The 131,568-nt window shown below is 36.5% G+C and overlaps 19 protein-coding genes, 4 long non-coding RNA genes, 1 other non-coding gene and 1 pseudogene across 32 annotated transcripts; 14 read left to right on the forward strand and 11 right to left on the reverse strand.

The window, feature by feature from the left end:
* Positions 1 to 208: 208 nt before the first annotated feature.
* On the forward strand, positions 209 to 12,243 carry LOC111801765 (calcium-dependent protein kinase 1-like). Of its 2 annotated transcripts, XM_023685912.1 has the most exons (9): positions 209 to 1,631; positions 7,598 to 7,655; positions 7,992 to 8,135; positions 8,223 to 8,375; positions 8,502 to 8,617; positions 9,454 to 9,542; positions 10,468 to 10,546; positions 11,498 to 11,722; positions 11,826 to 12,243. In XM_023685912.1, the coding sequence occupies exons 1-9, from the start codon at positions 897 to 899 to the stop codon at positions 11,946 to 11,948; spliced, it is 1,722 nt and encodes a 573-aa protein (XP_023541680.1). In that variant the 5' UTR covers positions 209 to 896; the 3' UTR covers positions 11,949 to 12,243. The 2 variants fall into 2 exon arrangements, with proteins under 2 accessions (XP_023541680.1, XP_023541681.1); XM_023685913.1 differs by lacking the exons at positions 7,598 to 7,655; positions 9,454 to 9,542 and having other exon boundaries at positions 209 to 1,689; positions 10,379 to 10,546.
* On the forward strand, positions 2,121 to 4,384 carry LOC111801767 (calcium-dependent protein kinase 10-like). Its single transcript, XM_023685914.1, has 3 exons — positions 2,121 to 2,687; positions 3,639 to 3,863; positions 3,967 to 4,384. The coding sequence occupies exons 1-3, from the start codon at positions 2,568 to 2,570 to the stop codon at positions 4,087 to 4,089; spliced, it is 468 nt and encodes a 155-aa protein (XP_023541682.1). The 5' UTR covers positions 2,121 to 2,567; the 3' UTR covers positions 4,090 to 4,384.
* A 3,240-nt stretch (positions 12,244 to 15,483) lies between the features above and the next one.
* On the forward strand, positions 15,484 to 19,812 carry LOC111801369. Its single transcript, XM_023685346.1, has 4 exons — positions 15,484 to 16,025; positions 17,431 to 17,589; positions 17,667 to 18,314; positions 18,426 to 19,812. The coding sequence occupies exons 1-4, from the start codon at positions 15,690 to 15,692 to the stop codon at positions 19,668 to 19,670; spliced, it is 2,388 nt and encodes a 795-aa protein (XP_023541114.1). The 5' UTR covers positions 15,484 to 15,689; the 3' UTR covers positions 19,671 to 19,812.
* Positions 17,080 to 17,996, reverse strand: LOC111801373. The gene is made up of 2 exons (XR_002816129.1): positions 17,907 to 17,996; positions 17,080 to 17,793 (listed from the first exon to the last, which is right to left on the reverse strand). It is a non-coding gene; the product is annotated as an uncharacterized LOC111801373 (long non-coding RNA).
* LOC111801372 lies at positions 18,970 to 22,196 on the reverse strand. The gene is made up of 5 exons (XR_002816128.1): positions 22,093 to 22,196; positions 21,815 to 21,938; positions 20,528 to 20,593; positions 20,308 to 20,393; positions 18,970 to 19,073 (listed from the first exon to the last, which is right to left on the reverse strand). It is a non-coding gene; the product is annotated as an uncharacterized LOC111801372 (long non-coding RNA).
* A 1,255-nt stretch (positions 22,197 to 23,451) lies between these two features.
* LOC111801370 (dnaJ protein homolog) lies at positions 23,452 to 29,142 on the reverse strand. 2 transcript variants are annotated; one of them, XM_023685348.1, is made up of 8 exons: positions 28,986 to 29,142; positions 28,682 to 28,858; positions 28,005 to 28,167; positions 27,780 to 27,921; positions 27,411 to 27,687; positions 27,116 to 27,314; positions 26,985 to 27,030; positions 23,452 to 24,089 (listed from the first exon to the last, which is right to left on the reverse strand). In XM_023685348.1, exons 2-8 carry the CDS (start codon positions 28,826 to 28,828, stop codon positions 23,822 to 23,824), a joined length of 1,242 nt encoding a protein of 413 aa, XP_023541116.1. In that variant the 5' UTR covers positions 28,829 to 28,858; positions 28,986 to 29,142; the 3' UTR covers positions 23,452 to 23,821. The 2 variants fall into 2 exon arrangements, with proteins under 2 accessions (XP_023541116.1, XP_023541115.1); XM_023685347.1 differs by lacking the exon at positions 23,452 to 24,089 and having other exon boundaries at positions 26,347 to 27,030.
* A 2,587-nt stretch (positions 29,143 to 31,729) lies between these two features.
* Positions 31,730 to 38,176, forward strand: LOC111801987 (basic leucine zipper 34). 4 transcript variants are annotated; one of them, XM_023686243.1, is made up of 5 exons: positions 31,730 to 31,913; positions 32,658 to 33,228; positions 33,859 to 33,934; positions 35,505 to 35,631; positions 37,793 to 38,176. In XM_023686243.1, exons 2-5 carry the CDS (start codon positions 32,672 to 32,674, stop codon positions 37,870 to 37,872), a joined length of 840 nt encoding a protein of 279 aa, XP_023542011.1. In that variant the 5' UTR covers positions 31,730 to 31,913; positions 32,658 to 32,671; the 3' UTR covers positions 37,873 to 38,176. The 4 variants fall into 4 exon arrangements, with proteins under 4 accessions (XP_023542011.1, XP_023542008.1, XP_023542010.1 ...); XM_023686240.1 differs by having other exon boundaries at positions 31,732 to 31,913; positions 32,541 to 33,228; XM_023686242.1 differs by having other exon boundaries at positions 31,739 to 31,913; positions 32,554 to 33,228.
* LOC111801988 lies at positions 35,621 to 37,869 on the reverse strand. The gene is made up of 2 exons (XR_002816218.1): positions 37,783 to 37,869; positions 35,621 to 36,061 (listed from the first exon to the last, which is right to left on the reverse strand). It is a non-coding gene; the product is annotated as an uncharacterized LOC111801988 (long non-coding RNA).
* A 1,015-nt stretch (positions 38,177 to 39,191) lies between the features above and the next one.
* On the reverse strand, positions 39,192 to 42,112 carry LOC111801820 (vacuolar protein sorting-associated protein 60.1-like). The gene is made up of 7 exons (XM_023685994.1): positions 42,044 to 42,112; positions 41,724 to 41,875; positions 41,076 to 41,169; positions 40,440 to 40,511; positions 40,247 to 40,358; positions 40,001 to 40,161; positions 39,192 to 39,458 (listed from the first exon to the last, which is right to left on the reverse strand). Exons 1-7 carry the CDS (start codon positions 42,110 to 42,112, stop codon positions 39,405 to 39,407), a joined length of 714 nt encoding a protein of 237 aa, XP_023541762.1. The 3' UTR covers positions 39,192 to 39,404.
* A 1,232-nt stretch (positions 42,113 to 43,344) lies between these two features.
* On the reverse strand, positions 43,345 to 47,990 carry LOC111801821 (apoptosis-inducing factor homolog B-like). The gene is made up of 4 exons (XM_023685995.1): positions 47,676 to 47,990; positions 47,148 to 47,404; positions 45,221 to 45,666; positions 43,345 to 43,848 (listed from the first exon to the last, which is right to left on the reverse strand). The coding sequence occupies exons 1-4, from the start codon at positions 47,816 to 47,818 to the stop codon at positions 43,591 to 43,593; spliced, it is 1,104 nt and encodes a 367-aa protein (XP_023541763.1). The 5' UTR covers positions 47,819 to 47,990; the 3' UTR covers positions 43,345 to 43,590.
* A 2,233-nt stretch (positions 47,991 to 50,223) lies between these two features.
* Positions 50,224 to 55,182, forward strand: LOC111801822 (uricase-2 isozyme 2). The gene is made up of 8 exons (XM_023685996.1): positions 50,224 to 50,511; positions 50,952 to 51,044; positions 52,156 to 52,231; positions 52,686 to 52,795; positions 53,526 to 53,617; positions 53,795 to 53,968; positions 54,044 to 54,137; positions 54,936 to 55,182. Exons 1-8 carry the CDS (start codon positions 50,293 to 50,295, stop codon positions 55,017 to 55,019), a joined length of 942 nt encoding a protein of 313 aa, XP_023541764.1. The 5' UTR covers positions 50,224 to 50,292; the 3' UTR covers positions 55,020 to 55,182.
* A 1,493-nt stretch (positions 55,183 to 56,675) lies between these two features.
* On the forward strand, positions 56,676 to 58,493 carry LOC111802622. Its single transcript, XM_023687055.1, has one exon. It carries the CDS (start codon positions 56,776 to 56,778, stop codon positions 58,267 to 58,269), a length of 1,494 nt encoding a protein of 497 aa, XP_023542823.1. The 5' UTR covers positions 56,676 to 56,775; the 3' UTR covers positions 58,270 to 58,493.
* A 1,427-nt stretch (positions 58,494 to 59,920) lies between these two features.
* On the reverse strand, positions 59,921 to 65,223 carry LOC111801475 (nudix hydrolase 26, chloroplastic). Its single transcript, XM_023685485.1, has 6 exons — positions 65,021 to 65,223; positions 64,890 to 64,940; positions 64,455 to 64,547; positions 63,145 to 63,239; positions 60,359 to 60,473; positions 59,921 to 60,246 (listed from the first exon to the last, which is right to left on the reverse strand). The coding sequence occupies exons 1-6, from the start codon at positions 65,186 to 65,188 to the stop codon at positions 60,181 to 60,183; spliced, it is 588 nt and encodes a 195-aa protein (XP_023541253.1). The 5' UTR covers positions 65,189 to 65,223; the 3' UTR covers positions 59,921 to 60,180.
* A 1,590-nt stretch (positions 65,224 to 66,813) lies between these two features.
* Positions 66,814 to 73,248, forward strand: LOC111801975 (exocyst complex component EXO70A1-like). The gene is made up of 12 exons (XM_023686228.1): positions 66,814 to 67,193; positions 67,562 to 67,657; positions 69,023 to 69,228; positions 69,318 to 69,578; positions 69,918 to 70,056; positions 70,130 to 70,342; positions 70,504 to 70,709; positions 70,977 to 71,177; positions 71,255 to 71,354; positions 72,158 to 72,267; positions 72,365 to 72,511; positions 72,750 to 73,248. Exons 1-12 carry the CDS (start codon positions 67,029 to 67,031, stop codon positions 72,865 to 72,867), a joined length of 1,962 nt encoding a protein of 653 aa, XP_023541996.1. The 5' UTR covers positions 66,814 to 67,028; the 3' UTR covers positions 72,868 to 73,248.
* A 1,886-nt stretch (positions 73,249 to 75,134) lies between these two features.
* Positions 75,135 to 76,265, reverse strand: LOC111801976 (transcription repressor OFP13-like). Its single transcript, XM_023686229.1, has one exon. The coding sequence runs from the start codon at positions 76,093 to 76,095 to the stop codon at positions 75,283 to 75,285; it is 813 nt and encodes a 270-aa protein (XP_023541997.1). The 5' UTR covers positions 76,096 to 76,265; the 3' UTR covers positions 75,135 to 75,282.
* Positions 76,266 to 82,160: 5,895 nt separating this feature from the next.
* On the reverse strand, positions 82,161 to 89,916 carry LOC111801570 (pentatricopeptide repeat-containing protein At5g04810, chloroplastic). Its single transcript, XM_023685596.1, has 11 exons — positions 88,956 to 89,916; positions 87,870 to 87,997; positions 87,634 to 87,774; positions 86,570 to 86,653; positions 86,220 to 86,373; positions 85,485 to 85,544; positions 84,764 to 85,192; positions 84,199 to 84,494; positions 83,964 to 84,093; positions 82,723 to 83,311; positions 82,161 to 82,584 (listed from the first exon to the last, which is right to left on the reverse strand). The coding sequence occupies exons 1-10, from the start codon at positions 89,871 to 89,873 to the stop codon at positions 82,784 to 82,786; spliced, it is 2,868 nt and encodes a 955-aa protein (XP_023541364.1). The 5' UTR covers positions 89,874 to 89,916; the 3' UTR covers positions 82,161 to 82,584; positions 82,723 to 82,783.
* A 451-nt stretch (positions 89,917 to 90,367) lies between these two features.
* Positions 90,368 to 95,452, forward strand: LOC111801575. The gene is made up of 8 exons (XR_002816159.1): positions 90,368 to 90,907; positions 91,204 to 91,316; positions 91,399 to 91,500; positions 92,014 to 92,296; positions 93,063 to 93,172; positions 94,437 to 94,508; positions 95,029 to 95,183; positions 95,262 to 95,452. It is a non-coding gene; the product is annotated as an uncharacterized LOC111801575 (long non-coding RNA).
* LOC111801573 lies at positions 91,802 to 93,358 on the reverse strand. Its single transcript, XM_023685599.1, has 2 exons — positions 93,119 to 93,358; positions 91,802 to 92,355 (listed from the first exon to the last, which is right to left on the reverse strand). The coding sequence occupies exons 1-2, from the start codon at positions 93,204 to 93,206 to the stop codon at positions 92,048 to 92,050; spliced, it is 396 nt and encodes a 131-aa protein (XP_023541367.1). The 5' UTR covers positions 93,207 to 93,358; the 3' UTR covers positions 91,802 to 92,047.
* A 1,230-nt stretch (positions 95,453 to 96,682) lies between the features above and the next one.
* On the reverse strand, positions 96,683 to 96,756 carry TRNAR-UCG. The gene has a single exon. It is a non-coding gene; the product is annotated as a tRNA-Arg (tRNA).
* Positions 96,757 to 97,746: 990 nt separating this feature from the next.
* LOC111801574 (40S ribosomal protein S25-2-like) lies at positions 97,747 to 99,677 on the forward strand. The gene is made up of 4 exons (XM_023685600.1): positions 97,747 to 97,878; positions 98,123 to 98,197; positions 98,535 to 98,669; positions 99,358 to 99,677. The coding sequence occupies exons 1-4, from the start codon at positions 97,876 to 97,878 to the stop codon at positions 99,469 to 99,471; spliced, it is 327 nt and encodes a 108-aa protein (XP_023541368.1). The 5' UTR covers positions 97,747 to 97,875; the 3' UTR covers positions 99,472 to 99,677.
* A 1,044-nt stretch (positions 99,678 to 100,721) lies between these two features.
* LOC111801571 (iron-sulfur assembly protein IscA-like 1, mitochondrial) lies at positions 100,722 to 104,306 on the forward strand. 2 transcript variants are annotated; one of them, XM_023685598.1, is made up of 4 exons: positions 100,722 to 101,001; positions 102,906 to 103,023; positions 103,813 to 103,925; positions 104,040 to 104,306. In XM_023685598.1, exons 1-3 carry the CDS (start codon positions 100,803 to 100,805, stop codon positions 103,916 to 103,918), a joined length of 423 nt encoding a protein of 140 aa, XP_023541366.1. In that variant the 5' UTR covers positions 100,722 to 100,802; the 3' UTR covers positions 103,919 to 103,925; positions 104,040 to 104,306. The 2 variants fall into 2 exon arrangements, with proteins under 2 accessions (XP_023541366.1, XP_023541365.1); XM_023685597.1 differs by having other exon boundaries at positions 103,813 to 104,306.
* Positions 104,307 to 105,947: 1,641 nt separating this feature from the next.
* LOC111802276 (L-aminoadipate-semialdehyde dehydrogenase-phosphopantetheinyl transferase-like) lies at positions 105,948 to 110,348 on the forward strand. Of its 3 annotated transcripts, XR_002816240.1 has the most exons (7): positions 105,948 to 106,194; positions 107,484 to 107,616; positions 108,038 to 108,282; positions 108,930 to 109,104; positions 109,772 to 109,937; positions 109,973 to 110,062; positions 110,131 to 110,348. XR_002816240.1 is itself a non-coding variant. In XM_023686579.1 (5 exons), exons 1-5 carry the CDS (start codon positions 106,079 to 106,081, stop codon positions 109,934 to 109,936), a joined length of 834 nt encoding a protein of 277 aa, XP_023542347.1. In that variant the 5' UTR covers positions 105,948 to 106,078; the 3' UTR covers positions 109,937 to 110,348. The 3 variants fall into 3 exon arrangements, 1 of the variants encoding a protein (XP_023542347.1); XR_002816239.1 differs by having other exon boundaries at positions 109,772 to 110,062; XM_023686579.1 differs by having other exon boundaries at positions 109,772 to 110,348.
* Positions 110,349 to 111,001: 653 nt separating this feature from the next.
* Positions 111,002 to 117,931, forward strand: LOC111802275 (proline-, glutamic acid- and leucine-rich protein 1-like). The gene is made up of 13 exons (XM_023686578.1): positions 111,002 to 111,670; positions 112,035 to 112,151; positions 112,731 to 112,789; positions 113,520 to 113,625; positions 113,814 to 113,885; positions 114,365 to 114,424; positions 114,526 to 114,655; positions 114,742 to 114,935; positions 115,031 to 115,215; positions 115,463 to 115,590; positions 116,286 to 116,563; positions 116,670 to 116,913; positions 117,136 to 117,931. The coding sequence occupies exons 1-13, from the start codon at positions 111,407 to 111,409 to the stop codon at positions 117,723 to 117,725; spliced, it is 2,427 nt and encodes an 808-aa protein (XP_023542346.1). The 5' UTR covers positions 111,002 to 111,406; the 3' UTR covers positions 117,726 to 117,931.
* A 2,577-nt stretch (positions 117,932 to 120,508) lies between these two features.
* On the forward strand, positions 120,509 to 126,214 carry LOC111801410 (diphosphomevalonate decarboxylase MVD2, peroxisomal-like). The gene is made up of 10 exons (XM_023685402.1): positions 120,509 to 120,915; positions 122,295 to 122,493; positions 122,816 to 122,879; positions 123,118 to 123,181; positions 123,312 to 123,392; positions 124,369 to 124,455; positions 124,530 to 124,687; positions 124,790 to 124,838; positions 125,539 to 125,663; positions 125,749 to 126,214. The coding sequence occupies exons 1-10, from the start codon at positions 120,688 to 120,690 to the stop codon at positions 125,966 to 125,968; spliced, it is 1,275 nt and encodes a 424-aa protein (XP_023541170.1). The 5' UTR covers positions 120,509 to 120,687; the 3' UTR covers positions 125,969 to 126,214.
* A 1,693-nt stretch (positions 126,215 to 127,907) lies between these two features.
* Positions 127,908 to 131,150, forward strand: LOC111801495 (annotated as a pseudogene).
* Positions 131,151 to 131,568: the final 418 nt, after the last annotated feature.

Raw genomic sequence — 131,568 nt, forward strand, 5'->3', positions numbered from 1 at the left:
CTCACATGATCGAGCGTTTTTAAAAAGTCAAACCCAAAAAGGTATGAACTTTGACATTGATTCAAATTCAAAAGGGGTAAGATAAAAAAAAGTAATTAAAACTTTTTTGTTCACAAGTAAAGAATGAAAAAATTAGGGAAAAAATTACCTTTTTAACCTTATAGAGAGAAAAAAAAAAGACTGCGTCAATTCGCGTCAATTTGACTTCTTCTTCAGGAGAGCAGGCCAACCGAAGAGAGCGGAGATTGAATTCAATTATCCATCACAGCTCGACGCGTTTTGGCGCAATAAAAATCCCAACCATGTTCTAAATTTCCATGACAACTCTTTGTACTTAGCAGACAGAGCCTGCCCATAACCCTCAACGATTCTTCTTCTTCCGCTCAACTCATCCGGAGTTCGACTACTCAGCTATGTATTTATCGCCCATCGATTTCGTTTATCGCCTGTTCTTTGCTTAAGATCCACCGCCGCTTTGGTCTTTTGCTCTGATCGGTCGATTAGTTGCTTTCATAGCTTCGATTTGTTGATCGCCTCTTCTGATTTCTAGGTTTGATTCTGGTTGTTTTGAAGAATTTGGCGATGTGGATTTTGTAGTTCATCTTCAGATTTGATTAGGTTCAAGGATTGATGCATTGACTTTTTACTTTATCTGCTTATATATACTTTTCTATTCGATTTCTCTGCCATTTTTGGGGATGATTCTGATTCTTGAGTTATTTTATTGTAATTCTGTTGTTAGAGGTAGAGCTAGGTGTTTGGTTTGAGATTTCAGTGTATTGAGCTTTTGGAGATCGGATCTTAAGTTTGGTGTTAATCGATCATATAGAATATGAATGTTTCTTTGTGTTTGAATTGAGGAACTTGCTTGGAAGGATCTTGAGTTGTAGGAATCAATGGGGAATACTTGTGTAGGACCAAGTATTTCAAAGAATGGATTCTTTGAATCTGTTTCTGCTGCTATGTGGCGATCTAAAACGCCGGAGAACTCGGTTTCTAATCATACTAATGGAGAAAATGTTCGTGAGGTAGTAGCTAGCGAACCCGAATCGCCTTTGCCTGTTCAAAACCAACCTCCTGAAAAAGTGACAATGCCAGAATCAGTAGCTAAACCAGAACCGCCTATGGAACCGAAGGTGCGCCCTGTTATGAAGAGGGTGGGTAGTGCTGGGCTTCGAGGTGGTTCGGTTCTACAGACGAAAACGGGAAACTTTAAGGAGTATTATAGCTTGGGTAAAAAATTAGGCCAAGGACAATTTGGGACAACATATATGTGTGTGGAGAAGGCAACTGGGAAAGAGTATGCTTGTAAGTCTATTGCAAAGAGGAAGTTGGTTAATGAGGATGATGTTGAAGATGTGAGAAGGGAAATTCAGATAATGCACCATTTGGCTGGACACCCGAATGTTATATCGATCAAGGGGGCGTACGAGGATGCCGTTGCAGTTCAGGTAGTCATGGAGTTGTGTGCTGGAGGTGAGCTATTTGATAGGATCATTCAACGTGGACATTATACCGAAAGAAAGGCTGCTGAGCTTACTAGGACCATAGTCGGGGTTTTGGAGGCATGTCACGCTCTTGGAGTTATGCACCGTGACCTTAAGCCCGAGAATTTTCTCTTTGTTAGCAAGGAAGAGGAATCACTTCTCAAGACAATTGATTTTGGACTATCAATGTTCTTCAAACCAGGTATATCTCGTGAGATCCCATATCGATTGGAGAGGGAAACGAGTGTTGGCAGGGCCCCGAAAAGGGGTGGATTGTGAGATCCCACATCGGTTGGAGAGGGGAACGAAGCATTCTTTATAGGAGTGTGGAAACCTCTCCCTAGCAGACTCGTTTTAAAAACCTTGANCAAGCATGTTTTAAGACCGTGAGGTTGATGACGATAGGCCAAAGTGGACAATATCTATTAGCGGTGGGTTTGGGTTGTTACTAATGGTATCAGAGCCAAGTTTTGGACGTTGGGCCCCCAAATGAGGTGAATTGTGAGATCTCACATCGGTTGGAAAGGGGAACGAAACATTACTTATAAGGGTGTGGAAACCTCTCTTTAACAGATGCGTTTTCAAACCGTGAGGCTGACGACGATACTAATGGGCCAAAGTAGACAATATCTGCTAGCAGTGGGCTTGGACTGTTACACATTTGAAATAAGTGAACGGTAATAAGAAATCAACTGGAAAGAGGGCTCGAGTCTTATAAAAGGTTCCTCGAGTGGAGACAATGATAAAAGAAAGATGGAGGAGGAACGCCTAGTTAAGCCTTAAAACGAATGATGTCCCAAACTTTCCTCCTTTCTGACTGCACCTCCCGGTAATCGTAGAGAAACTTTGATAGCTTTAAATAATCTAGTTATCGACATCGTGAAGGAGATTGTTGTGAGGGCGAGAAGCAAGTCTATCATGAAATCGAGACGAAACTTTCGCTAGATATAATAAATTTTGCAGCCCCAGATGGAGAATGGTGAGATTTCATAGTGAAAGAGTATATTGATTCATTTGTTTTGTATTGTGTAGGTCATTGCAGAGAGCTTATCTGAAGAAGAAATTGCTGGACTCAAGGAAATGTTCAAGATGATAGATACTGACAACAGCGGCCAAATCACATTTGAAGAACTCAAAGCTGGATTGAAAAAGTTTGGAGCTAATCTTAAGGAGTCCGAAATTTACGACCTAATGCAAGCAGTAAGTTCGTGCTTTCTGATACCGCTTATCCAAAATAAATGCATATCTTAATCTACTAGTATTCGTAGCGATTCTCTGGCGACACTATGATATCTCATATCGGTTGAAGAGGGAAACGAAGCATTCCTTATAAGGGTGTGGAAACCTCTCCCTATTAAAGCCTTGAGGGAAAGCTCACAAGTGAAAGCCCAAAGAGGACAATATCCGCTAACGGTGACCTTGGGCTGTTACAAATGGTATCAAAGCTGGGCGTCGGACGGTGTGCCAGCGATGATGTTGGCCCCCAAGGGAGGTGGATTGTGAGATCCCACCTCAGTTGGAGAGGGGAACGAAGCATTCCTTATAACGGTGTGGAAACCTCTCCCTAACAGACATGTTTTAAAGCCTTAAGGGAAAGCTCATAAGTGAAAGTTCACAGAGGACAATATTTGTCAGCAGTAGGCTTGGGCTGTTATTAATGGTATCAGAGTCAGGCACCGGGCGGTGTGTCAGTGATGACGCTGGCACCAAGGAAGGTGGATTGTGAAATCCCATATCAGTTGGAGAGGGAAACGAAGCATTCCTTGTAACGGTGTGAAAACTTCTCCCTAACAGACGCGTTTTAAAACCTTGAGAGAAAGCTCAAAGATGACAAATTCTGCTAGCAGTGGGCCTGGGCTGTTACAAATGGTATTGGAGCCAGGCACCGGGCGGTATACCAGCGATGATGCTGGCCCCAAGGGGTGGATTGTGAAATCTCATATCAATTGGAGAGGGGAACGAAACATTCCTTTTAAGAGTGTGGAAACCTCTCTCTAACATACGCGTGTTAAAATCATGAGGAAAAGCTCAAAGAGGATAATATCTGCTGGTGGTGGGCTTAGGTTGTTACAGACTCTGTAGAGCATTTTTTCTTAACTATTAACTCATTGGTCGGTAGACATGTTTCAAGTCTATGCTCTGGAATTGCAGGCGGATATAGACAACAACGGAACCATCGACTACGGGGAGTTCGTAGCTGCCACATTGCATCTAAACAAAATCGAGAAGGAAGATCATCTTCTAGCAGCGTTTTCATATTTCGACAAAGATGGAAGCGGGTTCATTACCCACGACGAGCTTCAACAAGCATGTAAAGAGTTCGGGATAGAGGATCTTCAAATGGAAGAAATGATGCGCGAGGTCGATCAAAACAATGTAAGTAATTCCATTCGTCATGCCAAGACATCATAATTTCTTACTATTCGAGACCGAACTCTTCTTTCGCTACTATTTCCTCAACGCTCTCCTTACTTTACAGGACGGAAGCATCGACTATAACGAGTTCGTGGCGATGATGCAAAAAGGAAATGTAGTGAATACTGGCAAGAAAGGGCTACAAAGTAGCTTCAGCATTGGCTTTAGGGAGGCTCTAAAACTCTAGTGTATTATGTAAAGGTAACATTCAAGTTAGTTTCTTTATTGTTCTTGCCTGCAAGTTATTGCAGAGCAAGGAGCACGGCCGCTCGCCTGCTCGGGTTCGATACCACGTCATTCATTTCGACCTCTTCGTTTTCCCCTCGTTCTCAACGAGTATTCTTCACCCGAATCAAACACAACACGTAAAATACTATGCAGAGGACAAGCCATATATTTTTTTTCCTTTTTTTTCCCTTCCACTGTTTTGTATGACTTCTGATGAGAAATGGGTTTGAAGCTTTTGGTCATATTTGCCTTGATTTTTCATGTTTGAGCCGCTCTTTTATAGGGACAAAATCGTCTTTTACCTTTTAACCCGTTCATTGCACTATGAAAATACTTGTACACGTTAATTATCAGAGTTATATTCACTTTAGCGTTGTTTTTTTACCGTTTAACGGTTTACAATTTATAGTTTGAAAAGACTTAATCGATTTACCAACGTAAAAATCGCATTAAATGTTTATATATATATATATATATATAGACTAAATCATATAAATTTAAAGTATAGAAACTAAATTATTATTTATTTTAAAGTATAATAAGCGATTAAATTGTTACCGATCATTTTTATTTATAACGAATTAATTAATGTCTAAAATAATCAGTGAATGAAAAAATAAAAATAAAATAAAATGTAAGAGTATTTTTATTAAAATTTAATTTGTGATATTTAAAATATTTCGCAAAAATGGGTGATAAAAACTAAGTATATATCGACTATATATAATAATATGTATGTATATATATATGTGTGTATATGCATATATATTATAGTATTATAATAATATTATAATATTATAATAATATATTTATATGTTTATGTGTATATGTATGTATATATATGTGTGTATATGTATATATATGTATATATAATGGGCTTGAAACATTCAAACGTAGTTAGTTGACTTTGTCATATATATATATTCAATCAAATTTTTTGTTACTTAATATAATATTCTGTCTTTTTTTTTTATTTTTTCTTTTAATTTTTTTATTATTGGATGGAGGATGTAATAAGTAATGAAAAATATATAAAATAAAATGTTGACTATCGGGATTTGGTGTCGATAGAAGTCAACATGTAACGATCCAATTTTTCTAGACCTATACAGACTAGAATCGTTACTAAATGCATGTTGTTACCAATTAAGAACTCTGAAAACAAAAGAGCGTATAACTTACGTTATCGAGGCAGTTTCGGAACATGCTTGAGGTCCCGTAACTGTTTTTTCAATAACATAATACATGCATGTATAACCATCACATAAATCACGATCACAACCAATGTATACACGTCTCGAAAGGTCATTTATCTCGTTGAATCTCTAACAGCAATGATAGTCATTTTATGGTATGTAAAAATTTTCGATCCTAACACTAAGAACCAAATCAAAAATTGAATTTGGCCGACCGAACCAAAACAGATCGGTATAAAAATTAAATTTATATATATATATATATAATTTATTTAATAGTTGCTTGACAAGAATGGAAATAAATAAGGAATAAGAATATTTCTTCCATTATTGGCATTTTAACATAAATTCTCTAAAAAAAAATTAAAAAAGAAAAGAAAAGAAAAGAATATCTTTAATTTCTAAACTTGAAGACTCCATATTCTTTATCTAACTGTTGTATTTGTTTTTCAGCCAATTTAAATTTAAATTTATTTTTATTTTTATTAGTTAAATAAAATCTTTTTTTTTTTCAACTCCAATTTCAAACTAATTTTACCTAATATTAAAATATTTTCCCTCTAAACATTTTTAGTTTTAAAAGCGTTAAAAAAAAATCAGATGACTCGAAAAATTTGATCAATCTAATCGAGCTCGATTTGGATTGGGTTGGGTTCAAATAAATGAAACGTTTGTGGATTGGTTTGGTTCATCAGTTACACTACAACTTAGATTGGATTGAATCGAGCCAACTCGAATTTATTGTTAATTTAAAAAAATATATTTTTTTTTTTACTATACAATTATATATACAAATATTTATTTTATTTTTATTTAATTTCATAATTATTTTATTATTATTATTATTATTTACTTTTCGACCCCTCTCGAAAATAATTTTTAACAAATTAGAAGGTAATTTTTAAAATTTTAAAATTTAGTAAAGTATATGTAACAGTTGAGTATATGAATGAACTGAGATCACATTTGAACGAGAGTGATCTTAAGAACATGATCTTTAAAAAATTCTTTATAATTTTACTTGTTTTTAGTTCATCAACTACTAAGGTGAATTCAAATATCTGATGTGAAGATATATGTTGTGAGATTCCACATTTGTTGGAGAGAGGAACGAAACGTTCCTTACAAGAGTGTGAAAACCTCTCCCTAGTATACCTATTTTAAAACCGTGAGGTTGACAGCTATACATAAATGCTAAAGTGGACAATATTTGCTAGCGGTGGGCTTGAGGTGTTATATATGGTATTAGAGCCAGACACGGGGTGGTGTGCTAGCGAGGACGTTGAGCTCTACAGAGGTGGATTGTGAGTTCTCATATTGGTTGGAGAGGGGAACGAAACATTACTCATAAGGGTGTGAAAACCTCTGCCCAGTAGATCCGTTTTAAAACCGTGAGGTTGACAACCATACGTAAATGGCTAAAGTGGACGATATCTACTAGGGGTGGGCTTAGACTATTACAAATGGCATTAAAACCAGATACCGGGCGGTGTGCCAGCGAGGACGTTGATCCCTAAGGGAGTGGATTGTGAGATCTCACATTGGTTGAAGAGGGGAACGAAGCATTTCTTATAAATGTGTAAAAAACCTCTCCCTAGCAGATGCGCTTTAAAACCGTGAGGCTGACAGCAATACACAACAGACCAAAGCAGACAATATCTACTAGCAATGGGCTTGGGTTGTTAAGCCTTGATATAGGTGTATATGGGTCGAGTTAAGGGTATTTTTTTGGACCAACCGTGAATTTATAAGTTGGTCTATTTACCAACCCGATTAACAACGGCAACCAAATCCAACCTATTCAACCTAAACTCGAGTTGGGTCAGGTCGAGTACGTAGGTTCGAATAATCATGGTATAAAATCTAGTTAGTTGATTCAAATGGCGATGCAACGAAGGGCTAAGATCAACCAGCAGACAAGAGAGATAACAAACGAGAGACATGTCAATAACAACTCGAGAATAATATTTAAAATAATAATTTTTTTTTTTGTAGTTACTATCAGTAAATTTGATTAAATGTTGTATATTTTGTTATTAAAAAAATAGAATATTAAAAAAAAAAGAGATTAATTTAGTTATTAAAACTATTAAAAAAATATATATTAGGAGAGAGAAGTGGTTGTTTGTTTTCATGGAGAGTAAATCTCTCTCTCTCTTTCTCTCTCTTCTGAAAATTGAAGTGTGGAGCCCAAATTCATGAGCCTTTTTACACTTTTTTTTTTTTTTTTTTTTTTTTTTAAAGCCCGAGAATTTTCTCTTTGTTAGCAAGGAAGAGGAATCACTTCTCAAGACAATTGATTTTGGACTATCAATGTTCTTCAAACCAGGTATATCTCGTGAGATCCCATATCGATTGGAGAGGGAAACGAGTGTTGGCAGGGCCCCGAAAAGGGGTGGATTGTGAGATCCCACATCGGTTGGAGAGGGGAACGAAGCATTCTTTATAGGAGTGTGGAAACCTCTCCCTAGCAGACTCGTTTTAAAAACCTTGAGGGAAAGCCCGAAAAGGAAAGCCCAAAGAAGACAATATCTGCTAGTGGTGGGCTTGGGCTGCTACACTCTAGTTCCCGCTATTTAGTGGTTTATATACATATGAGTGTGGAACTGTATAGTTGCACTAGGTCGTGCTTTTGACTGGACACTTCTGGTTTATGTTCGTTCAGGCGAAAAGTTTAATGATGTGGTCGGGAGTCCGTACTATGTTGCACCTGAAGTTTTGCGGAAGCGATATGGTCCAGAAGCAGATGTTTGGAGTGCTGGAGTAATTGTATACATTCTGTTAAGTGGAGTGCCTCCCTTTTGGGCTGGTAAGTGTATTTTGTTCCATTAAACTGAATATGAATTTCTTGTTATAATCACTTCTCTTATTCTGTCTTCCATCTTTTGATGTGTAGAGTCTGAGGAAGGGATATTTGAAGAGGTCCTGCACGGCGATCTTGACTTCTCCTCCGACCCTTGGCCCAGCATCTCCGACAGTGCGAAAGATTTGGTTAGAAGAATGCTTGTTCGAGACCCGAGAAAGAGACTGACAGCATATGAAGTTTTGTGTAAGTCATCTCGTGAATTTCATTATCCATAGCTGTTCATCGTACATCGAGTTATTTGTATCGGTTTACGTATATGATCAGCATTTTTTCTTGTCGCAATGCGCTTATCGAGCTAATTCATTCCAGGCCACCCTTGGGTTCAAGTTGATGGTGTCGCTCCTGACAAGCCGCTTGACTCGGCAGTCTTGACTCGCTTGAAGCAGTTTTCAGCCATGAACAAGCTCAAGAAAATGGCTATCAAGGTAAGTATTTGAATTTCCCATACAGATGACCGTAGAAAAGTCTACTTGCTAATTACAACTATCATTGTTAACCAAGCGAAGTAGCAATAATGGAAGCCGTAAATGAAGATCTCACATCGGTTGGAGAGGGAAACGAAACATTCTTTGTAAGGGTGTGGAAACCTCTCCCTAACAAGCATGTTTTAAGACCGTGAGGTTGATGACGATAGGCCAAAGTGGACAATATCTATTAGCGGTGGGTTTGGGTTGTTACTAATGGTATCAGAGCCAAGTTTTGGACGTTGGGCCCCCAAATGAGGTGAATTGTGAGATCTCACATCGGTTGGAAAGGGGAACGAAACATTACTTATAAGGGTGTGGAAACCTCTCTTTAACAGATGCGTTTTCAAACCGTGAGGCTGACGACGATACTAATGGGCCAAAGTAGACAATATCTGCTAGCAGTGGGCTTGGACTGTTACACATTTGAAATAAGTGAACGGTAATAAGAAATCAACTGGAAAGAGGGCTCGAGTCTTATAAAAGGTTCCTCGAGTGGAGACAATGATAAAAGAAAGATGGAGGAGGAACGCCTAGTTAAGCCTTAAAACGAATGATGTCCCAAACTTTCCTCCTTTCTGACTGCACCTCCCGGTAATCGTAGAGAAACTTTGATAGCTTTAAATAATCTAGTTATCGACATCGTGAAGGAGATTGTTGTGAGGGCGAGAAGCAAGTCTATCATGAAATCGAGACGAAACTTTCGCTAGATATAATAAATTTTGCAGCCCCAGATGGAGAATGGTGAGATTTCATAGTGAAAGAGTATATTGATTCATTTGTTTTGTATTGTGTAGGTCATTGCAGAGAGCTTATCTGAAGAAGAAATTGCTGGACTCAAGGAAATGTTCAAGATGATAGATACTGACAACAGCGGCCAAATCACATNAGTATTTGAATTTCCCATACAGATGACCGTAGAAAAGTCTACTTGCTAATTACAACTATCATTGTTAACCAAGCGAAGTAGCAATAATGGAAGCCGTAAATGAAGATCTCACATCGGTTGGAGAGGGAAACGAAACATTCTTTGTAAGGGTGTGGAAACCTCTCCCTAACAAGCATGTTTTAAGACCGTGAGGTTGATGACGATAGGCCAAAGTGGACAATATCTATTAGCGGTGGGTTTGGGTTGTTACTAATGGTATCAGAGCCAAGTTTTGGACGTTGGGCCCCCAAATGAGGTGAATTGTGAGATCTCACATCGGTTGGAAAGGGGAACGAAACATTACTTATAAGGGTGTGGAAACCTCTCTTTAACAGATGCGTTTTCAAACCGTGAGGCTGACGACGATACTAATGGGCCAAAGTAGACAATATCTGCTAGCAGTGGGCTTGGACTGTTACACATTTGAAATAAGTGAACGGTAATAAGAAATCAACTGGAAAGAGGGCTCGAGTCTTATAAAAGGTTCCTCGAGTGGAGACAATGATAAAAGAAAGATGGAGGAGGAACGCCTAGTTAAGCCTTAAAACGAATGATGTCCCAAACTTTCCTCCTTTCTGACTGCACCTCCCGGTAATCGTAGAGAAACTTTGATAGCTTTAAATAATCTAGTTATCGACATCGTGAAGGAGATTGTTGTGAGGGCGAGAAGCAAGTCTATCATGAAATCGAGACGAAACTTTCGCTAGATATAATAAATTTTGCAGCCCCAGATGGAGAATGGTGAGATTTCATAGTGAAAGAGTATATTGATTCATTTGTTTTGTATTGTGTAGGTCATTGCAGAGAGCTTATCTGAAGAAGAAATTGCTGGACTCAAGGAAATGTTCAAGATGATAGATACTGACAACAGCGGCCAAATCACATTTGAAGAACTCAAAGCTGGATTGAAAAAGTTTGGAGCTAATCTTAAGGAGTCCGAAATTTACGACCTAATGCAAGCAGTAAGTTCGTGCTTTCTGATACCGCTTATCCAAAATAAATGCATATCTTAATCTACTAGTATTCGTAGCGATTCTCTGGCGACACTATGATATCTCATATCGGTTGAAGAGGGAAACGAAGCATTCCTTATAAGGGTGTGGAAACCTCTCCCTATTAAAGCCTTGAGGGAAAGCTCACAAGTGAAAGCCCAAAGAGGACAATATCCGCTAACGGTGACCTTGGGCTGTTACAAATGGTATCAAAGCTGGGCGTCGGACGGTGTGCCAGCGATGATGTTGGCCCCCAAGGGAGGTGGATTGTGAGATCCCACCTCAGTTGGAGAGGGGAACGAAGCATTCCTTATAACGGTGTGGAAACCTCTCCCTAACAGACATGTTTTAAAGCCTTAAGGGAAAGCTCATAAGTGAAAGTTCACAGAGGACAATATTTGTCAGCAGTAGGCTTGGGCTGTTATTAATGGTATCAGAGTCAGGCACCGGGCGGTGTGTCAGTGATGACGCTGGCACCAAGGAAGGTGGATTGTGAAATCCCATATCAGTTGGAGAGGGAAACGAAGCATTCCTTGTAACGGTGTGAAAACTTCTCCCTAACAGACGCGTTTTAAAACCTTGAGAGAAAGCTCAAAGATGACAAATTCTGCTAGCAGTGGGCCTGGGCTGTTACAAATGGTATTGGAGCCAGGCACCGGGCGGTATACCAGCGATGATGCTGGCCCCAAGGGGTGGATTGTGAAATCTCATATCAATTGGAGAGGGGAACGAAACATTCCTTTTAAGAGTGTGGAAACCTCTCTCTAACATACGCGTGTTAAAATCATGAGGAAAAGCTCAAAGAGGATAATATCTGCTGGTGGTGGGCTTAGGTTGTTACAGACTCTGTAGAGCATTTTTTCTTAACTATTAACTCATTGGTCGGTAGACATGTTTCAAGTCTATGCTCTGGAATTGCAGGCGGATATAGACAACAACGGAACCATCGACTACGGGGAGTTCGTAGCTGCCACATTGCATCTAAACAAAATCGAGAAGGAAGATCATCTTCTAGCAGCGTTTTCATATTTCGACAAAGATGGAAGCGGGTTCATTACCCACGACGAGCTTCAACAAGCATGTAAAGAGTTCGGGATAGAGGATCTTCAAATGGAAGAAATGATGCGCGAGGTCGATCAAAACAATGTAAGTAATTCCATTCGTCATGCCAAGACATCATAATTTCTTACTATTCGAGACCGAACTCTTCTTTCGCTACTATTTCCTCAACGCTCTCCTTACTTTACAGGACGGAAGCATCGACTATAACGAGTTCGTGGCGATGATGCAAAAAGGAAATGTAGTGAATACTGGCAAGAAAGGGCTACAAAGTAGCTTCAGCATTGGCTTTAGGGAGGCTCTAAAACTCTAGTGTATTATGTAAAGGTAACATTCAAGTTAGTTTCTTTATTGTTCTTGCCTGCAAGTTATTGCAGAGCAAGGAGCACGGCCGCTCGCCTGCTCGGGTTCGATACCACGTCATTCATTTCGACCTCTTCGTTTTCCCCTCGTTCTCAACGAGTATTCTTCACCCGAATCAAACACAACACGTAAAATACTATGCAGAGGACAAGCCATATATTTTTTTTCCTTTTTTTTCCCTTCCACTGTTTTGTATGACTTCTGATGAGAAATGGGTTTGAAGCTTTTGGTCATATTTGCCTTGATTTTTCATGTTTGAGCCGCTCTTTTATAGGGACAAAATCGTCTTTTACCTTTTAACCCGTTCATTGCACTATGAAAATACTTGTACACGTTAATTATCAGAGTTATATTCACTTTAGCGTTGTTTTTTTACCGTTTAACGGTTTACAATTTATAGTTTGAAAAGACTTAATCGATTTACCAACGTAAAAATCGCATTAAATGTTTATATATATATATATATATATAGACTAAATCATATAAATTTAAAGTATAGAAACTAAATTATTATTTATTTTAAAGTATAATAAGCGATTAAATTGTTACCGATCATTTTTATTTATAACGAATTAATTAATGTCTAAAATAATCAGTGAATGAAAAAATAAAAATAAAATAAAATGTAAGAGTATTTTTATTAAAATTTAATTTGTGATATTTAAAATATTTCGCAAAAATGGGTGATAAAAACTAAGTATATATCGACTATATATAATAATATGTATGTATATATATATGTGTGTATATGCATATATATTATAGTATTATAATAATATTATAATATTATAATAATATATTTATATGTTTATGTGTATATGTATGTATATATATGTGTGTATATGTATATATATGTATATATAATGGGCTTGAAACATTCAAACGTAGTTAGTTGACTTTGTCATATATATATATTCAATCAAATTTTTTGTTACTTAATATAATATTCTGTCTTTTTTTTTTATTTTTTCTTTTAATTTTTTTATTATTGGATGGAGGATGTAATAAGTAATGAAAAATATATAAAATAAAATGTTGACTATCGGGATTTGGTGTCGATAGAAGTCAACATGTAACGATCCAATTTTTCTAGACCTATACAGACTAGAATCGTTACTAAATGCATGTTGTTACCAATTAAGAACTCTGAAAACAAAAGAGCGTATAACTTACGTTATCGAGGCAGTTTCGGAACATGCTTGAGGTCCCGTAACTGTTTTTTCAATAACATAATACATGCATGTATAACCATCACATAAATCACGATCACAACCAATGTATACACGTCTCGAAAGGTCATTTATCTCGTTGAATCTCTAACAGCAATGATAGTCATTTTATGGTATGTAAAAATTTTCGATCCTAACACTAAGAACCAAATCAAAAATTGAATTTGGCCGACCGAACCAAAACAGATCGGTATAAAAATTAAATTTATATATATATATATATAATTTATTTAATAGTTGCTTGACAAGAATGGAAATAAATAAGGAATAAGAATATTTCTTCCATTATTGGCATTTTAACATAAATTCTCTAAAAAAAAATTAAAAAAGAAAAGAAAAGAAAAGAATATCTTTAATTTCTAAACTTGAAGACTCCATATTCTTTATCTAACTGTTGTATTTGTTTTTCAGCCAATTTAAATTTAAATTTATTTTTATTTTTATTAGTTAAATAAAATCTTTTTTTTTTTCAACTCCAATTTCAAACTAATTTTACCTAATATTAAAATATTTTCCCTCTAAACATTTTTAGTTTTAAAAGCGTTAAAAAAAAATCAGATGACTCGAAAAATTTGATCAATCTAATCGAGCTCGATTTGGATTGGGTTGGGTTCAAATAAATGAAACGTTTGTGGATTGGTTTGGTTCATCAGTTACACTACAACTTAGATTGGATTGAATCGAGCCAACTCGAATTTATTGTTAATTTAAAAAAATATATTTTTTTTTTTACTATACAATTATATATACAAATATTTATTTTATTTTTATTTAATTTCATAATTATTTTATTATTATTATTATTATTTACTTTTCGACCCCTCTCGAAAATAATTTTTAACAAATTAGAAGGTAATTTTTAAAATTTTAAAATTTAGTAAAGTATATGTAACAGTTGAGTATATGAATGAACTGAGATCACATTTGAACGAGAGTGATCTTAAGAACATGATCTTTAAAAAATTCTTTATAATTTTACTTGTTTTTAGTTCATCAACTACTAAGGTGAATTCAAATATCTGATGTGAAGATATATGTTGTGAGATTCCACATTTGTTGGAGAGAGGAACGAAACGTTCCTTACAAGAGTGTGAAAACCTCTCCCTAGTATACCTATTTTAAAACCGTGAGGTTGACAGCTATACATAAATGCTAAAGTGGACAATATTTGCTAGCGGTGGGCTTGAGGTGTTATATATGGTATTAGAGCCAGACACGGGGTGGTGTGCTAGCGAGGACGTTGAGCTCTACAGAGGTGGATTGTGAGTTCTCATATTGGTTGGAGAGGGGAACGAAACATTACTCATAAGGGTGTGAAAACCTCTGCCCAGTAGATCCGTTTTAAAACCGTGAGGTTGACAACCATACGTAAATGGCTAAAGTGGACGATATCTACTAGGGGTGGGCTTAGACTATTACAAATGGCATTAAAACCAGATACCGGGCGGTGTGCCAGCGAGGACGTTGATCCCTAAGGGAGTGGATTGTGAGATCTCACATTGGTTGAAGAGGGGAACGAAGCATTTCTTATAAATGTGTAAAAAACCTCTCCCTAGCAGATGCGCTTTAAAACCGTGAGGCTGACAGCAATACACAACAGACCAAAGCAGACAATATCTACTAGCAATGGGCTTGGGTTGTTAAGCCTTGATATAGGTGTATATGGGTCGAGTTAAGGGTATTTTTTTGGACCAACCGTGAATTTATAAGTTGGTCTATTTACCAACCCGATTAACAACGGCAACCAAATCCAACCTATTCAACCTAAACTCGAGTTGGGTCAGGTCGAGTACGTAGGTTCGAATAATCATGGTATAAAATCTAGTTAGTTGATTCAAATGGCGATGCAACGAAGGGCTAAGATCAACCAGCAGACAAGAGAGATAACAAACGAGAGACATGTCAATAACAACTCGAGAATAATATTTAAAATAATAATTTTTTTTTTTGTAGTTACTATCAGTAAATTTGATTAAATGTTGTATATTTTGTTATTAAAAAAATAGAATATTAAAAAAAAAAGAGATTAATTTAGTTATTAAAACTATTAAAAAAATATATATTAGGAGAGAGAAGTGGTTGTTTGTTTTCATGGAGAGTAAATCTCTCTCTCTCTTTCTCTCTCTTCTGAAAATTGAAGTGTGGAGCCCAAATTCATGAGCCTTTTTACACTTTTTTTTTTTTTTTTTTTTTTTTTTTTTTTTTTTTNAATATCCATCAAATCCTCTCTTTCAGTTCTTCAATTCCTCATTTCTTCAATTCTTCCCCCAAAATATTCTCTACGTATCTTCTTCAAATTCTCGTTTCTTATCCCTTTTCCTAATCCAAATCCGCAATCAATTGATCTTCTTCTTTGATTCCTTTCCAATCGATCTTCTCTTCCTGCGATTCAACAATCCGATATTCGTTATTGATTCTGTTTTGTCTCTGTGTTTTTGTTTCTGTTTCGATTTGATCGTTTAATGGTGGTGAAACTGGTCCGATGGACGTCTTGGCAGACGTTCTCGTCGAGAAAATACGAGGCGATCATCAATCTTCGCCGATTGGAAGGTTTGGCGAATCTATCGCTGAAGGATTCGAGTGGTTTAGTGGTGGAAATCAAGTGGAAAGGGCAGAAAATTATAGGTCTGAGTTCTTGGCGACGGTCTGTGAAGAGGAACTACACAGATAAGGGCAATGTCTGTGAAGATGGAGCATCGGTGGATTGGAATGAAGAGTTTAGGATTTTGTGTTCAATTCTCGGCTCGAAAGAGGATCTGATTCCTCCATGGAAGCTTTCTCTCACAGTTCTTCAAAAAGTAAGAAATCGATCCCTCAACTTTTCGTTGAAAAATTCTTTGTTCTTAACGAATTTATTGCTCGCTGTTTGAATTGATTGAATTAATGGTATTGAATTTTTGTCATGCTGTTTCTTCTGCTTGGTTCCCATGGAGGATTTGACTTTTGATGATGAAGACAAGTCGATTTTAATTATTTTGCCCTTTTTGTAATTTTTTATGTTTTTTTTTTCTTTTTTTGCTCTCTAATTTTCCTTTTGGGTTGGGGCTGGTGGGATGATTTGATATTGATATTCCAATTTTCCTTTTTGTGTGTTGACTTTTTCTATAGTTGAAAATAAAAATAATTAGAACATTATCTTAATTATGTGTCCCCATGTTATGATATGCAATTGTCACTTTATGATATAATTTTCAAACAGTGTAGTATTCAAGGAGATGTCATCATCTCTCATAAATTGAATTTAATGTGTTCCGCTTTCTATGTTAATAATTTTATAATCAAAGTCATTTCCTTTCTTATAAGGATATGAAAACATCTTTCTAATATACGTGTTGTGTTTTAAGACTGTGTCTGAGCTGACGACAATGCGTAACGGACTAAGACAGACAATATTTACTAGCAGTAAGTTTAGACGGTTCCAAATGGTATCAGAGTTAGTTAGCGTGTGATTGGTGTGCTAGTGAATACCCTGGTCCTCAAGGGGGGTGGATTGTAAGATCCCACATCGAATGGAGAGAGGAACGAAGCATTCCTTACAAAAGGTGTGGAAACCTCTTACTAGTAGAGAAGTGTTTAGAGCCCGTCATCGGGTGATGTGTTAAGGTGTGACTGGTGTGCTAGCGAGTACCCTGACCCCCAAGAGGGGTGGAGAGGAGAACGAAGCATTCCTTACAAAGAGTGTGGAAACCTCTTACTAATAGAGAAGCGTTCAGAGCTTGTCATCAGGCGATGTGCCCTGTGACTGGTGTGCTAGCAAGTACCTTGACCCTCAAGGGAGGTGGATTGTGAGATTCCACATCGGATGGAGAGGGGAATGAAGCATTCCTTACAAAGGGTGTGGAAACCTCTTACTAGTTGTAAGCGTTCTGAAACTGTGAGCGTTGACAGTAATATATAATGGAGTAAAACAAATAATATCTGCTAGCGGGTAGTAACTTAAGTGGTTACAAATAAACCATATAAAAATAATTTGGTAGATCCCGAGCCTTGTCTTGGCCCGCTATGTTAAACGAAGGAAAGGGCCTTTGGGAGGTCCTTTCTATTCCCTTTGTAAAATATTGGAGTCTGTCAAGATTTTCTTTTGCTCGAGTGGGAGCCTTCAGCCTCTCTCAATCAGTTTATCCTGTCTTTTGGGGCAGTGATTTAGCACTTAAAATGGTATCACTAATTGAGATCAATATTTTTTTTACTAACTCATTACAGGGAGAAAACCAAGTACTTCGAAATAGCTATGCTGTAGTCGGGACTGCATCACTGAACCTTGCAGAATATGCTTCTTCATATGATGGAAATGAGATTCCGATCAGCCTTCCTCTCAACGTCCGTGGCAGCACTGCAGCAGAGCTTAGCCCCTTGCTCCTTGTAAGTTTTAACACATTTCAACTTCAACAACATCTGCACATCTTGTTCCCTGATGTAATTCGTCTTCGATTTTGCAGCTCTCTCTTAGCCTCGTGGAGCTGAGAACTGATACAAAGCCTTCGAGGACGGTGCGGAGGTCGATTATGCCTGTGACGCTCTCCCCAACTTCACCATTTGCTTTGTCAACAGAGAAAGAAGGGTTATCTGCAATAAGAGCAGGTCTAGATAGAGTTAAAATATTTAGACATTGTGTATCAGCAGGAAAACCCGAGGAAGTATTCCATGAAGAAAACATTGCTACAGTTGATGGGTTTTACATTAAGGATAAGGATTCTTCTCAGAGTTCTTCGCTTGATTCGGACTCGATAGATGATGGTGGGAACGAGGAGGATTCACGTGTTCAGGAGCTATTTGGTTATGAAAAACTAGCCCATGCCAACCGTGTAGCAGGAATTTTCCTCCCTGGTACAAAAACCAACAATGGAGATGAATGTTGGATCTATTGTGGCAATGGTGCAGGATGCTTGGACATTGATAGTGATAGTTCACAAACTACACAGCAGAACTCGATGCGCAAAATCTTGTCGTGGAGGAAGAGGAAGTTAAGCTTCAAATCTCGTAAAATTAAAGAAGAGCCTCTTCTGAAGAAACATTATGGTGAAGAAGGTGGAGACGATATCGACTTTGCCCGTAGGCAGCAGAGCACAAATGAGCTTTTCACTTGGGTATATTCTCAAGACCTGAACTGCACTGTGTTTCGCTCTGCTTTACTCAGACTTTGTAGGTATTTCTTATAGCTCAATGATAATGGCCTCCTGTTCTTCTTGTTCTTGCAGTGGTATAATCTGGAGTTATCAGCAGCTGCATTTGGAGATGATAACTTTGCTGTGGGTAGTTGGGAACAGAAGGAGGTAACCAGTCGAGACGGACACTTGAAAGTCAACACCGAAGTCTTCTTCGCCTCTATTGATCAAAGGAGCGAGCGTGCTTCTGGGGAAAGTGCCTGCACAGCTCTAGTTGCTGTTATTGCTGATTGGTTACTTTCCAACCAAGATGAAATGCCCATCAAGTCTGAATTAGACAACTTGATCAGAGATGGATCTGCAGAATGGAGAAACCTTTGTGACAATAAAGACTACCTGGAGCAGTTCCCTGATAAACACTTTGATCTCGACACGGTGATTGATGCAAAAATCCGACCTCTATCTGTTGCTGCAGAGAAGTCATATGTTGGATTCTTCCACCCAGAAGGATTGGAGGAAGAGGGTGTTTTCGAGTTCCTTAAGGGCGCCATGTCTTTCGACACCATATGGGATGAAATCAGCCTCCTTGCAGCAGACCTTCCAACAAATACAGGTGAATCGATGGTCTACATTGTGAGCTGGAATGACCACTTCTTCATCTTGAAGGTTGACAAGGATGCTTACTACATCATAGACACTTTGGGCGAGCGGCTCTACGAGGGGTGCAATCAAGCGTACATTCTGAAATTCGACAGGGAGACAGTAATTAGTAGATTACCAAACAAAACAAAGGCATCAGAGGAGAAAACCTCCGACACAAAGCAATCAAAGAACACAGAGTCATCAGATAAGAAAGCCTCCATTGACACAAAACAATCAAAAAGCAAAGAGTCATTGAAGGAGAAAAACACCATTGACACAAATCAATCAAAGAGCTCAGAACCATCAGAGGCAGAACCATCTACTACTGATGTGCCACAACTAAACAATACAGAGATGTTAGAAGAAAAACCGCCGGTCGATGTCATGCAACCAAGTGACTCTGAAGAAGCTACAACACCAGAACAGTCAAGTAGCCCAAAAGAAGCTTCGACTGAGAACAAAGATGAGTCGAGGAATGATGATGATACAGACGAAGAGGTTGTATGCACAGGGAAGGAGTGCTGCCAAGAGTATATCAAGAGCTTTCTCGCAGCAATTCCGATCAGGGAGTTGCTGGAAGATGTGAAGAAGAAAGGTTTGAGTTCATCAACACCCCTTCATCAACGGCTACAAATAGAATTCCACCGTGCCAAAATGATGTTGGATGAATCAAATTTTGGCAAAAGCAACGACTAAGGATTAATTACATAAGTTAACTCAAAAGCTCTGTTTTAGTTCTAATTAACTTTTGGAGATCCTTCTTGTTTAAACCACTGTACTAAGGAATGAAGTATTGAAGAGGGCATAAGTTAAATGTTTATAAAGCCCATTAATTCCATACTTACTAAATTCCTTGTAATTATTGCTCCACAGATTTCATGACATATATATATTTAATAAAATAATGTGTACCTTTTGTGGATTTGGAACAAATAAACTTAAGTTTCAGGTTAATTTGATGAAACAAATCCCTATAATCGTCTAAAAACTTGAGCATTCACTCCAAATTTGCAATAGCTACCCAATCTATTAGATCAGAACTATAGAATTATCTTGTTCTATTATTATGTAAAAAAATTATTCAAAAGCTAATGGGATTTAATGATTTTTATCTCATAAAACAAAGAATTTCAAATGACTAAACAACTAAATAACTAATTATGGTAAGTGACCACCAAATAGCAACCAGTGACAGCAGCAGAGAAACCCCAATTCAAGACATTAATTCCTCAGCTCTACGTTGAAATAACTACTCTACAAAAGAATGTGAAGTAAAGGCTGCGAGTATATTCACTCAGCTAAGAATATTGTAAGTAAGATCGCCTTCACTAACCGTATAGAAAGGTCTGTCCCTCAGACACCTCCAACTGGAAAGAGCTGTTGTACAAGTTTAACCACTCCCAGCATGGATGCATCATTCTGCAGTCAGCATTCAAATTGGTTAAAGTTTTATGGTATTTGATATGGGGAAGAAAAGTTAGATATTAACAATAATCGTCATGAGAAATAAAAGTAGAGATTTTCCTTCCCATTTTAGGTGATGTTCGCCTTACCACGTAGACAATATCAAAAGTGCACTCGTAGCGTAGCGGTCAAGAGAGTTTTTGATGGTGTCATTCCTGCAAAAGGAGCTTATTATTGAGTACAAGAATGAATATTCATACGACCCAAACAGGGCCTTAATTCTCACCTAGCACAAACATATTTTTTTATAGTATGTGTTCATACAAAAACCCCAAACAGATGACATCGACGCAAGGAAGTTTAAAAAGATTACGTACAAAAACCCCACGGATATCCAAGTGTCGTACTTTGAACCATCTGAAATCCCCAAATCCCCTATGTGGTCACCAAATTGTCCATTTTCTTACAGAGGCACTATTATCAATAGCGCCATCTACATCACCCAATTGGTCATGAAGAGGAGCAGCCATATCAAGAGCACGCTCATTTTTATTTAAACTATGAATTAACATACCAAAAGCTCATTCAAATGTAACAATCATAACAACCGCTAATAAAATGACCAAGGAAAAGTAAAAGCCATCTAAAAAAAGGAAGGTACCCTGAAATGATAAGAATCGATCCGATTGCAACTTCAAATATGGAATTCATCCACCCACGTAGTTTTTGTGTATCCATACGACTTTTGTTCTTGCCATTTCTTTATTTTTTCTAAACCTGAATTCTTCATTCTTTTTCTTGATTTAATCTCTCTATTCATTGAATATTCAATTAAAAATGACATTACAGACAAAAGAAACAGAAGGGGGTCGCTTCAATTTCCCAAGACTCGAGACGGAGATTTTCCTAATAACGATCCAAATATTCTTAAAAGATCCGTGAAGCTTCAGACTCAAGACCTGGTCCAGGAAGTAGAAAAGGCAGGTATCAAAAAAGGACGCAAGGAAGCTTTCGATATTGAGCTTCGTTTTCTCTTCTATCGAAATGGTAGGACGATATTCCAAAGGGTGGTAATATTTATAAAGTTCATCCGTCCTAGAATAATATTCAGGGTTTCCCTGCTTTAGAAGATTATGAGTGGCTATACATGTTTCAATCTTGTCAGCAAAGCATAAATCAAGTTCATCAGGTTGAAAAAATAGAGATTCACTAAGAAATCTTCACGAAGTTAGCACAGTAATAGTCATCAAATCTTATCTTTCCCTACGCAGCCATCAATCCAGTATCACGCTAGCATCAAAGTCAGAAATGACCTAAACAAGATCTCCTACTGTTATTTCTATAAACAGCGGTCAAGAAATGCGAGTATACTAGCATTTATCCACAGAATACTTCAGGCTCAAAAAGAAAGAGCAAAACCTGGAGCTTATGCAAACCTGAAAGGCGCGTAGAGTCGAGTTTCTTCTTCAGCAGATCGGAATCTACAATAACTGCCTCAGAAGCCCTCACGAACTTATTTTCCTCCATCCCAATCACGATTCGGCTTCCGAAAAACAACGCCTACGAGAGAAAAACGAATAGAACAGTACACGAACATCAAAAAACCGATTACTGAAGTGAAAATGCCGCATAACCGTGCAAGAGAATATTGGATTTGACGCAAATGATTCGGCAAAAACAATCGAGCACAGCAGAAATGAGTATTGAAAGCAACCTGGAACCGAATGACGGAGAAGACGAACGAAGCTTAGATGTGGAATTGAAGCGAAGAGGAATCGTTGAAATGCATTGGACTCGACGACTCATCTGATCGTTCGCCTGAACTCAATGAAGAAGTATCGTTCTTTTTCGGTACGGAAGGGATTATTTTATTGGATTTTTGCATTTTTTTTTTTTCTTATTTTATTAAATTATCGATTAAATATTTTATTTCACTCTTAATCCAACCTAGAACATAATTTAGAGGTAAGAATTATACATTATATATATATATATATATATAAATATATATATACATATATAAATATATATATATATATATATATATTTTCTTCATTTCTACTTTAAAAATGAAAATCTCAAAAACTTTAGTATTAAAAACTAAGAGAGCAAATGTGAGATTGTCACATAAAAATTAATTTATTCAACTGTGATTAAAGCTTTAACCTTATAAATCTCGAGTTTTTAAAGCTTTAACCTTATAAATCTCGAGTTTATATCAATTAAAAAGAGAGATTTATATCAATTAAAAAGATCTTGCATTTGTAAAGCACTTAATCTATTGAGTCCTAAGGAGACATAATCTCGAGAGACAACTCTGTCTTTTGCCTTATACTTCGAGATGGCTCCTCAAACCAATCATGTAGCCAGCCAAACTATTAGTGATAGGCTGAGTTTTAAGCCGCTATCTTTTTGGTAGACAAAGTATCAATTACACGAAACATCTTAGAAGATACAACACAACTTGCAGACAATATTGAGTTCGATTACCACAACGGTTGAACTAAAAAAAATGTTCGATCCGAAAACCCAAAGCAAAGTCATGAGAGCTTATGCTCAAAGTAGACAATATCATATCATTGTGGAGAGTCATGTTCGTCTAACTTAGTATCAGAGTCATCCTCTAAACTTAGTCATGCCAATAGAATCCTAAAAAATGCCAAACAAAGGACTCCAAAAGAAAAAAGAGTCAAAACTCCTCGAAGGCATAGTAAAAAGTGACTAAGACACCAAAAGAAGGAGTCGAGCCTCAAGTAAGGGGAGGCGTACTTTGTTCAAAGGAAGGTGTTGGATGAAAGTCCCACCCTAGCTAATTTAGGAAATCATCATGGGTTTATAATCAAGGAATACTATCTTCATTGGTACGAGGCCTTTTGGAGAAGAAGCCCAAAGCAAAGCCATGAAAGCTTATGCTCAAAGTGAAGAATATCATACCATTGTAGAGAGTCGTCTTCTTCGTCCCTATGAAGTAAAACAGTAAAATGTACAGATATTCACCACACCACTATTAAGGTTGAAAAAATGAGTAATCCAAGGCACAAAAAATAACAAACTGATGTTTTGACTGTAAATGTAAGGCTAAACGTAAGATTTTTGGCATTATCATTGCTTCTCGTTCTCCTAAGGCACAAAAAATAGGTGTTCATCAACAAGCAAAGGTGAAAATAAGAGAAAAATCTTGGCACTTGGAAAAGAACCACAGATCGTTCTGTTTCCCAATCCTATTTTATCTGCAACTCCAATACATAATATTTGAATGCTTCATAAGCTAGATAGAAAAACACATTTGAGGGGAAAGAACATAAAACGAACGCGAAACTTACTTCGTAATTCTATGACTGAATCAACATAAAATCCATCTATTTATTTTCAGAAAACCTGGATGACTGGCGGGTGGTGGTTCGCGCGCTAGATCCGATTCATCCTCCTGAAAACATTCAAAATCATTGTTGCGCACACTGCACTCTCTGGGCACCTCCATGCATATCTTCATCTTCGTCGTATGCCTCTTGTACCTGCTTCCTGCGCATCTCTTCCTCGATGTTGACATCATGGAGAGTGGTCTCTTCGCATTCATCCAACTCCATATCTGATAGCTGCACCGAAGATCTGGGTGGCAGCACGCCCTCGAGTGCCTTGCATTGTTCAGGGTTCAAGGAGTCTGGGAAGTCGACACTGAAGTGGATGTAAAGTTTACCCTTCATGAATGGCCTCTGGTACATTGGCANAAAAATGACATTACAGACAAAAGAAACAGAAGGGGGTCGCTTCAATTTCCCAAGACTCGAGACGGAGATTTTCCTAATAACGATCCAAATATTCTTAAAAGATCCGTGAAGCTTCAGACTCAAGACCTGGTCCAGGAAGTAGAAAAGGCAGGTATCAAAAAAGGACGCAAGGAAGCTTTCGATATTGAGCTTCGTTTTCTCTTCTATCGAAATGGTAGGACGATATTCCAAAGGGTGGTAATATTTATAAAGTTCATCCGTCCTAGAATAATATTCAGGGTTTCCCTGCTTTAGAAGATTATGAGTGGCTATACATGTTTCAATCTTGTCAGCAAAGCATAAATCAAGTTCATCAGGTTGAAAAAATAGAGATTCACTAAGAAATCTTCACGAAGTTAGCACAGTAATAGTCATCAAATCTTATCTTTCCCTACGCAGCCATCAATCCAGTATCACGCTAGCATCAAAGTCAGAAATGACCTAAACAAGATCTCCTACTGTTATTTCTATAAACAGCGGTCAAGAAATGCGAGTATACTAGCATTTATCCACAGAATACTTCAGGCTCAAAAAGAAAGAGCAAAACCTGGAGCTTATGCAAACCTGAAAGGCGCGTAGAGTCGAGTTTCTTCTTCAGCAGATCGGAATCTACAATAACTGCCTCAGAAGCCCTCACGAACTTATTTTCCTCCATCCCAATCACGATTCGGCTTCCGAAAAACAACGCCTACGAGAGAAAAACGAATAGAACAGTACACGAACATCAAAAAACCGATTACTGAAGTGAAAATGCCGCATAACCGTGCAAGAGAATATTGGATTTGACGCAAATGATTCGGCAAAAACAATCGAGCACAGCAGAAATGAGTATTGAAAGCAACCTGGAACCGAATGACGGAGAAGACGAACGAAGCTTAGATGTGGAATTGAAGCGAAGAGGAATCGTTGAAATGCATTGGACTCGACGACTCATCTGATCGTTCGCCTGAACTCAATGAAGAAGTATCGTTCTTTTTCGGTACGGAAGGGATTATTTTATTGGATTTTTGCATTTTTTTTTTTTCTTATTTTATTAAATTATCGATTAAATATTTTATTTCACTCTTAATCCAACCTAGAACATAATTTAGAGGTAAGAATTATACATTATATATATATATATATATATAAATATATATATACATATATAAATATATATATATATATATATATATTTTCTTCATTTCTACTTTAAAAATGAAAATCTCAAAAACTTTAGTATTAAAAACTAAGAGAGCAAATGTGAGATTGTCACATAAAAATTAATTTATTCAACTGTGATTAAAGCTTTAACCTTATAAATCTCGAGTTTTTAAAGCTTTAACCTTATAAATCTCGAGTTTATATCAATTAAAAAGAGAGATTTATATCAATTAAAAAGATCTTGCATTTGTAAAGCACTTAATCTATTGAGTCCTAAGGAGACATAATCTCGAGAGACAACTCTGTCTTTTGCCTTATACTTCGAGATGGCTCCTCAAACCAATCATGTAGCCAGCCAAACTATTAGTGATAGGCTGAGTTTTAAGCCGCTATCTTTTTGGTAGACAAAGTATCAATTACACGAAACATCTTAGAAGATACAACACAACTTGCAGACAATATTGAGTTCGATTACCACAACGGTTGAACTAAAAAAAATGTTCGATCCGAAAACCCAAAGCAAAGTCATGAGAGCTTATGCTCAAAGTAGACAATATCATATCATTGTGGAGAGTCATGTTCGTCTAACTTAGTATCAGAGTCATCCTCTAAACTTAGTCATGCCAATAGAATCCTAAAAAATGCCAAACAAAGGACTCCAAAAGAAAAAAGAGTCAAAACTCCTCGAAGGCATAGTAAAAAGTGACTAAGACACCAAAAGAAGGAGTCGAGCCTCAAGTAAGGGGAGGCGTACTTTGTTCAAAGGAAGGTGTTGGATGAAAGTCCCACCCTAGCTAATTTAGGAAATCATCATGGGTTTATAATCAAGGAATACTATCTTCATTGGTACGAGGCCTTTTGGAGAAGAAGCCCAAAGCAAAGCCATGAAAGCTTATGCTCAAAGTGAAGAATATCATACCATTGTAGAGAGTCGTCTTCTTCGTCCCTATGAAGTAAAACAGTAAAATGTACAGATATTCACCACACCACTATTAAGGTTGAAAAAATGAGTAATCCAAGGCACAAAAAATAACAAACTGATGTTTTGACTGTAAATGTAAGGCTAAACGTAAGATTTTTGGCATTATCATTGCTTCTCGTTCTCCTAAGGCACAAAAAATAGGTGTTCATCAACAAGCAAAGGTGAAAATAAGAGAAAAATCTTGGCACTTGGAAAAGAACCACAGATCGTTCTGTTTCCCAATCCTATTTTATCTGCAACTCCAATACATAATATTTGAATGCTTCATAAGCTAGATAGAAAAACACATTTGAGGGGAAAGAACATAAAACGAACGCGAAACTTACTTCGTAATTCTATGACTGAATCAACATAAAATCCATCTATTTATTTTCAGAAAACCTGGATGACTGGCGGGTGGTGGTTCGCGCGCTAGATCCGATTCATCCTCCTGAAAACATTCAAAATCATTGTTGCGCACACTGCACTCTCTGGGCACCTCCATGCATATCTTCATCTTCGTCGTATGCCTCTTGTACCTGCTTCCTGCGCATCTCTTCCTCGATGTTGACATCATGGAGAGTGGTCTCTTCGCATTCATCCAACTCCATATCTGATAGCTGCACCGAAGATCTGGGTGGCAGCACGCCCTCGAGTGCCTTGCATTGTTCAGGGTTCAAGGAGTCTGGGAAGTCGACACTGAAGTGGATGTAAAGTTTACCCTTCATGAATGGCCTCTGGTACATTGGCATACCCTCATCGTTTATAGCCTTGAATTGGTCTGCACAAATTAAGATAGGAACGGAACGATGTAAGGAAATGCCACTACACAAAGTAGAAAAAACGCATCGGACGTGTTGGCGTACCAGGCTTAACTACTTCGCCAGGATGGGATTTGATGAGAAGCTGGCGGCCATCCAAGTGTGTCAGAATAAACTGAAAACCACAAAGAGACTCGACGAGAGACAAGGTATGCTCCACAAAGAGGTCATCGCCCTTTCTCTTAAACTTCGGGTGCTCTTTTTGTTGTAGGACGAAAACGATATCCCCAGTAACGGTGTCAGGCTGAACAAAAACCGATCACATCAAATATGTCAAATTGCAAGTAGTTATAGCACCCCCGCCCCCCGGAAAACAACAAGAAGAAGAATGCAGTCTTACCGCTTCATCCGCTTCACCAGGGAATGTAATCTTCTGTCCATTTTGCATACCCTTCTCCACAATTACTTCCAAAACTTTCTTCTCCTGTACAACCTTTTCACCCTTGCACTGTGAGCAACGATCTTTATCGTTAATGGTTTCACCAGTCCCCTTGCATTCATTACAAGGATGCTGCATTTGTTGGATCATAGAGGGGCCGAGGTGTCTGATGGAAACTTTCATACCAGATCCTTGGCAGCCAGGACATTTCATTGAAGCACCAGATTTCGAGCCCTTACTGTGATTGTTGTAGCAAAGACCACGTGAGTTCAGAATATAACGACAATTAACGAAGGGAAAACAAAACGCACCACCATCACAGGAACTCACCCCTTGCACTTCGAGCAAATTACATTGCGCGAAAGAGAAAGCTTCTTCGAACTTCCGTTATAGAGATCTTCCAAGGAGACCTTGAGGGGATGGATAACATCCTCACCCCTCCTTTGCCTTCGAGCCCTACTGCTACCACCACCTAAACACAATCTCAAAATGGATATCAATTGCTTATGGTAACCCCATATTACATAATTCAACATTACAGTAAATAATTATTACCACCAAATGGGCTTCCACCAAAGAAAGACTGGAATATGTCAAATGGATCATGACCACCGCCACCACCCATTCCTTCCTTGAGGGCGTCCTCGCCATATTGATCGTATATCTCACGTTTCTCTGGATCACTAAGCACCTCATACGCTTGTGCCAACTCCTTGAACTGTGTCACAAATGGAAATTTTTCAAGAGGTCAAGATTTTTCTGTTAGAGTAACACTGCTGTCCCAACCAGTTTTCTTATGCTTAAGTTTGGAATAAATTCGTCGAGGAAGAACAATTAGAACAACGACGAAGTAAAGTAACCAAGCAAACAGAGACGACTATTATATACTTTAATCTAGCTTTCCAGTTGAAAAGAGGATAAACTAATTACAATACAATATAACACATCACAATTAAATTCAGATCATTCGCTCGACGAGTTCAAATGTCATACGCATCGTAAGAAGACCAGCAATTACTCTAAAGATCATCATAACCTTATCAAATGACTCCGTTGATTAACATACAAGCGTGTTAAAGCAACTTCCACAATTAAAACTCAAGACGAGCAACTACGCAATAGATCTAAACATCACGATCCGCCACCATTACTCATCAGTAAAACACGTTAGAAACACACAAAATTAGAAAATCAACAATTCAAGAACACCAGATGAAGGAGATAAAATTCACCTTTTCAGGGTCACCACCCTTATCAGGATGGTTCTTGATAGCGGCCTTTCTATAAGCCTTCTTTAGATCGTCTTGCGACGCGTTCTTCGAGACTCCGAGAATCTCATAGTATTTGGTATTGTCGCTCTTCTTGGGCCTTCCAAACATTCTGCCTCACCGATCAGATCTCAACAAACCCTAACGAAAGCAATCAAACCCAGATTAATGATAAAAACAAGATCTCGAAAGCAAATTCCAAGGAGGAAAACAAAGAACTCGATAATCGATGAATCGAAGCGCGAAAAAAATTAAAAAAAACTCGAACCTTGTAAGAGCGAAAAGGGCGATCTTGAAGTGAACGATCGGGTAGAGAGATCGGTGACCTGAGAGCAGAGAAACCAAAAGGGACGCTCGAGACGGCGAGGTGGAGAGAGGGGTTCGAAAGTCTCAGATCTCAAACTATAAGGAAATAATTCGGCGGTCAGGATTGTTTCCTTGCAAGATGTGGTCAGCTGTGGCTTGGGGGTACTTTCGGCATTTCACACTAAGGCGGCCAAACCCACATATGTCTTAAGAAGGATCTAGAATTTTCTTTTTTCTTTTTTTTTTCTTTTTTTTTTTTGCCTCTTTTCTTTTGTTTAATTAACACAAATTAAAACATTAATTATTGTACTTTAAAATAAATGCTAATTTAATAAATAAAAAATATATTTATTTATTTTATTTCGAAAATACTCGAAAAGTTTACATAATAACTTTAAATTAAAAAAAAAATCAATATTATCCATAAACTTTTAAAATAATTTAAAAAATTAATTTTATTTTAAAATTTTTAATAATATTTCAAAAAAAATACTGTTTAATTTTAAAAAACTCCACAACTTTGAAACAAATAAAAAAATAATTTTAAATTTTAAAACTAATATCAACCTCCTATACCTTTATTTAAAAATAAAAAATAAAATTTTTTACCGTTGGGATCGAGAAATTTACTTTTTAAATGTCAATTTTGATATATCACTAAATCCTTTTGGACGTAGTTAATGGTAATGATTGTACGTTGGTAATTTCGTAATTACCATAATCGTAATTTTTTGTGTGATGATGATGATTTAGTAGTAATTACACGTTAGTTTCTTCAGTGCTACCTATAATCACCTTTAATGTGATAATAACGATTTGATGGTGATACAAGTTGGTTATTTCGTAATTACCATCGTAGACATCTAAGGATGATGGAAACAATTTCGTAAAAGGTTACGAGTGGTGTGTTCGAGTAGCTGTTCACTAAGGTCCCGTGTTCTTTGTTCTTTAATCATATAAATGCATATTTAGCTCAAACAGAGGGCTTCTTCCCGAGTATTTTCTTTGCCCATATCGTACTCCGACTTGGTGGTTTCCATTGACTATCTATGGTCGAGAGCTCTCGGATTCCTCACCTTGACAAAAAAAAAAAAAAAAAAAAAAAAATTAAACATCGACTTTTTAAATTCCAGATTTGGACTTTTTATTAGCTGGTCCGAGTAAAGCTCCCAATGAAAAATATTGACTTTGATAAAGAAATGATAGCAAGCACGAACTAGGGTTAACTTAGCTATTGGTCTACAATTAAGGTAAGTAGGTCAATTACTGACCGATCAAATCAAACAAAATCGAGCTTGGATAGAACTAAACAAGATTGGACAAGAGTGACAGCTACGCGCAAGATGGTAGAGGAACTGATCATAGGACAACTATGAAATTCTTAATATATATTTTTTATTTAAAACATTTCCTTATTTGATTTGGCCTATACTTAATAAAAAAAAATCAAATTTAATTTAATTATATATATATATATATATAACATGTTTTGTTTAAATAATTAATCGACAATAAATTTATTAAGCATGTGTGACATATTATATCAAATATACTAATTTAAATAATATAAAAATACATGCCGCTCACAAAGTCAAACCTTCCTTTTCAAAATATTTTTGGTCAAAGTGTCTTTATCTTTGCTACACTATCTCGAGAGTGACCTATGTTACGTCGAGGAAAATAAACCAACCTATTTATATAATTCTCACTGGAAATTTCCTTTGCCCATATCGTACTCCGACTTTGTAGTTTCCATTGACTATCTATGGTCGAGCTCTGGGATTCCTCACCTCGAAAAAAAAAAAATAATAATAAACATCGACTTTCCAATTTCAAGATTTTGACTTTTTACCAGTTAGTCCGAGTAAAGCTCCAAATGAGAAACATTGACTTTCATAAAGAAATGGTAGCAAGCACGAACTAGGGTTAATTAGCTGTTGGTCTACAATTAAGGTAAGTAGGTCAATTACAGACCGCCTCCGATCGAATCAAACAAAATCAAGCTTGGATGGAACTGAAAAAGATTGGATAGGAGTGACAGCGACGCGCAAGATGATAGAGAAGCTGATCATCGAACAACTATGAAATTTTTAATATTTTTTTATTTAAAACATTTCCTTATTTGAAAGTCTATATTAAAAAAATAATAATTGATTTCCTTATTTTATTTAATATTTAATATTTTTTTTTGTGGTAATAACATTGTTTAAATAATTAATTTGTGTGACGTATTAAATCAAACACACTAATTTAAATAATATAATAATACACGCGCTCACAAAGTCAAACCTTCTATATTATTGGTCAAACTGTCTTTGTCTTTGTTACACCATCTAAAGAGTGACCTATTTGACTTTTTGAATATTTATCATTAATTAAAATTTGTCTATTTCCGCACGATTTTTTTTTTTTTTTTTTTAAATTTACATTTATCTCAAAGCTTGGAACCGGGACATCAGATTGTATACTAAAAAAAATAAAAGACAGCTAAGATTATAGAACATAATTTGACGTTGACCAAAGAAATATTACGACCGTTTTATAATTATTTAATTTTTTTAAAAAATAATAGATAAAAATAGTGTTAAATTTTAATAAAAATGTTTAATAAAATATTTTAATGATTATGCTTAAAAAAAAAAAAAAAAAAAAAAAAAAAAAAAAAAAAAAAAAAAAAAAAAAAAAAAAAAAAAAAAAAAAAAAANTACGCTGCTGCATAGTTGAGTAAATATAGGAGTGGCCGCAAAAGCGGGTTTTGCCGGTGATTTTGGAGCGACTGCTTCGAAGGGAAGAGAGGGAATCTGAATTTCTTCTTCTTCTTCTTCTTCTTCTTCTGATTGATGGTGTTTTCTTCTTCTATCTGAGCAATTACTGCTGCAAAAACGGCGAGGTAAGGCGACAGAACGGAATCAAATTCAAGAAAATGCCAAAACTCGAATTCAAACTTGATGATTCTTATAAATTCTTGGGGAAATTCAAATCCCTTTGTTTTCTTTTTGGTTCACCACTTGAAAATCAGTTCCGAGAGCTTTTCGGTTGTGTTTATTGTCGCTTTGGCTGTTGTTTTCGATTTCGGTTTTCTATGGAGTGGATTGTTTTTTAGTGCGATTTTACTGTTGGATTGTGATTCTTGTTTGAGCTTTGAAAATGTATAATGCAGCTTGTTTTTCTTAGTTGCGTTGATGAATGAGGACCTTATATGGCTTTTTAACTTGTGAGGTTCTGAATTTAGAGTGAGTTTTATAGGCATTTTCTTGTTTTGTGGCTGAGAAAGGGCGAGAAAGAGAGAGAAAACACTGATTTGAGAGTTTATTGGGGGTTTAGATTGAGGTGATTTGATATCTTTTACGTTCTTCACTGTTCTTTGGCTGTAAATCAAGTTTCAGTAATGTGAATGAAGCTTTCAATTGAAGATGTCTGATGAAGATTTTGGGTCATCTTTTGTTGTCGTGAAGTTTATTTGTTCTAAAATTTGATTGTCTTTTGTTTTCACCCGTGATTTCGGCTGCTATTAAAGATATGTTTGCCAGGGAAATGTTTCCTTTTCATATTGTCCTTTTCGTTTCCAACCAAAAACTTAGCACTTTTAAAAGCTAAGAAAGAGGCTGATGCTGATGGGAAACTTGTGATCTAGTCCAGTGCCTCACCATGTCAACAAGGCAAACTCACCTTCCTCCTCGCTGTCCGATTCAAAAGAGAACAACTGCGGGTTCAATTAATGGTTCGGTCGCGTTATCCCCACCTGTTAATGAATTCTTTCTGCATCGTGACACTCCTTCACAAAGTTCTGTGTTGGAGGATGAGCCTGTATGGCTTGGTGAACTATTAAGCGACTGTGAATCAAATTCGAAAGGAAAACCACTTCGTCGCTCGGCTAGTGACTCTGTCACCCTTTTGGATGGTCTTGCAGACTCGTTGAGGAGTCTTTGTATTGAAAAAGATGTGGAGAATTCAGTTGACAATGAAGCTTGTGAACAATGGGATCCATCTTGCATTTATGGACCTAACTCACCTAGGAAAAAATGCAGTTCAGATTTTTCAAACTACAATATGGTTTCTGCATTATCGGAATTTGTTCATCTTCACCATGCTACACCAGTGCACACAGATATTTGTTCGGTTGGCGAGAGCTCTTCTTCAAAGTTAAATGGAGACATTAGCGAATCAGTTAGGGAGGTTAACTCTGATGAAAACGCAGCAAAACGGTCAGATTCTAACATTTTTATTTTCAATTCCTCTGGCATTATTTTTCTTGTTGATTATACGATTAGATCATTATCTTATTCGTTCATTGATGATGCGTTGTTATTTGGTGACGAGTCATGTTACATCTGTTCTTGATAAGATAACGTAAGCAACCATGGTTCCCTCGGGGACATTCGACACAATTGGAAAGATAATGTAAATGACTATAAGTATGAGATCAAATATGCGATGAAGAACCTGTGGCATTCGCCTACACCCGACATGTCACAAAAACGTGCATTGTCTTTCTCAAATCTGAAACAGGGTCCAAGTGTTCCTGCCTTTTTGCCTGTGTCATGCATGACAAGAATTTGTGTTCTTTCCTTTCTCTTTCCAATAGCTTGTTTGTCAAATTAAAAACTGTTTGGAGATACATTGTCCAATTTAAGCTGATGAAATGATACCACTCTTTACATTTTAGTAAATGTATGTATGGACGAGGACGAGTTTAATTTTTGGTATCAACTACTTCGATATATAGATTTTGATATCGAGAGTTAAACCTTGATTATTGCTTATGCCTATAGGTCCCTGTTTCTATTTCCAAAAAGTATTGTGATAGGTAAACAAGTCTAATGATTTCCCTGCAGGCATAACGGGCAGCGCTCAAGGGTTCGTAAGCTTCAATACATTGCTGAACTGGAGAGGAAGGTTAATGTTCTCCAGGTAATTCCATTGGAACATTTGGGCTAGCCTATGATGATCAACCCTTATTGGACTGATGATACTTTTCTGATTTCTGGTCATTTTTTGCACTATATTTTTTTTATAAGAAACTTGGAGATGCAAAAAGAAAGACAACTTAAGGGGCCGGGGGAGGAGAGACGCCCCTCCCAAAAACAGCTGCTTACAAAAACACCTGGAGAAATGTATTTTTTGCACTATTAGACATCCATCTAGTATAGAATACTATAATTTTGATAATTTATAAGCTGATAAGTAGGGATGTGCTAGGTATCCATGTTGAGGATTGTTGGGAGGGAATCCCACATTGGCCAATTAAAGGGTTGATCATGAGTTTATAAGTAAGGAATACATCTCCATTGGCATGAGGTCTTTTGGGAAAGCCAAAAGCAAAGCCATGAGAGCTTATGCTCAAAGTGGACAAAATCATACCATTGTGGAGAGTCGTGGTTCCTAACATGGTATCAGAGCCATGCCCTTAACTTAGCCATGTTAATAGAATCCTCAAGCGTCAAACAAAAAAGTTGCTAGCCTCGAAAATGTAGTCAAAAGTGACTCAAGTGTTGAACAAAGTGTGTATTTTGTTCGAGGGCTTCAGAGAAAGGAGTCGAGCTTCGATTAAGGGGAGGCTCTATGGTGTACTTTATTTGAGGGGAGGATTGTTGGGCGGGACTCCAACATTGGCTAATTAAGGAGTTGATCATGGGTTTATAAGTAAGGAATACATCTTGGCACGAGGCCTTTTGGGAAAACCAAAAGCAAATCCATGAGAGATTATGCTCAAAGTGGACAATATCATACCATTGTGGAGAGTCGTGGTTCCTAACAATCCAATCACACAAAACACAAGATCTTAATTTATTGCAATATCAAGACAAACTACCATGTGACAATAGCCTTTTGAGAGGGCTCTCTCTCCCAAAGTCCCACAATGGAAACTTCACTAAAATGACCCCCCAAACTAAGGTCTGCAACACTCCTATTTATGACCTAGATACATCTAACTAATTACCGCTTTGTCCTTACTATTAACATACTAATCTTTCCCATATAACCCAAAGCAAACAATCCCAGTACTCTCACAAGATGTTACTTGGGACCTAGTTAGAATTTTGCTTCTTGGTCTTCCACCTCTAAAGATCGTTTTTTAAAATCATGGCGTGACCGAAAGTTTTGCCAATTGGGAGTCTTCTTTGTAATCCTTTGTTGTGTGGGGGCATCTCATCTCCCCTTATTGTACTTCCTCTTTTGGTGAGGAGAACTTTTGTTTCTTATTATAAATAAATAAGAAAGCTTTGATTACATGCAAATTACTAATGTCTGCACCTTTCATCTTCGTAGTTGCAGAATTGTTATTTAACAAGAAAGCTTGATGCTCCTTAAAAAAAGTTCTTTAGAAATATGAATGCCATTCTCTTTTGCTTTTTGTTTATAAGAAACTTGAGAACGTGTGGCTTTATCTATGGAGAACGGATGCTGTTTTCTTTTACTGTCATAATATTTCTTCAGAAAAATATAAACCACAGCCAAAAGCTTTCATCTCATTCTGCAGACTGTAGAATCACAGCTGGCAATACGAGTAGCATCACTGCTTCAAGAACGGGTGGCTCTATCGATGGAGAATAGCAAATTAAAGCAGCAGGTTGCAAGAGTTCGACGAGAAAAATTGACTTCAGAAGGTAACTTTGTTTGCCTCTTTCTTCTCATTGAATTCGGTTTGCTTGGAACTTGCAAACAAGCAATTGTCGAGAAATTGTTTTCGTGTATATATATAACTTGTTTGCTAAAATTTAACAGTGTGAATTAGATGCTGGCTCACAATAACAAATATTTTGACTATCCTGACATGCATCATGAATTGAAAACTCTCAAATAACAAATAACATGTTGATGTAAAGAGACTACCAAAGAATATAAGGTGGTAAGGAGGATTTTCTTTTATCCTCCCAAAGCCTGCAGCCTGGAATTATAAGGCATCGGGAACGGCCTCTGTCTCCTTCCCGATCCTCCTTTGTTTCTCTAATACTCCTTCCATTCCGCTGCTCTCTTTTTTCTGTCATTTGTTTCTGAGATGTCGTTTTTAGCGAGATTGGTTGGAAGTATTCCATCCTGAGTAAGTGAGTGATTGAGAAAAACAGCTCTAGTACGGCGTTTGATGTTAGATATAAAGGCAGAAGAGTGAGGTTTCCCAAGTCTTAAAGACCACTTTCCATTTTATTCTTATAGTTCCTTAGCCAGCTTACTGGTTTCTCCAGAAGTGTCGTCGTATTCTCTAAGCTATGAACTTCTTTAGGGAACCCTGGACCGTGTCTCTCGGTTGAGAAGACTTCTAACAATCGGCCCTAATCTTCAATTTTGACAACAGTGAAAGGAAAAATGTTGGTGTTCTCTTAATCCCATTCAACTGGAGGTACCAAATCCTTGGTATACATGGATAATAGAGAGACCCAAGACAATATTTAAACAAGTCTTTACTACTTGGCTAGGCCCTTGGAAAAGTTTAAACAAGTGAGATGTTTATGTTTGATGAGTCTTACAAGCCCATTTAGTGGGAAAGGAGCTTAGGAGGAGTCGATTGATGATACCGATGCTAGTCCTTTTAATAACGAGAACTTTTGGAGAGCCTTCTAGGAACTATTCAAAGATCAAACGTGTTTCTCCATTACAAGTCAACTTAGCAGACATTAACAAAGAAACCAGTCGAGTTGACTGAACCTTTAATCTTTATGAGGAGATCTATTGAGGAAGTTTACATTTTACAGAACATGGAGAAGAGTAGTCAAGATATACACAAATCTTTTTCTCATCTACTAATGGTTTGATTGAGATTATACCCCTCACTTTTGGAAGATTCGGGGATCCCACGACTAAGGTAGTCGCTCCAGAGATCTCACAGCAGCTTCCGGCTTTGCCAGCGAATCCTGCCTTTTCAATTTTTGTTGGGAAAGAACCTCTACACAGTTCCATTTCCAACTAAAAAAGCAAAAGAGTGAACTACCGTAATAGATCTGAGAAGGCCACCAACTTAACATCTTCCATTAGCGTTAGTTATGAATAATGATGTTGTGTGATTGTGTCTAAGAGTAATGTTTCATCTTGAACAGATTATGGTCAATGAAGATCATTAGTTTAAATGTCTGTGGCCTAGTGTCAGCGAGTAGCTCGGTGAAAGTGAGTATTTTTAACGATGTCTTGATTTAGTGTCCTACTAGAGACCAAGTTTTCTACTTTGATGGAAGGCTTGTTGAACCCATTCGGAGCTCTTTCTCTAAATTGTGCGGGCTGTTCGAATTCTGCAGTAATTTGGTTGTTCCAATCATATTACTTGCTCCCAAAATGACTGATTTGGGACGTTTAGGGGCACAAGTTCAAAACATTATACGCTTGAAAAAAGCCTGTGGTATAAGTCGATGATTTAAGAAACTTAGATTCAGGGAACCTGTTTCTGGAGTGCTAAGCATAGAAACTCTGGAATCAGGCCTCACCACAGACTATACATGAGTTCGGACATTTTATACCAAACCCATCCGAATATGAACCTAGCAGCAAAATACCCGTCCATTCTCATCGTCCCAACCAGCATATGGGTTTTATTATATTTTTTATATGTTTAGGTAATCGAAGCAAAGGTAAATTTTAGTACGAGTAAGAGTAAGGGATCTAAACTTATTACTGAGATTTCTACCATGATCAAAACTCCCCACAGTGGGAGAATCTTTGTCTTTCTGTCCATTTTCCTATAATGTTCTCACTGATCATCATGGGCAAAAGAACGAATTCATCATTTACTGAATACCATAACTTTTCTTCTAATGGTGCTTAAAACTCACCTTGCTACAGGCAGACACCAGGTACTCAAGAAGGAAGTGGAGAAATTGAAGGTTGTATTTGCAAAACAGCAAGTCAAGAGCTCATTTTGAGCCATGTTCTCCCGATTCGTTTCTCGGCCGAGTAGTCGGAGGGAAGACCGAACCAACCATCGAAGGATCAACCATAGAATCCATGTGACTGAACTGCTTGCCTCCTGCTGCCATTGGCAATTATTTTCTGCCAATGAAATGAACACTGATCTGACCCCCTAGGATATATTTGCAGGAAAAAAAAAAAAAAAAAAAAAAAAAAAAACTTGAACTCCTGATCTTTCTTTCTCATCTTTGCGGTCTCTCTGTGTTTGAAAATGAACCTTTTGGATTGGAGGAAGAAGGAAGGGTTTTGAAGTTGAAAGTTTTTTTTGCAGCCAAAAATTGAAGAACAGATTGAAAAAGAAAGACAGGAAAATGGACCTACAATATAATCTCTCATCATTGTTCAAGCAAATTTTATCTACGCATCTTTTCTTTTTTCTTTTTGGAATTTGAAAGAGAATGATTTATGGCGACGTGTTACCGAACTAGGAATCAAATCCTCAATATTTTAAGCATTTTTGGAATTTGAAAGTTTGAATTTTGTGTACTAAATTTGTAATTTATTTATTTTAATTCAAAGAAATTTTAACGGCCCAAATCCACCTTGGGTAGATATTATCTTGTTAAAAAAAAAATTTCGGTGTTCTAAAAAAAAAATTTCGGACTTTTTAAAACACATATGCTAGGGAGAAGTTTTCACGCCTTATAAAATTGTTTCTTTCTACTCCCCAACTTGCTAGAGAGAGGTTTCCATACCCTTATAAGAATGTTTCATTCTGAGAGGTTTCCATACCCTTATAAGAATGTTTCATTCTACTCCCAATCAATGTGGGATCTTACCATCCGTCCCCATACCATTTGTCCCCATTTGGAGCCCAATGTCTTCGCCAGCACTCATTCCCTTCTCCAATCAATGTGAGACCCCCCAATTCACCCCTTTTGAGGCCCAACATCCTTATTGGCACACCGCTTCATGTCCACCCCCCTTCAACGCCCATCGTCCTTGCTAGCACATTGTCTCGTGTCCACCCCTTTCATGGCTCAAACTCCTTGCTCGCACATCACCCAACGTCGATACCATTTGTAATGGCCCAAGCCCACTACTAGCAAATATTACCCTTTTTGAAAAAGGACACCCCCAATCCACCGGCCCAACATCCAAAGAGGTCAATATGCTAGCAATAGACTTAAGCCGTTACAAAAACACAAAAACAATAATCCGTGACCTCTAACCTTTTTTTTTTAAAAAAATAAATAACTTTCATATGTAAATTTTGTTTCTAAATAGGTTAATTAACTTTGAAAATTTGTATAAAATTGAACCACAGACTTAGTTAATTATTGCAATCTCCACCCTCTAGTCACTTTATAGCATTAATTTCATGAGGTATACATAATAACTGTTTGATCAGTATAGCCAAAGATTTTAGAGTTCCAAATGATGATGGAAGTGAATAATTAATTATAAGATCAATAAGAATATATCTCTATAAAATCTGCACAACATGTATACAAAGGGGTTCGTTCACTCCATCAGTTTATACCTTTTACCCACGAAGGGATGCGCGAGGAACAGCTGGTAACCCCAATTCATCCTCAGCCTGTGCATCAAATTTAGAACAAAACTCAATGTGAGTGCATATAAAAGAGGCAATTGTAAAGCAACAACTCACTTACAATTATTTATTTATCTAAATGATCGTCATAAGTGAGCCCGACTTGCACATCTCAACTATTCTCATTCGAGAACTGCTTAGCCCTAGCTAGACACAATGGTGTACAATCCGATAATAATGGGCTTTTCTTGTTGATTCATTGATTGTTCTCTTACTTGCTCTAGTGACTGACAAATGTCAACGGTTTGGTTATTAAGGTAACTTGTAGGATATTAAATCTTAGGTAGGTGGTTATCACGGCTTGAACTCGACCTTTTAAGTCACTTATTTGACCTTTATAGACCATTTGGTTAGAACTTGCTTAGATCTTTTCTATGTTAATGGATGCGGTGTTAAACCACACGTGCTAATGCACCATGAACGAAAACTGCATTAGCACGTGTCTTGAATCTAAACAAGTACGGGATTATCGACTCAAAGAAGTTGGATTCAGTATATGTCTGAACTGAAGTTTCACCGATTGTTACCTGTGCATTGGTTCTGCCAGCAGGAACTGCTGCCTGCCCTGTAGGAGCTGAAGGCAAATTGAGTTCTCCTTCCAAGTCGGATTCCTTGTCGGGCTGGAGATAAGATGGAACCCCATCAGCCTCAGTTTCAAATCCCATGTCTGCTTCCAAGGCATCAAGCTCTACGTTCGAAAAAGGCAGTAAAGGCGTAAGCTTCTAGCGTGTCATGTTTTATCAAATTTGAACATTTAAATGGAGCAATCTTACCGCCCAAAAGTTCATCCTCGTCAATGTCATCGGGCACATTATAGCTCCTACCAAGAGTCTCTTGAATTTCATTGCTCACATCCATCATATCCATCATTTCGTCTTGCAAGTTCTGCAGGAAACAGCACAAAACCTCTAAAAGAATGCCATAATTGAACGTAAAGGATGCTAAAAAGAGTTGATTGCTACTGACGTCTATGTCCTGTATCCTCACTGTTTTCATCATTCCTTTCAACTCCTTGTTGGCAGATTTCAAGGCCGACATCTGAAAAACAAAAAAGAAAAACGTTAGTATGACAGAGTTTAGTCCCCTATTTGATTTGATAAGTACATCCCAGATGTCAATCCCATCAAAAGCTAGACCGATATTAGGAAGAACCATAAGAGAATCTAGATAGACATTTTATTGAACTTCAAGAAATGCCTTCCGAATGACGTTTGTCCCCTACCTCGTTATCTCACGAGGTAGGCAGCCGGTTCCAACTAGACAGGAAAAGCTCCACCTGAACTGCCCTGAACTCTGACCTCGCTACGAAGAAAACAAATTTTCGGCAAGAATTAACTGGGGCATTAATAGGAACCACCTCAACCCAGGTTTCTTGGTCATCTGACCCACATCATAAACACAGAAACTAAAATGCAGGATGTCTAGTCGAACAATTAGCATGCAAGAAGCCAATAAGCTATCCGTTTCAATATCCACAAGTTTCCTTGATCTAACACCAAATCTCTTTGAAGCCAAATTTGTCATGGACAGCCCAACCTTTTCCTTTTTTTTTTGGGAGGGCGGCAGAAAATGAGCAACGATGATCACAAAAAGGATATGTACCGTTTGTTGAGCGTCTTTTATGCCCTCTGAGGCAAATGCAACTTGGTCAAGGTTAAACGTCTGATTGTACAGCATATCACGTTGTCCTTCATACCTGTTCACAAGCATAAGAAGTAACATAACAACCATATTTAAAGGTATTGTTATGTAGCACTTAAACCAGCTTCCAGTTTGATAGCTAACATTTAAATATACTAGCTTTCTTACATCAAAATACATAATTAAGTTAAGGACAATAAAAGTCTAAGGGGGCACCATCAGTAGTTACACAGCAAGAAAAGTTTGAAAAGTGGAACAGAAAAAGGAAAAGAAGTGTGATTCTAAGAATTTTCTGGTAATCTAACGAATTAACTCTTCTTATGTTATAAGCCCTAAGACTACAGAACAAAGTTAGATAACAAAACCCCTCAATGAAACATGATTAAGTAAGCATATATGCTATACTTGAGCCATGATACACGAACACCCCTAACATCCAAGCTTCTGCAAGATCTCAAGATCTGAAGTTCCTAATCAATTCACCGAAACCACCATTCCAAAGTATTCACAACCAAACTACTTATTTTCTGAGAAAATGATCTGCAAATGTCGCACAGAAGAATTTTAAGCAAAGCTACAAAAAGATGTGAAAACACGAAGGGAGCTTACATTCGTTTTTGCTTTAAAACCCTCATCGCTCGAGCTTTAACAGCTTCTTGAGCAGGACCGGGCCTTGTTTTCTTAATCTGTTCCTTATACCTACTGAGTTCGACATCAAGCTTCTTTATCTTTTCATCAACTGATTCGCCTCTTTTATTAATCTGAAAAAGAAGCAACACAGAACGTTGAACCCTAACCAAAACAAATGAATCCAACAAAAGAGAATCAACCAATCCTTCCATAAAATTAAACGCACCAGGCAAAATCAATGCCAACCAAAAATCAAAACCCTAGAGGTAACAAAATTTAAAAAAAAAATGAAAAATTACTCTTTCGGAGGCATCTTCAATAGACGGAGGCGGTTCTTTGTCTTTCTTAACGCCAAAAACCCTCTTCATCTTTCTACTCTTCTTCCTCTTCCTCCGCTGCCGCAAAGATGGAGCAGTTCGACGTCGACTAACTTTCAGAGACGATGAACAACGCCGGAATGTGGAGGAAAATCCCCTGAGAGAGAATTTGCTTTCACTGGAAAAATCGCGATGAGAAACTCTTTACCGTTTCTTGGAGCGTTCATAAAAAAGAGCCGACCGAGGGAATAATATTCCTGTGCATCCGATTCTATCTTATTGGATGAACTTTAACGGTAATTATTATTTGGTCATGTAATCATTTTATAAATGCCCTTTATATTTTATTCGCGCACGACAATATTATTATGATTAAAAAGAAAATTGCATAAATACCCCTAAATTATTATAATGGTTGCAATTTCGCCCTTAGACTATAATAATAATTGCAGTTTCACCCCTAAAAATTTACACGTCATATAGTGACCATTACATGAGAGTTCAAGGTTTATGGGTGAAATTGCAATTTGTTTAGTTTAAGGGTTGATTTATGCAATTTGGCCTTTTTTTTTTTTCTTTTTTTCTTTTCATAATGGGTTCTATTTTTTTNGTTGTAAACTTTTCTAACAAAAATAATCTTTACTAAATAATGAATTAAGCCGACCCAACCATAATTTTTTTGGTTGGGTTGGTTCATATTGTTCGAGTAATTTATTCAACTTTTTATATTTAATAAAAATAAAATGTTAATTCTAAAACATTTATTTTTTTTACTCTTTTAAGAAGGTTGTAGAGAAATAAGTAAATATATATATGGTAAGAAAAATAAAATATATTTTTTTAAAAAGTACAAATTCAGGTAAGCTTTAGAGGCACGTATGAAAACCCAATTCCCAATTCATAAAATTTTAATTTATTTGAATATAAACCGTATAGGTTGGGTTGATTGATAAGTTTTTCGGGTTATCTATTTTTTTAATACTCCTTTAATGTAATTTTCACGGGTACTCAAATGAATGACGTATACTTCTATTGAATTCGGGTACTCAAATCTTGTACTTCATAAATTTGTCTACCAACAAAAACATGTTCATCCATCCAAATACATTATTGATACGATACAACTCTTTATTAACTAATTTAAATATTATTTTTGCCCGAACTAATTTGAAAAATTTTAAACACTCGGAATTTATTTAGCCTATTTATTAAATTATAACACATATTTTGAGAAAATAAGCACTATACATGAATACAATTGAAAATTACACATAAGTTTCACAAACACAATGCTTCCTTCAAGATCACTTCTTGATTGCTTATCAGCAATGCCATGAGGAATTAACTTCAAAGAATACAATGCACTGAGGATGAACCATGCCCAACCACAATGGAAAACAGCAGAGAATGTGCAATATGATACAGTTATTTAGGTGACCATATACATTAGGGAAGAAAATTCAGGTAAAAATGGCGACGAATGCAGCAAAGACCAGACGGTTTAGCTCGAAGGCGTGTTCGATGAAACGTCAAGGTGCCAATCCAAGTTCCTTTCTTGTCTTTCCCACAAACAAGTCTCCAGATTTAATCAATCCAGGAATGCATCCGCTAATTGTCGTGAAAGGAAGTTGTGCAACTCCCTCTTTCCTTCCGAGCGACACGATTGCAAGGGGCGAACCGAGTTTGTATGTAGCTAACTTGCTCTCATTTCCACCCATCAACAACACTTTTAGGTTCTTGGAAGTTATATGAGCATGTCTTTCTGCTAAATAACCTTGTTTGATTTCCTGTTCAATGAATCCAAAGTCATTAAATAGCACATGAAGGATATTGAGTATCTGAACAGAAATATGATAGTAGGTTAACACATCGATCCAAGTCGAAGCCGAGTTGCGTGCTATATTCGACCCTAGTACAACTTATGTGAGATCCCATGTCGGTTGGGAGGAGAACAAAACATTTTTTATAAGGGTGTGGAAACTTCTTCCTAGCAGATGCGTTCTAAAAACCTTGAGGAGAGGCCCAAAAGGGAAAGTCCAAAGAAGATAATACTTGTTAGCGGTGGGCTTGGATTGTTACAAATGGTATTAAAGCCAGACACCGGGCTATGTGCCAGCGAGGAGGCTAAGCCCCGAAGGAGGTGAACACAAGGCAGTGTGCCAACAAGGACGCTGGGCCCTACAGGGGGTGGATTGGGGGTCCCACATTGATAGGAGAAGAGAACGAGTGTCAGCGAGGACACTGGTCTCGAAGGGGGTGGATTGTGAGATCCCACATCGGTTGGGAAGGAGAACAAAACATTCTTTACAAGGGTGTGGAAACCTCTTCCTAGCATATGCATTTTAAAAATCTTGAGGGGAGGTCCAAAAGGGAAAACCTAAAAAAGACAATATCTGTCAGCGAAGGGCTTGAATTGTTACAAATGGTATCAAAGTCCGACACTAAGTGATGTGCCAGCGAGGAGGCTAAGCCCCGAAGGGGATGGACACGAGGTGGTATGCATGCAAGGACGTTGGGCCCCATAGTGGTTGGATTGGGGGTCCCACATTGGTTGGAGAAGGGAAAAAGTGTCAACGAGAACGTTGGGCCCAAAGGAGGGTGGATTGTGAGATCCCACATCGGTTGGGGAGGAGAACGAAACATTCTTTATAAGGGTGTGGAAACTTCTCCTTAGCAGACGCGTTTTAAAAACCTTGAGGAGAAGCCGAAAGGGAAAGCCAAAAAAGGACAATATCGGTTAGCGGTGGGCTTGGATTGTTATAGCTTACTTCATCACTCTTGACATTTTTTCATTTTTCCCTCCTTTTTCTTGCACCCTCTACAGAAACGATCTGCTTTTAGGACATTCTTTGTAAATTCAATCACAAAGGACAGTAACACAATACATTATCCTACGTTAATCTAAAAGTGCTAAAAGCCAGAAGCAGTAAACGTGTTTCAAACAAACTGTCATGATAAAAGCGTTCAGATATGCATGTATCGATGAGTGCCATGTAGAATTGGTAGTCATCTACAAGATTACCAACTCCAATGCTCTTTTTCAGATTTAATCAGATGAAATTTGATTCATAAACAAGATAAATGTTATCTACTTTAGATATTAATTAGATGCAATAAGGGCTAATTAGAAACGTCAAGATTTTCAGATAAAGGACTTGCCTGGAGGTCTGTGATATCTCCAACTGCAAAGACATTCTTAAAACCCCTGACTCTCATGTGCTTGTCAACCATCAGTCTTCCATGGATGTCCAAGCTGTTTGTCAAGACGGTCTCTTTCAGCCACTCTGATCCAATTGGCTTTCCGGTACACATGAAGTGGCAATCGGCTGCAATAGTCTCGCCGCCTGAAGTTCGATATACTCCTTCTGATATAGATTGCATTGAAATAGATTGTTGTAGGATCACTTCAACTTTCTTTGATGTTAACCAGTTAAGTGCCTTTTGGGAAGCCTTAAACCCGACAAATTCCATTAATCTCGACCCCCGGTGTATTAATTTCAAATTTTTCTCTGGGAAATCAACAGCAATTTCAGCAGCGAGCTCTACGCCAGTAGGACCACCTCCAATTATTAAAATTGTATTGGCAGCTTTTATCTTCTCACATTCTGTATCCAAAAAGAACAAGTTAGCTTGGTGTGCAGAACATCTATGCTGCTTCCAAATCCTACCCCTATACGTTTGAACGAAGTAAACAAATGTGATGACAAGATAAGGTAGTCCGCTTCCCCCCCCACATGCCTGGAGAGGGGAGCGAAGCATTCCTGATAAGGGTGTGGAAACCTCTCCCTGTTGGACGCATTTTAAAACCTTGAGGGGAAGCCCAAAAGGGAAAAAGCCCAAAAATGACAATATCGCTAGTTGTGGGCTTGAGCTATTATAAAGGGTATCAGAGTCAAATACTGGGCAGTGTGCCAGCGAGGACGTTGGCCTCCAAGGGGGTGGATTGTGAGATCCCACATTAGTTGGAGAGAGGAACAAAGCATTTACTATAAGCGTGTGAAAACCTCTCTCTAATAGACGCGTTTTAAAACCTTGAGGGGAAGCCCGAAAGGGAAAGCCCAAAAAGAACAATATCGGCTGGCGATGGACTTGGGCTGTTACAGAAAGAGAAACTTATGCCTACTTTCAGTTTAAGCTTCTGCAGATCTTTTTTAGAATAACTAGAGTGTCACATGTATTATTTTTATGCTTTGCCCACCCCAAACTTATCTCCAAGAGACAACTTTTGAGTTACAAGTTCTCAACCTAGGAGATTGAGCCTAGATTTCACTACATCAAGAAGAATTTCACCAAGAACATTAGAGACATATCATGCTCTTTATAATTTTATCTTTATCCCTGCTCTTACTAAAATTGGATAAAGGCAAACTCAATATAAGAACCTGGCAACTCCAAAAGTTGTTGGTGCAAAAATAAGAGGAATTCTGTCTAGCTAATGTACAAACCCCTTGGGACATGGGAAGGAGCCAGTTTTTCTCAGTCAAGAGTGCCTCGTCACTCTGCTACTTTAAGAGATTATTGTAACGGCCCAAACTCGTCGCTAGCAGATATTGTTCTCTTTGGGCTTTCCCTTTCGGGTTTCCTCTCGAGGTTTTTAAAACCCGTCTGCTAGGGAGAAGTTTCCACACCCTTATAAAGAATCCTGCATTCTCCTCCCCAACCGATGCGATGTGAGATCTCACAATTGATTGGGGGGTTCCACATCGATTGGAGAAGGGAACGAGTGCCAACGAGGATGCTGGACCCTGAAGGAGGTGGATTGTGAGATTCCAATCGGTTGGGGAGGAGAACGAAGCATTCTTTATATGAGTGTGGAAACATCTCCCTAACAGACACATTTTAAAAACCTTGAGAGGAAGCCCGAAAAGGAAAGTCCAGAGAGGACAATATCTGTTAGCGGTGGACTTGGGCCATTATAATTACAAACACATAAACAAAATTTTGTAGAGAAAGTTGCCTATCAGGTAAGCAACAGAGAAAAAATATAATGTGCAAGTCCATGCAGATCCTACAACCGAAATTTTAGTATGGCCAGTTCTACCTCAATAACGAACATAAAAAAAATCATTTAATCAACTTTATTCACCTGCTTGGTATTGACTGAGCCTTTCAGTTTTACTTTTTGGAACAGTTTCCTCGTGACCGGTAGCAACGACAAGATAATCGTAGGGAACTGAAGAGCCATCTGAAACAAAAACTTCGTTGTCTGTGATACTCATGGCTGCAGATGAAACAATTCTTGCATTGGGAAGGTAATCAGTATGATTAATCACTGATCTTTCAGCAAATGACGGCTCCACCATTGACCTCAAACCAGCCCATGAGATCTCAAAATACTCCTTCCTGAGTCCAATCAAACCATTACAACCTTACTAAAAAGTATTTTCTTCAGGAAAAGCAAGGGAACACTACTCGAGTTGTTGTAAAGAACGTAATAAATTAAATATTAGAAAAACCATCAGCGATCCGTTACAGCAATTTGTATTACGAAAGAGGATTTCGTTGAACGAGTATAATTCTCAGTTTTAATATCAATAACAATACTCGTGATCCAATAAATCGAACAAGAATAGAAAAGAACTCCAATAACAAACGAAAGTACAAGCAAGCTTACTGATCGATTAGCACGACATCGGCGACCAACTGAAGAGAATGAGCAACAAAAGCGCCGCCGATTCCTCCGCCTACTACCACCACCCTCTTCTTGTCCTCCGCCCCCAGCATTTGCAGGCCTTTCACAGAACTCCTCAGACACATCTTTGAAGCGATTTCAAACACCTCTTCGTAGCTCAAAACTCAAATGTTAAAAATACTAAACAGCGAATAAAGTTGAGAATTGTCTCAAGATCAAGAAATCGGTACTTTCCAGTGGGAAAGCTCGAGATTCCGGCTGATTTTGGGGTTCGGCAAGAGGATTTGCAGCGTTGAAAAAAATGGGGGGAAGAAATAAAATGTGAGCTATTGAAAAGTGAATTGGGCTTTGTTGGCGCGCATAGCTAGAAAAACGGTTAGCTTACTGACACGTGTCCATTACGAACATTAATTCCTAGCGATATTTGTTTTTCTGTTTCTGTAACGTTTATTTGTTTTTCTAATTTTAGATTTATTTTTCTAGTTTTTTTGTTTTTTGTTTTCAATTAAATTATTATTTTCTATATATTTGTATTTAATAACAACTTTATGATTTATTTTTCAAAAAATAAATTATAATAACAAAAAAAAAAAAAACTAAAAATTATAATTTAACTAATTATTTATTAAATATTGTAAACCTCATCCAAAATTAACAATTTTATATATATACACGCAACCCCGAATCTAAAGAGTAATTACAATAAATAATGCAAAAAAGATTCAAATATCAAATCAAGAAAAGAGTGAGTGACAATAAAATATCACTTTCTTGAAGACTTTTTGAATTTTGTAGTTGAATTAAGATTATTTATGTTATGTCTTATTTTTTTTAATTTGTATTTAATAGTTTTTATTGGTAATTTGTAGTTGTAGTTGAACTATATTGTTTGAATTATCTTTTTGGCTTATTTAAAGGTATATAATATTCAAGTTTGAAATCGTGGTGGAATACAATGAAATTTGTGTTTGAAACACATTCAAACTTTGCTTTAACTAATTTTGGACTGAATCATCTTGGTATCCCAGAGTGATCATCATAGATTTCAAGTTCCATTTAAGATCCATTTAAGAGTTATTCATCCTTCTAACCCGCTATTGGTTGGACTCAATTCGTTAATAATTATTCAAACTTCTCTATTTTCAAACGTGTAATTTTCAAACCATCTTCTTGAAAAGTATCGTCGGTTTGTGTAATATTTCAACCCATTTAATCATGTAAAATTCTAAATTGATTTTTTTTTTCAAATTTGGTTGATTTAATTGAAAATTTAATATTTAATTTGGCAAAAAACAATAACAATTGGAATTATAATATTAATTCAAATGCAAATTCACATTTTCTGAATTAAAATATATTTTTTTAATAATATTGATAAAAGAATATAAAACGACAACAACCTTCCTAGTTTGGATATAAACATCAATAATAAGGTTTATAATTTATTTAAAAATAGAAAAATATATATTCACTAATTTCATACAAATATTTATTGACATTAATAACTTTTAACATTTTATTAGCAAAATCCAACTTAAATTTAAATACAATATTTAAAAAATCAACTTCGAGGCCCAGCGTCCTCGCTGGCACTCTTTCATTCCTCCAATCGATGTGGGACCGCCCCCAAATCCACCCCCTTTGGGGCCCAGCGTAATCCACCCCCTTCGTGGCCCAGCGTCCTTGCTGGCACTCTTTCCTTCCTCCAATCGATGTGGGACCACCCCCAAATCCACCCTCTTTGGGGCCAGCATAATCCACCCCCTTCGTGGCCCAGCGTCCTCCCTGGCACTCTTTCCTTCCTCCAATCGATGTGGGACCATCCCCAAATCCACCCCCTTTGGGGGCCAGCATCCTTACTGCCACACCGCTTCGTGTCTACCCCCTTCAGGGAACAGCAAGAAAGCTGGGCCCAGCGTTCTTACTGGCACATCGCCTCGTGTCTACCCCCTTCGGGGAACAGCGAAAAGACTAACACATCGTCTGATGTCTAGCTCTGATACCATTTGTAACGACCCAGATCCACTGCTAACAGATATTGTCCTCTTTGGGTTTTCCTTTTCGGGCTTCCCCTCAAGGCTTTAAAACGCGTCTGCTAAGGGAAGGTTCCACCCCCTTATAAATGGTGGTTTGTTCTCCCTCAATCAATGTGGGACATCACAATAATAATAATAATAATAATAAACTAGTAATTTTAAAAATACATTTAAAAAATAAATAAATTACAAATTTTAATTAATTACCTATCATTTTTTTTATCTATTTAATTTACCAACTTTAATAATAATTTAAGAGGAGGAGATATCTAAACTTTTAATTTATATTTAATAAGTGATCGAACTTTAAAAAATATTTAATTAATTCTTAAATATTATAATAGATTGATTAATTTTTAAAAATTAATATATATATATATATATATTTCACCAAAGTTATTTATTTTTTTTTAAAAAACCGTCCCACTAAAAATGTAACTTGCCGTGTAAAATATAACAACAGCTCCGGACAACGGACTTTTCTTTACTTAAAGGATTGCTGCTTTTCGTCTGCAAAAATCATCTTCGAACTCACAGCCAAAAACTGATCTCCGATCACGTTCATGGCGGCTGACGACGCTGTGGTTGTAGTGAACGGTTTGAAATTCGACCAGAAGCACGGGAAGGAGCGAGTTCGAGTGGCTCGGGTATGGCGGACTAAAGATGGCCGTCATTTCATCGTCGAATGGAGCGTTGGCATCAGTCTTATTTCCGATTGTGTTGCCGCTTACGTTAGCGATGATAATTCCGAAATCGTTGCAACTGATACTATGAAGAATACTGTAATTGTTTTATTTTCTATGCTCTCATCGTTTCATTGGTGATTTTGATGATTTGTTGATTGTGTTTCTTGTGTATCTGTTTGGTTTGAGTGAAATTTGTGATATCGAGTAACTTCTGATCTTGAGAAGTGTTACGGATTAGTAAAGCGGTTCATGAATGGAAAATTTCTGAAAGGCAGGGTTTGGATCTTGAGTTTGGGAAACAGAGCAAAGCGCAAAAAGAGCCTACGCTTTTTTATGATTAAGAAAAAAACGAAGCGAGGGATTGATTTGACGGTGCGGTGCTGAAAGATGGAAAGTTATTGTCTAGAGTTGGAATCTTGAACAAGACGGAATTAAACCTTTCTGCATAATAATCATAACAGTTCACTATTGATTTTTTGGTTCTAATATTGTTACTCGCTTTACGATTAAAAGTTAATGGAATTTATGTCATTCAGGTGTACGCCAAAGCCAAGGAATGCTCTGATCAAATTTCAGTGGAAGATTTTGCGATTCTTCTTGCCGAACACTTCACATCATATTACAAGCAGGTACATCCCATGTTTCAACTTGTATTCTTAATTATTCGCGTGTTTGGCACTAATTGAAGTTGTAAATTGGAGCTGGTAAGCATTGAAAGTAATAGTGATCTCCATTTCAAAGCTCTTGCATGATCACTTAACCAGTTCTGGAACTTCACTATAGCCGACATGTTTTTATTCTCTTGCTCTACATTACTTATTAATACATTGGGGGAACTCATTGTCCCACCGGTTTCGCTTTGTGGGCCGGGAATGCCCGACTTATCAATTTATCCGGTAAACTACTGGAGGCTCATGTAGCCCTACCGGATTAATCGTATTCTGGCCGGAGCAATGAACCAATTCGAAGTGGCTCATTTCGTACCTGAGAAGCCCATGTATGAACAAAGATTAATTTTACTTTCCCACCTAGCTACTCTAGGTTGGGGCGTAGGTCTTGGTGGGGAAGTTATAAACACCTTTCCCTACTTTGTGTCTGGAGTTCTTCACTTAATTTCCTCCGGGTTTCATAAAGATTACATAATTATTGCTGTTCAAGTGGAACCATTGTTTTCTCAATTCCAACAAGTTCATTTTTAACCTTGAAAAATGGGGGCCAATTCTTGAAAATGTCATGTGTCGTCAAGCTCCTACAACTAGTGATGAATTATCTGCATAATTTGAGGTTTTTATTGGTAGATTACCTACCTGCTTTCTGAATCAAGAACCTTGTTCTTCAAGTGTTAAAAAAATTGCTGAGTCTGCCATTATAGATCTCTTCAGACCTTTTTTTTCATTAGAAAACATACAATCATGGATCAAATATGACCATAGTATTTGAGATGTTCTCCAGATGCATGCACCAACAGTAAATAACCAGTCCACTGAATTAGTTACATATTGGCCGGACAGAGTAAACATCTCTCCACCAATTTCCATAAAACGATGTTTCTTGCTTCCTTCTCGAACTTCCTTCTCGAACTTCCTTCATTTTTTTTTATCTTTTCTTCTGCTCAAATCCCTTTTTCCTCATTGCACATGTTGCTCATCCTTGGGATCTTTTTCTTCTTATTATTATTAGTTGGTGCTAAAAGTTAATAGATCCAAAGATGTTCTCTAATATGTGCAATTCATGTTGCAGGTTACTACTGCGGTAGTGAAAATTGCAGAAAAGTCATGGGAGCGTGTATCTGTCAATGGTCAACCACACAACCATGGTTAGTTGTTCTTCTTTGTAAAGTTTGACCACTGAATAATTCTTAATTCTTATAGACGATCGTTAATAACTCTTTGCTGAGAACTAATTTTTATCATTACATTCAACCTTTGCAAAGATAATGAAGATGTTGAAATATTTAGTTTAAAGATTTTTTTTTCGGTTGGAAACAATAACATTTAATTGATATGATGAAATTATAAAAAGATGAGAGATTCTATCCAATGGGTTATAGAAAAAACTTTTCCGTTTGGTCATGAGAGTAGATAAACTGTAATTACAAAGGGAACAGGAGAGAGATAAGAAAGTTATAGAAGTGAGGAAGGCTTGAGCATCTTGCTCCTTTTCTTTAGAACTTCAAGTTAATAAAGCTTCCATTGTTCAATCTTCCTTATCTGCGAATTGGAATCTCTGAGTTCTTATTTTATTCTCTTACATGCATTATTTTATTGAAGGCTTCAAACTTGGATCTGAAAAGCACACTACAGAGGTGATATTTAAGAAGTCAGGTGCGTTACAAGTGAGCTCTGGCATTGAGGAACTATCTTTGCTGAAGACAACTCAAGTAAGTCTGCTCTTTTAAATACATATTCAAAATCCATCACTATATACAACTCATGGTTATATAATGATGTCTTTATATTGAAGGAGTGCTAACTGAGATGCACCAGCTTTTCTTATTCTAAAATCTGGCCTCATGGGTTTTTTCAATAATGAAAGCTATTCTATTTCATTTATCAGTCAATTAAGCCACTTCTGCATAGTCTACCTCATCAGCTTTGCGTCATCTTCTCTCTATTCTTTATCAGCAATATATATTTCTATACCTAAAATTCACCCTTCATATCCAAATCTATTCAAACTCAGAAGTACCCTGAAATTTTCCAAGGTCAAAGGTCTACTTAGCTGATACAGACGCAGCTGTGTCCATATATAGTTTAGAGATTCTCCTCATGATTCAGGCATTAGGAGCAAACTATCTGAGAAACATCAAGAGTCAGATTTTGATTGAACATGAATTCTCCTTGGAAGTCTAAGCTTTATGATTTTATGATGACAATCTAAAAGCCATTTAATGTAAATTACTTAGCTGGCATGATTAGCTTTGATGTCACTCAAGAAGGATTTATTGTATCCTGGGGTAAAGTTTCCTTTTAATCAAGAGTTGGCACTTGGATAAACTTGTAGAATACATAGCAGACAAAAATTTCAGTAAATTTTCTACTAGTAGATGCTGTTTAACTATCTTATGTTTTTGCTATTTTCTCTCCGAACTTTATCGTGTGATCGAGCAGTCAGGTTTTGAGCAATTTTTTCGGGATAAGTACACAGCTCTTCCTGAGACACGAGAGAGGATATTGGCCACCAAGGTTTCTGCTTCATGGAGGTATATTCTTTAATGATCAGACTTGTCTGAGAACTAATACCTTTTCATATAGCTTCTGGTTCTCTTGCCTTATTATTTTACAGGTCGAAGAGCAATCAATTCCAAGTATTTTTGTTTTTGTTTTTGTTTGGTTTCTAGTATTTGGTTCACAAACAAAATTTATATACTTTGATGCAGGTATTCATTTGAATCTATGTCTAGTATCCCCAAACAGCAGTGTTACTTCACGGAAACATACCTTGATGTCAAAAAAGTGTTAGTTGACACCTTCTTTGGGCCTCCAAAAGAGGGTGTTTATAGCCCATCTGTTCAATACACTCTTTATGAAATGGCAAATAACGTTCTCAGCAGGTGAATGCTCAATTGTACTAAATACCTTTAAATGTTTGAACTCTGTTAATAATTTTTGGATTTCCACTATTTTAGGTTCCATGTTATATCATCAGTGAGGCTGAAAATGCCAAATCTCCACTTCTTACCTGTCAACATATCAACAAAAGATAATCGGAGTATCGTTAAGGTAAGAGTCTGTTTACAACGGTTCACTTTTCGTTTTCCATATTTATTGAAGAGGTCTAGGCTGTGATCTGGTGATCTATGTGCAACCCTGCTTGGACTCTCAAACTTATTTTGAGTTCATGCAGAGTTCTTGCTATCTTTGTTGCCAATCTCCTACCCATTTCAGTTCTTGCTATCTTTGTTCTATTAACTCTCTGGTTAATCTATGTGCAACCCTGCTTCGACTCTCAAACTTATTTTGAGTTCATGCAGAGTTCTTGCTATCTTTGTTGCCAATCTCCTACCCGTTTCAGTTCTTGATATCTTTGTTCTATTAACTCTCTGGTTAATCTTGGCAATAATTCACTATATACCTGAGAATTTCTTATGTTTTTTAGATGGACGTCCAAGTTCTTTCATTCAGTGCTATTGCTTATAATTTACATTCATTCTTCCTTTTTGCAACTCTTTTAATAATGAGTTTAAATTTAGCACCTATGTTGGTTAAAATTTACAGCGTCTGTTAGCCCAAAATATAGGACCAAATGACTTTCTAAGTGCTTAGAAGTGTACCATTTTTGGCACTTATAACATTTTTATGACTTTCTAAGTGCTTAAAAGTGTACCATTTTTGGCACTTATAACATTTTTTAAACATTTAGAAAGTCATTCCAAAGAAGCTCGTAATCTCACATCTTGTTAGCATCGATTACAACCATCATTATACTTATATAACTAAAAGTCTCCCTACATAGGAACTATATCACAAAAATAGGAAGAAAAAAGTCTTACGGAAATGAATGATGGTGTTGTTTTGCAGTTTGAGGATGATGTGTATCTGCCAACAGATGAACCCCATGGATCAATTGAAGCTTGCTTAAGCCGCTTATCTTCAAAGCTTTGAGGAAATTTAAGCATTTTCAGTGTCAAGAAGGTCACAAGCCAGGTTATGCCTTTCCATTTCTAGAAAAATTTCTGTATAACTCTGAACAAATCCTCTCGCTTTTAAGTTTAAATAATGATGAACAATGCAGAAGAAATGTTTATTTAAATTAGAAGGTTGATGATGCCTGTTTCTCGATTGTTTGAGTGTCCGGGAGTAGCATAATCCTAGGTCGGTAGTTGCCATGGAGTGAACTCATTCCTTTTAAAGCCCGATCTCAATTTTCACTTTCATGAAAATAAGTAGGACTAAATGCAACCAGTTGTTTAATAGGTGGTGGGTGGGTGCAACACAAGTGTGGGCGGTGAGAGCGATTGTGTACCACTTTGTTCTAATCTAGCGAACAAGTCCACCTTGCAAAATTCAGACTTTGATGACAAAGTCGACGTATTCTCGAGACTCGAGACACGTTTGAGATAAATGTTTTAGAAAATGTGAGCGAGGAAATACGTTGAAAACAATGTTATAAGTTAAAAACAAGTAGGTAACAAGAACGAACACATTGTTCTAATCTAGCGAACAAGTCCACCTTGAAAAATTCAGACTTTGATGACAAAGTCGACGTATGCTCGAGACTCGAGACTCGAGACACGTTTGAAATAAATGTTTTAGAAAATATGAGCGAGGAAATACGTTGAAAACAATGTTATAAGTTAAAAACAAGTAGGTAACAAGAACGGTTTCGATAGCATATAGTCTGGGTAAGAAGTGAACTAGTCATATCCCTCTATATTACATCTTGTGTGCCACTTGTTCTAATCCAGCGAAAAAAGTCTACCATGAGAAATTCAGACTTTGATGACAAAGTCAACGTACGCTCGAGACTCGAGACACATTTGAGATAAATGTTTTAGAAAATGTGAGCGAGAAAATACATTGAAAACAATGTTATATGTTAAAAACAAGTAGGTAACAAGAACGGTTTCGATAGCATATAATCTGGGTAAGAAGTGAAGTAGTCATATCCTTTTATATTACATTTTAGGGCATTTTAACCCTAGCGGGTGTAGACATAGTTTTAGTGAACAATTATACAGGTATGTAAAAGCTTATCTAAGAAGAAAGTATGTACAAAGAGTTTAGAATGGATTAACGGTTATAGACAACATAGTTATAGACAAGCATGATCATGACATGTTACTCATAAAATAGATAACTTAGAAGAAGAAAGCATGACCATGACACGTTCAATGTTTTTATTTGGTAACATTATTATATTTTTAATGTTAGATTTATATATGCATAATTATTTTTTTAAAAAAATATTTCAGATTATAAATTCATTTTATTTTTATTTTTATTCAAATATGTAAAATATGATACATCATATTGTAAAACAATAATGATACAAAATATGTTAATATATTAATCCACAATAATTTAATTAATAGCTAAAACTATATATATATATATATATATATATATATATATATATATACACACACACACACACACACGTCATAAATACATTTTCTTTATTTTTATTTTTTAACTTTTTATAACTATTATTATTAACTTTATATTTAAAATCGCTTCTCAAATATATTTTTAATTATTTAAAATTACGGTATGATATAAAAATTGTGTTTGAAAGTGTAAATTAAAAGAAAAAAAAAAAAAAGTGATTTAAATTCCAAACTTCTAGAATTCTCTCCGTCTCTCCCAAAATTTGGGTTGGCTTAATCGGAAAGCGCATGGTTCCCCCAAATCCACCGCCATGGATGATCTTCACCTCACAGATCAACCGCTTCCCAATCCCAAACATTCCCACTCTCTCAAATCTCGACCTTCTTCTTCTTCTATGATCTTCTTCTACTGTTCATCCATTCTCATCCTCCTTCTATCAATTTCCCTCTTCGCTTTCACCAAAACAGATCATTTCAAATCTCAATCTCTTAAAACCCTTTTTCAAGAACTCATCGATCGTCTCAACGCATCTCGAAATCCTAAGCAAACCTCTGTTCCTAATCCGTTTTCGACGTCCTCTCAATGTGTTCTTTGGATGGCTCCATTTCTTTCCGGCGGCGGGTACAGTTCAGAAGCTTGGTCCTACATTTTAGCCCTTCATGATCATGTAAGAAACCCTAATTTTCGTTTGGCTATTGAGCAACATGGCGATCTAGAATCCATTGATTTTTGGGAGGGTTTACCAGATTCTGTGAAGAATTTGGCCATTGAACTTCATAGAACAAAATGTAGAATCAATGAAACTATTGTGGTTTGTCATAGTGAACCTGGTGCTTGGAATCCTCCTTTGTTTGAAACTTTTCCTTGCCCACCAGGTGTTTACCAAAATTTCAAGTCAGTGATTGGCAGAACAATGTTTGAAACTGATAGAGTAAGTCAAGAACATGTTAATCGTTGTAATAAAATGGATTTTGTTTGGGTTCCTTCTGAATTTCATGTCTCTACATTTGTGAAAAGTGGGGTTGATCCTTCTAAAGTTGTGAAAATTGTGCAACCCATTGATGTTAATTTCTTTGATCCATTGAATTATAGTCCATTTAGTCTTGAATCTGTAGGAACTCTTGTTCTAGGAGACAAAAACATGGAAGAAGAAGTAAGCTTAGAGAAGGGATTTGTGTTCTTGAGTATCTTCAAATGGGAATTTAGAAAAGGTTGGGATCTGTTGTTGGAAGCATATTTGAAAGAATTCTCCAAGAATGATGGAGTTGGGTTGTTCTTATTGACAAATCCTTACCATACTGATACTGATTTTGGGAACAAGATATTGGATTTTGTAGAACACTCGGGCATTCAAAGGCCAGCTTCTGGTTGGGCTCCTGTTCATGTGGTTGATACTCATATAGCTCAAACTGATTTACCTAGAGTTTACAAGGCTGCAGATGCATTTGTTCTGCCGTCCCGAGGAGAGGGGTGGGGGAGACCGCTCGTCGAAGCGATGTCGATGGCATTGCCGGTGATCGCCACCAACTGGTCGGGGCAAACGGAGTTTTTGACCGATGAGAATAGCTATCCATTGGAAGTTGAGAGAATGAGTGAAGTGAAGGAAGGGCCATTCAAAGGGCATCTGTGGGCTGAACCATCCATTAGTAAGCTTCGAGTTTTAATGAGGGAGGTAATGACCAACGTCGATGAAGCTAAGGTGAAAGGGCGGAGGGCGAGGGAGGACATGGTCAGGCGATTCTCGCCCGACGTCGTGGCCGAGATTGTTCATCGTCATATACAAAGGATTTTTCATGAGGTGTGATGATAGATCAGATGTTTATAACCAAGATTTCATTGCTTTTGTTTGTGTTGGCTCTGATTTTATCAAGTTATGCATAGTTGTAGATTTGTGTAGCAGTGAATATTAGAAGTAGTAGTAGCAGATTGATATGCCTTAGTTGAATTAATTTCCATCAATAAAGCATTTGTTAAATGGTTGGAACAATGCTGGTGATCAATAAAATTTTAATACAAATATTCAAATTATAATTTTATTTTATGATATTTGTTAGAGTTCCAATAATTTTTTTAACTCCATAAATAGAGATTGAATTGATATTTATATTATAGTAATATTTAAAATAAATTGAAAATATTCTAGTTTTTTTTTAATAAAAAAAAAAAACTATACAATTATTTATTTTCATTTAAATTTATTTGCCGAAGTAAAAATAGGTTGCCTTCGTAGTTTAGATGTGATTTATTATGCAACAAATAAAATTAACTTTGTTAATTTGATATCCAATTGTTGGGTTTTCATGAATATATTTACTATGTTTCTTTTTCGAACTTTGTGAATAATAATTAAACTATCAACCTTTTGAGATGATAATTAGCGTTTATGTTATATTGAATTATGATAATTATTAGTAACGTGTCGAAAACTTACTAAGTTACTATGATAATTGTTAGTGACATGTCGAAGACTTACCAGGTTATGTTATATTGAACTATGATAATCATTAGTAACGTGTCGAAGACTTATCAGGTTATGTTATATTGAACTATGATAATCATTAGTAACGTGTCGAAGACTTACTAAGTTACTATGATAATTGACCTACTAAGTTTAGTGACCTGTCGAAAACCTACTAAGTTTAGTGACATGTCGAAGACTTACTAAGTTTAGTGACTGTCGAAAACTTACTAAGTTATGTTATATTGAACTATGATAATTATTAGTGAGGTGTCAACAACTTACTAAGTTACTATGATAACTATTAGTGTAGTGTCAAAGATTTACTAAATTTGAATGACCTCAATATCATCATAATTTAGCTCTTCTCAATTATCAAATTAAAAAAATTAGTTTATCAAATTTAAAAAGTATCTAATCCTAAATTTTTGGCATATTAAAAGTTTTTTTTAGACAATTTTGAAGGGTGTCAAATGAGATTTTAGACTTTCATTTTTGTGTTTAATTGATTTATGAATCTTAAAAAATGTCGAACAGACCTTGTTCAATTAGACAAAAATATTAAAAGACCAAAAAAAAAAAAAGTACCGTTTAAAATAAAGATGCATATTTAATTTATAAGGATCCATCCACGCCTAGAATTTTGAGAGGAGTCGACCCACGAGTAAGGAGAGGTTGTTCGAGGACATCATAAATTTCAGAGCAGACTCTATGGTGTTATTTGTTTAATGGGAGCATTGTTGTAAATTGATGAGAGGAGTCCCACGTTAACTAATTAAGGGATGAACATGGATTTATAAATAAGGAATACATCCCTATTCGTACGAGACAATCAGGGAAAATCAAAAGCACATCCACGAGAGTTTAGGCAAAAAGTAAGATAAAATCATACCATTATGGAGGTCCGTGGTTTCAAATATCAACAACATATTCTAAAGTTCGAGTTTCTAATAATGTCGGTAATTGTGATTTAAATAACAGTAGAGAAATATCCATCTTCAAACCTGTATAAAATCTTGTTCCCATTGAAGAAAACATGAATTATTCTCAAATATATAAGAGCATTCTTCATGAACTTATTTGCAATAATCTCATTCCAAGAGCACAACCCTGTAACCAACCATCATTCAAGAAGGAAGACTACTTCCCCAATCAAGCTTGTGACATGTTTTTATTTTACTTAAGTTCATTCAACTAAAGAATTAAACCAACATTATTGAAAGGGACAAGTATAAATATTTGTAGTAGAGAATAAAATTACTCGAGATGGGGTTTGAATACCGTTAGAACGTCTTTGTAAACAGGTTTCTTGAAATCTACAGCCTGCATGATAGAGTTTGAATGTAAGTTGAATTATCTAACTAGTATTCAGATTATTATTTTTTTTTTCTCAGCTTCTTTTGGTTAATGATATGTCAATGACGTGTCTACTCACACGTTCGACTACTTGTTCGGGTGACATCCATGACCATTCGCCGAACTCGGGTTTCTCAGTCCCATCACCTAAGAGATTGATCTCTTCGTCGCTTCCGGTCAACTTCAGCAGAAACCTAAAATTTTACAAACATTTGAACATAGCTATAAGAGTTGCAGATGTGCATAATATCATTGAAATTTGATTGAGGCAAATGAAAAGGGTCTTGGCAGGATGAGAAGAAAATGATAGAGAAAGGGTGTCTAACAGAGACACCAAGGGACATCTTAGTAGTAATACTATTATCCATTCACTGCCGTGGATTTTGTTTTATAATATATGTATCTTTAATGCCAACATGAACATAGCTCAACCGTTAAAATATTGATTCTACACAGTGTACACCAACATGAACATAGCTCAACAGTTAAGACATTGATTCTACAAGGTGTATGCCAGCATGAACATAGCTCAACAGTTAAGACATTGATTCTACAAGGTGTATGCCAGCATGAACATAGCTCAACAGTTAAGACATTGATTCTACAAGGTGTATGCCAGCATGAACATAGCTCAACAGTTAAGACATTGATTCTACAAGGTGTATGCCAGCATGAACATAGCTCAACAGTTAAGACATTGATTCTACAAGGTGTATGCCAGCATGAACATAGCTCAACAGTTAAGACATTGATTCTACAAGGTGTATGCCAGCATGAACATAGCTCAACAGTTAAGACATTGATTCTACAAGGTGTATGCCAGCATGAACATAGCTCAACAGTTAAGACATTGATTCTACACGGTGTACGCTAACATGAACATAGCTCAACAGTTAACAGTTAAGACATTGATTCTACACGGTGTACGCCAACATGAACATAGCTCACCAGTTAGGACATTATTCTACAAGGTGTATGCCAACATGAACATAGCTCAACAGTTAAGACATTGATTCTACACGGTGTACGCCAACATGAACATAGCTCAACAGTTAAGACATTGATTCTACACAGTGTACGCCAACATGAACATAGCTCAATAGTTAAGACATTGATTCTACACGGTGTACGTCAACATGAATATAACTCAACAGTTAGTACAAGGAAACAGGGTTGATTGTTTCGTTTTTTTAGTAGGATCGGCATTGAGTTAATGATAACCAGATAAACCAGATAAAACAGTGTATGTGGAGTGTGGATTTCGCTCTAAAGAATATGAAAGGAACAAGAACTATATGAATAGAAAGTAGAACTCACCACTTCTGCGCTTGACCCTTCCAGTCAGAACCCCACTGATGTCGAAGTTTTTCCCGGACATGTGGTGGGAAGTCATAAGTCAGCCAATAAGGTACCTACTTTAAGAAACCAATGTTCAACACATTTCACTATTGTACCCAATTAAAACTTCAGTAATCCACATAGTATGCACATTAAAACTACTAATACAGAAGGACCTATCGTTAAAAAATCATACTACAGGGTCATTGAACAAACAAGCCACATTGATGGACAAATATTAAATAACCAAGTCATTGGGCTGAGAAGATCACTAGTAAAGTTCAGACTATTCGTTTTCCATCTCCAGAGATTAAAGAAAAAGACCACAATGAGTTACACTGGGTTGGCAAAGTAATCATAGAACCACGTTAAACTTATATACTTTTAAACTCTAGATTTAAGTCACAACAGCCCAAGCCCGCTGCTAACAGATATTGTCCTCTTCAGGCTTTCCTTTCCAGGCTTCCCCTCAAGGTTTTGAAATGCGTCTGCGAGAGGTTTCCACACCCTTATAAAAAATGTTTCGTTCCCCTCTCCAACCGATGTGGGATCTCACAATCCACCCCCCTTCGGGGTCCAGCATCCTCACTGGCACATTGCCTCTGACACCATTTGTAATGGCCAAACCTACTGTTAGCAGATATTATCCTCTTTGGGGTTTCCCTTCTGGGCTTCCCCTCAAGGGTTTAAAATGCATCTGCGAGAAGTTTCCACACCCTTATAAAGAATGTTTCATTCTCCTCTCCGATCGATGTGCGATCTCATAGGTTGTCTATCAATGGTATTTCAATAATCAAAATGAGCATACCTCGACAATAATTGACATGCCCTCTTTTGCTTGAGGTTGGAGGTTTATATACTCATACCTCTACATTTGTTGTACTCAACAAAAGAGAAAACAATGATATTTCAATATTCAACGAGTTATTCTTTCAAGTGGTATTGAATGTTATAAAGCAAAACGATTGTCTAGTGACCTTCACATGAACATAGCTCAACAGTTAAGACATTGATTCTACAAGGTGTATGCCAGCATGAACATAGCTCAACAGTTAAGACATTGATTCTACACGGTGTACGCTAACATGAACATAGCTCAACAGTTAACAGTTAAGACATTGATTCTACACGGTGTACGCCAACATGAACATAGCTCACCAGTTAGGACATTATTCTACAAGGTGTATGCCAACATGAACATAGCTCAACAGTTAAGACATTGATTCTACACGGTGTACGCCAACATGAACATAGCTCAACAGTTAAGACATTGATTCTACACAGTGTACGCCAACATGAACATAGCTCAATAGTTAAGACATTGATTCTACACGGTGTACGTCAACATGAATATAACTCAACAGTTAGTACAAGGAAACAGGGTTGATTGTTTCGTTTTTTTAGTAGGATCGGCATTGAGTTAATGATAACCAGATAAACCAGATAAAACAGTGTATGTGGAGTGTGGATTTCGCTCTAAAGAATATGAAAGGAACAAGAACTATATGAATAGAAAGTAGAACTCACCACTTCTGCGCTTGACCCTTCCAGTCAGAACCCCACTGATGTCGAAGTTTTTCCCGGACATGTGGTGGGAAGTCATAAGTCAGCCAATAAGGTACCTACTTTAAGAAACCAATGTTCAACACATTTCACTATTGTACCCAATTAAAACTTCAGTAATCCACATAGTATGCACATTAAAACTACTAATACAGAAGGACCTATCGTTAAAAAATCATACTACAGGGTCATTGAACAAACAAGCCACATTGATGGACAAATATTAAATAACCAAGTCATTGGGCTGAGAAGATCACTAGTAAAGTTCAGACTATTCGTTTTCCATCTCCAGAGATTAAAGAAAAAGACCACAATGAGTTACACTGGGTTGGCAAAGTAATCATAGAACCACGTTAAACTTATATACTTTTAAACTCTAGATTTAAGTCACAACAGCCCAAGCCCGCTGCTAACAGATATTGTCCTCTTCAGGCTTTCCTTTCCAGGCTTCCCCTCAAGGTTTTGAAATGCGTCTGCGAGAGGTTTCCACACCCTTATAAAAAATGTTTCGTTCCCCTCTCCAACCGATGTGGGATCTCACAATCCACCCCCCTTCGGGGTCCAGCATCCTCACTGGCACATTGCCTCTGACACCATTTGTAATGGCCAAACCTACTGTTAGCAGATATTATCCTCTTTGGGGTTTCCCTTCTGGGCTTCCCCTCAAGGGTTTAAAATGCATCTGCGAGAAGTTTCCACACCCTTATAAAGAATGTTTCATTCTCCTCTCCGATCGATGTGCGATCTCATAGGTTGTCTATCAATGGTATTTCAATAATCAAAATGAGCATACCTCGACAATAATTGACATGCCCTCTTTTGCTTGAGGTTGGAGGTTTATATACTCATACCTCTACATTTGTTGTACTCAACAAAAGAGAAAACAATGATATTTCAATATTCAACGAGTTATTCTTTCAAGTGGTATTGAATGTTATAAAGCAAAACGATTGTCTAGTGACCTTCTCATTAGTTGATAAGGCTTAGCACAAATAGTTTGTCCTAAAAAAAAAAATGTAAAATGTGATTCAATTATGATAAACCAATTCTATTGATTATAATTTGATGGTAGAGTTGAAAACGAGAAAGGCAACAAGTTTACCCGTTTGTGAAAACAGAAACGTGACTTAGTGCAATATTTTAGAAATTGGATGCTGTTGATATCTAATTTCATTTGAACAGCCAAGATCTTTCTCCAGTATTCCTTCATTTTATCAATTAGAAGAACTAGGTTCATGAAAAATGTAAGAACAAGTTCATAAAAGAAATAGTACTTCAGCAATAATCTCTGCGGATCTGACTCCTGTTTCTTCTCTAAGTTCTCTGATGGCTGCACTTCTTGGATCTTCACCCTCATCCACGCCGCCCTAATGAGCAAAACAGAGCGAAAAGCTCATGATGAATAACATACAAAACGCTCAAGACCACACGTAGATGATACCATTTCATTTCCGTGCTGCTTAATTATGCTTCAAAGCAAAAATTTCAGACTTGATGAAAACATCTTATCGAATAAACTCTTCATAAAATCCATACGCGATAATTGGACAAACGTAGCCCTAAAACGGGCAATGTAACAGAAAACTGAAGTACTAATTCATCATTAAAAGCTCAGAAATATGCTGCTTTAACTTCGAACTTCCGTAAAAGAAAAAAACAAAACAATCAACAATAATCATAACCTAGAAGCAGACAAATCATCGTATTACCTGTGGCATTTGCCAAGCATCTGGTATATCCAACCTTGAGGCAGCAAAAATCTGTACATACCGAATTCAGATCCACATCACGGATGAATACTCGTAAAAATGTAGAGAAATAGAGAGATTTCGAGAATGACCTTCTTAGAAGAATTGATGAGGCAAATGCCAACGTTTCTGCGGTAACCTTCGGGAGGAGCTTCCATGGATGACGAGGTCGAACGCAGAGCAGATGAGAAAAGTGAAGGAGGACGACGATGATAGTGAAGAAGTGAATGATTAAAAACGACACATCGGCTTATGGCCATCCCTTTTCCCTCCCCAATTGGCGTTCAATCGACGCTCCGCGCTTCATTTATTCCTCTCCGCCGCAATATATTTAAATTCCCTTTTTACCCTCGTGTAAACAAAAAAGTAAATTACAGTAAAAAAAAGTTTAAAACGTTTTTAAAAAGACCATTTTAACCTTTTCAAAAACGTTAAAAAAAATATCTGTACCGTTAAATTTTAGACGTAAAACGTTAAATTTCATTAATATTTTTTTTTTTACCTTTTAAAAAGGATATTATTAACTATTTTATATAATTTAGTAAAAAATTTATAAAAAAAAAACGTTTCAAACGTCCTTTTTCCTATCACGGTTTTAAATTGCATGAATGAGCATTTGAACTTACTCGATGATGTGAACGATAAATTATTTGATTTTACTGATTCTCGGTACTGTGAGCATTGATCAATCCCGTTTTCGTCACGGTATTGCGTACAACACAGAAAATTATGCAAATTGATGGTCAAAGTACAATGTTGTTCCGTCGTTATGTTGATCACAATTGAGGTGTTAAATGATGAACCTTGCTGCAACGGCGGTGTCAGACTAATTCGCTCACTGTGCCACACTGTTAAAATATAAAACCGAGCACAATCTAATAGATAAAATATTAATTACTACTATAGAATTTGATAGTTCAATCTTTTTACTGTTATTGACTAAAATCTAGATGAGGGGCAGAAAAGTAATAAATTTGATTTTAAGGGTTGATTAATCAAATAATAAGCTAATGATTGAGAGTATAAACTAAGGTGTATATAATTAGACAAAGACAAAACGACAGCGTTTTTGTTCAAAAGCAAATACAATTATTGAAATTTCAACAAACACTTGAATCATAACTACCAATAGTTTTTTTTTTTATATTGACCAATAATTAATTAATTTAATTTTGGTTATATATACAAGTGGTTATTCCTTTCTTTAATTTAAAATTTAATAAAAAAATACATTTAATTACAAATAATATCAAATTAAAAAAAGGGTTAATTTACGAGCGGAATATATCAGTGATTATTACTTTATGGCGTGCCCGTGAGAACATTGGACCCCAACGGGTGGATTATGAGATACGTTAGGCTTTAAGGGGTAGATTGTGACATCGAGCCATTACAAATGGCATCAGAGCTAGACATAGAGTGTTGTGCTAATGAGAATGCTAGGCCCTTAAGGGAGTGGATTGTGAGATATGTTGTGCCCCTCCCTCAAGGAAGGTGGATCGTGAGATACGTTGGGTCCCTCCCCCGAGGAGGGTGGATTGTGAGATAGTTGGGCCCCAAGAAGGGTAGTTGTGATATCGGGTCATTATCAGGGTTAGACACGGGAGGTCGTGCCAATAAGGATGCTAGGTGCCTTAGAGGGTGGATCGTGGGATACGTCAGGCCCTAAAAAGGGTAGATTGTGAGATACCACATTGACAATTTTTGAAGCGTGATTATTAGCACTGGAATTTAACGGTTATTTTCACGTATAGAAATATTTATCTTTAAGACTTTTTTTTTTTTAATGTCAAATTTTTTCAGTAATAGGTAAGGTTGAAAGAAAACGGAAAATAATAAATAAAAATATTGGAAAAGAAGGAAGAAAATCAATGGAAAAGGGTCAAAGGCACGTCTCGGAAGACTTATCTGTGAGAAGCAATTGTTCATGGTTTGGTTGAAGAAACAATACAAGCTGTCAAAGCAGGCCACAATCTCAATGTCAATTCCCTAAGCTTTCTTCCATTTTCAAGGCTTTCAAATTCGATCTCTCCTGTTCTTGCTCTCCTACAGTGATCTTGGAGAATCAGGGGAGCTGAGGAAGACGAAGTGAGGTCGACGATGGGGGTGCCTGCAACTCTGGGCGATGATTTTCTGCGAGAAAGAGCGGCAAAGATGAGAGAATCTCTGCAAAAGAGCCAAACTATTACTGATAACGTTGTTTCGATTCTCGGCTCGTTTGACCACCGTCTTTCTGCTCTCGAAACCGCCATGCGCCCTACTCAGGTCTGCTTTCCAATCGGTTTACTATCTGTTTGATTCCCTAGAGAATAGAGCAGCGGAAAGTTCTCTTGTCGAAATTTTTTCGGGTGTCTTGGTTGATTCCGACCAATCGATCGGTTGGCTGCCTTTTTACTATGCGAGAATCGTTAGCTTTGGTTTGACATTTTGGTTTCTGTTCTGGTTTTCGCGAGAATCGAATTTCAGATCCGGATTTTGCCTTTTTTTTTTTTCTTTTTTTTTTTGCTATTTTGGTTGTTTAATCTGGCTGCCCCATCTTCGGTTCGTCTATTCCCGTGTTTTTTGTGGTGCTGTGGTTCTAATCCTTCATTCTTACTGCTTACGCTTTTGTAACATCTGTGGAACTTTTGCAGATCAGAACCAATTCTATTCGTAAAGCTCACGAGAACATTGATAAGACTTTGAAGGCTGCGGAGGTTATTTTAGCACAGTTTGATCTCTCTCGCCAGGTTGGTCTTCTTGATTCTTAGAGTTTGTTAGTTCACTGAGTTTTTTATGCATCGACTTAGTTGTGTACGAGCTTTAAAATCTCTAATTCAAAGCCAACAGCCACCTGAAACTGACAACAAATGTGTTAATTATGATTGGTCGGGTGGGTGAGGGAGATGTTGATGGTGCCAACTTTAAGTGAACTTCAAGCCTAGGAAACTACTGTCCGAAGTCATTTTTAGAAAAGTTCTAAGCTGCTTATTTTGCCAACTTTGTGTGTATTTTTATTTGGTTCTCATTGCACTTGGGAAATTTTGTAAGAGCATTTAATCAAGATGCATGGGAACGCTTGAATCACCCCCAAGAAACTTGCAAACGAGTAACAGTGTTGGTGATGAAAATTTTTCTTCCATTCCAAACTCTTTGTTTTTTTTGGGATTCTCTGAGGCCAGGATATAAAAAAAAAAGTTGATTTGATTGGAAATGTAAAGTGATTATATAAAGTTTGTTATGGATGAGGATCATATTACCAATGAGTGGCTATTGATTTTGAGAAAATCTATCATCACGTGAATTGGAGCTTTCTTAATAAAGTGTGAGATCTCACATCGGTTGGAGAAGGAACAAAGTATTCTCTATAAGGGTGTGAAAACCTCTCCTTAGCAGATGTGGTTTAAACCTGTGAGGCTGATGGCGATACGTTACGGACCAAAGCAGACAATATCTGCTAGCAGTGAGTTTAGGTTGTTACAAATGGTTTCAGAGCTAGGCACCAAGCAGTGTGCCAGTGAGGACGTTGGGCCTCAAAGTGGGTGGATTGTGATATCCCATAACGGTTGGAGAGGGAAACAAAACATTTTTTTATAAGGGTGTGGAAACCTCTCTCTAGCAGACGTGTTTTAAAACCGTGAGGTTGATGGTGATATGTAACGGGCCAAAACGGACAATATCTGCAAATGGTGGGCTTGAGCTCTTACTGATTAAGAGGAGATCCTGTCTGTGAAATTGCCTTAGCTCAGTTGTTATATTCAGTTTTGGTTAATAGTAAGCCTGGATGGGATGTTTGCCACTATAAGCAGGCTGATTCTTTATCTCATTTTCTCGTTGTTGTGGATGCCTTTAGTTCATCAGGAATGTATATGGGTTTGGTTGGGGATTCGATTTTGGGGAGTGAGTAGGTTCATCTTTCTCATCTATAATTTCGTGATGGTACAAGTCTTTTCTACTCGGGTTGGGAGTAGCCGTTTATTAATCTCAATCATACCGTGTATGGTTTTAAGATTGTCTTCAATTTTAAGATCAATAGGAATAAGGGTCCTGTGATTGGTATAATTGGTATGACCTGTTTATCATCTTGCTCATCTAACTATTGTTATGGTGTGCAGGCAGAAATGAAAATTCTCAAAGGGCCTCATGAGGATTTGGAGAGTTATCTCGGGTCAATCGGTCAGTTAAGAAACATTATTAAATTCTTTAGCAGCCAGAAAGGTTTTAAGAGTAGTGAGGTAGTGCTGAATCATGCAAATAATCTGCTTGCAAAAGCCATCTCAAAGCTTGAAGATGAGTTTAGGCAGCTATTATCTTCCTACAGGTTTCTATTTTTTTTTTTTTTTGGAAGAATTCTACATACATGCATATTACTTGAGCTTAAGTTTTTAATATTTGTTGGGGGCAATTCAGCAAACCTGTGGAGCCTGAGCGCCTTTTCGATTGCCTGCCAAAATCGTTGCAACCATCTTCAGACTCTCCTGGTCATCATTATGATTCAAATGGAAAGAATCCCTCCTCAAATCACCATGCTGCACATCATGATAATAGTTTGGAGACTGCTGTCTTCACACCTCCCACTCTCATACCTCCTCGTGTTCTACCACTGCTACACGAGTTATCGCAGCAGATGGTTCAAGCTGGTCATCAACAGCAAATTTTAAAAGTCTATAGGTATGACCTCTATTTTTCTGTAAAAAATTCTTACTGTAAATATGATGATTTTTCCTGTGTCTTTGGTCGTATCCTCATTCTTATACCATACCTTGAGGAGCTGATAAAAACCTCAGTTAGAATTGAAGTAAAACTATCTATTTGTATCTCATCGACATTTCTTCTTTAAGTTACAGTATGGTTAAATAGACAAATGAGAGTTTCAAGATCTGGGAACAAAATCTCGGAATAGAAATTCCCAGCTCAAACATCTACCTTAAAATGACTTCATCAGCCATCTCCAAGAATAAATTTCATGCAAGATAGAAAAGGCTTATACCAATATCTTCTTTTGGCCAGGGATACCCGTTCAGTCGTTTTGGAAGAAAGCCTACGGAAATTGGGAGTTGAAAAACTTAGCAAAGAGGATGTCCAGAAGATGGCATGGGAGGTTTTAGAGGCCAAAATTGGGAACTGGATTCATTTTATGCGTATTGCAGTGAGACCCGGAATATTTAATCTTTGATGAGATTTTCCTGTGGCTTCCAAATAATTGTTATGATCAATCACAGGTTAAACTACTGTTTGCTGGAGAACGACAAGTGTGCGATCAAATATTTGAAGGCTTCGAATCGCTTAGAGATCAATCCTTTGCCGAGGTTACAAGTAGTAGTGTGTCTGTACTCTTCAGTTTTGGGGAGGCAATAGCTAAAAGCAAGAGGTCACCAGAAAAGTTGTTTGTACTTTTGGATATGTATGAAATAATGCGAGAGCTGCACTCAGAGGTATGGCTAATGTATGTTCATAATGATTAGTTTTCTCACAATCTAAGGTTGGGTTGGAGTAATTTTGTGAGAATGAAAATGGTAGAACCAACCTTTTCAAACACTTGGAACGATAATTTTGATTTTAACCGTACATTTTGATTTTAATCTATCTCGTGCAGATTGAGACAATTTTTAAGGGTGAAGCGTGCAATGAGATCAGGGAATCTGCATCGGGTTTGACCAAACGACTTGCACAGACAGCTAAGGATACATTCGGTGATTTTGAGGAAGCTGTTGAAAAAGATGCCACAAAAACTGCAGTATTGGATGGAACAGTTCATCCTCTAACAAGCTATGTGATTAATTATGTCAAATTTCTTTTTGAGTGAGTACTTCTTATGACGATTTCTGAATATTTTAGTCCCGTTTGATAACCATCTGATAGTTTATTTTTGGTTATTGAAAATTATACTTGTTTTCTCGCATTTTCTTTACAATGGCTTTCATCTTTCTTAAAGAAACACTTGAATTCTTAGCCAAATTTAAAAAACAAAAACAAAATTTTAGCTTAATTTTCCTGCTCTTTGATATCTCTTCAGTTTCAGTCTATCTTATTTTTTGATCTACAAATTTCTTGTTGAAAAAATTTCAGCTATCAGGCAACCTTGAAGCAGCTTTTCCAAGAATTTGCAGGTAGCGGTCAAACGAGTTCGGAATTGGCGTCTGTCACAATGCAAATAATGCAGGCCCTTCAATCTAATTTGGACGGAAAATCTAAGCATTACAGAGATCCTGCTTTGACTCACTTGTTCCTTATGAACAACATTCATTATATAGTTAGATCTGTTCGCAGGTATGCTTTCTAGGTGCTATTTTTAGAACTTGTTTACATGTGCAAACTTGTTACTTATTCAATGATTTTCATTTTAGATCTGAAGCCAAGGATTTGCTAGGGGACGATTGGGTTCAGCGACATAGGAGGGTTGTACAACAACATGCAAATCAGTATAAAAGGAATGCTTGGTCAAAGGTGATCTGATTTGATTATATATATAGTTGACAAGAAATACATACTTTTTGTTGATATTTCAAAGTTACTAGCTAAAGACTTCTTATAGAAACAAATCAACAAAACCGACTTAAGACTGAACTAAACATTCTTAAATACATGCTTGGAAGTGATTTTGAAATGGTTATCACTTTTATCATGTCCAAAATTACAACATGCCTTAAAGCATTCAAAATCAACATAATGTTCGATTTTACACTTTCAAATGTGATTTTCGTATCATAAAAATTGATTTTGAATAATTAGAAGCATGTTTTGGAGTGATTTTGAATTCAACAAAAGGATTTTAACCATTTCAAAATGACTGCAACACATTCCTTAAATAAAAGTGAAAAATCAATTTTTACCTCTAAACTTACCATGTTGTATTGCAGTAAAACATTCTTTAGATTGCTTTCTATGTTAAAATTAGTGGGTCAATCACCAGAAATTGAATAGATGATAGCGTGCAAGTTTAGAGTCCAATTTGGTAAAATAGTAGGATCTGAGGATGACTCGAGTAGACCTCCTAATCCTAAGAGTATCTAGCTCCTGAACATCTCCCACGAGAGGGCTTATTATCGTGCTTTCCTCTAGCTCATCTGGTTCAACATAAGGTACTCTATTGAACGAAAATTGACAACTTAACAAGTTTAGGGATGAAAATCGAACGTAAGGACTTGTGTTAGTGTTATAAGAGAAAAACCGAGCATTTTCAATAAAAGCTTAGTTTACTTGTACCCTGTTGTTCTATTTCATACTGAAGATAAGTAACTGCATTGCAGATTCTGCAATGTCTTTCTGTTCAAGGCTTAACTTCATCTGGAGGTGGCAGCATACCTGGTATAGATGGAGGAAACAGTAGCGGAGTTTCTAGGGCGCTTATTAAAGACAGGTTACTGCCACGACACCTTTACGCAACTATATCTGTTCATCCAATGGACTCATTTTTTTGTAATACTTAGTGTAATGGAGTATTATTGTATTACCAGGTTCAAGACTTTCAACATGCAATTTGAGGAACTGCATCAAAGACAATCTCAATGGGCAGTTCCCGATACCGAGTTGCGGGAGTCTCTAAGACTTTCAGTTGCTGAAGTTTTACTTCCTGCATACAGATCCTTCCTAAAGCGTTTCGGGTGTGTATTCCTGATCTCTTCCATAGATGTCATTGAAACACGTCAAGCATATTTGAAATGAGTCGTAGTTTAAATCGAGTACCAAACATAGATAGAAGTTTTAGTCCTGACTTCATTGATTGCTGGTTGATGTCCTACGTCATTCTATCGATTTCGTAATATGCGTGTGAGCTTGCACATACAAGTTCTCAAAGCAATGTTTCTCACATTTTCTTTAAACCTGCATTGTTTTCCATAGGCCACTAGTTGATGGTGGAAAGAATCCCCAAAAGTATGTTAGATACCAACCAGAGGATCTCGAGAGGATGCTCGGAGAATTTTTCGAGGGGAAGAACTTGAGCGAACCTAAGCGGTAGATATGCAGTTTCACGGTCTCTTTTCTAGCATCAAGATCGGCGTGGCGACTTACCATCGTTGCTCCAAGCTGCCTCCCTGTTGTTGGAGGTCCAAATCTTTTGAGGTTCCTTCTTTCATGAAGCTGGTGATAAGTTCTAGCAATCCATGCATAGTATGACACTGTTATCAGCATCTTGGCTTTGCATAGTTTCTTTGATTCTTTGCACTTTCCTCTTCTCTACCTTGTAAATATAGGGGTACTGTGAGGTGATATAGTGTTTCTCTCTTCTTTCATTCTTTCTTGTATCCACAGGGAATATCATTCATGTATTAATATTAAGTTCTAACTATAACCGTTTACCGTTAGTAGATATTATCCTACGGTTCGTTTTGGCCTGTTATGTATCGTCGTCAGCTTTACAGTTTTAAAACAATTGTCTGCTTTGATCCTTTGTGTATCGTCGTTAGTCTTATGATTTTAAAACGCGTATGCAATGAAGAAATTTCCACACATTGTAACAAATGTTTCGTTCCCTTCTCTAATTGACGTGGGATCTCAGAATTCACCCCTTTTAGGGGTTCTATACTTTTACTGGCACATTGCCTGATGTTTGGCTTTGATACCGTTTGTAACCATTCAAGTTCAATGATAGTTGAAGTCCAGTGGTAGTAGATATTTGTCCAACGACTTTTTAAAATAATTTCATTTATATATTGAAATTGAGAATTAAAATGTAAAAATAAATAAATAAATGTTTTAAAAATTAACATTTTATTTTTATTAAAAATAAATATTTGAACACATTTGACCGATTTTCTAAAACATAATTATAACTTTTGTTTATATTCCCATCTTGGGCTGATCCAACGGGCCGTAAAAATCAAAGGCCCAATTATAAGTAGATCCATTGGGCTAAGGCATCTTGGATCCATAAGTAATAATATTATTGTCGTTTTTTTTTTGGTTAAAATAAACATTTATCTATATATTTATTATTATTTTTTTTAATTTGACAAATTTGAGTGGAGGGAATATAAAGATTCACAATATTAATCCATTTCAGAATTAGAGTCGTTTAGATTACATCTTTAACTTAAAAAAATGCATTCTTTTTAAGATTTTTTTTTTAATCGTTTTAAATTAAAATATTTATATGCTTTGTTACCTTTTCTCAAAAATATTTGTTCTACACCATACTATAATTAAACATTAAAAACCATTGACTTGAAAATCGTAATTAAATCATTATGACCAACTAACTATCTATGGCACGGTAAGAGTCATTGGAGCGGATGTTGGAGGTGGGCAATGTCATTGGTTGTCGGAGGAGTTGATGGTGAGATTTTCGGAGGTGAATGACGACGGTTTTATCGGAGTGGTATGATGGAAGTGAAGGTGAAGTGTGAGGGTATTTTAGCCATTTTCTTAATATCATAAAATTTTAGAGGAATTTCATGTTAAACCGGTAAAAAAAAATTCTTTTCATTTAATTTAATTTTTTTTTTTTACTAACTTTAGAATTTATTATAATAAGTATTTTAACTTATCTTTTAAATATAAAATACTTATTTTTTTAAAATATAAAATACTTATTTTTTAAAATATAACTTACTTTTTAAATATACCTCTAAATTTCATTATTGTCTAGATTTTATCTAATTTAATTGTGATCTAATTTTACTAATTTTCCCATAGGGAAACATTTTATATTTAAAACATATATTTTACAATTTTCAAATGAAATTATTCCTTTTGCAGCCCTATTTAAAAACTTTCTTTTACCACGGATTGCTTTTTTACAACTTCATTCTTGAAACTTGGAGACATTATCGTTTTATTTCAACACAATGTTAAACACAAATCTTAAAATTTCAATGTTGTATTTATTATTATTATTATTATTATTTAAATATTTTTTAAAAAATATTACCATTTATGAATTCAATTTACTCTAATTTTTTTAACTAATTTTTTGTTTTTAAATTCGAATAAGAATTCAATTTTTTTCTTAAGAAATATAAAAATATAGAGAAAAAATGAAAAAATAAAAGCAATTTAAAAAATATATAAAAAAAAAATAAAATAGTTATCAAATAAGATTTTGAACAATTAATCAAAATATTAGAATTTCAGATCAGTTCGAGAAATGAGAAAAAAAAAATATTTTAGTGAGATAAATTGAGTTATAAAATATACAAAAGAAATTTAGATTTTTTTTTTTTCTATTTTTGGAGAGAGAAGTTAGAAATATATTTATTAGATTAAGAAAATTGGTTGACATTTTAATTTTCAAATTTCAACCCAATTTAGCCTAAAATAAGGTCATATCACATGATCATCAGCAACTAAAATATCAATATCAATATATACAATACAAAAATGAAAAAGGAAATATTAAAGGAAAAAAAAAAATGACGAAGAAATCGGGAACTCGCTACACGATTTCTCTGATATTATCATCATCTTCTTCTTCATCGGCCTCCTGTTGAATCGATCGATCCAGCGATCGCAGAGACGATGCACAAGAAAAAGAAGAAAGTTCAGTGCATGAGTAATAATTTGAATCGGAATTAGAACAGGATGTTGATGATGTTGATGTTGATGTTGATGTTGATGAAGAAGAAGAAGAAGAAGATGAAGATGAAGCAAGAAGCATATGGATCAGTAAATCAACAAAAGCCCCAATTATGAAGCCATGGTTGTTCTTCCAATTAGCCTTCAAGTACCATCCCAAAAGCTCCTCCAATCCGTCCCAATCCCTAACACCAAGGCTCTCCACCATTTCCCCCATCGATTTCCTGAAATCCTCATACGGATTCGCCGATTCAATCGACACAATCAAGCTCTCCTTAAAACCTAACAGAGGTTCCGATTCAATCGGTTTCGATTTTTCCAGAATCGAACTCGTATCATCCGGTTCGAAGAAGAGCCGTTCCGATCTAGCGCCGCGGACGACGGTCTCGAGTGAATCGCCGTCAAGAATGTCGCGGTCGTCGGAATCGGTGGCTGTGGAGTTCGTTGCAGAGGAGTTGGTGAAGAGTGAAGAATCGAAATCGCGATCTTCGAAGAAGATCGAGTTTACAGTTTTGAAGACGACGTTGTTGTTTTGAGCGCGGAATGAGTCGGTTTTGGGATGCTTGCAGGAAGGCCAGTCCCATGGCTTGGTGGAATAAGCATCGCCTGCTCTGGATTTGAAAATGGAAGGAAATTTCATGAGGTTCTTCTTCTTGTTGTGGTCGGCAGCCATTGGAGGTTCGAAGGTTTGAAGGTTTGAAGGTTTGAAGGTTCTTCAGAGGAGCTCCAATGGCGGATTTGGGAATGGAAGGAGAGGTGAGATTTATGAAGGGAAGGCATTTGTTTGGAGAGAGATTTTGGGAATTTAAGGAGATGGGATTGGTGAGGGATTCTGTGAGTGTATTTAATTTGTAAGTTTCTACAATTTAATGCTCTCTCTCTCCTCTCCTCTCTCTTTCTCTCTCTTCTTACTAACTCAACTTAACACTCCTTTTTACTTTTCAAATAAATTAAATTATTATTCAAAAAATTCTAATTTTTAAAATAAAATTTTTAATACTATCCTTAATTTTTTTTAAGAAATAAAAAAAAAACAAATTAAATTATAATTCAAAAAATTGTAATTTTAAAATAAAAATTTTAATACTATCCTTAATTTTTTTTTAAGAAATAAAAAAAAAACATTACCATTAATTTAATTAATGAACATCGTTAATATTTTATTTTAAAAATACTATCTACATCTTTTTTATATTTTTTTAATTTTTTTAAAAAAATTTAAGGTGGGTATTTTTTATCTTTATATTTTTTTTTTATTTTTTTATTCTAAAATTTTAAGGTATTAATGTTATTTTTTAAGTTTTATGGGTATTTTTTATCTATATTTTTTTATTTTTTTATTTTAAATTTAAGGTATTAATGTAATTTTTAAAATTTCATGGGTAGTTTTTAAATATATTAACGAGTATTTTTTTTTCATATTTTTAAACATTTATTTTATTTAAGTAGAATAGTATTTTTGAGATAAATTGGAAAGTTTATATTTTTATTAATTTAATATTTTAAAAATACTCTTAATTTTTCTAAAAACATTAAAAAATATTATTTATTGAATAATACTTTTTTTTCTTTCAATTCTTTTTGAATATGAGTTTTGTTTTTTTCTGTGAATTTTTTACCTTAGTATTAAATAAAATAAATGAAAATATAGTTATACAGTGTTCTAATGCTTTATAAATATTTAAATAAATAATAGAATATTAATATATTTAAATAAATAATAGAATAGCAAAAAATTTATTAATTAACCTTATAAATTGTATAAACAGTTATTAGCATTTAAAAGATCGTAACAACAAATTGACCAAATAATCCCAAAACCAAAAATTAATATCTATTAACTCCAAAAAAAAAAAAAAAAAAAAAAAAAAAAAAAAAAAAAAAAAAAAAAAAAAAAAAAAAAAAAAAAAAAAAAAAAAAAAAAAAAAAAAAAAAANAACGTAATTTTTCATCCAAATTTAACCCATTAATAGAGAATTATTATTAAAAGTTTTAAAAAATATTATTTTAGTCTCTATATTTTAAAAATGTTTAAATTTATAAAAATTTGAATTTCAATATTTCAAAAAAAAATTACTAGTTTTACATTAAATTATTGTTTTTTTTTTTTTAATTTTTTTTTTTAATTTTTTTTTTTAATTTTTTTTTTTTTTTTTTTGCATTATCATTAAAAAAGGATAATAAATAAACAAATGAAAGAAAGCAAAGATGCACAATACCATGAAAATGATTAATTAGGAATAGTGATTTGTCAACGAATTGCCTCTTAGAGAAAGGCATGACAATAGGGTTTTGACCCAAATGGAAGGGACAACATAGCCGAACAAGGAAGTTTCGACCCTACTGTTTTCACTTTAGATTTTCGAATTTATCGTTCCAGTACTGTTCTACGAATCAAAATTTCAAAACTTTTTTATAGAGAAATTTTCTCGAAATTACAGTATACGACACTGCATATTTGGATCAATATCCCGTTTGTTTCCACGATATTACTGTTCATATTGAAATTAGGGTTTAGCTTTTTTCCCTCCCTCGAGAGGATACTTTCACTATTTTAAAGAACATTATAAAATTGACGCTAGGCTACGAAAGGAGGTGAATTGTTAGATCCCACATCGGTTGGAAGGCGAACGAAACGTTTTTTGTAAGGGTGTGGAAATCTCTCCCTAGTAGACACGTTTTAAAACCTCGAGAGGAAGCTCGGAAGGAAAGACGCTGGGCCATGAAGGAGGTGAATTGTGAGATCCCACATCGGTTAGAAGGGGAACAAAACATTTTTTTACAAGGGTGTGGAAACCTCTCCCTAGTAGATACGTTTTAAAACCTCGAGAGGAAGCTCGGAAGGAAAGACGCTGGGCCACGAAGGAGGATGAATTGTGAGATCCCACATCGATTAGAAGGGGAACGAAACATTTTTTTACAAGGGTGTGGAAACCTCTCCCTATTAGACACGTTTTAAAACCTTGAGAGGTAGCTCGAAAGGAAAAGTCTAAAAAGGACAATATTTGCTAGTGACAAACCGAGCTAGTCCACGAAGAGTGGATAACGTTTAAAAAATAGTCATCAAAGCACGTTTTTGCTCGTGAAAATTTAAGATTGAGATAGAACGAAAAGACTCGAGAAAATTGGGTGGGAAAAGAAAAAGACACAAGTAGGGTATGATAGGAAGGAAGGGGGAAGTTCATGTGAATTGTTTAATGAGGGATGGTGGAATCATGCACAAAATACTCTAAATTAAATTTTGTATATTTTTTTTTATAAATATTATTAAATGAGGAGAGACTTTGGTTGGGGACTTCGAAGATGGGCTTCTCATTTATTATTTATGACCAGTTTTATGGCTTTTTCCTTAAAAAAAAATAAATGAATAAATTATTTTTTCAAATTTATGTCTAATCGGTTACTATATATATATAGTTTAAAAAAAAAAATCAAATTTGTTAATTTATATATATATATATATATATATATATATTACCTACATTATATACACATAAATAAATTAATAAAAATATTATACTTTTCGCTTGGTCTAAAAAATACAATTTTCAATAATATACTCGTATTATTGAAAAAATAATAATTTTTTTAATTATTAATTTAATTTATTATTATTATTTATTTTTCAACCCGTCTTAAAAATAAAATTTTAATTAACCAAAAAATAAAATTTTGATATGTATTATATATATATTTATTGAAATTGAGTTAGTAAAACTTAATTAAAATTTTGAAAATAAATAAATAAATTTTTATCTAAAAACTAACATTTTAATTTTATTTAGAACAAAAAATTTTAAATAAATGATGGTTTGAGTTGGATAATTATAACACGAACAATTGAGTTAGGTCTACAAAAATGTTTCGACTCAACCTAACCGACGAACACTCCTAAGTGACTACTTAGTTGTGAGCATATAATGTTTCAACTCGACTCAACCCAACCCACGAACACTCCTAAGTGACTACTTAGTTGTGAGCATATAATGTTTCAACTCGACTCAACCCAACCCACGAACACTCCTAAGTGACTACTTAGTTGTGAGCATATAATGTTTCAACTCGACTCAACCCAACCCACGAACACTCCTAAGTGACTACTTAGTTGTGAGCATATAATGTTTCAACTCGACTCAACCCAACCCACGAACACTCCTAAGTGACTACTTAGTTGTGAGCATATAATGTTTCAACTCGACTCAACCCAACCCACGAACACTCCTAAGTGACTACTTAGTTGTGAGCATATAATGTTTCAACTCGACTCAACCCAACCCACGAACACTCCTAAGTGACTACTTAGTTGTGAGCATATAATGTTTCAACTCGACTCAACCCAACCCACGAACACTCCTAAGTGACTACTTAGTTGTGAGCATATGTCTTAATTAGTTGAATTATGTTTGTATCCATTTTTTTCAGCTCAACACCGAGTGGTGGAAGATTTGAACCCCTAATCTCAAGAACATGCATCTGGATCTGGACATTAGTATACAAAATATAAACGTTTACATGATTTATTTATTTATTTATTTATTTTTGTTCAGTTTTTTATTTGAGTGGGGTAGTTGACTCACTCCATTGACAATTATAAATATTTTTCATAATAAAAAGGAATCAGGTTAGCCAATGATTTTAGCTATATTTATGGAAGATTTTTGAAAAAACCTTCCAAAAATGGAGAAAGCACAAACCTCTTTTTTTTTTTTTTTTTTTTTTTTTTTTTTTTTTTTTTTNTTAATAAAAATATTTCTAAATTTTGATTAAAATTTTAAAAATTCCGACATTAACATTAAACTTTAAAAAAAAAAAAAATCAAATACACTTTTATGGTAGCTTTGATGAAAAATTTAAAACAATATCCTAATTTATATATTTTAACTTTATTTTAAAAAAAATACATATTTACCTAAATAAATACATTTTTTTTACCGTTAGTACATTTCAAAATTACCTATTAATTTTCAAAAGTAATATTAATACTCTTAATTTTTATAAAAAAAAATTATTATCGTTACTATATGGATGAACGGGAACGGTTTATCTACATTTCATAAATCATCAAAATAAACGATTTCATTCATATATTAACAATAATAACTTTAATTTTTAAATTTTTTTTTTAAGGATATTAAAGCTAATTTTAAAAGTTAATAGGTATTTTTAAAACATGATATTGACGATTCCATCCATATATTATTTGTAATGATATTTTTGTATTTTTTTAAAACAAAATTAAGGTATTAATGAAACTTATTTTTGAAACAAACCATTAACGATTTCCGTTCTAAAAAAACAAATATTGAAATTTTTGTAAAGTTCGACAGTTCGACAAAAGTAGAAAGTTTAATATATTATTATTATTATTATTATTATTATTATTATTATTATTATTATTATTTTAGCCTTTCATTTAAAAATTAAAAATTATAAAGTTGTGTTGGAAAAAGTCAACAATAATATATATACTTTGTATCTATATATCACATGTGGTTGGGTCCCTTCCATGTCTTATTTATTTGTACAAAATATATATATATATATATATATATTTTTGCAAACATAAGATCACATTTATAGGACAAAATTTGTTAACGCTTACGGGCATATGTATATATATACATAAATATATATGAGTCATGTACGGGTTGTATACGAATCTTGAAAATAATGCTAACTCTTAGCTCAATATGTAGATATATATATACACACACTGTTAACTCGTATAAATATATATTTTCAAGACCCTTACACAACCCGTACATGACTTATATGTGTGTGTATATATATATATAAAATCAGGAAGCCTGTATACAACTCGTACACGACATATAGATAGTTAAGAGTTATCATTATTTTCAAGATCTTCATACACGATCCTTATATGACCCGTACGGTCTGTGTGTGTATATATATATATATATATATATATAAACTATTAATTTTATTAAATTAATTATTATAATATTAAATAGAGAAGATGGTGGAGATTGAGATTAATTAAAAAACACAAGATTGTGGAAACAATTTTAGGATGAGGAACAGATAGAAAAAGAGATGTCATAGCAATGTTGGTGAAACTCAATGTTTCATGGCTGTGATTGACATGATATGTTCTCTACTTGTTCAAAAACTTCATGTGCATTTATTGTCATTTTGTTTTAAATTATTCATTTCTCTTTGTTTTTTTTCTTTTAGACCCCATTTTCCCCAAATTAACTACACATTTATCGTCGTAGTTAAAAAAAAAAAAAAAAAAAAAAAAAAANTTCGGCTGAGGAATGTTGGGAGAGGGTCCACATTGGCTAATTAAAGTCATGAGAGCTTATGCTCAAAGTGGACAATATGAACTCATACCATTGTGGAGAGTTATAGTTCTTAACATGGTATCAGAACCATGCCTTTAACTTAGTCATGTCAATAGAATTCTTAAATGTCGAAAGTGACTCATGTGTTGAACAAATGATGTAATTTGTTCGAGGGCTCTAAAGATGGAGTCGAGCCTCGATTAAGAGGCGGTTGTTCGAGGGCTCCATAAGCCTCAGGAGAGGCTCTATGGTATACTTTGTTCGAGGAGAGGATTGTTGAGAGAAGAGTTCTACATTCGTTAAGTAGAGGGTTAATCAAGAGTTTATAAGTAAAGAACACTATCTCCTCTCCACTGAAATGAGAACGTAAATTTATACTTAAAGTAGACAATATCACATCAATAAGGAGGTCTATTATTTAGGAAGTGGGTACCTAAATGAGCTGGTTTGTCTCCCTTGATTATAATAATACTCATCCACATAATTCATCAAATCATAATAACAATAAAATATTTCCATGGCTGCAAGTGTTCTTCATTGACCCTCCATAGCCATGGAGCTTCATTCATTCATTCAACTAATCCAACTGATAATGATACTTAAACCATTATATTCCTTTTGTCCATTTTCTTCACACAATCATTCAAAACAAGTTGCAAAATTAGGGAAAAGATTCAAATCCATCACATTCTTTGATAGAGATGAGGCAGTGGTGGGAAGAACATGGAAGAATCTTGGCTATGCTGTGCTGTTTGGTGGAACCACAAGAATCCTTCACTATCATCTGCTGTTATATTTTAAATTTGGCAGTGTCACATCGACTTCGACTTCCAAATCGATCTCGTCCGTTCATTCTGGATAGAGGTCAAATGGTTAAGATGCATTCCCTCGACTCAGACGTTCGAGATTCAAATAAACAGCAGAGCAGTAAATCCAAAGCCTATACATAAAAAACAATGTAAATCAAGCCAAGGTAGGGCCAAACTACTGACCATTTTAGCAGTGAGATTCTGTTTGCATGCTTAAAAGGCTTGTTTCTATGCTTTTGTGTACTCAAAACCATGATCTACCAACTACATCGTCGTCCCGAGCGTTGGATACTTCCTCTTGACATATATCATCGTCTTCGTCCTCATCGTCACTTATACCAGATTCGTCGTCCGAGTCTAGGCTGGAGCTCATGTGGACATTGTTATATGAGTTCCAATTGGGAGGGAAGGTCTTCTGCAAGGCTTCAGTTATCTCCCCACCTGTTCTCTCGATTTTGCGCAAGCACTTGGACCAGTGAACTGCTGTCCCCATATCCACGGTTAATCCCGAATCGACCATCTCTTTGCAGATGGAGAGAATGCCGGGATATATGCTTCCTTCTGCAACGGTAGCCCTCGAGAGTAATGACGTCATTAGACAATGGTAAACAGCTTTGTCTGGCTTCAACCCGGATATCTTCATCTCTGCAAAGCATGACAATGCCTTCTCGGGTAAAGAAGCACGGGCCCAACCGTGAATTAGCGTAGTATACGTCTTAACGTTAGGCTTCACTCCTGCTGATTTCATTTCTACAATTGTTTTTGTTGCTCTCTGGAAAATAGCTAACCAGTTAGAAATTAGAACATGCCAAGAATAGTAGGTAATCAATGTCTGATGAACCTAGCTAACAAATATGAGTCGAAGGATGGTTACCAAAATGCTTAGAAACCAACACTCAAACTAGCCGTAGACCACTGCACGTTTCCCAAGAACTTTCAAATTATGAAGACCAAACAAACATAAATTTATTTTCTTACTGATCCTATCAGAAACTAATTCAGGCAACAATAAGATATAATGTACTATCTGATACGACAGAATTTGATAATCAATTCAGATGAGATCACCTTTAAGGTAACAGTCCAAGCCCATCGCCCATCCCCCATCGCTAGCAGATATTGTCCTTTTTGGACTTTCTCTTCTGGGCTTCCCCTCAAGATTTTAAAACGTGTCTGCTAGGGAGAGGTTTCCATACTCTTATTATAAAGAATGTTTCGTTCCACTCTCCAACTGATGTAGGATCTCACAATCCATCCCCTTTCGGGGCCCAGCGTCTTCACTGGTACTCGTTCCTCTCTCCAATTGACGTTGGATCTCACATTTAAGCAATTAAAATCACCTCTAGGTTACCATCGCACCACGTCGTCACGACACCATGATGTAAAAACTAAAAAGATTTGGCTTATTTGATTTTGTCAAATACCTGCATATCTCCAGCCTTGGAGCAAGCATTTATGAAGGATGTGTAGGTATGAATGTCAGGTTGAACCCCTTCTTTTTTCATTTGTTGTATTAGATCAGCCGCCTCCCAAACATCGCCACGTCGAGCCCATCTATATGGAAAAAGCTAATTAGTAGCAACGAGGCAGAAGCAAAGAGAATTACAAGTAATAATTCATCCTGTAACAAGTACAACCCTACTCACATCTAGAACATACCCATCAATTAAAATGTTATAAATAAAGGTGTTTCTTGGGATATTTTGAGCACTCATTTCCTTGGTGACTGCCAATGCGCTCTGCATCCTCCCTGATTTGCAGCATGCTTTAAGCAATGCTTCATATGTATAAACATCAAGCTTCAGACCCTCATCCCTCAGTTTAGTGAAGTAAGCGAACGCTTTTCCGGTATCCCCCAAAGAAGCATAACCATGCATGATGGTTGTGTATGTGTGTTCATTTGGACTTACGCCAGCCAACGTCATCTCGTCAAGTATTTCTACAGCCTTGTCCATCTGGAAGGATAGAATAAAATGTAAACAGGGAGCTCTTTAAAATAGTACAGGTATAAGAGTGAAGCTACGATCTTGTCCATTATAATGTAAAAACGTCCATGGAAAATTAGTTTCATACGCACGAGAAGTTGGATCGAGTCAGCATTCCACAAAGGTCTTCGAGAATTTGAGGATTCAATGAGGAAAGTCGGGATCTAATGGCTCAAAACTACTACTTGAGGAAAGGAACATCCATAGGCATGGAACGTTTCATAGTTCGAAAGAATTACCTTACGCTTCTCAACTAGACCAAGAATCAGAGCATTGTAAGTGTGCACCGTTGGAATGCATCCAGACATCCGCATCATATCGAATACATCTAGCGCTTTCCTCATGTCCCCTTGCCTAGCAAAACCATGTATGATGGGCATAAATGTTCGAGTTGTGGGCCTATGCCTTTGTTTTTGCATTTCCTTGACAGTACAAACAGCACGATCCATCTTCCCCATCCCACAGAATGCTGTGATGATATTATTATAGAGTACTACATCAGGCTTAATACCGTCTTTGATCAAATCCTCAAAAATAGCGAAAGCATTAGCCCAATCTTTCAACTTCAAGAACCCATTGATCAACATGGAGTAGGTCTTCATGTTGTGTTTTATGCCAGCATGCTCCATTTCTTTGCTAACTTCCAGAGCTTTAGAAACTTTCCCGAGCTGAAAGAACGATGAAGGAAGGGCGAAAGATAATCAAAGAGAATCTACAATCATATGCATGCAAGAAATCGTGTAAAATTGACGTTTGTAACAACAGGCGTCGTTATCTTCAAAATCACGATCTTCAAAGAGATGAGAAAGTGAGACCAACCAAACTCATTCATTCAGTGTCCTAATGAAGTACCAAATATTCAAACCTAACAAATAGATACTCTAACGTTAAAGTTCATTTTCTTCTAAAGAATCAGGAAAACAATAATGTAATATTGGGAATAAAAGAATAGGTTTTTACCTTTGTGTAAAGATTAATAAGACACCCATATGTAATGACAGAAGGATTCAAACCACATTCCTGCATCATAGTTAATAAAATATAAGATGTTTAAAGGAAAAGAAATTAAAATTGATGGAAAACAATCATGAACACGAGATTGAAGTGAATCAGTTTTTCAGCATTGAGGTCAAAATTCTTTTTATCAATGCAATTGATGTAACGGTCCAGGCCCACCGCTAGCAGATATTGTCTTCTTTGGGATTTCCCTTACGGGCTTGCCCTCAAGGTTTTTAAAACGCGTCTCCTAGGGAGAGGTTTTCATACCCTTATAAAGGGTGTTTCGTTCTTCTCCTCAACCGATGTGGGATCTAACAATACGAACCACCCTTTATAAGGGTGTGAAAACCTCTCCCTAGGAGACACGTTTTAAAAACCTTGATGAAAAGCCCAAAGAGGACAATATTTGCTAGCGGTGGGCCTGGGCCGTTAGAATCGAGGTCATTTGTTGGGTGGTTCGACTAAAGGTGCACCATAAAAGAAAGAGATACTAATCCTAATATTGTAGGTTGTTCTGTGATTTCAGATAAAAAATAATCAGAACCTCTCCAACTATTTTTTCTTTTAGTTGACACTTGTTCAAAAAATAGAAATTACCCGAGCTCGGCGCCATAAACTGAACCGAGGACATAAGATTTGAGGAAACAAATCAACTCATGCACACATCTACTTCAACCTATTGCCATAGAATTGTACCTTAAATCTCTCGAACACAAGCAGACATTTCTCCTCATCTCCAACCATTGTATAACCATCCATCATGGTGTGATATATGTCAATTGGAGCATCTATGCCTTCTTCTTCCATTTGCCTCACCAAAGCTTCCGCTCTATCCATATTGCATATTTGACTGTAATCAAAACTAGCTAATTATAAAATAGTAGCTAATTATAAAATAGTATTTACCTTGTATTATACTAGAAAATAATCCACAGAAAAAACCACAGAAAAAAAAAGAAGGGAAAAACTCATGCACACACTCAGCGACAAAGAGCAATGATCTGTCATTTGTCAAGTAATTAGAGTGAATTGATAACAGAAATTACCAGTAAGCATATATAATATTCCCATAAATGATGGCATTCAACGTGTGTTTCTCTTTCGCCTCCTGAAACCAGTGATCTGCAGCTCTTCCAACACAAATGCAAATGTAATACAATTTAGATAAAAAAAGATATAAGAAAAATGACTAGTGAATATGAAAACTGAAATAAATTGAGAGAACAAACTCTAAAAGACTAGATAATACAGAAAAATAGCATCTACTTCCTACAACCAAACATTGGGCTGCCAGACGAAAAGCAACCTTGGATGATTTTCTGCAAAGTTCCCTGCAGCAATAGGATTCAACTTCCTTGAAAATGAAACATGTAACAGCCCAGGCCAGGCCCACTACTAACAGATATTGTCTACTAACAGATATTTTAAAACGTGTCTGGTAGGGAGAGGTTTCCACACACTTGTAGTAAGGAATGCTTTGTTCCCCTCTCTAACCGATGTGGGATCTCACAATCCACCCCCATTGGAAGCCCAAAGTCCTCGCTGCCGGTGTCCGACTCTGATATCATTTGTAAAAGCCCAAGCCCACTGCTAACAGATATTGTCCTCTTTGGGCTTTCTCTTCTGGGCTTCCCCTCAAGGTTTTAAAACGTGTCTACTAGGGAGAAGTTTCCACACCTTTGTAAAGAATGGTTTGTTCCCCTCTCCCACCGATGTGGGATCTCACAAAGTACTACCATGGAACCCTCGTAATGAAGGCAGCCACCACTTGACTACAAGCCCTTAATTGATAAACTTAAATACACATTAGTCAAGAAGCCTGACTACAAGCCCTTAATTGATAAACTTAAATACACAATAGTAAGGCAATACACAATAGTCAAGAAGCCTGATCAAATGTTCATAAGATCTGAGAAGACATGCACAACCTTTTTTCAGATGAGAGCTAGGTATCACTAAAGTGATTGACCATTTGGTATCTGTAGGTTTTACCAATCAACAATGGAAACGAATGGCAAGAAAATCAGTCTTGAAAATAACAGGGCAAAGCTTATATATAATGAAAACTCTATGAACCTATGTAGTCACACATGAAATGATAATTACTTACTCTGCATTTCCCATTTTGGCAAATCCACCCACAAGAATGCTGTAAGTTACCAAACTCATTTCTATGCCTTCCTCTTTCATTTTTCTGACACAAGATAATGCTTCTTCCATATCTCTACCCACTGCATAAGCATGTATAAGGCTGCGCATCATGAAGCACTCAAAATAAATTAAGCTTGAATCAATATATTTGAAACATAATAAAAGGAAAGAGAAATGTTTAGGAATAGTTATTACTTTGTGTAGACATGAGTCGTGGGTTCTATTCCTCTAGCCCGCATCTTTTCAAATGTTTCACGTGCACGATGCATATCACCTCTTCTTGCATAGTAGTTCACCATCAAACTGTACTCCTTCCTAGAAGGCTTGAAGATAGTACAATTCACCCCATAACAACAAAAAATATCAAAACAATTAATATGAAATGTCCAAATTCAGTCCTCTAAAGAATACGTATACGGTGAATGTGACATGTTTCAGAGCTTGCATACACTATTGCACATGAATTTGTCATCGTGGGTGCAAGTTTGAATGAACGGATTCAAGTAGGCATGACGATACTTTGTTGTATTAAAACACATACTAAGCTTGAATACAACTCTCAAAACAAACAGCAAAATTCATGGAAAACCCAGAATTGTCAGTTATAAGCAAAATCTATTCCAAAAGCATACATACATCTGTTGTGAACTAAAGTATGTACCAGATTAAAGTATGTACCATGAAGTCTACATCTAATTCTGCAAACCTCACTGTGAGATCCCATATCGGTTGGGGAGGAGAACAAAACATTCTTTATAAGGGTGTGAAAACCTCTCCTTAGCAGACGCGTTTTAAATTCTTGAGGGAAATCCCGAAAGGGAAAAGAGGACAACATCTGCTAGCTGTGGGCTTGGGCTACTACACTCACTAACTATTATACCCTCTTTTTTTGAAAACCAAGCTTTGACTTAGATAAAATGAAAGAACAAAAACGTCGAGTATAAATGACATATGTACTTGTAATTAGAGAACACACCATCCACGAGATATTACACTACTGCCAAGGAGTTATCTAACCAAACATAGATAAAATAGCCATGAAAAATGCAAGACACCTGAGGAAATATGAACTTGTAATACAATAGGTCATGGTCCCTTGCTCGAAGTTAGCAATATCGACCTAGAACTGCGGAGAAATTATTTGACCCGAACTTGAGTTGAGATTCTGAATAAGAATTTACATAACTTGAAAAACAATCCATCAAGAACCATATTGTAAACACATAATTTATTCAAGAAGCCGCTAATTCAAAAACATTCCAAAGGAATTGAAGAAGCTACCTTTTTAATCCTCTCGAAGGCTGAGACAACCGCCTGCCAATCCTCCGGCTCTGTCTCAATAACCATGCGAAAGCTCTTCCGTGCTTTATCCCTCTCTTCATGCCATTGTGAACGAAACTCCACACTGTCATCTCCCTCCATCCATTTCGCCCTCTCATACGCCTTCTCCTTTAACCTCCTTCCATCATCCAATTTCACAGTCAAAACCCTTCCGTGAAACTCCACTCCATCAAACTCAACGGCTTTCATGGCCGACTTAGCTGCAGTCGACCCATCATATATGACGAATCCGTATCCGGCATTTCTTTTCGTAGTATCGTGGCCCTTAATCAATATCACATTGTTGACAGGACCAAACTGCCGAAAAAACTGTTGAACCTCATGCTTCTTTATCCAATTAGGCAAGTTCCCAACAAAAATCTTACCCTCTTGGCGGAATTGAACTTCTCTCCGCCCCTCACTCGAAGAATCCTCGGTTTCAATTTCTTCGTTTTCGCTTTCATCTTCCTCTGGCATCTCGGTGATCGGAGGAGGCGGTGGAGAGAGCTTACTGGAAAGCCAGAGCTTGTCGGCGAGCGAGTGGGAAACAGGAGGCGGCGGTGGCAAAGGAAGAACGGGAGCATTGGCAGAGCCGACCAGATTCTTGAGAGGATTAGACGGAACTTTAGAGGTGGTGCGTTTAGGGGAGGAAGAGGTTTTTAGGATTTGTGGGCGACGAATTCGGCCAGAGATTGAGGTGGTTGAGCCGGAGGAATCGTCTGAATCGGAACGAGACGGCGGCGGCGGCGGAGGCGGACGCTTCAATGAGAAAACAATTAGGGCGGAAGAAGGGTGAGAATGGTGGTGACGACGGCGAGGTGGCGCGAAGACGGCGGAGGAAGTGGTGGAGGTGGCGTTTGAGAGTGAACGAACATCCATTATCTTTATCCCTCTTTAGCCTCTGGTTTGTTTTCATGCTCCCTCCACCTGGTGGTAAGTTCGGATATTTTTCAAATTACTTTATTATTATTATTATTATTATTTTAATTTCGGATATTTTTTATCCCAATATTTACAAAGTAATTATAAATAATCCTTATTTATTTTAATTTAACAATATGCTGACTAGACCTGCTGACGTGGATGGAATGACAAATTTAAATATGTTGTGGATGAGATAATGAGTTTATTTTACGGCAAATAAATCAAATAATTAATTGAAAAATAAATTATTAATTAATCAAATAAATAAAATAAGTGAAAATTGGAGAAAAATTGAAAATGGTTATTGCATGTCAATGGAATAATTGAATTTTAATTGAAAAAAATAAAAAATTAAAATTAAAAAGAGAAAAAAATAATAATAATTTTAAATATTTATACTTACCATATTTATAAGCTCGGGAACGCTATTTGGAACAGAATATTTTCAGAGTCGTTGCAGCTTCAATGGCGGGAACGATCGAGGGAAACGCCATGGAAACGCCATGGAAACGCCATGGAAACGCCGAAGCAGAGAGCGGAAGAAAAAATTTGTAAACTGGCATGGTGGATAGGAATCAGCAATGTCTTATCAAGAGTCATTCCCCAAATGCGCTTCGAGGCTGGGGTAATGGAAGAGCATCGATGAAACTGGTCGAGATTTTGTTTTAGGCTTTACATTTTCTTATTCGAATGTTCGCATCTGTTATTTCGTTCCGATCATTACATTTCGAGATATGAATTTGAGAGCCTCTTTTTTTTTATCGATGTTGATTGTGTTCGATCTTAGGGCTGATTGTGTATGACTGCTTGTAATGCGGTCGTTTCTATTTGAAAATACTTCCGTCTTTGAATATGAGTATTGAGGAATTAGAGAGAGGACGAGCGATTCGGTAGACTAACGGAGTGAATAGAAATCGGCAATGCCTTTCGTTCTCCAGATGATTTTCGAAACCTTGCGTGATGGATTTGCATTGATGAAGCTGATCGAGGTCAGTTTCGTAGTTTACTGTTAGCTTTAATTCCATATTTCGCATCTCTGATTTCAAAATCGTCGAAATTTTGCACATAAATTTGAGAATCTAATTCTTTTGCAAAATTTACTGGATTCATCTCAGATCCAATGGTGTATGGATGCTTTGATGTTTGTACTGTATCATTCCTGTTTGAAAGCACTTCCGTTTTTTGAATGATTTCCCTTCTAATTGATTCTCATATCACATCATCGCTTGTTTCGTTTCATTTTTCTTTGATTCTGATGTTTTGGTTGCATGCACAAAACACTCAGAGAAGACAAGATGGAGGAATGATTTGACAATATGAAGGCTAATGCTAGACTTCCGGACAAAATTTGGTTCATTTTCACATTTAAGCCTTCAATAAACAGAGAAATAGCATAATGTATATCCATGAACTTTGTTACTAAGTTTCATTTGCTTTTCTCAACGCAATATGTTAAATCATTTTTGTGCTTGTTTTATAGGGAATCTGACCAAATAGACGGGAACTGGCCAACTGATGGAAGTGGTAACAAGCATTTAGTTTAACTACATCCAACAAAATACAGTAAAGAGGTTGATCGCAGGTAACTAAATTTGTTGTTTAACCATTTTCTATTTTATAATTGATTGTCTCGTATTTCTCGAAAAAGCGATTCGATTTATGGGTCTATGGATTCCTCATCAATGGTCTTAGCTTGTAGTTCTTGTGATGACATGCTAGGTGCTTAAGCAAGTCTTATTGGCTATTACCGAATCGAAAGTGCTTAAACTTCTCCACTTTTTGTTAGTCTACCGTATATGTATGGAATAGAGATACCCCAAACACCCAAGTAAAGAATCGTTACAAATAACGAAGAAACTAATACATTTAGATACGAAGCAACATAAAATAAACCAAATTTGATATTCGAAATTTGATAACCCGCTACTAATTCTTCTGGTAAATCAAAAGGTAATCTCTTGTATTCTAACGAAGAAATCAGAAAAATAACAATCCTATACGACTAGACACAAATTCCACCCAAAAATCATATTTTGATTGATCTCAAGAACCTTCGGTTATTTTTCCTCTTCACAACTAACCCAGCTTTCTACAGATTCTCCTCCAGGTGCTCCCTTTGGAGGCAGCCTTCATATTAGAAAACTCTTACAGATGTGCAATACCAGAAGCCACATGTTGTTCTCATGACGATTTCCTGCATTGACTGGTCGACCTCGGCGGCGTTGTGCTTGCGCTGAACCAGCTACGTAAATGGGGATTACGGCACTACCTCCTCCTGTATGAGGACTACTAACACCACCACCTCCCCTGGCACCACCTCCATGAGCAACCGCCTGAGAAACGGTGATCGCACATGCACTGTTTCTTCTGCCAATCTGGTTAGTAGCCTCATCTTCGCCATGTTTTTCTGTGTTAGTTTTCTGGTGGCAATTGGACTCTGCACGCATATGGAATCTGGTTTAGGAATGAAGATATAATAAATTTCGTTTTATTACTTTTTTTTTTTCCCCTTTCATTTTCTAAAGTTTACATTTCAGCGCAAGTTTCTTCGTTTTAAAATATTATTCTGATGATCTACGTCTCGACCCATTATATTTTTGGTGTTTTGTACATTAATTATAGATTTATTCTCTCTATTAAAATTTACATGTATATTTATTTTCTTTACTAAACTTTATTTATATATTTATTTTCTTTATTAAAATTTATTTATATTAAAACTTATTTGTATATTTATTTTCTCGAATAAATTTTTTTTGTATGTTTATTTTCTCTATTAAACTTTATTTGTATATTTATTTTCTTTATTAAACATGATTTATATATTTATTTTCTTTATTAAACGTTATTTATATATCTTTCCATAGAATATTAAACTTTATTTGGTTTATATATTTATTTCATTTTGACATTAAAAGATACCTGTATTCTTCTATTCATCTTTTTATTATTCTTTCATTCATCCGAATTTGTCGTTTATGGAATGCACACTTTATTTCAGGTCTTTGTTTGACTCATTATGCAACTTTGTCTTTATAGACACTTTTATAGTTTATCTCATTTTACTTTTTAATAACTTCCTTTTACATTTTAAAAAGAATAAATACAATAAATGAACTTATAAATCCCTTTTTATTTAAGCAGAAAATTTGTGTCCCAAAAATATGAGCATATAATGAGAGAAAAATTGGTGTACTGACCTGTTGGCAAGATTTCTTGCAGAGAAGATGCTATGGCCATGGCAGAACAAAACAGTATGAAAATCAATCCTATCTCTTTTCTTCCCATTTTCTTGCATACAGCTTCTCTCTCTGGATCTCTCTATGTGGTTATAGGATTAATTAATGCTGTGGCTTATATATACTAAACGGTGGGTGGGTGAGGAAGACGAAGGCTAAAGCAATCTTATACCTTTCAAGAACGCGATAACTAAGGGTTTAGAATAAGTAAAGGGACATCCTTTTGAAAAGAAACACTAACTCGAATCTTTTTTTTTTTTTTTTTTTTTTTATTTNTTACAAAAAAATGTCTACATGAAGTACACTTAGTTAATGGTGTTAAAATGATCCAATAACTAGAACTATTCAACTGAGTCATAAGAGTAGGAATGGGTAAGATTTTTATTATTACTATTTTCTGGGTTGAGGAGGATATGGAGAACCGAAATTTGGTTGATTCACTAGCTGTGATTGCTTTCGTTGAGTCAATCCGACCCACTCGAAATTTTGGGTTGGTCCAATTTATAACCTAACCCAGCCTATGCACACTCCTTTTAGGATTGTTAGTGTTTCACGTTTGTAATAGAGTTTAGCGACGTATTAGGAGATTTTAGTCATTAAAGTGACTTGTATTATCTAGTCTTCATGTAGTACACTGAATTAACGGTGTTAAAACGATCCAATAACTAGAACTATTCAACTATTCAACTAAAGTCATAAAAGCAGGAATAGGTAAGATTATTATTATTATTATTATTATTTTGGGTTGAAGAGGGTTTGGAGAACCGAAATTTGGTTGATCCACTGGCTGTGATTGCTTTTGTCGAGTCAATCCGACCCACTTGAAATTTTGGGTTGGTCCAAACAAATTTATAACCCAACCCAGCCTATGTACATTACTTTTAGGATCGTTACTGTTTCACATTTGTAATAGATTTTAGCGACATGTTATGAGATTTTAGACATGAATGTGACATGTATTATCTAGTCATCATGTAGTACACTGAGTTAACGGTGTTAAAGCAATCCAATAACTAGAACTATTCAACTATTCAACTGGAGTCATAAGAGTAGGAGTAGGTAAGATTTTTATTATTATTATTATTATTTTGGGTTGAGGAGGGTTTGGAGAACCGAAATTTGGTTGATTCACTTGCTGTGATTGCTTTTGTCGAGTCAATCTGACCAACTCGAGATTTTGGGTTGGTCCAAACGAATTTATAACTCGAGATTTTTTTTTCTTTTTGTTAACGTTTCGATCTCTCATAGGTATAAAGAGTTTTGTTCTTTATTTTGATAGTGAGTGGACTTCACTAAACATGACTACGGCATGTCAAATGCTTAACAGGAGCTTTCAACATTGTCGACAAAGGTATGTTTCAATTCCTTCTCCACCACTGTTCTTACTCAAATTAATGTTAAATTATCAGCCGTCCATACTTTTGATTCTTTTTAAAGTTATCTCACTATGAAAAACATGAAAGATAGCGTGGTTTAGTGGTTAAGTCGTATGTTCTTTAGCTGTGTGAGTTTGGATGTTCAAATCCCTTAATCTTCTAGAAGAAAAAAATACTTGGTATGTATAAATTTAGAACCTTTTTTAAAATATTTATAGAATATGTATTTTTTTTTTTTTTTTTTTTATAAGAAACGNCGTGATAAAGAATCACTTAAAGAGAAAGTAAGATTCAGATTACCTTGTTAATCAAATATCTCACAAGAACGTTTGTTTGAGATTTGAATCACTCTACAAGTAAAGATTGATCCTGTCAAACTTGAATGATTCTAAACATGCCACCTAAATTATAGTATAACTGCAAATAAACTTAGTCATTGACTAAAAGAGAGCACAAATATTCTTTTTACTACATTTTCAAGTATACTGCTTGCAGATGCGTAAGCTAACGATGGACTTGGGCTGTTACGTATGAGCCCAGCCAAGGCACTGCCCGAGTTGATGGCGGAGGATGTAATACCTTCGCTGAAAGCAATACTTGGAGCACAAGACGATGTCTCCGACGTCGGATTTTCGTTGCAAGATGACTGAGTTAGTTATCCCATCCAAATTCTCGTTCACTAATATTCTCTTAGCTTGGGCTCATTGAATTTGGATTGACAATGGCAGTTGGATGGTTCATTCTTGAAAAATGGAGTTCCCTACTCATTTTGGGCTTTCTTCCCCAATGGCCTCTCGGGTACTTCAATTCTTAGAGAATGTAATTACTTTGTCGTTGTCATCACCCTTTTATTACCTCCTGGTTTCCACTGTCTTTTGTTAGATACAAAAATGATGAATGCAAGTATGAACAAATTATCAACAATCTGTCAATCAGTGATAATCTTTGATGCTAAGACCCGACCCATCAGGTTGAATGATGAACAGGTCCAAAAATGTGAGATCCCACATCGGTTGGAAAGGGGAACGAAACATTTCTTATAAGAGTGTGGAAACTTTATCTAGTAGATGAGTTTTAAAAACTTTGAGGGGAAGTTCAGAATGAAAAGCTCAAAATGACAATATCTACTAGCGACAGGCTTGGGCATTACAAATGGTATCAGAGCTAGACATCAAGCAGTTTGTCATCGATGACGCTAGCCCCCAAGGCGGTGGATTGTGAGATCTCACATCAATTGAAGAGGGGAACAAAACATTCTTTATAAGGGTCTGGAATGTGAGATCTCACGTCTGTTGAAGAAGAAAACGAAACATTCCTTATAAGGGTGTGAAAAATCTCTCTCTAACAGACACGTTTAAAATCTTGAGAGTCCAAAGAGACAATATTTTTTAGTTGTGGACTATGACTGTTACAAAAAGACAATACCTATTAACAATGAACTTGGGCGGTTACAAAAAGGGGTTCCACTCTTTCTCGGTTGAGCCCTTTGTGGTTGATGAGAAGAAAATTACAGCAAAGCTTGTTACTGTCTTGGATTGAAAAGCGTTTGGCTGCACAAGGAATTATTCGAGTCTGGAGAGACTAATCAACACAGTTATTTTATTTATTTATTTATTTATTCCCTTTTCTTTTGTTTTTAGGTGGGGAGCTTCTTCTCCCTTTTCTACTATTTTGGAACTTGATCAAATCCTTAGTAGAATGTAAATTCTAGGATTTTTTTTTTTTTTCAATTACCATTTTACATTACAAGATTATTAATTTAATACCGAATTTAAGTTTTTAAAAAATATTTAGAAAGTTATTTCAAAAGACTTCTATTCTATCTATATATTAATTGAATGTAAGTATAATTTACTATATTTTGTAATTATTTTTTAGTTGCTATTTTCCCAATAATTTTTTGAGTTTATATGAATAAAATTCTTTTATAATATTTTAAAATTCAAGAATTTATTTAATAAATAAAAAGTTGCTATTTTCTCAATAATTTTTAGAGTTTATATGAATAAATTTCTTTTATAATATTTTAAAATTCAACATTTTATTTAAGAAAAAAAAATTATATTTTATATAACGTTATAAGACCAGCAAATTCAACCGTGTAGGGAAAAAGTAATTTTTATATTATTTTCTCAGTAAAATTAAAATTCGACCACAGTGGGAGTCGAACCCACGAACTTTTGATCCGAAGTCAAACGCGCTAATCCACTGCGCTATGCGGTTATTTTGTGTACAACAATCTTACAAGTTAAAATAGATTCTTTTTTCTTTAAATTAATAACAAAAAGAAACTTTAGCATATCGTAAAAGACGGAAGTATATATTCGAGTCCACAATGTTTATTTTTATTTTTAAAACTTTCTATTATTATATTTTTTATTGTGTTTCAATTTTTATTTTTCAAATTCTATTATTATTTTTATTATTATTATTTTATTGTATATTTGTTAGTACCGAGAGGAAAAGAAACCAAAAACGATTTCGTAGTAAATAAGATTACCCTTTTCAGATTTTGAAAAGAGTTGCCTACTAACCTGGTCCATGTATGTCGCTTTCTCCGGGATGATATCCTGCCTATTTTAGATCTTCCCATTTTTTCAAACATTACGTCTCTTTACATCCGAACATCAGTTCCTCACAGCTGACAAATAAGAATTTTGGCTGACTTCAACTATTTTTATACCGAGCTGCAGTTAATTAAATAAACATCCTTAAAGAATAAAATTTGTATACATAATAAAATTTCAATTTTATTATAAATTTTGAGGAATTAAAATTTTATTTATCTTCACTAATTTTCTTTCTTCTCTTAATTTCTAAAAAAAAAAAAACAAGCCGACTATAGAATTCGAACCTTTGATATAATAATTAAAAAATATATTTTTAACGAGTTAGGTTCATATCGAGACTAATATATATATTATTTAGTCATAACAGATACTTTAGCAATATTATTTTATTTTATATCACACATTACAATTATTTTAATTACATTTGTAGACTTAATAAATTCAATTATTTTGTTAAGAGTTATAATGCAATCCATATTTGGCATCGTAAGCATTACGGGCTTTACTCGTACGCTTTTTATGGGCCTGTGAGTGACGGGCCATTATGGAGGCCCAATATAATGGGCTTTGAAATGCACAATTGGGCCGATATCTTATCAGGCCCATTTATGTGAAGTTCCCAAACCCTAGCTCCACGAAGGCTGCGAAGGGTTTTATTTCTTTACCTATCAGCGTGCTCTTCTAAGTTCGTTGTGTTTGCTCCCTCTCTTTTCTTCTGCGTCTTCTTCAACAGATCCAGCTCGGAACCCTTCGGCGGCGGAACTTTGATACGATGGTTCGTAATCGGCTTTACTTTCTTTTACTTGTTTCTGAATTCTCTCTTTAAGCGACTAAGGATTAGAAATCGGCGGGAAGTTTGAAGCTATCTGTATTGATAATGTGTTTGAATGAACTTCTATTGTTCTTTGATTATCATTCTTTCATCGGAAGTCCGACAAGGAATGTTGTTTGTTATTTTTCTGTTTTGGTAGTCGTGCTTGCAATTTGTTCTCTTACTTTGGTGGATTGTATGTGTTTAGGCGCCAAAGAAGGATAAAGCTCCTCCACCGTCCTCGAAGCCTGCTAAATCTGGCGGAGGAAAGCAGAAGAAGAAGGTCAGATTCTTGTTACAGTATTTTCGACTTTACTTAAATCCATGGCTATATTATTGTAGTTGATCCTGGCTATTCCTTTAGCCGTTCTGTCTGCCGTGGATTATTGTTCAAGTTCTTGGGTGATTCTACGATGTGTTGTGGGAGAAATGTTTCTAATACTTGTACTAAATTCGAAAATGTTGTTTCGTTTCAAACTGTATGAGGAAAATGAAGAAACATCGAAATAAGAGGACTTATGTTGTTTATAGCAATCCTGTCAACTGTGAATTGTTGATTCTAAATGCTAAGATTGCAGTTTTCTCATCTATAATTCTGTTTGTCATTGTTAATATAACAGAAGTGGAGCAAGGGAAAGCAAAAGGAGAAGGTCAACAACATGGTTTTGTTTGATCAAGGAACCTATGACAAGCTTCTCGTTGAAGTTCCCAAGTACAAGCTTGTCACTCCTTCAATCTTGTCCGACAGGTTGAGGGTAAGTTTTTCAACCTCGTCTCATCCATTATGTAGAACATTTTTCATGTTCTTGATTGCATATTCTATCACAATTATGTTATTCTAGTCAATTTGTGATGCTTCCTGATATGAACAAAATGAATGTTCATACATTTTCATTCAAAAATAGTTTGAATAATTAATTTGATCCATTGATTCTACCCGACTGCTTTTTTTCATTCATGAGTAAGAGAGTTTCAGTAAAGTTTATTGAAACACTTCCCCTTCCCCCTACCCCTCTTCTCTGTACTTTGTAGATTTTTGTTTTTCTCTAAATTTGCCCGTTGTGTGTCTTGTTTTCTTTTTGTCTCAGAAAATCAATTGGGGTTTTCCGAATAAGAGGATAAATAAGTAATAGATTTCCATCCCTAGTTCAAAAAAGTGTACCAAATATCTAATGATCTATAAATGCACAAGGGCCCAAGTCTTTTTTGTCTATGAGGAAGAAAATTAGCATTAGATCCTAGTGTATGTTATGTTATTTTGGAACATGTTGGTTGCAGCCAACCACTATTCGACATCATCGAGTTCTAACAATTATAAGTTTTTTTTTAAGATTCAAAAGGTCTGTTGAGCGCATCATGAATATCATAGAAGATTCAAACACTTACCCTGAATCAATACAATTTGTTATTTGATAAATGGTTCTCTGCCATTTCAATTTTCAGATCAATGGATCGCTAGCACGAAGAGCAATCAAAGATCTGATGGCCAGAGGTCTCATCAGAATGGTGTCTTCACATTCGAGCCAGGAGATCTACACAAGGGCCACCAATACCTAATTTCCTTTCATATCTTTTTGAGTTGTCATGAATTAGCCTTGTTACTCCAGTTTCTGCATGTTGCTTCTAATATCTTCACATGGATCATAGAATTTTGCAATTTTTTTTTTTTGAATTTTGCCATTTGGAGAGGAATTGTCTGGTGTTATCTTCCTTGTTAATTACTATTTCTAAATTTATCAAGTTCCCAAACATTTGAAAGTTTATCGATACTCAATAGTTATACTTAAGGTGCATATCGGGGTCAGTCGATATAGGTTTTTGATCTAACCTAGCCGTGGACTTTGAAGTCTGAAGTTTTCATAGAAAATTTGCTGACTGAATGTGAAGGGTCATGGTTTGTTTATAACAGTCTAAGCCAAGCCAATTGTTAACCGTTAGTGTCATCTTTGGACTTTCCCTCAAGGTTTTAAAAATGTGATATTTTACCTTTTAAGCTTTCCCTTTTGAATTTTTATCAAGGTTTTTAAAATTCATGAGTTAGGGAGAAGTTTACATATCCATATTGGTACTCTTTCCTTTGAGGCTTAACATCTTTATTGGTACATGTTCCTTTGGGGCTTAGCATTCTTATTGGTACTTGTTCTTCTCTCTCGTTGACATGGGATTTCTCAATTCACCCATCTTCGAGGTCTTGCATCTTCATTGGCTCACCGCTTTGTGTCCACCCTCTTCAATGTCAAGCCTTCGATATTTGGGATCCACTCTTCTTTGGGACCTTGCGTTCTCGTTGGCTCTTGGTGTCCATTCCCTTTGGGGCCAATGTTCTCACTGGCTCCAGTATTTGGTTCTATTACCATTTGTAATAGATTGCTAGCTTTCCAAAGCGAGTTTGCTAGGGAGGAGAAGTTTCCCGTCTATAAAAATACTTCAAATTAAGAAATAGAAAAGGGTCGATTCTTTGTTATTAAAATAATTTTTTATTGGTCCATTATTATAATCTATTTTAGTCATTTGATTCAAAATTTACCACAAGCTAGTGAGAACACAAACTAATATAAATAAGTTTATGAACCTACCTTTATCCATTAAGCAAATTCAATTTTAGTTTAGTAGATAATTTATTAATTATAAACTGAAAAATAATTATGTAAACAAAAATGGTTGAATGTTATAATAATTATTTAATACCGTTAATTAAATTCAATATTATAGTTCCATTTTTTTTTTTAAAATCGAAATTAACTAAAAGGGAAAATTTTGTAGTTAAAAGTAAAATTGCCATATAAAAGGAAATCAAACAGATAAACGTGAAAGTTTGGAGCAAATGAACCTTCGCGAGTGTATCTGCAGAGGAGAAAATCGATTGGCGGCAGGACGATCGAGAGAAAATGGCAGCTTCTTCGTCTTCCTTCTTCGCCGCAGCTTCTCAGAAGGTCGGACCTGCCGCTCGCCGCCAAATTCTTACCCTGACGGAGGCCGCTGCCGCTAGAATTCGACAACTCCTTCAACAGCGCCAGCGTTCATTCCTTCGCCTAGGCGTCAAGGCTCGCGGCTGCAATGGCTTGTCCTATACTCTCAACTATGCAGGTTTGTAATACCTATTGATTTCAAACTTTTCTCGGTTATATGCAGTTTCTTTTTAATCATTATACACGTCTGAGTTTAAGGATGTGATGGAATTTGGCTGTTATGTATCTTCTTTTCTGTGAATCGGATGTTGATGCTTGGATTTAATACGAGATAAATAGGTATTTGATGTATTTGAGCGATGTAACCTAATTGTTTAGAGGTGACATGGAGAAACCGGAGTCCTCTAGAAGGTGAATTCTTGATATTTAAACTGTTTCCAGCTCTAGCTACCATGAATTACGATGTTAGGTAGGCCGAGGATTTATCCTGATGATTAGATGTCGAAAAGTTGGAAGTTTAAATGAACCTGTAATTGTGATTTACCGGAATTGGACCTAGGTTTGATATGTAACTTGTTCGAAGATGAACTGTTGAATTCTTGCTAATCTCAACAGACGACAGATATGAAAGACAAAGCTGACATGCCTGAATGCTGAAGTCTTCCGATTAGAGATGACTTTATTTGATAGGATTGTTGGAGTCTCACCTTGGCTAATGAAGGGAAAGATTATCCATTGGTATGAGGCCTTTTGGTAAAACCAAAAGTAAAGTCACGAGAGCTTATGCTCAAAGTGGACAATATCATACCATTATGGAGATTTGTTGTTCCTATCAAGGACCATGTATGAGATAACTAATAGTTTAGACTTTAAATGTAACAGCCCAAGCTCACTGCTAGCGGATATTGTCATCTTTGGGTTTTCTCTTTTGGACTTCCCCTCAAGGTTTTAAAACGCGTTTACTAGGGAGAGATTTTCACACCTTTATAAATAATGCTTCGTTCCTCTCTCCAATCGACGTGGAATCTCACAATCCACCCACTTCGAGGCTCAACGTTCTCGTTGACACACCGCCCGGTGCCTGGCTCTGATACCATTTGTAACAGACCAAGCCCCCTGCTAGCAGATATTGTACTCTTTGAGGTTTCCCTTCTAGGCTTCCTTTCAAGGTTTTAAAACGCGTCTACCAGGGAGAGGTTTTCACACCTTTATAAAATATCTTTCATTCCCCTCTCCAACCGACGTGCTCACATTAAATCAGTTATGTGACAGGAAGTTTAGATTCAATAATTTACTTCACAAACTTATGAAATAGGGATTAGTGGATTATTAAATATATCCAATCCCAGACTAATTTATGGTGAACATTTGCTTCCATCAAGTACAATTTCCTTCGTGGTAGGTTGGGTATGTGAAAACATAGCAGGAGTACTCTTTGTGCCTGTGAGTGTTTGTCTCTCTGTCTCTCTATCCTGATATGGTTAGTTAGAATCTTATTGGACCAAAGTGCTATTTCTATTCAATTAGAAGATAAATGGGTTAGCAAGGCTCCATGGGTCATCATGGAAAGAATAGTTATTAACATGATAGATGGCCAGAAGTTCTCAATTCAACACATCTGTTGTAACAATCCAAGCCCACTGCTAGTAGATATTGTCTATTTTGACTCATTACTTATCGTCATCAGTCTCACGGTTTTAAAACACGTATGCTAGGAAGAAGTTTCCACACCTTTATAAGGAATGCTTCGTTCTCCTCTCCAACCGATGTGGGATCTCACACCTGTAGCTTGAGACTTTTTTATTGTTTGTGTTTATCTAATATTTCTATCCTCTTAGTGAACCGGATTTGCAATTCAGTTTCTTATGGATTCGCTCATGATTCGAGAATTTTCTTACTCAGCATTACGTAATTTTTATAATCACATTATCATTAATTTCCGTTTATTTTCATTGAACAAGAAATAGAGTGCAGCCTTTATCTCTCCTTTTGGCATGAATGGACTGTCATGACCTCTATTTCTTTAAACAGTTCAAGATTGCAGTACTTCATTTTAAAGTTTTCTCTTTCCAAATACTTCAGATGAGAAGGGGAAATTTGATGAGTTGGTTGAGGATAAGGACGTGAAGATATTGGTTGATCCAAAGGCGCTGATGCATGTAATAGGAACAAAGATGGACTTCGTAGATGACAAACTGAGGTATTTGAGAACTCTCTACCACAATTTTATATTTTCAGCTCTATTTCAATCCATTTGTTAAGGGAATGTCCTGCTTGTTAGTTACAACTTACAATATCAAACCGACATATAAAAGCTTGCGTATTTATATTTAAATGTCGATGAGTAAGCATGTGCATTTGTACGTAAACCTATTGTTCCACATTTATCAGGGCACCTCATGTGAGATCCCACATCGGTTGGAGAGGAGAACGAAACATTCTTTATAAAGGTGTGGAAACCTTTCCCTAATAGACGCGTTTTAAAAAGAACAATATTTGCTAGCGGTGAGCTTGAGCTATTACAAATGGTATCAGAGCCAGGCACCGTGCGGTGTGCCAGCGACGATGCTGAGCCTCGAAGGGTGGTGGATGTGAGATCCGACATCTATTGGAGGGGGGATGAATTGTGAGATCTCACATCAGTTGAAGAGGAGAACGAAGCATTCTTTATAAGGGTGTGGAAACATCTCCCTAATAAACACATTTTAAAAACCTCGAAGGAAAATCCAAAAGGGAAATCCCAAAGAGGACAATATCTTCTAACAGTGAGCTTCGGTTGTTACACCTCGGCAATGATATTTTATTATTTCAGAGTTTGGACATATTTGAAGAGGTTTTAATCAGCTGTTTTGATTATCGAATTTGTTAGGTTATCTCGAGTTTTGATTCTCCAATCAAATCCAACCTTTTAACCCCTGTAGTACTCTGCTGTATTCAGTTGTCAATGAAACTTAATATTTCTTTCTCTCTGTCTCTGTCTTCTTGGCAGATCTGAGTTCATCTTTATCAATCCAAATTCTAAAGGACAATGTGGGTGTGGGGAGTCCTTTATGACAACAACAGGCAGTGCAAAATTCAAACTCCCAAGAGAGTGAAACAGCTGTAAGAATGTTTGTTTTTATGTGTAATTATATTATATTGTTTAAAAACCATTTAAGCAGCAGCCCCTTGTGATCTGCTAATTACTTTCTTTTGTTTTGTATGTACATATTGTAGACTGCTGTGGCTAAATAAGTTCTGAGGTCAGTAATCAAATTCTCCCACTACTTTCCCTTGTTCTAGAATTTGGTGGTTGAGATCATATGATAAGAGCACTCTCACTCCCTTCTTGTCAAATATCTTCATATTTCATATCACTTATCACTTATTGAAGTATATTTCAACAGTTCACTTGTTGAGATCATAGGATTTGGTGGTTCAGATCATAGGATAAGAATGTTTTGTTTCTTTAAACGAAATGCAAAATTCAAGTGTTTTTATTAATGTAGCGAAAATGGTATAGCACTCACTTAGAAAATTGAGATTGTTTATTATTTGTGATGTCCCACGGGGGAGAACGAAACATCCTTTATAAGGGTGTGGAAACCTTCCCCTAGCAGATGCATTTTAAAGTCTTGAGGGCCCGAAAGAGAAAGTCCAAAGAGGACAATATCTGCTAATGGTGGGCTTGGGTTATTACAAATTGTATCAGAGCCAGACACCGGACGATGTGTCAGGACCCTAAAAGGGGTGGATTTGGTAGGGTCCACATTGATTGGAGAAAGGAATGAGTGTCAGTGAGGACACTGGGCTCCGAAGGGGGTGGATTGTGATGTCCCATATTGGTTTGGGAAGAACGAAACACCCTTTATAAGGGTGTGGAAACTTTCCCCTAGCAAACGCGTCTTAAAGCCTTGAGGGGAAGTCCAGAAGTCCCCTCAAGGGAAAGCCAACGCTGTTCCCCGAAGGGGGTTGACACGAGGCGGTGTGTCGGCCCCTAAAGGGGATGGACTTGGTGGGGTCCACATTGATTGGAGAAAGGAATGAGTGTCAGTGAGGACACTGGGCTCCGAAGGGGGTGGATTGTGATGTCCCATATTGGTTTGGGAAGAACGAAACACCCTTTATAAGGGTGTGGAAACTTTCCCCTAGCAAACGCGTCTTAAAGCCTTGAGGGGAAGTTCAAAAGTCTCCTCAAGGGAAAGCCAACGCTGTTCTCCGAAGGGGGTAGACACGAGGCGGTGTGTCGGCCCCTAAAGGGGATGGACTTGGTGGGGTCCACATCGATTGGAGAAATGAATGAGTGTCAGTGAGGACACTTGTCCTGGGCTCCGAATGGGGTGGATTGTGATGTCACGCATTGGTTTGGGGAGAACGAAACACCCTTTATAATGGTGTGGAAACATTCCCCTAGCAAACACGTTTTAGAGCCTTGAAGGGAAGTCCCGAAAGTCCCCTCAAGAGAGCGATGGGCTTGGCCCATTACATTTTTTCACATCAGTATTAATCCAAGATAAGCATCAATAACTAAGTTTTTAAAAATTTGATCATAATAATAAATAAAAAGTTTGCTCAGTATATATTAATAGTAAATTAATTTAGCTAATACCTATTACCGTCAATTTGAATGTGATTAATCTATATTTCTATGAATATTTAATGAAAAAAATTGCAATAAACAATTATATTGTCAAGTTAAGTTGTATAATAATATAATCATATTATTATTATTCGCATAATTTCAAATTTTATGCCATTCAAATTAAAATTTAAAATAAAAAACCGCATGGGATCCATGTTTTAGAGATCTAGTGTGTGTGTATATATATATATATATAATACATATATAACTAATTTTTTAAAATTAAATTCTCCTTGACTTTTGAAAAATTAAACTTATAAATTTTCCTCTTAAATAATATGTATATATATATATATATATATATATATATATATATATATATATATATATATATATTTGTTTATTTATCTATTTTTTAAAAATTTAAATTTGGGTAACATTCTAAGAAGAAAGATTAACCGAATATAGAAAAAAAAATAATTAAAAAAAAAATCACAATTTTTTAAAACGTTATTATAATTAAGCAGGAGGCGGCTCCATTTCTTAAAAATAATAAAAGGAACTGCTGCAGGCGATTCTTTGCCGTAGCGCTCTGCTTTGGGCGTTTGGCGCTGCGGATGCCTCGAGGAGGGAAAATAATAATGGCCGCCATGGCCAACTGGAACAACCTTGAAGCTTATGTAAGTCGGTAGCTATGGAGAGAGGCGTTCAGAGATGGGCTGTTGACATTTCCGAGTGGAATCCTTCTCCCCCTGAGTTCTCCTCTGCGCTGACTCTTCTCCCTCGCCATGAACATTCCTCCATCCTTAGGTTAGTTCCTTTAACTGAATTTCTGCTGCAATATCTTTGCCTCATTTTCTGAATTTTGTCGGTGAGTTTTTTTTTTCTTTCTTGGAGTGCTTCATTANGAATATTGAAATAGAAACTGAAATTGATTGCAGCTTTGTAACTCTCTCTGGGAATAGATGTGGAATCCTTGCGTTGTTTGTTGCACGAGATTTAGCTTAATTTGTGGTGAATATACGTATTCTAGTCGCCGATTTTTGAAAATCTAACCATTTTAGTATCTAAGTTTTCTTGATGTGTGTTTAATCTTTGAATTTATAAAAATAGTTATGTTTGTGGTTCGCATATTAAGTGCGAGATCCTACCTTGGTTGGAGAGGGGAACGAAACATTGTTATAAAGGTGTGGAAACGTTTTAAAACTGGAAGGGAAAGCCCAAAGAGTACAATATCTTCTAGCGGTGGGCTTGGATTGTTACAAAGGTATCAGAGCTAGATGCGAGTGGTGTGCCAGAGGAACGTTGGGCCCCCAAGGAGGGTGGATTGTGAGATCCCACATCGGTTAGAGAAAGTAAAAGTAACGAAGCATTCTTTATAAAGGTGTGGAAACCTCTCCTTAGTAGATGTGTTTTAAAACCTTGAGGGAAGTCTAGAAGGGAAATCCCAAAGAGGACAAATATCTGCTAGGGGTGCGCTTGGGATGTTACAAAGGTATTAGAGCCAGACATTTGGCAGTATGCTAGCGGAGACCCTGGCCCAGAAGGAGAGTGGATTTTGAGATCCCACGTCGGTTGGAGAGAGGAAAGAAGCATTTCTTATAAAAGTGTTGAAACTTCTCCCTAGTAGACACGTTTTAAAACCTTGAAGGAAAACCCAAAGAAAACAATATCAGCTAGTGATGGGGGCTTGGATTGTTAACTTGTGTGATTTAGATTTTGCTCATGTTAAGATGGGTCAATATCAAGACAGGATTTGAAACTTTTTTTCTACTATTTGTGAGTGTCCAAATCAATTTGGGCACATCTCGACTATTTTAACGCCTTACCCTACTACGTTAGATTACCATATTAAATCCTAGGTACTACAATGGGAACTCATTCACTTCGAACTTGTTACTATTTTCGTCGGTTTTTATTAGCCATTGACCACGAGGCGAACCCAGGTAGTTCATGAGATTTAAACCTGTTTCCTTTTTTTATATTCTTTGAGAATTTGATCCATACCTTTTCCCATTAGAAATGATCTTACAATTATATTTTTGATGAACAATTAAGCCATAGTGGTGGTTGACCTCTATTTATTTCCTTGTTCATAGATTTTTTAAGATGGAAGACAGGAAACGTGCGCTTGTGAGTCGGCTGCTTCAGTATGTTCTTGTGCATAACATATTGAAAATCCCTTACGATGAAATAATTATCAAGCGCACATTGGAAGGCAAGCCATATCTGGTATGGTTGGAATTTGGAGTATATAAATAATAAGTTGCACGTTTTTTTTCATTATTCCCGATAAGTATGATCCGTGTTCCGAACTAAAATAGTTTAGGCCTCGTTTAGTAACCAGAAAATCTGCTTGTGACATCGAGTTTTATCTTTCTTAAGAAAATATTCGAATTCTTAGGTAGATTTCAGAAACAAAAACAAGTTTATGAAACTACGTTTTTTAGTTTTCAAAACTTGGTAGGGTTTCTGAACACATATGTAAAACGTAGATAACAAGACGGGAATCCCGAAGAACAAGGACCCTTCTCTTTTCGGCTCGGATACTTATCGAGTTTTGATATTTGATAGCTCCATGTGTTGATGGTTAGTTCTACAGCATTCAAGACATGTTAACTAATATCATCCAAATTCTGTACTATCTTTTCAGGAATGTGATAAAGTTGGCTCAGAATTTCCCAATTTTAATTTCAATGTATCACATCATGGTGATTATGTGGTGATAGCATCAGAGCCTCTGTGTCTTGTGGGGTTGGACGTCGTCTCTTACACCATTCCCCAAAATGAGGATACCATAGCATTTGTTAAGAACTTCTCCTCTTACTTTTCAAGTTTAGAATGGAAGAACATCATGAATGCTAGCTCTAGCTCGAGTGTTTTGGTTGAGTTCTACAGGTTCGATTGAACTCCAACTTTGTCGTTTAGCTCTCGATGAATGCATTTTGATTTAGTTTTCTTCATTTAGACCCTAACTGTGAGATCCCACATCGGTTGGGGAGGAGAACGAAACATTCTTTATAAGGGTGTGGAAACTTCTCCCTTTAAAAACCTTGAGGGGAAGCCCAAAGAGGACCATATCTGCTAGCGTGGGCTTGGGCTGTTACAAATGGTATTAGAGCCAGACACTAGGCGATGTGTCGACAAGGAGACTGCCTCGAAGGGGAGTGGACATGAGGTAGTGTGTTATCAAGGATGCTCGGCCCTAAAGGGGGTGGATTGGGGGGTCCCACATCGATTGGAGAAGGGAATGAGTGTCAGCGAAGACGCTGGGCTCTGAAGGGGGTGGATTGTGAGATCCCACATCGGTTGGGGAGGAGAACGAAACATTCTTTATAAGGGTGTGGAAACCGCTCCCTAGCAGATGCGTTTTAGAAACCTTGAGGGGAAACCCGAAAGGGAAAGCCCAAAGAGGACAATGTCTGCTAGCAGTGGGCTTGGGCTGTTACACTAACGTTCCTTCGAGCTTTTGTCATGGATTCGACAATCATCCTCCCACAGTAAATAAATAATTCGAGTTGTTAACTGTTTTGGTTGCCGTGCAGATATTGGTCTCTCAAAGAAGCATATGTGAAAGCTATTGGAAGTGGAATGATGGCATACGGGTTGGAGCAAGTTGAGTTTCTTCATGATGGATGGAACAACATACGGGCTAAAGTTGGAGGAGAAATTCTGAAAGAATGGAGATTTTGGCTCTCAGAGATGGGAAATAGACATTGTGTAAGTTTCACATTACATGTTCTTTATGGCCTATCTTTTGAATGTTTTGATTATAGATTCCGAATTGGATTCGAGAAATGTTCTTCAAACTTTATCGGTTTGACTGAAAAAAAATTAAACACGTGAAAAATCTGGTCGAATTGTATCGTTCTAACCGGATAAGAATTCAAGTTCTGTGTTTCCTGAATGTAGAGTTTGCAATAGTATCTAAATTGTTAAAACTGTAGGGACTAAATTCTAATTTTTTAAACCTATGATGGATCGAGAAGGGTCATTTTGTAACGGTCCAAGCTCACCGCTAGCAGATATTGTTCTCTTTGGGCTTTGTTTCGATGATATTCTGACGAGATTTCCGGCGAGGTGGTAACCGCATTGTGAGATCCCACGTCCGTTAGGAAAGAAAACGAAACATTCTTTATAAGAGCGTGGAAACCTCTCCCTAGTAGACGCATTTTAAAAACCATGAGTGGAAGCCCGAAAGGGAAAGCCCAGAGAAAATAATATAAAGATAGTTATACTGATTCGAGAAACACCCTCGGCTACTTAGCTTGATCCAGAAATAGCTAGAAGCTACAAACTTATAGTCATTTGCTCACTGTTGAGTTTGAATAGAGTGACTGAAAGCTGATGTTATCCACTTCTGTCAATGTTTTCTTATTGATCTCAGGTGGCAGTTGCCAAGGGGCACCCGAGATCGGCTACCGAGAGCTACCAAAGGACTCTAACGAGGACGGAGTTCGAACCCGATGAATATCGTGCTGGTCTTCTTCTTCCCAATGTCGGCTTTGTGTCAAAAAGTGTAGAACAACTAATTTCCATATCCATGGAGTGAGGCTTTGATGCGTGAAGACTGATTGCGAGGAGTGAGGCTTTGGTGCGTGAAGACTGATTGCGAGAGATAGTTCAACATGCATGTTTGGCTAACTTGGGCATATCCATGGAGTGAGGCTTATATGCGGTAAGTCGTCGTTGTTGCCTTTTTGCCTGCATTACATATAATACCAATTTCACGTTGTTTGGCCGTAGGTGATGCAAGAACGAATTGACTTAGCTCACTTATTGCTGGGAAGTGAGTGCCGCATAATCGCAAGTCTGCCATCAAAAGTGCGATTGTGACAAGTGACCAATTCTTCAACTTCGCACATTTTAGGTTGAGTCGTCAAGTTATTTGAGTTCAAGTTAGGTTCAAATGTATGAAAATTTTATGAATTAGGTTAGTTCATAAATCTCCATGAAATTTCTCATTTATTGGGTGGGGACGAGGAAGCCTTTCCCTTCCCTATCTCCGCCACTTATTTCATTTTCATCTCTGCAAAATTTTACATTTATTTTTACGGGAATCGGGGTGGGGATTCCCTATGAAAAAATTGCAGGGATTGAGTTCTAGGCGGGTAATTTTTTCCTATACTATGTAGTTTAAATATTATAATTAGTGTCTACAAATTAAATAATTTATTTTGTTAAAATAGGAAAAGAGTGCGTGTCTCTATATATATATATTTCATGTTGAAAATATATTTATATTAAGGAAATAATATAATTCATCTACCGTCCCATTTAAGCGCCGTTTTGTAGTTAAAATAGGCATCTCTATTTAAGAAAAAAATAGCACTCCTCTCCCATTCTCTGTTTAAACGTAAAATCTTCACGGTTCAGAGGTGAGTCTCCGACAAAACAGACATCCATTATCCAAAATTAATTTTTTTTTAATGTAATTTTTTAAAATATATAATAAAATTGACTTACAAATCTTAATTTGAGGTTGGCAAATAAATAAAAATATATTTTATTTAAACTTTTTTATGGACTATATATTATGGTAGATGAAATTATTAATATCTTTTTATATTTTAGGTTATTATTAAAAGGGTAAAGCCACGTGGACGGTACGTGAAAAGGAAAAGAAAAGAAGAGAAAAAACCTAACGTCTCATTCTCCCTTCCTCTCTCACTGTTTTCAGGCCGCCGGCGACTTGCAGGACCGCGACGACGCTACGGCCTTAGGCATCTGCCTTCCCCGTAGGGTTCTGTAGCGCTCATCACCACGAGCTTAAGAGCGACGGATACACACGCGGCGGCGGACTCAAGAGACCTTCTCCGGCGAACCACGAGCGTTGCCGGCGCAGCTTCCTGTCCATCAACGGCGGCTCATTAAAAAAAAGAAAACCAGTGTTTAAAGGGAACGGGTGTATTCGGTGTTGTTTTTGTGCACTATATTGGCAGTCGAGATTGCATTAGCATCTTACATTTGCCTAATCGTTCTGATAGTTAGTACACACTGAAATCTCAGTGGTTCAACCGAAATGGCGGCTTTCAATCTCGTTGCGAATATGTATGATCCGGCTTTGAAGCCTCGCTTGCTACACAAGCTTCTCAGGGAACATGTTCCGGACGATAAACAGACGTTTAGTGATCATTCAGAACTCTCGAAGGTGGTTTCTATGGTCAAAATCCATAATCTCCTCTCTGAATCTTCATCTTCCATGGACCAAAAACTGATGGATAGCTGGAAATCCGCCGTTGATTCCTGGGTCAACCGCTTGCTTGTTCTGCTCTCTAATGATATGGTATGAACATGCATTTCATCTAATTCTGTTTAAATTACAAGAACCCTAGGGATAGGGAGGGACTTTAGCTTTTACATTAAAAAGATAGTATTATGATTTAGAACAAATGGAAACTTTTAGGGTGCCTTAAACTGTGTATTCTATAGACATAATGGGATTCATTGAGGCTATTCCAAACTTCATCAGGTGAGATTTTACAACAAGAAATTGATATTGTTGGACAAAGTTACCTGAGAAACTCAAGATTTCGAACTTGCTTGAAGATTTCAAAATTGATATTGTTGCATAATATTGACTATATTTTTTGAGAAATTGCACAATTTCATTTAGCGGTGACTAATGTTAACTTCCAATTCTTTTAAAGCCTGATAAATGTTGGGCTGGAATCATTTTACTGGGCGTGACTTGTCAACAATGCAGCTCGAGTCGTTTCTTGGCATCGTATGCAGATTGGCTTCACAAGCTTCTGCCTCACTTGCAGGTAATAATTATTTTTTTCTTGGATGGATTCCTCAGTATTTAGCTACACGTATTGAGTGGCGAAGATCTTAAATGATGAAGTATGTCTAAAGAAGAACAAGACTTATTATACATTGGACAGAAGTAAGATACCGGGGGAGAAGCAATGATTCTGGATAGAATTTGTTATAATCGAAGTGATTATTGCTCGTTGGAAAGAATGCATAATAACTTGCTGGAGGAATTTGCTAAAAATTGCCATAAGATAACCTTTGGCTGTTCATTAATGCTAATGGAACTAGGGAACTGGCACATAGCTATTTTCGAGCATACTAATTTGATGTTTGTCATGATCGATGATGCGAGAGTTCTGAGTCGGGGGATATGCTAATAATTTTCACGTGGTTCATTTTATCAAGTATAAAGTGGGAATGCTATGTAATTACAGAAAGTTGTCAAGTTCCTTCTTTTGCTGTTTGATTTATTTATATAGTTTTCATCTTTAGCTTTTCAACTCATAGATCATCATGCTTTCTTATACTTGAATGCTACCAAAAATTTTACACTATTTTGTTTCTTGTGTTTTTTCTTTGTTCTATAGACAGATTCTCAGTTTCTGAAGGTGGCCACGTGTGCTTCGATCTCAGATTTATTCTTGAGGTACATCTTCATCTGACCTTGGACAGAAATTTATCATACAATTTGTCCCTCAAACATAAATCAATTAGTTAAATATACCCTTATGTGAGATCCCACATCGGTTGAAGAGGGGAACGAAACGTTCTTTATATGGGTGTGGAAACCTCTCCCTAACATACGCCTTTTAAAACCGCGAGGCTGACAACGATACGTAATGGGCCAAAACAGACAATATCTGCTAGCGGTGGGCTTGGCTATTACAAATGGTATCAGAACCAGACATCGGGCGGTGTGCTAGCGAGGACACTAGGCCCCCAAGGGGGGTGGATTGTGATATCCCACATCGGTTGGAAAGGGGAACAAAACCGTCCTTATAAGGGTGTGGAAACTTCTCCCTAAGAGATGTGTTTTAAAACCGTGAGGCTGACGGCAATAGGTAACGGACTGAAGCGGACAATATTTGCTAGCGGTAGGCTTGGGCTGTTACACCTTCCCAAAAGAAAAATATCAATGTTAAACCTTTTGCAAATGAAAAATAATTTTTAGGATTTGTATATTGTCGTTTCTATATAGACTTTGAGATCTGTAGATTCAACTTTTGAATGCTGGCTTAAGAATAATAGACAACTGGTTTAATCTCATTCTGCAGGTTATTACTTTTAGTTTATTTTGTCTATAACTTTAAAGTAACATGCTTGACCATAATTTGGCTGGTTTCATGACTTGTAATGATCTCTCGTTTACAAACTAGATTGGGCCGATTTCCAAACGTGAAGAAAGATGGGACTTCTTGTGCTGGGAAGGTCATTCAACCAGTTATTAAGCTGTTGCATGATGATAATACAGAAGCTGTTTTGGTAAGTAGCACAGGTGAACTCACATTTTTCGTAGACTATTTCCATGTGTTCAGGTGCTCAATAATTTTGGAACTACGATATTCGGTGATCTGTGCCAACGCCTCATGTCCTTTTGTACTCTTTGCTCGGTAGTTAGAACTTTCGTTACTGATTCATATATGTAATGATCTGCATGTTGGTTGATGCAGGATGCAGCAGTTAATCTATTATGCACTCTGATTGCTTTCTTTCCCTTTACAATCCATCGTCATTACGACTCTGTAAGTGCATTATTGAATAATGTGATTTCCATTCTATTATAAATTGCATTTATGGGACTAATGGTAGTTCTCCGACTTATCCGTATATCGATGGTGTAATCTAAGCTGCTAAAAGAAAAATTCACAAAAAAACTGCAATGAAAAGCTGGAAAGAGTATACCAATACTAGCTAGAAGAATTTAATTTTGTCCCACAACTCTACTCCGAGCTTAGCAGTTCAACTTTGTTGGTATTCCAACAATTTTTATAAAATTTCATAGCAAATCTTTTTGTCCCAGAGGTATGAGGGCTGTCATTTATATTACTTGGCTGGCCTTTCTCAACATCTTGGCACGTACGGCTTCATGTTGTCAGCATCTTATTTATCTGCATAAATGAAAAATCTAAGAACGTAGAAATCCCGGACAAAGTTTGTCTTAATGTTGAAATAATCGATGTTTATTTCTTCTTGCTGAATTGACTATTGAAATTTTTTGCAGGCTGAAGCTGCAATTGTTTCAAAAATCTTTTCAGGGAAGTGTAGTTTCAATATGCTGAAGGTATTTGGCCTCTTTTTAATTTAATTTAATCATAGATACCACTATAAAAACATCAAATTTCTCCTTTAATTTTCTGTCTCTGTTTCATATCCAATATTTAGAAGCTTGCTCATTGCCTAGCATCACTTCCAAAATCAAAAGGAGATGAAGATAGCTGGACTGTACTAATGCAGAAGATTTTGTTATCAATTGACATACACTTGAATGAGGCCTTCCAAGGCATTGGTGAAGGTAAACATGAACTGTATATCACGTAGAGCTATCCTAATTTATGAAGATGGTGAGAATGATCCAATGATCCTTGATTGTTTTTGTAGACTCAAGAGGTAACGAAGTTGTAAGGTTACTGATTCCACCCGGAAAAGAACCTCCACCACCGTTAGGTTGTAATTCATCGGCAGAAGGCTCCTTTGATAAACTAACAAAGAGCTCAGAGCGAATGTTAACTTCTATTATCTCGACCTTGATGTTTTGCTGTTCTACAATGATAACAAGTTCATACCCCCATCAGGTAGCATCATGTCATCCATTTTTTACTATTTATAAATATATTGAAATAAAGAAGAAAAAGGATGTTTAATGGATATTTTGTATGTATTTTCTCAGGTGGCAGTTCCGATTCGCCCGTTATTAGCTCTTGTTGAGAGAATGCTGATGGTGGATGGTTCTCTGCCGCCCGCTTCAGTGCCATTTATGACATCTCTACAGCAAGAGTCAATGTGTTCGGAACTCCCGACCCTGCATTCGGACAGTTTGGATCTTCTCATTGCCATAATTAAGAGCCTTCGCAGGCAAGCCATCTACTATTCCTAAACTACATTTAATATCTAACATAGAAACCTCGATGCAAATTCTTTCACTAATCCTTCTTCATCCATAGATATGCCTTTCTTCCTCCATCTCTGGAAAATGCAACCCCCACTGTTATAGCCGATGATCTTTCACGTTCACGCGAATTAAAAAATAATCTAATAGTAATACTACAAATATTCGCGCTATATTTTTGTTAATATTATTTATTATTAAATTCCTTTGCAGTCAATTGTTACCACATGCTGCATTTATTGTGCGACTCATTGTGAAGTACTTCAAGAAATGTGTGTCTGCAGAATTGAGAGTAAAGGCCTACGCAGTTGCTAAATTATTGATGATGTCTTTGGGCGTTGGTAAGCAGAAGTACATTTATTTGTATATTTACCTATTTGTCAATTATTCTTCTTTTCTTAGAGAGATCAATTAGGCGCTATCCAAGATAGTTAAGGTTCAGTCTTTCGGTAACGGCTCAAGCCCACTGCTAGCAGATATTGTCCTCTTTTGGTTTTCCTTTTTGGACTTCTTCTCAAAGTTTTAAGAACGCGTCTGCTACAGAGAGGTTTTCACACTCTTATAAAAAATGTTTCGTTCTCCTCCTCAACCATGTGGGATCTCACAATCCATTGATGGTTTTTAAAATGCAAGGCTAGCAAATATTGTCCTGTTGGGTTTTCCTTTTTGAGCTTCCTCTCAAGATTTTTCAAACGCGTCTGATAGAGAGAGGTTTTCACACCCTTATGAAGAATGTTTCATTTTCCTCCCTAATTGATGTGAGATCTCACAATCTATTGATGGTTTTTAAAGGATTCTCAGAATTCAATTTGATCTTTAGTTTCTTTTTGGAGCTAACTGAAATATTTTTAGGCAATGTGAGGAATATAGGATAGGATCTTCCTTTGTTGTCCTTGATAAAATCATTAGAAAATGTAACAAATATATTTTTTGTGTTTCATTTGGTAAGGATATTATTATTATTATAGTTTTCTTTTTGTCTATATGGAAATGATGTTTTGGGATGCATGCTTACTCGACGCTACGTCTGAATCAGGAATGGCTGCATCTCTTGCACGAGATGTGATCGACAATGTACTAGTCGATTTGAATCCTGTTGATAACGAGAGTTGTGCTCCATCTAGTGTGAATCCGAAGGACGCCCAAAGAGAATTGCCGCAACACCATAAGAAGAGGAAACGGCCTTTAGTTCCCACTTCATTTAAAGAGCAGCATGAGGGACATGGATCAAGAGACATTACCAGCAGCTGTATGTCCACTTCTGTCCCCTTGAGGATAGCTGCACTTGAGGCTTTGGAGACTCTTCTTACATTGGTAGGCATTTTATAACTAATCTGTGGCTTTTTGTAAGGTTGTGCTTTGGGACATTTTTGGTCCCGTTTTGTTTCTGATATTGTTGCTAAATGATATTGTTGCATAGGCTGGTGCTTTGAGAACTGAAGAAGGATGGCGTGCGAAAGTCAAACATCTTTTAATAACAGCTGCAACGTCGTCTTTCGAATGGCCACTGGCCTCAGATGACGTCTTTTTCCAAACTAATGAATCTATTGAGGTTTGGGCGGATTATCAGTTGGCAGCATTTCGTGCGCTACTGGCTTCGTTTTTGTCTGCGGTCCATATACGCCCTCTGGCCTTAGCTCAAGGTCTTGATCTTTTCCGTAGAGGTAAATCTCTTTTGATGTTTCATTTGTTAACTATAACGGCCCAAGCCCACTGCTGACCGATATTGTTTTCTTTGGGTTTTTTCCGTGAACCATACCCTTATAAAGAATGTTTTGTTCTCCTCCTCAACCGACGTGGGATCTGTCGTAAACTATTTATCAGAGAAAAATTATGCATAGAACAGCAGATGTTAGCTATTTTCTGATGGGTATTTTTATCTTCAGGTAAACAAGAACTTGGAACCAAACTTCCTGAATTCTGTGCGCATGCACTCTTAGCCTTGGAGGTTCTAATACATCCAAGAGTACTTCCCTTGTCGGATTTCTTGCCCGTGCATTTGAGCTCTCCCGAACCACAAGCTACCTATAAAATCCCGGAAGATATGTACTTCGGTGGTATGAATTCGAGCAAATCGTTGAAGATCATCGACACTCTCGGCATGGACCAGAGTGCCCCTGATTTGGACGACGATTTCCTGTATGATAGAGAAGTTGCAGATGACATCGAAGAGGCTCCAATTAGAGATGCAAGTAATGAGATAAATAACAATGCAACGACATATAACACGTCAAACAATCTCGAAACAGGACCTTCTGCCGATGCCCTACAGACTACAGAAACCCCCAAGAGGACAGAGCAGGAGGACACTGCAGCAGCCATCACAGATGCTGCAGGGATTGTAGAGAAAGATGATGTATTTGCTAATGCAAGAATGAACAGTTCTCCCGTGTCGTTAAAGTCCGACTCGAACTTATTGCCAGAAGATGATTTCCCCGACATTATTGATGCAGATCCTGATACAGACTGTGAGTGAACAAAGGTACTAACAATCTCAAATCTCAATTTTGTAGCAATAAGGATGTTGTTTTAAAGTTCAATATTAACTATTTTTTGTTGTGTTGTATTTCATGTTACCATAGTTTAAGCTAATCATGGAAGAAGAAGAAGAAGAAACTATGTATATAAAGAGCATAGGATCTGACATTTTTGGTCATAAAATTAGGGTTTTCTTTCTCTTAAGACATTGTTCATTCCCACCAAGCAAAATTAATTGTCTTTGAATTATAATTTTTACACATTTTTGGACTAAATTTATTTTTGACAAAATTCATAAAATACAGAACAAAATGATCAAACGAGAAGATTTTATTTATTTATTAATAGATAAATTGTATTAGCGATTATTTTTGTTTAGTAGAAAAATAGTTGTAATTGATTGAGGTATGTAGCAGTAATAATAAAATAAATGTTTAATTAATAAAATTGCTCTTAATTTTTGCACTTGATCTTGAAAATATTATTTAATTTTTTTAAAAAAATTAATAATGCCCTTAATTTTAAAAGATGTGAGATCCTTAGAGGAACATTAAGAGGGGAAATCTCTCTACAACTGTTTTAAAATCTTGAGGGGAAGAGGATGGAACATTAAGAGTGTGGAAATCTCTCTACAACTGTTTTAAAATCTTGAAGGGAAGTTTGGAAGGGAAAACTCGCTCCTTAAAAACCATGAGGGGAAGCCTGAAGAAAAGCTGGTTTAAATCTCGCATTTTAAACCATTGAGAGGAAGTTTGAATGGGAAAACTAGCTCCTTAAAAACCAAGTTTGAATGGGAAAACCAGCTCCTTAAAAACCATAAGGGGAAGCTCGGAAGAAAAGTCGGTCTTTAAAAACCATGAGGGGAAGCCCAGAAGAAAAGCCGGTCTTTAAAAACCATGAGAGGAAGCCTAGAAGAAAAGCTGGTCCTTAAAAACTATAAGGGGAAGGAAAGCCCGTTTAAAAACCATGAGGGGAACATGAGGGGAAGCCCAGAAGAAAAGCCGGCCTTTAAAAACCATGAGGGGAAGTCTAGAAGAAAAGTTGGTCCTTAAAAACTATAAGGGAAGCCTGAAGAAAAGCCGATCTTTAAAAACTATGAGGGGAAGTCTAGAAGAAAAGCTGGTCCTTAAAAACTATAAGGGGAAGCCTGGAGGAAAGCTCGTTTAAAAACCATGAGGGGAAGCGTGGAAGAAAAGCTGATCCTTAAAAACTATAAGGGAAAGCTCGGAAGGAAAGCCCGTTTACACCATTACCAACTTTAAGTATTTTAAAAATCTAAAACCAAAGATATTGATATTTTGACATTATTTCATGTAACTCTTCCAGGTCCATAAACAATTGTATGGACCATAAATTGTATGGACCATACAAAAGACAGTTAAATCTTTTATGGTAATTATTTGTTAAAAAGATTATTCCAAATCTTATTTTTAATTGTCTGACGTAATAATCCTAAATTTGAAATACTATTTATTTATTTTATTTTATATTTTCAAGATGTCATTGTGATTAAGAATTTCCCCCCATTTTCTTTTAAATATTTTTGGTTTTTTAAAGTATTTTTTTAGTTCTATGATCTCCCAACTGTTAAATCGAAGCCCAATAAATGGAATAACAACCCACGTGATTCACGAGGTCCAATTCTCATTGGACATTCAAATTTATAGTCCACGTGAAAAATGAGTTAAATTTTCCTTTTTTTTATTTTTTATTTTATTATTATAGAAAAACCATATCTAAGCTCGTTATTATAACATCAATAATATCACTCTTATTAATATTAGCCTTTCAATTATGCTCATCTCTATCTTGTTTGTATTTTATTTAATAACTAATAAAATAATACTCTACTAAATAAATTTAAATGAATAAACACGTCACTCGTCATTTATATAAATATATTATAAGTCTAAAATTATAATTTATACTTTTTTAAATATCAAAATGTTAAAAAAAAAATTCAAAATTTAAATTTTAAAATATAATTAGCACAATTTTATATTTATTAAATAATTGATTTTTAAAAATTCAAAAGACATAAATTTATTAGATGAAATTTATAATTAAAAATTTAAAAACTAAAATTATAATTTAACTTATTAAAAATACTAAATTACAAATATACCCTTAAATTTGGGAATTTATTTAAAAAAAATATATTTATTCTCAAATTTTCCATAAATATATTAAAATTATAAATAAATAAAATTCATAACTTAAAATGTGGTAAAAATTGATAATAGTGAGGCTGAGGCGGAGGCCGATTACTATATGAAACAGATAAAAATGGACAATATCTATTAGCGGTGGGCTTAAGTAGTAATAAATGATATCAGCTCCTAATTCGACAAATTGAGCCAATTTCAATTTTGGATTTGTCGGCTATTTGTTTCATGGTAGAGCTGCAGATCCTACTCTGGAGATGGAAATACCCACGTTAATAGCAGGTCTGATTCCAGCAGATCCGCACATAAAAATATTTGTCCATCGGTAATGGAAATTACATTAATAGGAATATAAGATGAAACATCATAAATGATATCAGAGTTAGACATCATTAGCCTATAAAAGAGTGTATCGAAAGATCTCATATCTATTAGAGAATGAAACGAAGTACTTTTTACGAGCCTGAAAGTCTCTCACTAATAGACATGTTTTTAAATTGTGATTGGATGGGAATACTTAACGGGCTAAAATCGAGCAGCTCCTACTGAAGGCGTGGGCCCCACAGTGTACAAATTTTCAATTTCAGAAACTCTGGGCACAGTGCCTACCCGCCTTCTTCCTTTTCCACCTCCAACCTATAAGATTCAACTTCCCTCCCATTTCATCCCCCACGGATCTCGCTTCTATTCTCTCTTTCTCTCTCTGGATTCACTTTCCGCATTTTCCTTCCTCCCTGTTTTTTTTTCTTGTTTTGCTGAAATTTGTTTCAATTCTGATTGGCGAAGTCGCTTTCCATGGCGATTTGTAGAGAATTGGCGGGTGAAAAATGGGTGTTGATGACCACTGCACAAACGCCGACGAACATTGCGGTGATTAAGTATTGGGGGAAGAGGGACGAGGGCTTAGTTTTGCCTGTCAATGATAGCATCAGTGTTACTCTTGATCCGAGTCATCTCTGCACTATCACCACCGTCGCTGTTAGTCCTGACTTCGAGAAGGATCGAATGTGGCTCAATCGCAAGGTAAGGTTTCTTGAAACTTCTCTATCTTTTGCTCATTTGGTGAAATTGCATGTGATTTTGGAGATTTGTGGTTGTTGTGGAATCTGGTGCGTTCTTTGTTGTTGTGAACTGTAGTCAACGGTGATTTTGATGAAATTGATGTCGTAATCTTCTCTGTTTTGGAATGAAAATTTTGGAAGTTTCAGTTCTCCTTTGGTTCGTAATCCACGGTAGCTCTTTTGTTTGATGATATGCGTTTGATAACACTAAATCCAGGAATGGATGTGTAAGTTTACTCTTGAAAAAAGGATTCAGCGTTGGCTTAAGTCCATGAGATTGATGCTCGGCTGAATGTGGTGGTTCCAGTAACAAAATCAATTGGAAGTTAGTTTTTGGCTTGAGAACTTCTATGGAGGAGAGATCTTATTTTGTGTTGGGCAATGGAGCTTACTACTTGCTTGGATGAATGTAGACCTCATTTCTCTACTCTTCTTGGTCCCTTTTGCCCTCTTTGATAGCGTGAATAATACTGCTGTGGACATTTTTGTGAGATCTCACATTGGTTGGGAGGAGAACAAAACATTCTTTATAAGGGTGTGGAAACCTCTCCCTAGTAGACGCATTTTAAAAACCTTGAGGGGAAGCCCAAAGCGTACAATATCTGCTAGCGGTGAGCTTGAGCTGTTACAAATGGTATTAGAGCCAGACACCGGGAAATGTGCCATCTAGGGGCTGTCATGGACACAAGGCGGTGTGCCAACAAGGATGCTGGGTCCCGAAGGGAGGTGGATTTTGAGATCCCACATTGATTGGGGAGGAGAACAAAACATTTTTTATAAGGTTGAAGAAACCTCCTCCTAGCAGGCGCGTTTTAAAAACTTCGAGGGAAAGCCTGAAAGAGAAAGCCCAAAGCAGACAATATCTGTTAGCGGTGGGCTTGGGCGGTTACCGTTTTAGTTTCTGAATGGTGCTTGAAATTATAGAATCTGAAGTGCTCAATGATTAGAAGGCTTTAGAATGGTGTCTTCTTATGCAGAAAGTAGAACTTTAGAGGTCAAAGATACCATGGATTCTAGGAGATTACTTTTTGGCAGGTCTAGTAACTTCCCATCAGAATTCCTTTCCAGACACTTAATTGAAGGGTTTGTTTTCCCGTGGGTATCTTGTTGTTGGCTGTACCAGTGCCCCTTGATAGGGTCCAAACCAGAACCCGACTAACTACCTCATATTATCGATACTGCTCGTAAAGTGGGAACGTACATTCATGTATACATTCCTAGACACAATTACCATCGTTTCCCTATCAAATTGTAGGAAATGTGATGCAATAAACTTTCACAACTTTGTTTCTGTAGTTTTTTTGCTGGTTCATGATGGGGTTTCTTTTCTGGTTAGTGTAGGAGATATCTCTTTCTGGAGCCAGGTACCAAAATTGTTTGAGGGAAATACGCAGTCGAGCTAACGACGTTGAGGATAAAGAAAAGAAGATTAAGATAGCAAAGAAAGACTGGGAAAAGTTGCATGTATATATTGATTCATACAATAATTTCCCAACTGCTGCTGGCTTGGCTTCCTCTGCTGCCGGTTTTGCTTGTCTTGGTAAAAACCTGACTTCACTCTTAATTTTGGAATTCTCTTTTCAATTGGTTTCGGGGCTTACGGTTTCGCGAACTAGAGGGGTAAGGGAGATTAAAGGAACATATAAACATGTTGTTTCCATTAGATATGTGGGAAAATTTTGAAAATGTTTGCAAAAAGGACCGAGGATCTATTTGGAACGACCTTTCAAGTGCTTAAATTTTTTGTAAACATTTGGAAAGTCATTCCAAACAAGCTCCTATCGTTTATCTCGATATGTTGTTTATTTGCCATATGGTACATATCTTATGAAATATAACTAATATTACGCTGGTATCTGCAGTCTTTGCCCTGGCAAATTTAATGAACGTCAAGGAAGATCATAGCCAGTTGTCTGCTATAGCAAGGTATCCTTGTCCTTTGTCCCTTTTTTAAAAATACAATCTTATGGCTGGTTTTATTGTGCCATCCTTTCTTGTTTGGGTAGAGCGCTTTCGGGTCGACCGCATAGTCATAATATAGAGTTCCAATATAGTAGTGTTCTTTTAATTTGGATTTGTTATCTGTTATTTCAATGGAATTTCTGATGTTTAATGACATCGATTCATATATTACGAAGTAATCACGACTATTTGAATCATGCAGGCAAGGTTCGGGAAGTGCATGTCGTAGCTTATATGGTGGATTTGTGAAGTGGAACATGGGAAAAGTAAGTTTATCCATTCATATGTTTAAATTTGCAAAGTTCAGGAATGTGACTTGTTCTTTTACGCATATAATCCTGATTTCTGATATACATTATTGAGATTAGTTCTTGTGTTTTCTGATGCACCATTAAGGAAAAGGATGGAAGTGATAGTCTTGCTATTCAACTTGCTGATGAGAAGCACTGGGATGATCTTGTAATTATCATTGCTGTGGTGCGTAGCTTTCCTCTCTCTCTGATGAGCAATAACTATGCTTTGGTTTTTTAAATAAAAATAAAATGAAAAGGGATGACAAACTGTTCTCCAATTGGCTTGGATGATACAATGACATGATTGTTCATGAAAGCTTGTGTGAGATCTTACATCGACGGGAGAAGGGAACAAAACATCTTTATAAGGGTGTGGAAACCTCTCTCTAGGAGTCGCGTTTTAAAAACTTTGAGAGGAAGCCCGAAAGGGAAAGCTCAAAGAGGACAATATCTGCTAGTGGTGGACTTGGGCTTACAAATGATATCAGAGCCAGACATCAGGTGGTGTGCCAGCGAGGATGCTGAGCCCCAAATGGGGTAGACACTGGACGGTGTGACAACGAGAAGGGGATGAATTGTGAGATCCCACATCGATTAGAGAGCGGTGGACTTGGGCTGTTACAAATGGTATCAAAGCCAGACATCGGGCGGTGTGCCAGCGAGAACGTTGAGTCCCAAAGGGGGTAGACACTGGACGGTGTGACAACGAGAAGGGGGTGAATTGTGAGATCCCACATCGATTGGAGAGCGGTGGACTTGGACTGTTACAAATGATATCAAAGCCAGACATCGGGCGGTGTGCTAGCGAGGACGTTGAGTCCCAAAGGGGGTAGACACTGGACAGTGTGACAACGAGAAGGGGGTGAATTGTGAGATCCCACATCAATTGGAGAGGGGAACGAAACATTCTTTTTAAGGGTGTGGAAACCTCTCCCTAGTAAAACCTTGAGGGGAAGTCCGAAAGAGAAAGTTCAAAGAAGACAATATTTGCTTGCAGTAGGTCTGGGCTTGGACTTGGGCTGTTAAGGCTCGGCTGTAAAAGCCGACCTCAAATCCAAAGAACAATGTGAAATGAATTATGATAAATAATATCCAATAGTTAGCATAGCTGACTTCACTCTCCAGTAATCTGCAATGTAATTTTCTATCTTACTTTCAAGGTAAGTTCGCGACAAAAGGAAACAAGCAGTACATCAGGAATGCGGGAAACCGTAGAAACAAGTTTGCTTTTACAACATAGAGCAAAGGTATTCGAATTTAAAAAAATTACTGTTCTCCATACTCCATATACATTTCTATTCATCTCTCTTTTCTTTAACAGGAAATTGTACCAAAGCGTGTATTAGCTATGGAAGAAGCTATTAAAAATCGCGATTTTCGGTCGTTCGCACAACTTACATGCAACGACAGCAACCAATTTCATGCAGTCTGTCTCGACACTTCTCCCCCGATATTTTATATGAATGATACATCCCACAGGCAAGCTTAATTACCGAATCGACCTATAAGATTCACATGACTTTCTCCTGCCATTTTGATTAAAAATCTTTGTTTCATTCTGACAAAGAAACAATGTTTCAGGATAATCAGCCTTGTTGAGAAATGGAACCGTTCTGAAGGAGAACCACAGGTCTGATTTCTCCCCTTTCTTGATTTATGTTGGCAGGGATTTTAAATACTGATTTGAGATAGTGTTAAAGATCGCTAATTTAGAGAATGATCGTGAGTTTATAAGTGATGAATATTATCTCTATTGACATGAGGCCTTTTGGGAAAGCTCAAAGCATACCATTATGGAGATATGTGATTCTTAATATGGTATTAGAGTCATGCCCTTAACTTAGCCATATCAATATCAATAGAATCCTCAAATGTCGAACAAAGAAGTTGTGAGCCTCGAAGGTGTAGTCAAAAGTGACTCAAGTGTCGAACAAAGGGTGTACTTTGTTCGAAGACTGGAGTCGAGCCCCGATTAAGTGGAGGCTGTTCGAGAGCTCCATAGGCCTCAAAGGAGACTCTATAGTGTACTTTGTTCGAGGGGAGGATTGTTGGGAGGGAGTCCCCACGTTGACTAATTTAGGGAATGATCATGGGTTTATAAGTGAAGAATATTATCTTCATTGGCATGAGGCCTTTTGGGGAAGCCCAAAGTAAAGCCACGAGAGCTTATGCTCAAAGTGGACAATATCATTCTATTGTGGAGATTCGTGATTCCTACTCTTCTCGATGATTAAAATGAATCAAACTTCCAATAGGATGAATAAAAGAATGATTCTATAGAGCTCAATGGAAGTGCTGAAGATTTTTCCTTATTTCAACCAAACTTTTAGGTGGCATATACTTTCGATGCGGGGCCGAATTCGGTTCTGATTGCACGTAATCGAAAAACCGCTGTATCTTTGCTTCAAAGGTTGCTATTCTACTTCCCTCCCAATGCCGAAACGGTATTAGACAGGTAATAACTGGATTTTGAGAATCAATCAATCTATAACTGTATTAATTTCAATCTTGTGCATGATAAATATTCTTTCTTCCATCAGTTATGTTCTTGGTGACAAGTCAATTCTTCAAGATGCTGGGATTAATAGTGTTGAGGATATTGAATCCCTCCCACAACCTCCAGAAATCAACAGTTCATCCCAGAAATACCAGGGAGATGTCAGTTATTTCATCTGTACCAAGCCCGGGAAAGGGCCGGTCGTGCTCCCCGAGAGTGAATCGCTACTCGACCCGAAAACCGGGCTGCCAAAGAATCTCTAGGGATTGTATTAGTCTTATGCAATGTTTTTACTGAAGGCGAGACTCGGAGAGTTCAGGTTAGATGATCGGCCAACCGAGTATTCTAAGGTAAACTTGTGTTTGCTCACTTTAATCCAGTTAATGTTGAGAATAATTTCAGTGTCTTAGTATTGTTTGGTTGTTTTGTTTAGGGGTGAGCTTCCATTGTGAAAGAGAGTAAAATCATGACAAAATAAATGAATTGAGAATGAATCTTCCTTTCTTTCATTGTTTGCATCATCATATATTCATTGTTTGCATCATCATATATGTTGATATCATTAGAGGAGCTAAGGCCGATGCTAAATTTATGAAATTCGGAAAAATTTGCATGTAGGTTTAGTCTCGGTTGGAGAGGGGAACAAAATATTTCTTAGAAGGGTGTGGAAACTTCTCTCTATAAGACACGTTTTAAAACGGTGAGGCTAGCAACGATACGTAACCGAGTCAAAGTGGATAATATCTGTTAACGGTGAGCTTGAGTAGTTTCATCTTCTTTTCATTCAATCCCATCATTGCCACTTGCTGTCGACAATATTTTAGTTTTTTCTTCTTTCGCCTCCCATTTGAACTGTTCCTCTTCGTCTTAGAATGGCGACCCATGTTCGAAACGCACGAGGAGACAAATTCAATGACCTACGATTAACACAAATGAACGATGGTGGACAAACTCGGGTGAAATTACCACCTTACTTCCATAGTGTCACAATCGCACTTTTAATGGCAGCGGACTTGCGATTGTGCTGCACTCACTTTCTAACGACAAGTGAGTTAAGCCAATTTGTTATTGCGTCGCCTACGGCCAAGCGACGTATGCTCGAGCATCTGACCTCGGTTTTCAGAGAAGGTTTTAAAAAACGAGGGTAGAGAGATTTTCGAAAGAGAAACTTTTGAAAGAGACGTTATATAAGCAAGCAAGAGAGAAATAACAATGGCTTACAGTATATAACCTTGGGTAGGGAGAAGTTGACAACTAGTCGCATCCACCTATAGTACATTCTGAGGCATTTCATGTCTAGGGAGAAGTTGACAATATCCCCCCTATAGTACATTCTGAGTCATTTTATTACATTATGAGGCATTTCATGTCTAGGGAGAAGTTGACAATATCCCCCCTATAGTACATTCTGAGTCATTTTATGTCTGACAGGCCTAGACATGATATTTCTGAAACGTCATACCGTCATACTCCCTAAAAATATAAAAGTAAAACACTAGAATATGAAAAGACATAAAGAGTTGAGCTTGTCATGGGCATGCGGCCATGGGCAACACGTCTTGGACGAGCATGACCGTTAGCTTGTCATGGGCATGCGGCCATGGGCAACACGCCTTGGACGAGCATGACCGTTAGCTTGTCATGGGCATGCGGCCATGGGCAACACGCCTTGGACGAGCATGACCGTTACACATAGGACACGATGTGCATAGTGTTAGAGGAACACGGCTCTCCACCCACTTTGAGTGGAAGTTCTCATGTCTTTACTTTGAGCTTCCCCAAAAGGCCTCAAGCCAATAGAGATAGTATTCCTCATTTATAAATTTATAATCATTTACTAAATTAGCCGATGTGGGACTTTCATCATCCAACACATAGATCACATTCGTGAGCACGGGCGACAAAAAGGAAATGAAGGAGAAGAGATCAAAATGCAAATAAATAAAAATTGAAGGGTTAAATTGTTGAGTTAGAAAATTAAGTGACTTATTCTATAATTTTGTAAAATTTAGAGCTATAAAATTGTTTAATTATCAACTTACTTTCGGACAAACCTTATTTTGGCTGGATATTTATTGCCCGACTATTAAAAGGGGAATTCCGAAATACCCAAAGTAGAGGGGCCGAATAGCAATTTACCAAATTTAAAAATCTATGTATATAAACAATCGATCGGATGTCTGTGAAGAACCGGACGAAGAAATGGCGGGAATATCTCGCTTGCAAGTGCATCTCCTTCACTCTACTCCTCCCGCTCTCAAGTCGACTACGCTCCTCTCGAGGTGTTCTCGCTTCTCTTGCTCTACTCCGCGTAAAATTTTCACTCCTCGTCTTCTCTGTTCGACTCCTCAGGTTCATCTCCGTTTTTCTATCTCATTTTGCATGAAAAGTTGTGTAATGTGTTCGTATATTTGTTGTGATATAGAGTTCTTCTTCGGAGGCTGGTTCTAGTTCGAGCAGTGTTGGTGATCTTCTCGACTATCTCAATGAGTCCTGGACTCAGTTTTATGCTACAGGTATTGATTGTTTTTGTATCATCTTTTATCGCTATGTTTTTATTTGGTGTTTCGATTCGAAGAGGAGTCCTTGCGTATTGACTGGATAATAAATCCTAATTAGCGCTGCGGCTGCTAGTTTTTTGATTCCGTAGAGTGATTTGAATTGTTATTGTTGAATTGTTTCGAGTCGACGTGTTCGTTTACTCTTATTATTGTTGTGCATTAATGATTCGTCGTTCACTTCTCACCTTGGAGGCCGAGGTTTGGAATTTTTATGGCGGAATCTTAGATACCTTCGATTCAACATTCTGGTGATAGAATTTATGATGCGGATACCTCGGTCAGTGTTTTATATCTTTTTTTATTTTTATTTTTTTTTCTCGCAGCCGAATCGAAACGGCATTTTGTTGCTGCTGGTTTTCATTTGCTAAACGAGGATGAAGAGTGGGACTTAAAAACCTGGTGGATGCTACTTTTTTACACGAAATATGTCTTGTTTGGTTGCCTTTTCCATAGGAGAAAAGTGAGTTCTAGAATTTTTCTTCTAATTTTCAGATCTGCAAATCATTCCGCTTATTTGTCATTCAATTTATGTGGCTTATGAAACTACAGAATAAATCTGGCTAGTCAGCCACTTGACTTGTTTTGCAAGATTTTGCTCTTGGTCTACTCATCAGTTTGTAGCTTTCCTTGCGTCAAGCTATTGTGCTTTGAGAGCTCTTATTGATTCTTGTGAATCGCCTAGTGACTTAAAGAGTGAACAGGCAGTTCGAATGGTTGCTTTATTTGATAATGAAGAGGTAATAGTTTTACTGTGTACTATATGAATGATATGCAGACCGGAAGTCTTGCATCTCTTGGATCGGTCAAAGATATTTGCATATTCACTCTCTGCCACATATAAATTCTTTATAGTTTGATCATGTCTATTGCTATGATAAGATAGTACTGCCTATTAAGTATAAAACTGAAGATTAGGCACCTTTGATCACCAGAAATGCAATCTATTTCTGTTTCCTTCAGCCATTAGAAAGATGAGTAGAAGTGAATTTTCTAGATAAGGGGATGAATGATCATCGGTCCATACTCTGGTGGTACACTTTCTGCTAGAGGTAAAGCAATACCTTCCTAGCGCATGAAAACCAAAAGAGATCAGAAGTTTCCCAATCATTTTTATTCCAAGTTCTCTATGTTTTGTGAAGAATTGTGTAGGTGACAGACAATGATGATAATTTGTAACAGCTCAAGCCCATCGCTAGCAGATATTGTTCGTTTTGGTCAGTTACGTATCGCTGTTAGCTTCACAGTTTTAAAACGTGTCTACTAGGGAGAGGTTTTCACACCCTTATAAAGAATGTTTTTTTCTTCTTTCCAACTGATGTGGGATCTCACCTGATTTGTCGAACCATCTAGCCGTAATATAAAATATAGAGACTCGCCTTCAATATGGAAGTATCCTCTCAATATCTTCTAGTTTTCACTCTTATGAGAAAATGAGGGAAAGCTATGAGGTTCTAGAATCAATCTTCCAACTGATGTCTATGTCTTACTACACCGCACCATAATCTTAGTAAAAGAGTGCATCCCAAAAGAGTTATTTCTTGTTTGATACCTCCAAAGCTATGTTCACTTTTTACATATTATCTTATTCTAAGCTTCCAACTCATCTAGCTCAAATTCTATATTCAATCCCAAGCATCCTTAGCAAGATGTCTGCTGCATCAAGATCCTTCAGTTATTCAAATGATCTTCGGAAGGTCGTTGATGAGTGAAGGTTCTTTCTGCAAATAAATAATTATCATTTCTCTATTGTTCATATGAATTATCTCTTGCTTGTCTTTAACTAGCCTAGTATGATCATTACTTGACAGCTGTTTCAAACACATACATATATATGGTCGTTAACTTCTCCTATTTAGGTGGGCTCAGGTTCAATTCAGGGAGCTGGTGCACCCACCCATGTTTTAGGCCATGAGGCGCATAGCCAGCTGCTTAGGCCAAGGATACGTTGGTGAAGGTGCTTTTGAGCGCGCTTTTAGGAAATCATTTCTCGGTACGTTCAATTCAAAGTAGAAAAGAATTTTCTTTCCCTTGAAAGATCAAGTTCTATATATTTAACGTGCGAACTAACTCATGGTAGGAAAAGTAACTGAAATAGTCGAGTAGCAATCTTAAACTAATTGCCAGTATGTGAATTTGAAAAAGTTGGAGGAGGTCTGATTTAATTTCAAATGCTTTGCGTCTCATCGAAATTTTTCATGGTTTAATTTGAATCACCTTTTATCTGTTTCCTATGAATAAAAAAATACTTTCTTACACAGTTGTCCTCGAGTCAGAGCGTCGATATTATTGTTGGTGCATCCACATAAACACTAGGTAGATGTAAATTAGTCGGAAAAATTACATTTTCAACAAAACACTTGTGTACTTTATTAGAAATCACGAACCTCCACAATGATATGATATTGTCCACCTTGAGCATAAGCTCTCATGACTTCTTTTCTTTTTTTTTTTTTTCTTTTTTTTCCCCTTAAAAATTCTCATTCCAAATGGTGATAATATTTTTTACTTATAAATCCATGATCATCCTCTTAGCCAAGGTGGGACTACTCTTAATAATACTCGAAGATACTTGATTAGTTTACAATAAAGATTAATTTGAACACAGCATAGGAAAATGTAGTATGCTTCTGTTACAAATCTCAACTTCTAATTTCTTCCCTCTATAATTGTATTCTAAATAGTTCATCCATAAAATTGGATAAGCATGAAGAAGAACACCACAGGCCCGAAATGCAAGTAGGAGTTGTCATAAAGCACAAGGCGAACCAGCGCTATGCTACAAGCGGAGTCACATCTTTTCTTTTCAGAGAAATAGGCAGAATTCATAACTTACCAACGCCAGGTATGTCACGGGCTTCTACTGTTTCCCAGTACTATCTATTATTTTTGTTCTTCCGCTGACCGAGTCCAGTTATGAACATTCCCTTAACCATAGGCTAATTTTCATTCTACTGTTGTGAACTGTTATTAATATTGAAATTAGATATGGTTCCTTTCTGAGTACCTAAATTATAACTTTGATTGATTCCATCTAAATTTGGCATATTTTGGTAGATTTTTTGTTTTAGTTTTTTTATTTAATTATTAATATTCACAAATGCTGCGTGTGATGATGGTAGGATTTTGTAGTGAGAAATGCTAGGGGTTGTGGATCTACCATTGATCCAATACTTGCTCTTCTGGAGCTGCCATCCGTACAGTGGATTGTGGTATCCCTCAACTTTCTATGCGCAGGTACATACATAGCTGATTCCTCCTCTTCAGTGTATGCTTTTGCACTCCATTTATTAAAGGGGGGGGGG

The sequence above is a fragment of the Cucurbita pepo genome, chromosome LG09 (genome assembly GCF_002806865.2).
Source record: "Cucurbita pepo subsp. pepo cultivar mu-cu-16 chromosome LG09, ASM280686v2, whole genome shotgun sequence".
Lineage (NCBI taxonomy): Eukaryota > Viridiplantae > Streptophyta > Magnoliopsida > Cucurbitales > Cucurbitaceae > Cucurbita > Cucurbita pepo.

Bases quoted from the DNA above. Each gene is read 5' to 3' on its own strand.
- LOC111801765 (XM_023685913.1), top strand. From the start codon at position 897: ATGGGGAATACTTGTGTAGGACCAAGTATTTCAAAGAATGGATTCTTT. The intron at 1,690-7,991 runs GTATATCTCGTG...ATGTTCGTTCAG, and splicing joins ATCAATGTTCTTCAAACCAG to GCGAAAAGTTTAATGATGTG. The intron at 8,618-10,378 runs GTAAGTATTTGA...TGTATTGTGTAG, and splicing joins TCAAGAAAATGGCTATCAAG to GTCATTGCAGAGAGCTTATC.
- LOC111801767 (XM_023685914.1), top strand. From the start codon at position 2,568: ATGTTCAAGATGATAGATACTGACAACAGCGGCCAAATCACATTTGAA. The intron at 2,688-3,638 runs GTAAGTTCGTGC...CTGGAATTGCAG, and splicing joins TTTACGACCTAATGCAAGCA to GCGGATATAGACAACAACGG. The intron at 3,864-3,966 runs GTAAGTAATTCC...CTTACTTTACAG, and splicing joins GCGAGGTCGATCAAAACAAT to GACGGAAGCATCGACTATAA.
- LOC111801369 (XM_023685346.1), top strand. From the start codon at position 15,690: ATGGTGGTGAAACTGGTCCGATGGACGTCTTGGCAGACGTTCTCGTCG. The intron at 17,590-17,666 runs GTAAGTTTTAAC...TCGATTTTGCAG, and splicing joins AGCTTAGCCCCTTGCTCCTT to CTCTCTCTTAGCCTCGTGGA. The intron at 18,315-18,425 runs GTATATTCTCAA...TTGTTCTTGCAG, and splicing joins CAAATGAGCTTTTCACTTGG to TGGTATAATCTGGAGTTATC.
- LOC111801370 (XM_023685348.1), bottom strand. From the start codon at position 28,828: ATGTTTGGAAGGCCCAAGAAGAGCGACAATACCAAATACTATGAGATT. The intron at 27,315-27,410 runs GTAAGACTGCAT...GTTTTTGTTCAG, and splicing joins CTGGTGAAGCGGATGAAGCG to CCTGACACCGTTACTGGGGA. The intron at 27,031-27,115 runs GTACGCCAACAC...TAATTTGTGCAG, and splicing joins TGGCGAAGTAGTTAAGCCTG to ACCAATTCAAGGCTATAAAC.
- LOC111801987 (XM_023686243.1), top strand. From the start codon at position 32,672: ATGTCAACAAGGCAAACTCACCTTCCTCCTCGCTGTCCGATTCAAAAG. The intron at 33,229-33,858 runs GTCAGATTCTAA...ATTTCCCTGCAG, and splicing joins GATGAAAACGCAGCAAAACG to GCATAACGGGCAGCGCTCAA. The intron at 33,935-35,504 runs GTAATTCCATTG...CTCATTCTGCAG, and splicing joins GGAAGGTTAATGTTCTCCAG to ACTGTAGAATCACAGCTGGC.
- LOC111801820 (XM_023685994.1), bottom strand. From the start codon at position 42,112: ATGAAGAGGGTTTTTGGCGTTAAGAAAGACAAAGAACCGCCTCCGTCT. The intron at 41,170-41,723 runs GTAAGCTCCCTT...GCTTGTGAACAG, and splicing joins GTTTTAAAGCAAAAACGAAT to GTATGAAGGACAACGTGATA. The intron at 40,359-40,439 runs GTCAGTAGCAAT...TGTTTCCTGCAG, and splicing joins TGAGGATACAGGACATAGAC to AACTTGCAAGACGAAATGAT.
- LOC111801821 (XM_023685995.1), bottom strand. From the start codon at position 47,818: ATGTGTCTGAGGAGTTCTGTGAAAGGCCTGCAAATGCTGGGGGCGGAG. The intron at 47,405-47,675 runs GTAAGCTTGCTT...GATTGGACTCAG, and splicing joins GATGTCGTGCTAATCGATCA to GAAGGAGTATTTTGAGATCT. The intron at 45,667-47,147 runs GTGAATAAAGTT...TTTTGGATACAG, and splicing joins GCTCAGTCAATACCAAGCAG to AATGTGAGAAGATAAAAGCT.
- LOC111801822 (XM_023685996.1), top strand. From the start codon at position 50,293: ATGGCGGCTGACGACGCTGTGGTTGTAGTGAACGGTTTGAAATTCGAC. The intron at 52,232-52,685 runs GTTAGTTGTTCT...ATTTTATTGAAG, and splicing joins TGGTCAACCACACAACCATG to GCTTCAAACTTGGATCTGAA. The intron at 52,796-53,525 runs GTAAGTCTGCTC...GTGATCGAGCAG, and splicing joins CTTTGCTGAAGACAACTCAA to TCAGGTTTTGAGCAATTTTT.
- LOC111802622 (XM_023687055.1), top strand. From the start codon at position 56,776: ATGGATGATCTTCACCTCACAGATCAACCGCTTCCCAATCCCAAACAT.
- LOC111801475 (XM_023685485.1), bottom strand. From the start codon at position 65,188: ATGGCCATAAGCCGATGTGTCGTTTTTAATCATTCACTTCTTCACTAT. The intron at 64,941-65,020 runs GTCATTCTCGAA...CGGTATGTACAG, and splicing joins TCATCAATTCTTCTAAGAAG to ATTTTTGCTGCCTCAAGGTT. The intron at 60,247-60,358 runs GTGAGTAGACAC...TCTATCATGCAG, and splicing joins CCGAACAAGTAGTCGAACGT to GCTGTAGATTTCAAGAAACC.
- LOC111801975 (XM_023686228.1), top strand. From the start codon at position 67,029: ATGGGGGTGCCTGCAACTCTGGGCGATGATTTTCTGCGAGAAAGAGCG. The intron at 69,579-69,917 runs GTATGACCTCTA...TCTTTTGGCCAG, and splicing joins CAAATTTTAAAAGTCTATAG to GGATACCCGTTCAGTCGTTT. The intron at 72,512-72,749 runs GTGTGTATTCCT...TGTTTTCCATAG, and splicing joins TCCTTCCTAAAGCGTTTCGG to GCCACTAGTTGATGGTGGAA.
- LOC111801976 (XM_023686229.1), bottom strand. From the start codon at position 76,095: ATGGCTGCCGACCACAACAAGAAGAAGAACCTCATGAAATTTCCTTCC.
- LOC111801570 (XM_023685596.1), bottom strand. From the start codon at position 89,873: ATGGATGTTCGTTCACTCTCAAACGCCACCTCCACCACTTCCTCCGCC. The intron at 85,545-86,219 runs GTACAATTCTAT...ACTATGATGCAG, and splicing joins TTGTGTTCGAGAGATTTAAG to GAATGTGGTTTGAATCCTTC. The intron at 83,312-83,963 runs GTATTTGACAAA...GCTATTTTCCAG, and splicing joins CCAAGGCTGGAGATATGCAG to AGAGCAACAAAAACAATTGT.
- LOC111801573 (XM_023685599.1), bottom strand. From the start codon at position 93,206: ATGGGAAGAAAAGAGATAGGATTGATTTTCATACTGTTTTGTTCTGCC. The intron at 92,356-93,118 runs GTCAGTACACCA...ATATGCGTGCAG, and splicing joins GCAAGAAATCTTGCCAACAG to AGTCCAATTGCCACCAGAAA.
- LOC111801574 (XM_023685600.1), top strand. The intron at 98,198-98,534 runs GTCAGATTCTTG...TTAATATAACAG, and splicing joins GAGGAAAGCAGAAGAAGAAG to AAGTGGAGCAAGGGAAAGCA. The intron at 98,670-99,357 runs GTAAGTTTTTCA...TTCAATTTTCAG, and splicing joins TCTTGTCCGACAGGTTGAGG to ATCAATGGATCGCTAGCACG.
- LOC111801571 (XM_023685597.1), top strand. From the start codon at position 100,803: ATGGCAGCTTCTTCGTCTTCCTTCTTCGCCGCAGCTTCTCAGAAGGTC. The intron at 101,002-102,905 runs GTTTGTAATACC...CAAATACTTCAG, and splicing joins CTATACTCTCAACTATGCAG to ATGAGAAGGGGAAATTTGAT. The intron at 103,024-103,812 runs GTATTTGAGAAC...TCTTCTTGGCAG, and splicing joins TTCGTAGATGACAAACTGAG to ATCTGAGTTCATCTTTATCA.
- LOC111802276 (XM_023686579.1), top strand. From the start codon at position 106,079: ATGGAGAGAGGCGTTCAGAGATGGGCTGTTGACATTTCCGAGTGGAAT. The intron at 108,283-108,929 runs GTTCGATTGAAC...GTTGCCGTGCAG, and splicing joins GTTTTGGTTGAGTTCTACAG to ATATTGGTCTCTCAAAGAAG. The intron at 109,105-109,771 runs GTAAGTTTCACA...TATTGATCTCAG, and splicing joins AGATGGGAAATAGACATTGT to GTGGCAGTTGCCAAGGGGCA.
- LOC111802275 (XM_023686578.1), top strand. From the start codon at position 111,407: ATGGCGGCTTTCAATCTCGTTGCGAATATGTATGATCCGGCTTTGAAG. The intron at 114,425-114,525 runs GTATTTGGCCTC...TCCAATATTTAG, and splicing joins GTAGTTTCAATATGCTGAAG to AAGCTTGCTCATTGCCTAGC. The intron at 116,564-116,669 runs GTAGGCATTTTA...ATTGTTGCATAG, and splicing joins TGGAGACTCTTCTTACATTG to GCTGGTGCTTTGAGAACTGA.
- LOC111801410 (XM_023685402.1), top strand. From the start codon at position 120,688: ATGGCGATTTGTAGAGAATTGGCGGGTGAAAAATGGGTGTTGATGACC. The intron at 122,880-123,117 runs GTATCCTTGTCC...TGAATCATGCAG, and splicing joins CAGTTGTCTGCTATAGCAAG to GCAAGGTTCGGGAAGTGCAT. The intron at 125,664-125,748 runs GTAATAACTGGA...TTCTTCCATCAG, and splicing joins GCCGAAACGGTATTAGACAG to TTATGTTCTTGGTGACAAGT.